Source organism: Chiloscyllium punctatum, chromosome 24, assembly GCF_047496795.1.
Source record: "Chiloscyllium punctatum isolate Juve2018m chromosome 24, sChiPun1.3, whole genome shotgun sequence".
Lineage (NCBI taxonomy): Eukaryota > Metazoa > Chordata > Chondrichthyes > Orectolobiformes > Hemiscylliidae > Chiloscyllium > Chiloscyllium punctatum.
The window spans coordinates 61,940,758-62,084,936 of NC_092762.1; the positions used below are offsets into that span (position 1 = coordinate 61,940,758).

Consider the following 144,179-nt stretch of genomic DNA (forward strand, 5'->3'; position numbering starts at 1 on the left):
ATGGAATATAACGCAAGAAAGTGTGAAGTTATGCATTTTGGTCTGAAATTATTTTTCATTTTTAGACCCTGCCATTCAATGGAACCTGGAGGTAGGATTTTCTTCATTTTGTTTGAAGTGTGGGGTGGACTTTAATGGTGAGTAAATCCCTGCCCCCACAAGTAAGAAAATTCACCTGATCCAATGCAGTGGAGAAGACCAGCCCTGCCTGAAGTCGCTGGCCAGAGATTCAGAGAATTATTGGAAGGTGACATTTGGATGGATACATGAAAGGGAAGATTTGGAAGGATATGGGTCAGGAGCAGGCAGGTGGGGCTAGTTTAGTTTGGAATTATGTTCAGCATGGACTGGTTGGAAGTGCAGTATGACTTTAAGTCTAAGCTGTTTAGTCACAAAGGCAGAGACTGGTGACGGGTGTGTGTGTGGGGGCGCTTTTGTGTGTGTTTTTGGCGTGATTTGGGGCATAACTCAGGGAGAAATGGTCAGCAGGGTCAGAGGCAGGCAAGGTACCTGACTTTTAGCAGCGAGCACCCTACCCCTCGCAGATGGAGACCATATGGGATTACCATAAATAGCACACTAATCACAGTAATGGTAGCATATAGATACTACATAGTTAAAATATTCATTAACTCTTGCAATGTTACATTGAGGGCAAGTGTACACTAAATGCCTGTGGTTAACAGTTTGATCCCAAGTGCACATACATCCTCATGCTCAAGCATCAATTCCAGACTTTTAACCACTACAATAGTCCTGGATGTAGATATACTCAGAGCTGGAATGTTAATTTTCAGCAAGCAAACCTACACCCTAAATCTTCTCAAAACTCACTAACTACCATAGTTTTTACGCATTGTTTTCTTTATTCTTTCATGGATATGGGTGTCACCAGCAAGATTGCTGCCAACTCTAATTGCCCTTGAATGAACTGGCTTGCTGGTCGATTTCAGATGATAATTAAGAGTCAACATACATTCATGTGGGTTTAGAGTCACATAAAGGCCAGACCAAGTAGGGATGGCAGATTTCCTTCTCTGAAGTACATTAATGAACTAGACATGCTTTTGTGCTCAATAGTTGTTGGTAATGACCAAGTTGTTGGCATTTGCATCACATTTAAACCCATTGCTTAATATTTTTTTTTAAACCTTAACTTATGACTGACTCCATTGTCTTGCACTACCATTCCTTTTGCCTAACACTTGCCTATTAGAGACTTTGCCTTTTGTTTATTTCTCTTCTCAACCTCTTCCCACCTCAGCACTTACTTCAAACCTGTTCTACTTCTATCTAACATCTTCCTGTTTTGAGCCAAAACACCAACTAAAACAGAAAATGTTAGAGATGTTTAGCAGCTCTGGGTGCACCAGAACTCGAATTCAAGGGCTATTAGTCTGGAACATCAACTCTGTTTCTTTTTCCACAAATGCTAGCAGACCTGCTGAGCATTTCCAACATTTTCTGTTCTCATTCCCAATTTACAGCATCTGCAGGACTTTGCTTGTGTACAAGTGCATCTTGCTTTGTACACTACTGGAATGTTATAAACAGATTCCTTGAGAGATTATCAATCTATTCAATCATGCATATTCTGTAAAAGAAATCAGCCTCCTGAACTTACACTGGCCTTGTTTCACAAAAACAATCAGGTACATCTTCTGAATCACTGAGAAGGGAATAAAAGAGCTTGCGTTAGGATTAAGTTATTTGATTAACCTAATAAAAAACATTTTTGACAACTCCTAGATTATCCCATCATGTATTGCACAATTAAAGTAAACTCGTGTTCATGAGGAAGCTGACAAAGCTTACTCAACTGAGCCTTTATATCGATCATATCATCAAACCAATAATAATGGCATTTTAATAAAACACACAATTATCAGGTGACACCTCCATATATCTTCATTACAGTCTCCAGGATAATATTTCATGTGTTTGTAAATGAGACATGAGCATGAAGCAGTTGAGAGGCACCCCAGCCATAACCTAAATGCTACGCAAAATCAACACATGGGATCAGAAGAGATTTGGGATAAATGTCAGCAAGCAGCACAACACGAGGAGGCTTTAACTGATCAAACCTCATACTGAGTCTTCAATACATGAACAGTCCTCATTTGTGCAGCATTCTGCAACTTACTACCACTGCTTCCAAAATTCAATGCATCATTTTATATTGAAATTATACACAGATTACCAAGCAATTCAATAGGGAATTCAGAAGAAACGGCTTCACCCAAGGAGCGTAAGAATATGGAATGTGCTACCACAGGGAGTTTTTGAAGTCAATAGTATGGGTGCATTCAAAAAGGAAATTAGACAAGCATGAGGGCAAAGGACTCAAATGGTTATAAATGGTAGATTTAAATAAGATGCAAGTTCAAATGGAGCGCAAACAACAGCGAGGACATGTTGGACCAAAATGGCCTGTTTTTGTGCTACATATTTCGACCATCGAGTAGTTATTTTTAAAATCAAAGTATATTTTTATGTCACTGACAACTTATTATGTTGCTACCTGTCCACTTTAATTTCTATTTCTAAAACTACATTGTAAGTCTCCTTTGCTCAAAATATCCATGCTTCTGCACTTCAAAACATACCTAATCTTCTCTTCAGATTTCTATTCTTCTAATATAGTGATATATACAACTTCCAATCAGTATACTTGGCAAATATTTTCTGTATTACATCTCGTCCAACTGTTTCAAGATCATTAGAAGACTTATTCTTTCACCCATCTTTCTGGAAACCTTTACACCTTTAGTGTTACCCATGCGAACATTCATTTCATAAGCAAGCAGCACTCATGCTACACACAGGTGTACAGGTAATAACAATTGTAGATCAATTATTGTATTTCACTAGAAACTTATGCCTTAGTAAATCTGATAATATTCACTAAACAATTTCCAATTTTAATTCCCATCTCTGCTTACTAGAAAGGAACGAGTCCATCTTTCAGCCTTTGCAACCTGTTCCACCATTCAATTAAATCATGGCAGATCTACAACATAGCAATATCCACGTGCCTTGAAGCTAGGAACAGAGGAAAATGAGTAGGCAATACAGCCTGTTAAAAGCTATGCATCTTTCAAACAGATAAGGTTTATCACCTACCACTATGCTATTATCCTCCCCTATCCCCATATCTTTCAATATAATGAATATCCAGAGCTCTATTGATTTCTACCTTGAATATACTGCAAAATGATTTGAGCTTTTGCAGTTCTAGGGAGTAAGATTGACAACCTTTAGAGTGAAGAAATTCCTTCCCATCTTTAGTCTTAAAGGACCTCTCTCTTATTTTTGAGGCTGTGTCCCCTTGTTGTAAACTTAGCAACAGGGAAAAAATCCTTATTCATATTAAGGCTGTCATACCTTGTAATAATTTGTAAATTTCCATGAGATCACCTCTCATTCTTCGAGATTCTAGAGAATATAGGCTCAATTCTTTTCAATCCTGCCTCACGTAAGACAATTCTGGCGATTAGTCTGGTGAAGCTCCACTGCACTTCCTCTTGTACTTGCTCAATACATCCTTAGAGATTAAAACTGTACACGGTACCAGAGGTACAGTCTCACCAAGGGCTTCTACAATTGTAATGAGACCTTCACTCCTGTGTTTCATATCTCTTGCACTATAAATGATTAATTATCAATTTCTTTGATGCGATAGCATTTCACGTTTCTATTATCCTTTGAATGAAGCCTAACTGCTCTCCTGAGTAATACGGCTCGGATTATAAGGTTACATTCTCTTTGATTAAACATCCATACTTGCAGAAATGTACTCTTTCTCTCTCCTATTAAGGTTGCAAAATCTTAAAAGACTCGATCAAATACCCCCTTATTCCTTTACACTCTAGAGAATGCAAAGACTAGTTTATTGAATCTCTTATCACCACCTTAGTCTTTTGGAGACCTGGTAGGTTGGCCAGATCACAGCAGCCCTGACATCATCAATCATGGCTTTCTTCACTTACAGCAAAACTTGCCATCGTTATAAATAAGATTCAATTAGCTATATTTGATTATGTCTTACTACATTTCAATGGTTTGTGTAAATGGACTCTGAAATTTGTTACTTTAATCACCATTTGAATATTCCATTCTTTATTGCAATATCAATGACCTGTACTGAAATCTATCTGTAGGTTTTACCCACTCACCCATTCTAGAGATTATTTTTCCTGCAATTTTATGCACCTGTCTTAATTTACTGCACCAATCTGTCTGTATCTGCAGACTTGGATATATAGATCTTTAATAAATATTGTGAATAATTGACGGTCTAGCACAGATCATTGAGTACCATGTACTTACTTATAAGTTGCCTAGACATATGAATTGTACAAACACTAGAATTTGCAAACACAAATTATGGCACACAACAAATCATGATAGGAGTGCAGGACAAAAGCAGGCTATAAAAATGGTTGCATATTTAGCAGATACACTTCAATGCAGACAAAGTGACGTACTTCATTTGGAAAAACTCAGAAAATACACACACCTAAAACAATAGGATCTTACAGAATACAGGGTATATAGATAGGTAATCAATGGCATTGGTAAAAGTACGTAGTTAGAAAAAGCCTAGCATAATCCTTAATCTTGTACCTTACAGGCACTAAATACAAAAGCATGAAGGTCATGTTGAATGTTTACAATATCTTTAGCAAATCATAGTTGGTCACTGCATTATAGGCCACTCAAATAAGGATATAAAAGAAAGTATTCACTAGGAACAAAGTGGTTGGTTTTCATAAAGAAGTTAAGGGCTTTTTGCACCAGATTTGAGGAGGCAGAGAGGTGACCTTTTAGAGGTTTCTAAGATTTTGGGAGGTCAGGTTACCTCTGCTGTTTGATGGCAAATGTAAGTTAATACAAAAAGAATTAATAATTGAGAAAAACATGTTTCCGATTGGTGAGAACGTGAACTCCTCAGGGTATTATTCACTGCCGCTATTCTGTACATGCTTTGCAGACCATGGATATCACAGGAACAGGAGTCAGCCCCTCAACCCTGTTCTACTATTCAATGAGATCATGGCTGATCTGTGACCTAACTCCATATACCTCTTTGGCCAATTCCCTAATATTTTAGTGTGATAAAAATATATGTATCTCAGACCTAAAGTTAACAAATGACCCAGAGTCAACTGTTGTTTCTGTGTAGAAGTGCTTCCCAATATCTCCTGAACAGCCTGGCTCTAATTCTCAGACGATGTTCTAGAATTTTCAATCAGTGGAAATGGCTCATCTTTACCTATCCTGTCTTTTCCTGTTAATAGCTTCAAGAAGATCACTCTTTAATCTTCTAAATTCTAGAGAAAACAGGCCTAATTTTTATAATCTCTCCTTATAACTTAACCCCTTAAGTTCAGGTACCATTCCTGTAACCCTAAAGTTTACTCCCTCTAAGGTCAATATATCCTTCCTAAGGTGTGGTACCAAATCTGCTCTCACTACTCCAAGTTGAGTCCAACCAGAATTCTGTGTAATTACAGCATAACTTCTGCATCCTTGTTTTCTAGTCGTTACAAGACCAACATTCCATTAGCTTTGCTGATTATTTTCTGCACCTGTTTGTGTAATTTAAAGATGTATGTACCTGAATTCCCCCAAGACTCTTTCAGCATCCACCAAATTTAACTCCATACCATCTAGAAAGTATCTGACATATCCTTTTTAGTCCAAAATGGTCAACTTCAAATTTCTTACGTTGAAATCCATCCGCTACAGTTTTACCCTTTCACCTAATCTATTCCTTTGTAATTTTATGCTATCACCTACATTATCAAAAGTATTGCAAGTCTTGAATTTGAGAAAGCCTCTAATGCCATTCACTGTATAAAACAAAACAGGATTGCAACAAAAATATAACTTTTTTTTGAAGAAAATAGATTCAGGGAAACTCCATTTTATTTAGGTTAGGTTTTAGCATAAACTTGATAAAGGCTGGTTTAAGGATGGTTCCAGAGCCGAGGAACTTCAGTTGTGACAAAGGATTGACGGAAGTCAGAACTGGCTTCCTTGGAGAAAAGAAAGTTGAGAGGAGATTTCAGAAGTATTCAAAATCTTGCAGGATCTGAACAAGGTAGATAGGGGGAAACTATTTCCGCTTGTGAAAAGATCAATAATGAGGGGGGACAGGTATGAGGTAATTGATAAATGAAGCTAAAGTGACATGAGGAAAAACATTTTCATACAGCAACTGGTTATGGTACGGAATGCACTACCTGAGAGTTTGATAGAAGTGGGTTCAATTGAGGAATTCAAAAAGGAATGAAGACTTATCTAAAAGAATGCGCAGGGTTACAAGAAAAAGGCAGGCAATGTCAAAGTGAATTGCTTATTTGGAGAGCTGGTGCAGATAGATGAATGGCCACCTTTTACTTAATAAAACCTCTGTATTTCTGTGAAATCTTCCTGAGTTACAATTGGTTTCCAATGACTCTAGTCTCATCTTTTAAAACCCCACTTTGATAATTTGTGAATACTGCCAAAGTGTTCAAAAGAGGAAACAAAGCTAATTAAGATAAAGACAACAACACTCCCACACAACCTGTGTAACATAAAGTGTTTTGTTAAATGTTTAATGTAATTCAGAAATACATTTTGATATAGTAATCTTACACAAACTTTTCAACCACATCAGTAATGATTTCCTCTAGGAGCTAAGGCTTTAGCAGAAAGTAACCACTTTCCAGCTCGGTCCTGTTGGGAGGGGGTGGGAGAGGACAGGATGGGTTTTATTCTATTTTTGTTTCAGAACTCTCAACTATTCAGTGTAAAGAAAGCTACTATCAGTCCAAAAAGGACTAACTACAGAGACAGAGAAAACACAAACTGACCTACGCAGATCCAACCCCAAACTACATGGAGCGCTTCTGAAGAAATAAACAGAAAAATAAATTGGAGGTTTTTTGTCTTTTTTTTGAACAAGGAAACATTACATACTAATTGTTTCTGTGCTAAAATTTAACTATTACATTTCCGCTTCCAAGGCTTGCGAAAGCAAGTAGACAGGTAAAGGGAAAAGCACACTTTAATTTACAGCTCAGTAACCTCCCAGCATCTCCGTGTTCTTCCCCCCCAAATTTACCAACGTTCTTGGTTCCTTCAAGAACAAAAACATTAATGTGTACAAAAAAGCCTGAATTGCAGGATTCTGTGAACACACAAGCATAACTCTTTAAAGAAATTAAAAAAAAACAGCACAACACAAATCCCAGTAATAACATTGGAAAAATGAGAAATGGGCGCTCTTTGCCTAAAAGTCCATTATAAGTCAAAGTCTGTTAACTTTACAGCTGCTTTGAGATGCAATCCTGGCAAATTCTCCACTTGTAAGTTGCAAAATCTGACCTCTGTGCACTCATCCGCCAGAGTATAAAATGTGTATATGTGTAGGTGTGCAAGAGAGACAGACACTGGTAACTACAACCCAGAACTTCGTGCACACTGGCTGTACTGAATAGACAAGTCCCATGGGAAAATTGAAGTGCCTTGCTGAGTTATTCTAGAGACAGAGAGCAAGTTTCACTCATCAATATGATGAGACTCTGCATCCCAAACTGAAAATCAGCAGCTTCTCAGTTTAACGGTGTGAAATCCATTAATTCAGACAAAACACAAGAATAGGAAGGCACAGGCCGCCAGTGAGCTGTGCTGGGCCCAGTCTGGAGTTCATCTTCAACACTGCCTAAAAAAAAAACACTGGTCTGGGGTGTCCACAGAGGTGCCTGCAAGACCCTGGAGCAGAAACCTTGCAAGCGGATTAGTTCCAATGTCGCTATGTGCTTCCTGTCGTCTGTTTGTCATCTGTGTCACATGGGCCTGCATCGACAAGAAAATAAGCATTAATCGATATGTTTCCACTCCATTTGTAACAACAAAATTTTTTCCAAGACTTTCCAATTTAATGATTTCATATATTTGAGATAATGATTTAGCACAACAGGTCATTGGGATGATTTTTTTAAAATCTACTTCCTCAATTAAAAAAACGTAAAAAATTGTTTTATTCTCAAGTGAATCAAGCCAAGTCGATCATTTTAGAATGTAGAGCAGCTATTAACTGATAGTCTAGCATGGCAAACAAAAAGAATCAATTATCTGAATCTGGTGCAGAAATAATTTGAATAAGAATTGTGACAGGTACAAGACGACGTGGGGCAAATATGAAGAATACACACAAACAGTTTTATTTTTTAAATGATTAATTGAAACAACCGTTGAGAAACAGACTGGGAAGGTTTTAGATAATCAATGATACTTCTAAAAAGTATAGAATATTTTAGTTAGTCAAATAATTTAGAAATAAGGGAAGGACAAGAAAGAATAGGGAGGACTTGCATTGATATGTACAATTTCAAATCGTGTAAAGGGCACTCATTATTATAGACAGTATCACAGCCAATTTGCACTCAGCAAGTTCATACAAACAGCAATCTGAAAACTGTGAGGTAATTTCATAAAATTATTTTTGGCAGGGGGATAGGATACCAGGAAACACTTCATTGCTTTACTTTAAAATAACCCAGAATCCAGCAAAAAGGATCTCTACTTATTATTCCACTTGAAAAATAGTACATCCATAATGTAAGACTCCATGAGTACTGAAACTGAATGTCAGCCTGGACATGAAGGTCTATGGAGTATGATTCAAACTTGCAGCTTTCTGACTCTCAGGCAAGAATGTTACAGTAAACCACTATGAAGTGCAAACATCTTGTAGTGTTGCAACAAAGGCCTTAATTGGCTCATCAAACCACAAACTCAGTCAGCAGGCTTATGTATCTAATCTTTAGCAGCAGACGTTATACATTTTAATTTCACGTGGTCTCTTAGCAAACAGCACAGATCTTTCAACACAGAAACAGGTCTTTTGACCCATGAGATCTGTCTTAATATTTTTCTTCACATGTACTTATATTATTTCCACACTCTGTTCTATTCCCTTAAGCTTTAATATTACTTTTTGAAAAGTTACGATCAAAATTGTGTTTTTTTTTTAAAAAGAATGCACTCTCCTTAGAGGTGATTTGTTACACAGACTTCCAGTCTTCTAAACTTCAGTTTAACATGTGAGTATTTTAAAATTGTGCCTTTTGATCAATGACTCTCCCAGCAAAAAGCATAATCCATCATTGAGAATAATTCACAATTTGAATACTTATATTAACGCTCAACCTTTATTTCTTCAGTAAATAAAACTTGTCTAGTCAAAAACACAATTTTTCATAGCCCTATACTATTCCATGTGGAGCTCCTTAGAAAAGTATTCTTTGCCTCACTAGCCTCAAATGGACAGAGTAAGCAATGACTTATGCTCAGTAATCAACCTCATTCTCAATCCCTCAAATACTATGCCATCCTACAGCAGGACCTGGAAAATAATGACAGCTGTGCAAACACTTGAGGTCAATAACGTGGCTACAAGAGTAGTGGCTGGTTAATCTGCTCATTTCCAGCTTCAAGGCTCAAGTCAGGGAGATGAAGAAATTATCACTAATTGTTTGGTGGTGCAATTCCTGCCAAAACAAAATTGGGAAAAATGGCAGGACTTAGTTTAGGACAGTTTGCTTCATCAGTGATCCTGCAATTGGATTCAACTATTACTCTTCACTGCAGAAGATATGTGGTTACATCATGTATCATCTATACAGCATGAGGTCCAGCACTTTACTGAGATCATCATTTCAACAGCTTCTCCCACAAACCCAACAAACACTACCTGGATCCAGGAAAAGTCATCAGTATTTATTACCAGCCATCATTGTACTTACCACTTGTTGCTGTTGCAGGAACAATAACCTCATCGTCATCATCGCTATCTTCCTCATTTGACTGTGTTACCCCTGCCTCTGAGACTATGCATGGAGGTTCTGGCTCCTGCTCACAACGACTTCGCAATGCCAAAATGCGGTGATGTAGTGCTGCATATAGCTGCCCTGCATCCTTTGAACTGGCCTGTGAGGAATTCAAAACAGTCCAAACCTTCAGATTACATAGCAGCTTTCTTGATTTAAACAATAACATCAGTAACAGAGTCAAGGTTATGACAACAGTACAATGGAGTCAAATAATTTATCTTGATTTGAGAATAATTATACCATTTTTAATCAGTCTCAAGATTATATCAGTGGATCAAACAGATTACTCACTTATAATAGTGGAAGAAGGAACTTCAGTTCCATTCATGTTTGTACTCGAGAGTGCAATTTTACAGGTTTTATAATCATAAAGTTGAGACACAGAATACTTTTCATAAAGTAGCATTAGCATGGAGGACTCCCAGGATAAATTTCCTGGATAGGTGCCAACAATATCCACTACCCAAGCAAACCTTCTGATTTAGCATAGATTAGTACATATAAATTTCCCTATGGATTACCCAAAAATGTTTCTTGTTCTATGCCTCAAGCAATCACCATTTACAGGTCAAAAATTATGATTCCTCTTGCCAGAAAACATTAATTTTAATGAGGACCCAATTTACTAACAAATCCGGCATAATTGCAAACTGTTAAACCATATCCACTAATCCAATGAAATAAATCAAACTGAGCTTTATCATTGCCCCACATTCGTGGCAGTAGTGAATTAGTGCCAGAGTTTGGGGGTGGGGGTAAAGAAGAGGGGGGAAAGAGAAGAGAGAGAGGGGGTGAGAAAAGGGGGAGGAAGGGGGAGAAGAAGGGGAAGAGAGGGAGGGTGGTGAGGAGGGAGGTGGGGTCAAGGAGGGGGAGAGAGAGAGAGAAAGAGAGAGAGAGAGAGAGAGAGAGAGAGAGAGAGAGAGAGAGAGAGAGAGAGGCGGGGAGGAGGGAGAGAGAGAGAGAGAGAGAGGGGGGCGGAGAGGGAAGGGGCGGGAGGCGGAGAGGGAAGGGGGGGAGGCGGAGAGGGAAGTGGGGGGAAGGAAAGAGCGAAGGGGTTGAGCAGAGAGAGAGGAGGAGCTGGGAGAGAGGGAGGGGAACAAGAGGGGGAGCACAGAGGGAGGGGGAGGGGAGAGGGAGAGGGAGAGGGAAGGAGGGAGTAGAGGGTGGGGGGAGCCAAGAGAGGGAGGAAGGTTGGGCGGTGACAGAGCTGGGAGAGGGAGGGGGTGTGAGGGTGACAGAGAGGGGACAGGGGAGAGAGAGTGTGAGACAGAGAGAGAGTGGGCAGGGGAGAGGGGGAGCGAGAAGGTGGCGGAGATAAAGTGAGCGAGAGAGGGGGGAAGAGAGGACGTGGGGGAGAAAAGACAGGGCTTCTATTTGTCTACCTCAATGCCTTCCTTCCCCTTCTGCTTGTTATTACTTTTATTGAAGATTTTGAAACATGGCAGTGGATTTTTGTGCAGACAACCAGCAGACTAAAAGACCGAAGTTCGAGTTCTTGCAATATATAAAAATGATGCACTACTGACAGACATACCGATATGAGAAAGACTTTGACACCCTGGTCCTCGGCATCCATGGCTGTGATTCGAATGCTCTTCTCACTTGCTTTATCAATTTGCATCTGGGCCCAGAGTTTAGTATTTAGAATTAATCGAAGGCTGCCCTGAGTCCGCATCACTATAACAAAGAAAGAAAAGCACAAAGTATAAAGTTAATGCTGTATTGACCACATATTGTAGATTAGCACTTGTTATGTAGATATTGAAGCATTTTAAATAGCTGAAATAAATACTTTATAATTCACTGGCAAAGATACCTTCGGATCATTACTTTACAAAGTGCTCTTAGCTAGCAACATTACAATTAGGTATTTCATACTCATACGTTCTGTTACGTTAAAGATGCAATGGGTTGATCATTTAATTGATTATCATCTTCTGCATTCTTTGCATGGAGTTGTGCTTCACTCAGTGGGAAATCAAAAACCTGGAGAGTCAGCCTCCTGATGAGTTTCACATTTCATAGCATAAGTGTTTTACATAGTCCCGTGTTGTACTCATGTTTGCACACTAAAAACCACTTTGCATCAATGCCGAAGCAGCAATCTAACAAAATCTTTTTGAAAGAAATTAAAGCTCCATATTAACTATGGGGCTAAAAAATGAGAATAACTGCCTTTCAAAACAATTACATTTTTTGTGTCATCATCTACCTCCAATACGGTTCTTCCTTTGCTCAAGTCTTTGTCATCTGTACATAAGCACTAATTTCCAAATATTCACATACGCTAACACTTTGTTTTCTATCCATCAACAGTATTCAACTGCAACATTTCTTCTTGTACCATACACCTAATTTATTTTTTTTTTTACAGCAAGCTGCTTTGTGCAATACCTTAATGAATGCTGTCCGAAAATGCATTTACACTAAAACCATTTATCAATCTAAAATCATTCAAAAAAAATCAAATCGCCTTTACCAAATCGATACCAGATGTTGTCAATTACTGATTTCACTTTGAACTATAAGTCTAGGACCTTACTGTCAATGAATATTTAGACTTTCTCTACAACTGAAACAGTTCGTAATTTTCAAACTAACCATACTAACTTTCCTTATCAGTGTTATTAGCTGTCTACCCAGTACATCATGATTTCTTCCAAGTTTAAATCTCTGAAGATCAACAGCTAATATCAGTTAATAATAATTTATAATCTCATCTTTTTCCTTCAACAATTCACACTCTTGGCCTTTAATGTCACCCATTATTTTCTCTTTTGTAGCATCCCTTTTTCCTTCAATCCTTGATGAAATACAAGTTATACACAGGCTTAATAGTTTGCACTTTATTAAGAGTCTTAGCTCTCTTACATTTCTATCAGAAGTGACCCTACACAGGAAAATACACTCGACACAGAAAATATTTTCTCCCTGCAGCTAAAGAATTATTGAAGAAAACACAATCCTGACAAAAACATGGGTGTCTGAAAGTGAAGCACAAAATCCATTAACCTAGAAACAGAAGTAAGCCATGCAGCCTCTCAAAACTGTTCTGACACTCATCTAGATTGTGACTGATTTATATCTCAACTTACATATATTTTGGACAGCAGTAACTTGTATGATCCTAAACAATTCTGTCTCTAATTTTAAAGTTATACCCACCTGTTCTGGATTTCTCCATCAGTGAAAATCAGTGCCTTATCGAATCCCTAAATTGTTTTAAACCCTGAATCTTCTAAACCGAAGGGATTATAAATCAAGTTTGTGTGACTATCATTGATTGTAATCAAAGCCAATAAACTGTGGTACCATCCCAGTGAGTGTGGTGATGAAATGGCTCACTAAGTTCTGATACAGCAAATACCCCAAGTGACAAAAGCAATTCTGGAGTTGAGTGTACAGCCTTCCGCGAGTCTCACCTGTATCGCCAGCAGCTGAGAGTAACTAGAATAGGAGTAAAAGATATATTGCTGAACATCTATTACTTTTATAGTAGCACAAAACAAAAAGAGCATGATCAGTACCAACAATGACAATGTTTTCAAGCTGTATCACAATGTTTGAGGTTCAATGTGGTTGAAGCTCTTTTAAGCAATTGAAAGATGCAGTAACTAATAGAACCATCCTGGAAGAACAAAAGGTTTTGTATCCTCAGTATAGTTTTGCACCTAATCCATGGGACACTTGTCAAAATATTGCTAGACCATAGAACACAATCTCAGACCCAAACTCATCTTCCTCACCATGAACACATTCTCAGGAGGTCTCCTGATGGCATGACAAAAGATTAGCATTTGCATATGCTTTGGTTATAATATAAAAGGCATTCAAAATGTAATCCAAACTGAGCTGCCATTTCTGAGTTTTAATCCAATTTCTATGTTAAGCCTCTTTTCAAGGAAGGTGTGCAGTGCTAAACAATTTCACAGTAACATTGTGTTTTGATTCTGTTTGAGATGATAATCTATACTATGGTAAACTCATGGCATTGTATGGCTCCAGCAAGTCATACCGTAAGTTGTCAAGTCTGTTTCGCTGAAATTCACTTAATATATTGTTCACAAAGAATACTGCATATCTGCTTGAATTCATTTTACAAGTACCTCGCAGCTGGTTGAAAAAAATATACTTAGAAACTGTGGAAGACCACAAGACTTGTGTGATCTAGGTTACTTCTTTGAAGAGATTGCAGGCCTGATCAAAATTTTATATCCATATCACAAGAAAGAAAAGGTTTCAGAATACAACCCTTTTAAGCTGGATAGCAATCATCTACAACACACTATGCTATTTTTAATGTTTGCAAAACAATAACATTAGTTAAGGTAGATTTTAATCCAAATTTGTATGGAGGATGCAAAAACAAACATATTTCAGCAGGTAAGGAAAATGGAGTAATCAAGACCCTTCTCCCCATGCATGGCTTTACAAAGGATACAAATCTATTCTCTCTTGTAGCTGTTACCCGCACAATGAGTTTTTGCAATTATACATATGAATTATTTCCCAAGTCCAACTATATATGCTACATAGAATAAAACATTAAGTAATCCTACAATGTCTTTGAAAATTTTCCTCTGCCCAACGCTTCAACAGCTGGGGCTACTGAGGTCAATTGCAGGATTGCTCCAATTGCGATCAGCTAACTCAAGATTGGATGGGAATCACACATGTGATTTAGCTTATGTGCATGAATAATGTGCTCTGCACTGGGAAGTACAGGTACAAATTATTTGGTTAGGAAGTGCATGTTTTGGGTTCTTGAAGTACTTACAGAAGAAAAATCAAAGCAGAATTCACACCATCATTTTTATGAGATACTGTAATGTTTAGAAAACTAAAATTTCTATTTTTATAGATTATAAGTATTCATTAACAAAAAAAAAACTATTACAAACAGCAAGTGTCACTAAGTATCAGTGTTTAACAGAAAGTACAGAAAATGCACTCATACCTAGCCTTGACTGCAAGGCTCCATCATCAGCTGATGCCATATCGTTGAGTCTCAAGAGGCCTCTTCCCCTCTCTACCCAGGATTGTGATGTCTTGTCGAACACAAATAACTTGCATTGAATCTGAAATTAATCAAGAATATTCTGAAGCTAAGAAATATTTCCTTCTCATAATTGCCAAGGAATTCTTTGTTTTTAATAGATACAATAGAATAGTTTGTATGTTCATGGATTAGTGATCTGGAGACAGGAATTCAAATCTCACCAGGAAAGCTGGAGAATTTAAATTCAGTTAATTAAGCAAATCTGTCTAAAACTATCAGACTGTACTGTAGCCTATCTAGTTCACTTATGTTCTTTAGGGAAGGAAATCAGCTGTGCTTACCCAGTCAGGCCTGTATGCATTTGCTGACCCGCAACAAAATGGTTAATTCTTAATGATCCGCATAAATGGCTACACCAAGCTGGGTTCCCTGAGAAAGTAACAACTCCCCCAAGCATTAGTTTCTTACTTATAAGTAGTTTACATTTTTATAGTCAACGAAGCGGTGAGCAACCTGCTGATAAGTTCCAAATTGTTGCCTCACAAAACGCATGCACCTTCAAGGGAACATTGTTAGCAAGCCATTCAATTTACGTCAAAGGCAATTAGGAACTTGCAATAAATGCTGGCTGGCCTTAGCAGTGATGCCTATATCCCATTAAAAAAAAAACAAAATAAATGCTATTAGGGAAAAAATTTCAAACCCAATGAGATAATGGGAAATTATTAACCAATCCAAAAGCAACCTTTCACCAAACTGCCAGTCATTATAAAATCTGCTTATTTCTAACTTGAAATAATGAGTTAGTCATAGTGGCAGGACAGAAACACACACGTCAGTCCAACAAGTCCACGCCGAACATAATTCCAAACCAAACCAGTCCCACCTGCCTGCTACTGACCCATATCCCTCCAAACCTTTCCTATTCATGGATTTATTTAAGTGCCTTTAAACCCTGTAACTGTGCCAACATCTGCCACTTCCTCAGGAATTGCATTCCACAGGCGAGCCATCCTGTGTAAAAAATGTACCCGTGTGCTTAAACCGCTCTCCTCCTACCTGAAAAATATGCCCAGAGTCTTGAAATCCCCAACCTAAGGAAAAGACAACTACCACTAACCCTATCCATACCATGATTTTATAGACCTCTATGCTCTTTCCACTGGCTCTTCTAAAGCTTCCTCATTTCGGCTCCTGTAAAGTGCCTGTCCATCACCTGGGCCTGCGCACTATGGAGTCTAGCTGATATCTGAATCATACCTGAAGCATTTTGATCAGTAACAAACATGTTTTCCCAACACAAAAGCATAATGAGTTGGAGAATACACCACAAACTTAATGTCACCACAGCAAAGTAGAAGGCATATGAAAGAGGCATGCAAAAAAACTATCACCTGATTTTGATAGTGTCACTCAGTTTTTAGATGTGTATCCACTTTTATATACATATGGCTATGGTCAACCAAAAGAACGGAATGGGGTTAGGATATATAGTCTCCTTTTAAGATGTTGACACTATACAATATCCAAGTTAATGTCATACATCTTCCCACGATCAATTGTTTTTGTAGCCTCATTTTAGTTGTATGTCTCACTGGGAGGAGGCAACAGCAGGCAAATAGATTGATAGAACAAGAAACTTGCATTAATATCTTTAAGTCAGATGGGCAAGTATGGAAGTAGCTTTGAATATGGAACTGAATCTACATTCAAAGGGAGATTATATCAAATGTGGTTATCCAATACTATTCCTCACTCTTTCAGTCTCTTATAGTGTATTTAAAGTGTTACATAGACCTCGTGATAAACGCAGAAGTGCTATGTACACATTTCGTATCTTGATTCCAATGTCAAAATGGTCACTCTGAACTATTAGGCTTATAAGTTACATCTACATGTAATCAATACGTGGCACTTTAAAACACACCAAGTGGTGATGTAATGTAGGGAAGGTAAAAGCACGACTAGAACTTCTGGATATCTCAAGAGAGAACTGAGAATTATTGTCAATTTGACTACTTGTAGAATATAAAACAATCACTATATTTAAAGATTTACAGTTCATACAATTCGACACTAATTCTCCTTCTCCATCTGTTTCTTTTGATGGTTCCTACAGCACCAATCTAAAAGACTTATTCATCTGTATCCTTCATCTGCCATAAATAATTTTGGATGGGATATCCAATGATCAGTTTGATATACTTTCCCTTTGTCACACACACATTTTATGAAAAGATGACCAGTGCATATAAAAACCTATTAGCTTACTTCAGGATGATTCCGGCTGTCTTGGGTTCTAAAAGATTCATTAGTTTAAAAACTCACTGAATTCAGCAAAGGTTATGGGGATTTCTCCAATTATTGACAAATAAAGTGATTTAACAAGTACTACAATATTCACTAGCACTGAGTATTGACTCTTAAGAGGATAATTTTAGTCGGATGGATGTATCCTGGTTCCTACTGGTCTCTCTGAAGGAAATAAAAATGGAAGCCATCAACAGAAAACCATTGTATTTAAACGGGCATTCTTAGCAAATAGCTGTCGAGCTCTTCGTGTGAACAGAGCTGGTTCAAATAGCTCATTGACTGCCTTTTGCCTGCTAATAATCTGAAGACGTGGGCAGGGAACATGAGTACCACACAGAACATTCGTCCCCATTTTGCTTGCGACCAGCCACACTTCAATAAATCATGAAATGGTCACCTGACAGAAAGCCCACTTAAACCGTTAACCATAGATTCTGAAGACTGTACCACCAAACTGTGCTAACTTTGAGTTTCACTACAGATTAGTATCCATCCTGTTCAAACATTTATGTGTGTATCACACCAGATGTGGCTGGGCTCCACACAATTCAGTCACTGTTCCACAGAGAAAATCAAACTATTCTATCAAGCAAAACATTGTTGTTAACCAATTGCAAAAGGGATGATCACCTTATTGGGATTGCATTATAGACCCCCTAATAGTCAGAGGGATATCGAGAAACAAATTTGTACGGAGATCTCAGCTATCTGTAAGAATAATAGGGTGGTTATGGTAGGGGATTTTAACTTTCCAAACATAGACTGGGACTGCCATAGTGTTAAGGGTTTAGATGGAGAGGAATTTGTTAAGTGTGTAGAAGAAATTTTCTGAGTCAGTATGTGGATGTACCTACTAGAGAAGGTGCAAAACTTGACCTACTCTTGGCAGGGCAGGTGACTGAGGTGTCAGTGGGGGAGCACTTTGGGGCCAGCGACCATAATTCTATTAGATTTAAAATAGTGATGGAAGAGAATTGATGTTATAAATTGGAGAAAGGCCAATTATGACAGTATTAGGCAAGAACGTTCAAAAGCTGTTTGGGGGCAGATGTTCGCAGGTAAAGGGATTGCTGGAAAATGGGAAACCTGCAGAAATGAGATAACAAGAATCCAGAGAAAGTATATTCCTGTTAGGGTGAAAGGAAAGGCTGGTAGGTATAGGGAATGCTGGATGACTAAAGAAATTGAGGTTTTGGTTAAGAAAAAGAAGGAAGCATATGTCAGGTATAGACAGGATAGATCGAGTAAATCCTGAGAAGATATAAAGGCAGTAGGAGTATACTTATGAGGGAAATCAGGAGGGCAAAAAGGGGACATAATTCTATTTGCCAAAGCGATCTTAAGGAGAATCCAAAGGTTTTTACAAATACATTAAGAACAAAAGGGTAACTAGGGAGAAAACAGGATCCCTCAAAGATCAGAAAAGCGGTTTTTGTGTGAAGCCACAAGAGACACTAAACGAGTATTTTGCATTAGTGTTTACTGTGAAAAAGGACATGGAAGATATCGAATGTAGGGAAATAGATGGTGACATCTTAAAAAATGTCCATATTATAGAGGAGGAAGTGCTGGATGTCTTGAAATGCATAAAAGTGGATAAATCCCCAGGACCTGATCAGGTGTACCCTGGAACTCTGTGGGAGGCTAGGGAAGTGATTGCTAGGCCTCTTACTGAAATATTTGTATCATCAATAGTCACAGGTGAGGTGCCAGAAGACTGGAGATTGGCTAACATGGTGCCACTGTTTAAGAAAAGTGATAAGGACAAGCCAGGGAACTATAGACCAGTGAGAGCCTGACGTCGGTGGTGGACAAGTTGTTGGAGGGAATCCTGAGGGACAGGATGTACATGTATTTGGAAAGGCAAGGACTGATTAGGGATAGTCAACATGGTTTTGTGCGTGGGAAATCATGTCTCACAAACTTGATTGAGTTTTTTGAAGAAGTAAAAAAGTGGATTGATGAGGCCAGAGCAGTAGATGTGATCTATATGGACTTCAGTAAGACGTTCAACAAGGTTCCCTGTGGGAGACTGGTGAACAAGTTTAGAGCTCATGGAATACAAGGAGAACTAGCCAGTTGGATACCGAACTGGCTCAAAGGTGGTGGTGGAAGGCTGTTTTTCAGACTGGAGGCCTGTGACCAGTGGAGTGCCACAAGGATTGATGCTGGGTCCACTACTTTTCATCATTTCTATAAATGATTTGGATGTGAGCATAAGTAGGTACAGTTAGTAAGTTTGCAGATTACACCAAAATTGGAGGTGTAGTGGAAGTGAAGAAGTTTACCCAGATTACAACAGGATCTTGATCAGATGGGCCAATGGGCTGAGAAGTGGGAGATGGAGTTTAATTCAGATAAATGTGAGGTGCTGCATTTTGGGAAAGCAAATTTTAGCAGGACTTATACATTTAATGGTAAGGTCCTGGGGAATGTTGCTGAACAAAGAGACCTTGGAGTGCAGGTTCATAGCTCCTTGAAAGTGGAGTCACAGGTAGAAAGGATAGTGAAAAAGGCGTTTGGTATGCTTTCCTTTATTGGTCAGAGTATTGAGTACAGGAGTTGGGAGGTCATGTTGCAGCCGTACAGGACATTGTTTAGGCCACTTTTGGAATCTTGTGTGCAATTCTGGTCTCCTTCCTATCGGAAAGATGTTGGGTAACTTGAAAGGGTTCAGAAAAGATTTACAAGGATTTGCCGGAGTTGGAGGATTTGAGCTATAGGGAGAGGTTGACTAGGCTAGGGCCATTTTCCCTGGAGGGTTGGAGGCTGAGGGGTGACCTTATAGAGGTTAATAAAATCATGAGGGGCATGGATAGGACAAATAGACAAAGTCTTTTCCCTGGGGTGGGGGAGTCCAGAACGAGAGGGCATAGGTTTAAGGTGAGAGGGGAAAGATATAAAAGGGACAACATTTTCACGCAGAGGGTGGTATGTGTATGGAATGAGCTGCCAAAGGAAGTAATGGAGGCTAGTACAATTGCAACATTTAAAAGGCATCTGGATGGCTATATGAACTGGAAGGGTTTGGAGGGATATAGGTCAGGTGCTGGCAGGTGAGACTAGATTGCGCTGGGATATCTGGTCGGCATGGACGAGTTGGACCAGGATTTGGAGGGACGTAGGCCAGTGCTGGCAGGTGGGACTAGATTGGGGTGGGATATCTGGTCGGCATGGACGAGTTGGACCAAAGGGTTTGTTTCCGTGTTATACATCTCAATGTATATACATCTCAATTTAATGACTGTCTCAAGACTTCACATTGATATCAACAGAACCAGATAACTCATTATTTCTAGTGAAAGTTAAGGTCCAAGTGCATCAAAAGCATTTTATCCTACACCATACAGATGACTGGTGCTCTCAAGATAAACATGTAACACTAAATAATGAGAGCAAAATATTTAGGAATGATTATCTAAATTAGCATGTGTACCAATAGAAAACACAAGCCAGAACCTACAAGACGCATGATCTGGACTTGAATATTTACAGAAGAAAGATGATCACCCTAACGCATTGATTACCTCAATAAAATAAAAATGGATAAAATTTGAAAGCTCAAGATTTCAGCACCGACTATATAGATCTCTAAAACTCAGTGGAAATTTGAAGAGGTCTCCTAGAGTTTCAGGAGAACTTTACCAAGAACTACAGGCAATACTACAACATGTTGCAACTTCTTAGCGAAGCCGAAGAATGGACTGGGACAGATGACAAAATAATCGAACAAAAATTCAGACGTGTTACCACAGATGGTTGATAAGTAGTAGATACTTGAGACTAACATTAATCTTACATGGAATCAAACTCTTAAAAGAAAACATTTTAAACACTAAACAAGTACCTAATATGAAGGGAAATGGAATAGGGGAAGGTGATTGGGGTTAAAATAGTAAGACCTGCCTTGGCCAACAAAATTGCAAATGAGAGTCAATGAGCTATTTGAACTATTTCTGTTCACTTGAAGACCTAAACAGCCATTTGCCACTTTTATATTTCTCAGAAGTAATCTTGGAAAAAGATTTCTAGGACAGCTACAAAGAGAGAGATTATTTAAAAAAACAAATAAAATGTAATCGAGACAATTGAGTAGAATGGACAGCACTAATCAAGAATTAGTCAAATTAAATGCAAATAACAGGTTTTCTGGAGTTTTAAATCACATACCTGTAGCACATTACTCTCAGCTTCTTCACCAGTGATAACTTCCACCTTTTCCAACAAGCATTTCTTGGCTGTTGCTTTGGTGTAAGCAGCTGCTGATTCCTCTAGTGATTCAGTCACATTGTTTACTAGAATTAAACAAAGATAATTACTCCTTGCATATATTTGAGGTTTCATTGGACCCCATAATGCTCCACACCAATTCAGTTTTCAAATGCAGTAACCTTTGTTCCATAAATAAATGCAGCAATGATCTGTGCTCACACCACTCCATAAAACAAATTAAAATCCTACAATGCTAGCATATAAAATATACTGTGTTAAAGGTCTGGAAACTAAAACTAAATACTGTAAACGTTGAGGAACTGAAATGAAAACAAAATGCTGGAAATATTCAGCAGGTCAGAGAGCAGCTTGAAGTTAAAAGTAGAATTGACACTTCAGGTCAATAATAACTTGTGTTCTGATTAATATTATCAACTAAAATCTTTTCTTCTCTTCACAAGCCCTGCCTGGACTGCTGAGTATTTGCAGTAGTTTCTGTTTTTATGAAAGGCTGGTGGAACTACGAATAATATCCCATACCTAACCAGTCAGTAGCTTTCTCAGGTGTAGCTTCCGGTAATGGTTCAGGAAGAGATCCTGATGGAACAGGTACATTTTCTCCAAATAGCTGCTCTTTGTTGCTTTCAATGCTCACATCACCTGCTCGTGGTAAGCTCTGTAAATATAATGAATAATTCTAGGTATATTACTGATCATCTCTTCGCTACCATATTACAATCTTAAAATTCACACAACACCAGGTTATAGTCCAACAGGTTTAATTGGAAGGCCCACTAGCTTTCGGAGCGCCGCTCCTTCAACCACCTGATGAAGGAGCAGCGCTCCGAAAGCTAGTGTGCTTCGAATTAAACTTGTTGGACTATAACCTGGTGTTGTGTGATTTTTAACTTTGTACACCCCAGTCCAACACCGGCATCTCCAAACCATATTACAATCTATATTCAAATATAGCAAATGATTACAACCTGTCAGCCAACAATTAACGTCCATACCATGTTAAGCTACTAAAAATCTTCAAACTATTCAACAGATCTACTCCAAATATGTCAAGTTATATATGTTAGTGACTGTCTTCTACTTGACACTTGCCATCTTGCAATAATCGGTACAAAGTGAAGAGGATATACGAATTAAATGTTTAATTTGCTGTACTCACCAATACCCGCTCACTCATGTTCTCCCCAAACACAAACTTGGCACTTCTTGCGTTACTATCTGCATTTTCTCCAGAGTCCAACAGACTGTAGTTGACAGATAAAAATAAATAAATATATAAATAATATCCAACAAATTGGGCAGAAATATATCAGGTGCAATCAGCATGGTTAAGTGCAAAGAACTACACATTTGAAGAATTGCAGAGGGAAGAGCAGATACATTTAATTAATGTTGTCAAACTCTTTCTAGAAGAGTTAGGAAGTGTATTGGATTGGGAATCAGGCTCAATATTTAGTGGAAGAACATACAAATTAAAAGGAGTAAACCTTCAGCCCTTTGAACCTGCTGCAGTTGATCTGACTCTAAATTTCTCCTGTTCATAGCTCCTTGAAAGTGGAATCGCAGGTAGATAGGATAGTGAAGAAGGCATTTGCTTTGCTTTCCTTTATTGGTCAGAGTATTGAGTACAGGAGTTGGGAGGTCATGTTGTGGCAGTACAGGACATGAGTTCGGTCACTGTTGGAATCTTGAGTGCAATTCTGGTCTCCTTCCTATCGGAAAGATGCTGTGAAACTTGAAAGGGTTCAGAAAAGATTTACAAGGATGTTGCCAGGGTTGGAGGATTTGAGCAATAGGGAGAGGCTGAACAGGCTGGGGCTGTTTTCCCTGGAGCGTCAGAGGCTGAGGGATGACCTTATAGAGGTTTACAAAATTATGAGGGGCATGGATAGGGTAAATAGGCACAGTCTTTTCCCTGGGGTCAGGGAGTCCAGAACTAGAGGGCATAGGTTTAGGGTGAGAGGGGAAAGATATAAAAAGAGACCTAAGGGGCAACCTTTTCACACAGAGGGTGATACAGGTATGGAATGAGCTGCCAGAGGAAGTGGTGGAGGCTGGTACAATTGCAACATTTAAGAGGCATTTGGATGGGTATATGAATAGGAAGGGTTTGGAGGGATATGGGCCAGGTGCTGGGAGGTGGGACTAGATTGGGTTGGGATATCTGGTTGGCATGGACAGGTTGGACTGAAGGGTCTGTTTCCATGCTGTACATCTCTATGACTATGACTAAGTTCACTCTCATAATAAGGTCAAGGTTGATACTTGGATTTTGGTAACATCACTTAGGGGTAAGAGCTTTCGACAATAAAAGAAAACTTATCGCCCCAAAGACAGCCTTACCAAGATGAGAATCTGGCAATCTCAAATTTCAGATACTGACATTAAGAACATCAACAGACTTGAGAAAGACTAAAATCGGTGATAAAAGGAGTTAACTATTACTCAACTTGAGAAACACTGCAAAACTACATCTTTATCACTTAGGTAAGTTTGAAGTGCATGGACAAAGACAATATTCTTTACAAATGCCCTTAGATGCCCTTAAAGAACATCCAAACCTCATTTCTAAACAGAACTAACAACATGTTATCAATTGTCCCTGGCAGTCCTGGAGTTGGAAGTTCCAGGTTTTACTGATTCTATATGAATAATTAAATTTAGCCACTTACTTTGCCGTGTTTTGTTTGATGTACTGGAGGAAGTAGTTGGTTGCTGGCAATGTTTCTCCATCCGCAGAACTTTGCTTCAGAGGACATGTGAAATCACTGCCCTCCATCATCTGCAACATATCACATATAACAGATATGCACAAACTAGAATATGGGTCATCTCTATTACAAATTCCCAACACCATCAGCTGGTCTTGCCAGTCTCTCGACACTCTCTAGTTTTTACTGAGTGTTACATAATAGATAGAAAAAGTCAAGGTGAATTTTACTTTCTAAATATTTAAGTTATCGAGCTTCAGAACAAGCTGCTAATTTCAAAACAAAGTAAAACTGAAAACTAACTTTTCTGTATTAGGAGTGAGAGGTTTGTTTTTGACTATTTGCACTTTTCTGATCTGTTAGTGACCTGCAGTGGCAGGAAGGCATATGGGATGTGCAGAGGTCCACAGCAATTGATTCACAAGCTTCTGCTAATAGTTTTGTGGCAGGTTGAGGGAGTGGAACTGTTTGAAAAAAAACATCAATTAAGGAAAGCTCAGTTACAAAGTTACCCCAGGGAAGAACTATTATGACAGCAGTTCAAGAGGAGTGGGAGTTGCGCTATCCTGGATGAGAAAAACAACAGTATACGGCAATATGGACCAAACTACACCTAGGCTGTTTTGGGATGGTGGGGGAAATTGAAGAGGTGTTGTACAGCATATAAGCTGTGAAGAAGGGAAAGCACTGGTGTATGTTGGCTTTGGGGCACTGGGGAGAAAATGCATGTGAGGAAAGGATGAAATGGCTTGGAATGGGGATAGAAGGAATAGAAGGGAGGAGTGGTACAGAAAGATTGAGATGATTTAGGATCATGGGATAGCAAAGGAAGGAATGAGAAATAGCAATGAGGGGTTGGATGGGAAAGCTGGAATAGTAAAGCATCAATTAGCATTGGCAGATTGGGAGGGAGAGGATGGCATCAGATGGCCAGTAGTGAAAGAATAGAATGAGGGTGGCATTGTAGGATTGGTGAAAGGAGCGAAAGGGCTGGCATGATGGTTCAATGTACAAATTTTGATTATGAATATTTTATAGGACTCTGCTAGCATTCCAAGAAACATCTTTTACAGAACAAAAGAACTTTCAGGAACAGAAAATCCCAACAAACCTAATTTTAGTTTGATATCAATCCCATTCTTTCAATATTGCTCCCTTCAAGAAACTATCCCATATGAATTGTCAAAGGGATGACAGAAGGATGAAGCATAAATCCCAGCACAGGAATTTGGTAAAATGGCTGTACATTTTTTCTTTATACTTTTATAACTCAGGTCCCTTAGTATTAAAATTCTACTGTAGTGAACTACTTGCTGGAGGCAGTTTTGAATTCACGTTGTTATTAAGAAAACTTCATGGAGTCTTTTCAAATAAAGCAAGTTTAATTTCCTCAAGCAGTTTTTCATATTTTAACATTTCAGAGATTAGGAATCATCATTATAGTAACTCTCCACATAAATTCAAGGTGAAAATATGCTTCATACATTTGACAAGTCGACTGTACATCATTTATCTTATTCAGCTAGAATCCATAAACTCTTAACTTTATCTTTTTTTTAAAAACGCTATCTTAAGAGTGACTGTAATATATAGCTTTTTAACTTCGCTCCTTATCTCTTTCTACCTTATTCTTAAGTTTGTGTATCTAAGATGGCGCTGTGTGGCGAATATAAAAAAAATTTTCACAGTACTCCTATATTTTTGTACTTGAGTACCCGAGACAATAAAGTCTAAATCTAAACTCTTAGTATTCAGGTCTGGTGTCTTGTCCTCTCTGCCTCTTTCAAATTGGTTGCGCTGATTAAACAAGGCAATCTTCCCCCTTGCAATCAGCACTTATGCTTTTGCTGAGTCTGGCTGGGTGAGAGGTAGCTTGAGCCATATATTGCATCATGATCTCCAAATGTAAAATATCAAAACATAGTACTACTCCAATGTGAACAATAAGTTTACTTTGCTGCTACGCTTACAATTTTCCCTTTTATGAGGGGTATAGCCACTGTATTGCCAACATTTTCATTCCTAGTGCACTTATAGGGTCCAGAAGTTTCTCATGTCCTTTAGTCTACTTAAAGTTAGGAGAGAAGCATTCCCAACACACAATTATTTTCATGACCTACCTCTACACTAACGACAGGAACTTGGACAATTACAAGCCCAATTTTTCCAGGATCAAATTACTATAATTATTTCAAGAGACTACTAAATGAAGTGTGATATTCCTCTCTGGCTGCAGCTGTGCTGAATCTTAACTCCTATTGTGTTGGACAAAGTACATGCAGGTCATTCTGCTATAATGCATGTTTCGTCAACACAAAATGGCTACAACGCAATTGATGAATAGGGACGCTGTTTCTAAAGTGTGAACTTTTAAACGTGTGTTGGCCATAATGCGATTGAATCACCAACACTTTAAGTGCTGTTTTTATTGTGAGGTTTTTTATAGCGAGGGATTGCACAAGAATGCAACCACTGCGTTATAGACGAACTATCTGTATTGCTTTGTGTCCACTTTCTCAGTGGAAGCTTGAATGTAAACTTCTGGAATTTGAACAAATTTCACAGAACTGCACAAGAGTTGGTAAAAAGGTTCAGGGAAAGGTACAGACACAAACAGCAAGGAACTGTGAAACGTGGAAAGGAGAAAAATTACAGCATATAAAAACTCGAGCACAAATACAAAAGACAGCTCCACACCGAGTTTGGGCCCTTGGTCAAAAATGCAAAAAGTCAATGCAAAATATGAACTTCCTTTATTTTTACCTGGATGCTTACACGCACAATGCATCCTCTTCCACAAAACATAGGAAAGATAACTAAGAAATGAAAATAAGGTTCTTTTAATGCCTTTCCATTACCTCAAATGGATCTCTGTAAACCATCTGTCCATAAGACACAGGAGCAGAAGTTAGGCCATTCAGCCAGAGTCTGTTCTGCCATTCAATCATGGCTGATGAGTTTCTCATCCCCATTCTCTCACCATTTCCCAGTAACCCTTGATCTTCTTGTCAATCAAGAACCTATCTACTTCAGTCTTAAACACCTGGCCTCTGCAGCCTTCTGCGGCAGTGAATGACAACTGTCACTTATTTTCAGCATGCCTATGTTCATAATTCACCTAACCTCAGATAAATTTAGATTAAAATATCCTTAGAATCGTAGAGACGTACAACTCAGAAACAGACCCTTCAGTCCAACTCGTCCAAGCCAACAAAATATCCCAACCTCATCTCGTCCCATTTGCCAGCACTTGGCCCATATCCCTCCAAACCCTTCCTGTCATTAACACATCCAGATGCCTTTTCAATGTTGCAATTGTACCAGCCTCCACCACTTCCACTGGCAGCTCATTCCATACATGCACCACCCTCTGTGTGAACAGGTTACCCCTTAGTTCCCTTTCATAATCTTTCCCCCTCACCCTAAACCTGTGCCCTGTTGTTCTCAACTCCTTGGGTTTGTCTATTTGCCCTATTCATGCCCCTCATGATTTTATAAACCGTTACCAGGTCACCCCTCAGCCTCTGGTGCTCCAGGGAAAACAGCTCCAATCCAATCAGCCTCTTCTTATAGCTCAAATTCTCCAACCCTGGCAACATCCTTGTAAATCTTTTCTGAACCCTTTCAAGTTACACATTATCTTTCCGATAGGAAGGAGACCAGAAGTGCACACAATATTCCAAAAGTGGCCTAATCAACATCCTGTACAGCTGCAATATGACCTTCCAGCTCCCATACTCAATACCCTGACCAATAAAGGAAAGCATACCAAATGCCTTCCTTGCTATCCTATCTACCTGTGACTCTACTTTCAAGGAAAGTACTTTAAGTCCTCTTTTTTCAGCAACACTCCCTAGGGCCTCACCATGAAGTATATAGGTCTGACTCGGATTTGCTTTTCCAAGATGCAGCACCATGCATTTATCTAAATTCAACTCCATCTGCCATTCCTCAGCCCATTGGTCCTTCTGATCAAGATCACATTGTAATCTAAGGTAACCTTCTTTGCTGTCCACTACTTTCCAATTTTGGCATCATCTGCAAATTTACTAACTACACCTCCTATATTCACATCCAAATCCTTGTTCAACTTAAATCTGCTGTCCTCTTTTCTTTCATCCACATTTTACTTTCTTTGGTTCTATTAACTTTCGATTTAGATTATTTTACAGATACTAACAAACTCATTCTGCATTCACAATATTTATTGAAATTAAAAGAATCATTTGATACATAATGCATGCACTTCTTGCTCTATCTACTTTTAATTTCCTACACGCGACCAGAATCTTTCAACTCAATTGTTTATTGCATTACTTTTTCAATGTTATTATCTTTGACTCAGCACTCACTAGGTAAAGAATTCCATGCTTTAGTAGCTCTGGGAAAAATCACTCCTCAGTTGTTCCACATTTTTCTAAAAATAATGCTTCTTATTCCTTTTTTTAAAACTAATTAGTAAATCACGAGGAGCAATATTTCATCGTTGTCTCAGATCCTTTTTATTATTTTGACAATCTTGCCCTTAAAGCTCTTCATTCCAATGAAAATTCCCAATGTTTTGATCAAGACTGCTGTTCTCCGTTTCATATTGCTGGCCTGCTAATGTTCGCGTCCCATGCCCTTTACTGTGCTAGAATGATATTCAACAAACTCAAAGAACAGCAACTCAACTTGAATTAATCATTTTGCAGGTTTTAAAAATCAATTTAGCATCCCAACTATGTCAGACCCTGGTTACATTTTGTTTTGTTTCCTTCTCTGCATGCTTTTGCCTTAATCTATCTTTCCTACTGCTTTTGCATTTGGAAGGCAGCAGCTCATTATTCTGCCTTTCACACCTTCCTTGAATACATCCTGCGTTTCTTTCTTTATCCCATTTCCACTCCCTTTAGCTCTCAGTCATACAACATGGAAACCAGCCGTTCGGTCTGACTAGTCCATGTCGGACATGTTCCCAAACCAATCTATTCCTACCTGCCTGTATTTGGCCCAGATCCCTTCAAACCTTTCTTATTCATATACTTATCCAAATGTCTTTTAAACTGTACCTACATCCACCACTTCCTCTGGCTATTCGTTCCATACTCTAATCACTTTGTATAAAAAAGTCCAATTCTGCAACAACAGCTATTTGTCATTTAATATCTCCCACATTCAACCCGATCACAGATGTTTCCTTTTGTTTTTTCAATCCCTTATCCCACTTTCACTTGTTCAAAACGTTTTGCATTTCTAACATTTCCCAACATTGAATAAAAGGTCTTAAAACATTTATTCTGCTTCTCTCTTCATAATTACCACTTGACCTGCTGAGTATTTCCAGCATTTTCTAGTTTTATTTCAGTTTTCCAGTACCTAAAGTATTTTGCTTTTGTGGAAGTGCTCAGGCTCTGGTAGCTATATAATATAAGCAGTTATGCACCCATAATGGGGCCCTCTTGTGACACAGTGGTAGTGTCCAGAGGTGTGTTTATAACTTCGCTGAAAAGGCTAATTAGAAAAATAAGTTATTGAAAAATGTATTAAAAGAGTGGAACTTTGTTCTTGTTCTATTTTGATAGTATCTTTCTTGTGACACCACAATGTACACCAAAGCAAAATCCTTGTTGATAGAATAAGGAAAGAATCATTTGACCATCATGCAAACAGCTATTTACTCCAATATATCTGACAATGAATGAAAATTCAGATATCAGAAGCTTGCGACCTTTCATTTTCAATCTCCCAGCATCTGTCTAAAACTACTTTTCACCCGTTGAGTATTTCTATCTTGTATCATCAGCAGTTGGATGGCTCGTACTACTTACTCTTACAAATATACAAACAAGGAATGACATAAGGCCACGCTGCCCACCACGCCTGCGCTGCAATTCAATATGATCAAAAATGATCTCATTTTCACCTCAACTTCACATTCCTGCATATCCCGATAATCTTTCATCTCCGTGATATTCAAGAATAAGACTCATTTCTACCTTAAAAATATTTAAATATTCTGCATCCACTGCCTTTTAAGGAAGAAAATTCCAAAGACTCTCAACCACCCTCAGACAAAATGCGTTTCCTCATCCCGTCTTAAACCGGCAACTTCCTGTATTTAAACTATGACACTAAGTCTAGATTCTTCCACAAGTATCATAGAATCTCTACTGTGTGGAAGCGGGCCATTCAGCCCACTGAATCTACAGTAACCCTCCGAAGAGGATCCCTTCCATACCCATGCCCTCTACCCTGTCCAAGTCATCCTGCATTTCCAGGTGACTAACCCACCTACCCTGCACATCCCTGGACACTTTGGCCAATTCACTTAATTTGCACATCTTTGGACTGTGAGAGGAAACCCTTGCAACATGGGGAGTATGCAAACCCCACACAGACAGTCACCAACCAGAGCCATTGTGCAACCCAAAGACATCCTTTTGACATCCATCTGGTCAAGTCCCTCAGGATCTTTTATGTCTCAGTTAAGTTACTTCTAACACTTCCAAACTCTACAACACACAGACCTAGCCAATCTGGCCTTTCCTTGTATGGTAATCTACTCAATCCAGTTATTAATCTAGTAAACATTCTTGATTTATACATCCTGTTACAAATGCAACTCTATGGCTTTTTTAATGTAAGTATAGAAAAAATATTATTAATAAACTAACATTGAATTTACAAATTACTATAGCTTTGTTTCTTTAGTACTTTGTTGTCCTTTATCTCTGAGTTACTCTGATTTCTAGGGTCCAACTTTCCTTTCACAATTAAAATTCTTACTGCCATTGATGTAGAAGACATGTAATTCAGGAACATTTTATATAACTCATCGCAATTGTTCCAATTTCTTATTATCGTTCATCAATTCATTCATAAACATGACTGATGCTTCATTTCCATACACTAAACTTTCAAATAGATTCTTGCTATAGTGTTAGATACATATTACGTATGTTTAAATCACTTAACTGAACACTTCCACTCTTCACCTATCAATATCAAACAATGGAAAAGCTTAAACAAATAAATGACTCAGGAAAGTAATTAACCAAACCATATGAACCCAAAACAAAACTATTCTATGCAAGCCTATATTACAGGACGGGTTGTGAGAACATTGAACACCACAAGTGGACTTTTCAAAAGTGGAATAACATAAACCTTCACTCTGTCTTGAAGATTTTCCCCAAACACGAAGTTCGTCTGTTCCATAAGCTGTTCGGGTTGCTCCTGGCTATCCAACTTTTCTTCCTTCTCATCTACTTCACAGCTGCTCTTGGACTCTGATGATTCAGCTAACTTTGTATTCTCCTGGAAATATGGAGAAATAATTTTAAGTAAACAAACAAGTAACCTAAATATCAGGCAATAAGAATTTATAAACAAACTTTCCAATCCCCACTTCAGGGGCACCTTGCCAAACAAAAAGAGTGACTGCCTCAAAGGTTCTTCCACTATCATTATTACTATAAATTTAATCTGCACTTAAAACAAGAGCTTTAACAGACAAAGGAATGTTACATTCTTCCTCATTCAGTCAACCTCGACATACAAATAGTTGCGTACCAAAGTTCAAGATATGGTTCCACCGTTGGCTCAGTTGGTAAACTAGTGCCCAGTGTAGAACTGAGCCATACAACCAAGAAGATCCAAGGTTCGATTCCCTGGTCTATCCTGAGTTAGCTGATCTCAGCTGCAGCAGGTGTACAGGTGCTCCAATTGGCCTTAGTTCCCCTGGGCTAGGGAGGAGAGAAAAAAATAATCAGCCAGGTCTCCCACTCCTGATCATTATCCAGTGACTTGCTAGAAAGTGCATTTGCGGTCATCGGACAAGGACAGGATTGGCTTGGCTGTGCTGCCTCCCAGGATTATGTCACTTTCTTCCTTGACAGATTCTGCTCTGCTGATTTCCAGAACATTGCACCATCACTTCTCAAGCTGATTCTTACTTATTGCCTAACCATGATGACCCTTGATTGGATACAAACAAGTTCACATCTGTGATTCCCTCGACTTTCCATTACTGCTCTCAAGTATACTCCAGCAGCACCAAGATCATCAATACCCAATCAAGGCACTCAAACAAGGAAACAGGTAAGTTGGCTAAACACAATCCAAAGCTAAAGTATCTCAAGCTCACTAGGTTGCTCTTAGTCACCACTTTCTCCACACCCTCTAAATCACATCCAGCCTCAAAACCTGGACTACCAACATCTCCAGATAGTTTAGCTGCTTAACGACCTTGTAACATCTTCAGCCAGATGACATCACATTGCTGAATCTACAAACATCTGGCAGCTATTAGAAGTTTGGCTTGCAATTAAATGTGATACTATCAAACTACATCTTGATTTCTTCAGCTATTATACATGCTATATGACTGAAAGGCTTGATGTACCTTTGGCTCATTCAAATTCTCACCACTGTGATTTCAAGCTCCTCCTCCTATTTTCTACTTCTTTCATGCTACGTTGTCATTTCATCTCAGTACTTTCAAACCCCTGATACCCAGTTGCTGACTTCCCTGTCTCCTTCAGTACTATATTTACATTACTTGCCATATAGAGACCAAACCTTTGTATGTTACGAAGTCTTGCACCCCAGACCACACCTGCCAACTTACCAACAACCTCAAAATCTTTTACAATGGAGAAAAAAAATTTATCCCACTGTTACCAAATACTCCTCCCCTCCATCCACCATTATTGTTAGTGTTTATCTTCTTGGAAACTGTCTTTAATTCTTCTTGCAACAAATTCACTTGTAGTTTGCCACTCTTATATCACAGTCTTGAAAGCACTTGACACATGACTGATTTCGAGGGTTCTGGCCAAAACGTCCACTCTCTTGCTCCTTGGATACTGCCTGATCTGCTTGTGCTTTATCCAGCACCACACTTTATCAACTCTGACTCTCCAGGATCTGCAGTCCTCACTATCACCACATGACTGATATTGTCATCCACTGTCAAGTTTGGTTCAATACGTTATTTATGATCAGATCCCCCTTTAGTTGTTAAATTGTGTGTCGATACAGGAATAATTCTGGTGGGTAAGGAGAAGTCCCGACTCCTCTTTTCTGTAAGAAAAATCTTAAAAGTTCTCCTCCCTCTTGCCTGAAAAAAGACAAGATAAATTCCTCAAAAATTTAACTTTAGAGACTGAAACTACCCAAATTACTATCTCACTGGAAACCTTTTATTCATCCCCTGACTCATTCTAGCTTCTTTCAACTAATTTATCTCATGAGATTCACCTCTTGCTCTCTTAAAACTTTCCCACTCAATTCCTAATTGCTTAATTACATTTCTTCACTCCTGCTTGAAAAATGGCACTAATGGCTTGATTTGTTTTAGTGTTGCCATTACCCTCTTAACAATGCTTACATTATCCCAGCCTCAAAGATAAACACACGCTATCAAGTTGTCTTATTTTGAAGTTCATCTTGAACATCCCCTTTGAATGTATTATTCACTTCCCTGTTCTGAGTTATCCTTTCTTGTAAAAATATATTTTCTAATCTACTTGTTCAGACATGTTATGGCACACCTCTGGAGCAGGTGAATGTAATCTTAGGCCTCATAGCTCCAAAGTAGGGGCACTACCACTGCATCACAGGAGCTATAACCTTTGTAATTTGAATATTTTCACCTTGCTCAAATCAACAGTCTGTGACAATGACTATGATACACCATCCCATGCTATCCTCTTGGACCTTGGTGGTATGTAAGGAAGCAAAAATAAACTCACATTTATTCAGTGTTTTTCCAGTCCTTAGGATGCCCTAAAGTATTTCATAGTTGATACACATGAATATGCCATCACCTTCCATTGCAGTTTTGCGTTGTGGAACTGCAGTTTCATACTTAATGTAACAATTCAATCTGTGCAATTAAAACAAAGGGTTCTCCTTCTTCCTCTGCATGACTACTCCAAAGTTGAATGATCCATTGCGACACTCCCTACCATCCCTTTTCCTCACCTAAATGCTTCCATGAATTATGTTAAAAATCTCACAACACCAGGTTATAGTCCAACAGGTTTAATTGGAAGCACACTAGCTTTTGTAGCGTCGCTCCTTCATCAGGTGGTAGTGGAGTGCTCAATCCTAACACACAGTTACATCACACTGTAAATTTTTGCTATAAACTTTGTGTGTTAGGATTGAGCCCTCCACTACCACCTGAAGGACACGGTCCGAAAGCTAGTGTGCTTCCAATTAAACCTGTTGGACTATAACCTGGTGTTGTGTGACTTTCAACTTTGTACACCCCAGTCCAACACCGGCATCTCCAAATCCATGAATTATGTCATCCATAGACAATCAGAACTACGTATATTAATGTAACTCAATGCTCTCCCACACGTTCCTTCAATGCCATAGCTACCTGTATGCAGGAACCAGAATTTTTGATAAAATGAAAATAAAAGCCAGTGTTGCAGGGCCCCCTTGAGACAACAATAAATCACAATTAATGCTGGAAATAAGCTCTAATATACTTGCCAGTGGGAAACTGAAAGAACGATGCAAATCCAAATGAATGCTCAGAAAAGGGATATTTTAAAAAATGGTTTTAACAATAACCTTAAAATTGGGAGGAGATCTGAAAAAAAAGGCAATGAACAATAGGTGTCCAAAGAAAGAATTTTGGATGGAGGGGAAATATAGGTAGGGGACAGAAGGAATTTGCAGAAATTAGGATGAAAATGACATTTTAAATTTATCCATTTGTAGGCCAATTTACATCACGGAGGATAGGGGAGACGGAGGCAGGTATTTGGAGCAGGAAGCTCACGGGAAGATAAAGGGTGGAGTGGCCTGCCAGGAATTAGCATCGCAACAGTCAAACCTGGAGGCAACACAAAATGTGAATAAAGATCTCAGCAGCAGAGTTAGCCAATGATGTAATATATAGATATGTGGGTTCAGTGATAGAATTGGAGAAAAACTGGAAACTCACCTTATTGTCTAACAGAATGCCAAGATGCCAACAGTACGATTCAGCCTGAAACAGCAACTGGGCAGGAAGATGGAGTCAATGGTAATAGAAGAGAGCTTGTGACAGGAGATGAAGATTAAGCCTTTGGTTGTTTTAATATTTAGCTGGGGAAAACTGCTGCTCAAACTGATGTGGACAAAGCAGCTTGACATCACAATCAAAAGGGCAAGTGATGCAGATGTAGTGTTGGGTGTTAGGTTCAGCCCATGGTTTCAGATGATGTTTCTAAGGCACAGCATGTTTAATTTTGAGGAAGAGGTGGTCACAGTAACAAGAATAGACCATTTAGACCCCCAGTCTGTTCTGCTATTCAATGAGATCATGATTGATCTAAAGGTAGATTAGAAAACCAATCAACTCCAAATACCCACCTTTGTGTCATATTCCACAATACATTAGATTAACAAAAACCTATCAATCTCAGTTTTAAAATTAACAATTGATATATCATCAGTAGTCACTTGCAGAAGGGAGTTCCAAATTTCTACCAACTTTTCAGCATAGAAACATTTTCTAATTTTACACCTGAAAGTAATGGCTTTAAATTTTCAAGCCAGATTCAGGTTCCTGAACAGAAATAATTTCCCTCAATGCATTCTTCTTAATAACTTGAAAACATCAACAAATCATGGCCTAACCTTTTAATTTCAAATACAATTAACTGTATTTTATGAGGACATTTATCAAACGTCCTTTGGAATTCTACATAAATAATATCCAGAGACATTCTCCTGTCCAGAGCATGAGCTATTTCTTCAAAATATTCAGAGTTGCCAGTCATGACTTATCCTTTATAAATCAATTCTGACTTTCTTGAAATCAGCTAAAACCGTTCAAGGTGTTTCATCACCCTATTCTTAAATAGAAATTGTGACAATGACACAACAGATCTCAGACCTGTCCACAACTCCCTTGTTTCCCTCTATGATCTTTCTTAAGTAGTGAATCGAGATGTGTAATTTTCCAATCTAAAGGAAGGGTTCCATACAAAGATAAGAACAGACCATTCAAAGTATCCAGAGGCAACAGTATAGGGAATGGGAAAATAAACCATGCTGGATATATCTCCATTTGACTGAATCACTGAATCCAACTGCCAGAAGTCTCACCGTTTGGGATAGCACCAGTGAGATGTTAAAGAAATATGACATGATCAACTGTGTGAAATACTGCAGTGTGTTATGGAAAGCAATGAAAACTAATGAACTATGGTTACAAGTACAGGGGACTCTCATCAGATTTTGGTTAGGGCCACTTAAGTACTGTGGAAGCAGCAGAAACCACATTGAAGAGAATCAAATGCAGCAGAGCTGGTTACAAACTGATAAGGTCATAACATCTTCAAAATTTGAAAGAAAACAATAGAGTCAGCAATGACTGCAGCTTTTGAAAGACAGTCCTGAAGAGAGGAAACCATCTACAATATCAGCAAGCACAAAGTAAAGAAAGAAAATTTAGGCAGTCAGCAACGCTTTGGGAATAGGATCACAGGAGCAAGAGGTTGGTCTCAGATTATGTTGGTCTTTATTTCAAAGGGAATTGAGTACTAAAAATATAGGGAGGTTTTGATAAAACTACACAAGACACTAGTGATACCACATATGAGATACAGTGTAGAGTTTTGGGCCCCGTACCTAAGGAAAGATATTCTAGCACTGGGGGCAGTCCAGAGGCTCACTATGCTGACACCAGGTACAGAGAGACTTTCTTATGAGGAGATGTTGAATAGGTTAGCCTGTACTCATTGAAATTCAGAAGAATAAGAGGCAAGCTTATTGAGATCTTCCACATTCTTAGGAACTTGCAGGAGAAAAACTAGAAATACTTCTTGACAATGAATTTTCTGTTCACACAATAGACAGAACAATATTTGGGTCAGAGACAAAGTAGATGAAATTGCCAAGCTCTTTCATAACTTCCGTCGACAACAGCACTTAACTTGGTTAACAATTGTTTGACAGTCACGCAACTGCGAGAGCCATGCAAACATGACATACTTTCAAAAGCATTTCACAACTTTTTCAGACGAATTGTCTATTTGAGAAAATTAGCAGCATGCTAAAAATGAAAGGAGAGATTATATATTCTAGCTCTTAGCATAAAGAAAAAGCCCAGTAACTAAATGTGATTCTCACTCTTCAGGTTAATCTGCAAATGTTAAATATCAATGAACTAACTGACTTCAAATTCCAGTCAAAGATCATCAACCACCTAAAAAAAAAGCTGTTCTCTCTACAGGTTCTGCTTGACTTGCATTTCTAGCATTTTATGATTCATTTCAGTTTTCCAACATCTGCAGCATTTTGCTTTTGTCAACTTAAAAATTTTTAGAATTCTTAGTCACTAATTTTCAGCAAACCGCACAGTGTAGATATTACACTGACCCTGTATTTTCTTCTATATACTATCATGCACATGTATGGTATAATTCTAAGAAAAACATGACTGCTCAACTTTGATTAGATTACCACAAATTAAATAATTCAACAGAAACTTTCCAACTGCAGAGGAATTTGTTGCAAAGCTAAATGGCACTGATCAACTATAAATTCAGCAAAGAAAATACTGGAAGACCCTGCTCATTGCCAAACTGCATGGAACTTTGTGACAGGCATGTTTGTAAACTTACAATCTAAAACATGGTAGTCACATTCCAGTCACTTACGCATTTTGTACCAATGAGGGCCAGGATTAGTTAGCAGTACACAGACAACATGGCTGCTTCCAATCAAACCTGAGGAACACAGCTTTTGATAAACACACTTTTTTAAGAAGAAGATTAATTTTAAGCAAAGTGACCAGAAATACATGCAAATTTGGTCTGTCATCTACAGAGGCTCAGGCCACATGCTACAGAATGAGTACTGAGTGTGCAGGTTAGCATTGACATGAAGGTATTAAGTTAGAGAAGATACAAGTTGTATGTTGTAGACACTGGTCAAAATTTAGCAATACAAGAAAAATATTACAGATTACTTCTGGTACATGTTAAAATGAAACACTATAATCAAATGAAATGCATTGTATCAATATTTAATTGATCTATCACTGACTTTCAAATATCTGGCTTCGAGTTTTGAGTCAGAAGTCTAAGCCACGAGTTGTGGTATTCATCGCAATGGAATATAGTGATGTGAGGTGGAGCAGGTCAGAACTTCAAACAGAAAATCTATAAGTCAAGGTCTCCATGAATACTATAGAATTTGAACTGCAGCAAAGCATCTTTCATCACCAGCCAGTCTGTCAAAACTCACCCTCTTTGATAAGCTTAATTTTCAGTCAAGCAGAGAAAACTCTTCCTAACCCAGAGGGGTCTCCTACAGAAGCAGGAGGTTAATGGTTTGGAAACTGGAACAGGGCTACAAAGGCAATTGTTTTCCCTATGAAGCTGCTGGTCTCACTACCTTTCAGTTATCGGTCTGACTACAGTTGAATCCATTAAACAAACAATGCAAATGCAGTCTTAGTAAAAACATTTTAATTGAAATCCCACCTCCTGGGTATGGTTGGCTGACCAATATCAGCATTTTTGCTGCTTCTACTAAATCTGAAATTGGAAAGGTTGGAGGAGTTGAGATTGTTCAAATTTGCTAAAATTCAATGTCAAGTGACATGATTTCCAAATGCTTTTTTCCCATACTAATGTCAGGTATTTTGAAAATTCTGTTCAGGTATATAATGATAACTCTGGAACAGTTAGGACTAACCTTAACTCTACTGCAGGTGAGACATGAACCCAAACCTTCTGGCTCAGAAAGACAATGCGACTGTGCCCCAAGAGCTTCTCCTCCTTCTTAATGTTAACCTTAGCAAACAGAAGGGCTTCTTTCAGTTCAATTATTTCTGTAGCCAGTTCCTACACAATATTTGCTAAATGTGAATAAAGTTACATTCCAAATATTCATCTAATGATGGCCCTTTTCTGCTGAACACACGAAGTTGTAACAGGTTGCAGCTGCACTGATTCTAACAGTTGCAGTAGTACTCTAAGTGTTATGAAACCGAGCACTAAGAGAAGAAGATTGAAAAAGTTACAAGGATATGGTTGATGTATTGTACTTTGTTATGCAATGGAGAAATACATTAATTTTACAGGGGCATTTGTACTAATGGCTGGATTAATGGTGCTGGAAGAGCACAGCAGTTCAGGCAGCATCCAACGAGCAGCGAAATTGACGTTTCGGGCAAAAGCCCCTCCATCAGGAATAAAGGCAGTGAGCCTGAAGCATGGAGAGATAAGCTAGAGGAGGGTGGGGGTGGGGAGAGAGTAGCATAGAGTACAATGGGTGAGTGGGGGAGGAGATGAAGGTGATAGGTCAAGGAGGAGAGGGTGGAGTGGATAGGTGGAAAAGAAGATAGGCAGGTCGGACAAGTCAAGGAGACAGTGCTGAGCTGGAAGTTTGAAACTAGGATGAGGTGGGGGAAGGGGAAATGAGGAAGCTGTTAAGTCCACATTGATGCCCTGGGGTTGAAGTGTTCCGAGGCGGAAGATGAGGCGTTCTTCCTCCAGGCGTCTGGTGGTGAGGGAGCGGTGGTGAAGGAGGCCCAGGACCTCCATGTCCTCGGCAGAGTGGGAGGGGGAGTTGAAATGTTGGGCCACGGGGCGGTTTGGTTGATTTGTGCGGGTGTCTCGGAGATGTTCCCTAAAGCGCTCTGCTAGGAGGCGCCCAGTCTCCCCAATGTAGAGGAAACTACATCGGGAGCAACGGATACAATAAATGATATTAGTGGATGTGCAGGTAAAACTTTGATGGATGTGGAAGGCTCCTTTAGGGCCTTGGATAGAGATGAGGGAGGAGGTGTGGGCACAGGTTTTACAGTTCCTGCGGTGGCAGGGGAAAGTGCCAGAATGGGAGGGTGGGTCGTAGGGGGGTGTGGACCTGACCAGGTAGTCACGGAGGGAACGGTCTTTGCAGAAGGCGGAAAGGGGTGGGGAGGGAAATATATCCCTGGTGGTGGGGTCTTTTTGGAGGTGGCGGAAATGTCGGCGGATGATTTGGTTTATGCGAAGGTTTGTAGGGTGGAAGGTGAGCACCAGGGGCGTTCTGTCCTTGTTACGGTTGGAGGGGTAGGGTCTGAGGGCGGGGGTGCGGGATGTGGACGAGATGTGTTGGAGGGCATCTTTAGCCACGTGGGAAGGGAAATTGCGGTCTCTAAAGAAGGAGGCCATCTGGTGTGTTTTATGGTGGAACTGGTCCTCCTGGGAGCAGATACGGCGGAGGCGGAGAAATTGGGAATACGGGATGGCATTTTTGCAAGAGATAGGGTGGGAAGAGGTGTAATCCAGGTAGCTATGGGAGTCGGTGGGTTTGTAAAAAATGTCAGTGTCAAGTCGGTCGTCACTAATGGAGATGGAGAGGTCCAGGAAGGGGAGCGAGGTGTCAGAGATGGTCCAGGTAAATTTAAGGTCAGGGTGGAATGTGTTGGTGAAGTTGATGAATTGCTCAACCTCCTCGCGGGAGCACGAGGTGGCGCCAATGCAGTCATCAATGTAGCGGAGGAAGAGGCATTTGGTTTTCAGCATCTGCAGTCATTGTTTTTACCTTGTTGATTTTAACCCTACTGCGAATCCTCTTGCAAGGATGCCTGCCTTGAAGAAGTTTTCCTCCTCTCTCTACAAGAATCTCAGGGAGTCCCTCTCCCACTGCAACTCCCAGGTCATTTCCTCTGCTCTGAAGCTCTTCAACCATGTTGTGAAACCAACTCGGTACCACAGCCACATTTGCTTCCTCACATTTGATTCAGTAAATGTGGCTGTGGTACCGAGTTTGTTTCACAACATGGTTGAAGAGCTTCAGGGCAGAGGAAATGGCCTGGGAGTTGCAGTGGGAGAGGGACTCCCTGAGATTCTTGTAGAGAGAGGAGGAAAACTTCTTCAAGGCAGGCATCCTTGCAAGAGGATTCGCAGTAGGGTTAAAATCAACAAGGTAAAAACAATGACTGCAGATGCTGAAAACCAAATGCCTCTTCCTCCGCTACATTGATGACTGCATTGGCGCCACTCGCGCTCCCGCGAGGAGGTTGAGCAATTCATCAACTTCACCAACACATTCCACCCTGACCTTAAATTTACCTGGACCATCTCTGACACCTCGCTCCCCTTCCTGGACCTCTCCATCTCCATTAGTGACGACCGACTTGACACTGACATTTTTTACAAACCCACCGACTCCCATAGCTACCTGGATTACACCTCTTCCCACCCTATCTCTTGCAAAAATGCCATCCCGTATTCCCAATTTCTCCGCCTCCGCCGTATCTGCTCCCAGGAGGACCAGTTCCACCATAGGACACACCAGATGGCCTCCTTCTTTAGAGACCGCAATTTCCCTTCCCACGTGGTTAAAAGATGCCCTCCAACGCATCTCGTCCACATCCCGCACCCCCGCCCTCAGACCCTACCCCTCCAACCGTAACAAGGACAGAACGCCCCTGGTGCTCACCTTCCACCCTACAAACCTTCGCATAAACCAAATCATCCGCCGACATTTCCGCCACCTCCAAAAAGACCCCACCACCAGGGATATATTTCCCTCCCCACCCCTTTCCGCCTTCTGCAAAGACCGTTCCCTCCGTGACTACCCTCAGGTCCACACCCCCCTACGACCCACCCTCCCATTCTGGCACTTTCCCCTGCCACCGCAGGAACTGTAAAACCTGTGCCCACACCTCCTCCCTCATCTCTATCCAAGGCCCTAAAGGAGCCTTCCACATCCATCAAAGTTTTACCTGCACATCCACTAATATCATTTATTGTATCCGTTGCTCCCGATGTAGTTTCCTCTACATTAGGGAGACTGGGCGCCTCCTAGCAGAGCGCTTTAGGGAACATCTCCGAGACACCCGCACAAATCAACCAAACCGCCCCGTGGCCCAACATTTCAACTCCCCCTCCCACTCTGCCGAGGACATGGAGGTCCTGGGCCTCCTTCACCACCGCTCCCTCACCACCAGATGCCTGGAGGAAGAACGCCTCATCTTCCGCCTCGGAACACTTCAACCCCAGGGCATCAATGTGGACTTCAACAGCTTCCTCATTTCCCCTTCTCCCACCTCATCCTAGTTTCAAACTTCCAGCTCAGTAACTGCCTCCTTGACTTGTCTGGACTTGTCCGACCTGCCTATCTTCTTTTCCACCTATCCACTCCACCCTCTCCTCCTTGACCTATCACCTTCATCTCCTCCCCCACTCACCCATTGTACTCTATGCTACTCTCTCCCCACCCTCACCCTCCTCTAGCTTATCTCTCCACGCTTCAGGCTCACTGCCTTTATTCCTGATGAAGGGCTTTTGCCCGAAACGTCGATTTCGCTGCTCGTTGGATGCTGCCTGAACTGCTGTGCTCTTCCAGCACCACTAATCCAGTATTTGGCTTTCAGCATCTGCAGTCATTGTTTTTAACCATTTGTACTAATGGTATAGACAACATTATTAATGGACGATAAATACATTCATATAAAAATGTTAATGGTCTTTATCCAGAAATAGCCCTGATTATGCCAAGTTGTTTATTGTTTAAATGGACATTTCAGGCAGGAACATGGAACTATGGGAATAACAAGGCCAACATCTCATTATTTCCAAGTGTTTCAAGTTACCATCACAGAAAATGCTGCATTCAGTGATTAAAATGCGTAGTTTCAGTTGTAAGGTGGGGAGAAAAATCCCCATCAGATACCCTGGACTAAAATCCTCTGAACTTGGGACAGAGGTTTGTGGAATACACACTTGAACTAAGATTCACTGAGCTCTCTGGCTGAGATGGACTAAGCAACTTGCGAGCCTAGGGACAATTGTCTGGAACAGGGGTTTAGCAGGTATAGTTAAAGGAAGGCCTCCACAAACACCTCAGCTAAAGACAAGGAACAACAGCCTGCAGAACACACAACTGAGACATTCTGGAGCCTACAAAAACACAAAACCATTCAACTTGTAAGCAGTTTGCTAGGATACAGAGATACTGAACATTTCACATTACAGAACATGCAAACCTTGTTGCCTTTGAATGTGAAGACCTTCACACTACCAGTAAAACTTTAACATACATCCATCCAAGTCGAGAGTGTGGTGCTGGAAAAGTACGGCAGGTCAGGCAACATCCAAGAAGCAGGACAATTGACTTCTCAGGCAAAAGCCCTTAATCAGAAATGAGGCTTGTGGGCCGGGGGCTGAGAAATAAATGGGAGGAGGGTTGGGGTGGGGGGTAAAGTAGCTGGGAATGTGATAGGTAAATGAAGGTGGGGGCAAGGTGATAAGTTGAGAGGAGGGTGGAGCGGATTGGTGGGAAGGAAGATGGACAGGTCAAGAGGGTGGTGCCGAGTTGGAGGCTTGGGACTGGGATAAGATAGGGTGAGGGGAAAGAGGAAACTAATGAAATCCACATTGATACTGTGGTTGCAGGGTCCCAAGGTGAAAGATGAGGTGTTCTTCCACTAGGCAACAGGTGGTTAGAGTTTGACAATGGACTCAGCTCAGGACCTGCATGTCCTTGGTGGAGTGGAAGGGAGAGCTGGTGTTCATCCACAGTGCAGTGGGGTTGGTTGATGCAGGTGTCCCTGAAATGAACCACAAGTCGGCGTCCTGTCTCCCTGATGTACAGGAGACCATATCCTGCGCAACAGACACAGTAGATGATGTGTGTGGAAGTACAGGTAAATCTCTGATGGATGTGGAAGGATCATTTGGGGCCTTGGACAGAGGTGAGGGGGGAGGTATGGGCGCAGGTTTTGCACTTCTTGCACTGGCAGGAGAAAGTGCCAGGACTGGGGTGTGGGCTGGTGTGGGGGGCATGGATCTGACAAGGGTGTCATAGAGGGAATAGTCTCTTGGAATGTTGATAGAGGTGGGGAGAGAAATATATTCCTGGTGTAGGGTTTGTTTGTAATTGGCGGAAGTGGTGGAGGATGTTGCAATGTATCCGGAGGTTGGTCGTGTGGAAGGTGAGGACCAGGGGTTTTCTGCCCTTGTTGCAACTGGATGGGTGAGGTTCAAGGGTAGAGGTGCGAGAAGTGGAGGAAATGCGCTAGAGGACATTGTCGACCATGTGGGAGGGGAAATTGCAGTGTTTGAAGGAGGCCACCATCTGGGATGCTCTATGGTGGAATTGGTCACCCTGGGAGCAGTTGCGGCAGAGGCAAAGGAATTGAGAATAAAGAATGGCACTTTTACAGTAGGCAGGGTGGGAGGAGGTGTAGTCTAGTTAGCTGTGGGAGTTGGTGGTTTGTAGTAGATGTCCATAGTTATTGGGTCCCCAGAGATGAAGATGGAGAGGTCCAGGAAGTGGAGGGAGGTGTCAAAGGTGGTCCAGGTGAATTTGAGATTGGGGTAGTAAGTGTTACTAAATTTGATGGACTGTTCAATCTCGAGGTAGCGTCGACGTAGTCATCGATGTAATAAGGGAAAAAGTGAGGAATGGTGCTGCTGTAGCTGTGGAAGTTGGACTGTTCTACGTACCTGACAAAGAGGCAGGTATAGCTGGGGCCCATAGCTACCCCTTTGGTTTGCAGGAAGTTGGAGGATTGAAAGAAGTTGTTGAGAGTTAGGACCAGTTCAGCCAGGTGAATGAGAGTGTCAGTGGAAGGGTATTGGTTGTGTCAGCATGAGAGGAAGAAACAGAGGGCTTGGAGGGCTCTTCGTCATGGCAGATAGAGGTGTACAGGGACTGGATGTCCATGGTGAAGATAAGGCGTTGGGGGGCAGGGAAACAAAAGATGAAGGGCGTGGGTGGTGTCCTGAAAGTAGGTGGGGAGTTCCTGGACTAAAGGGGACAGGATGTGTCAAGGTACGCAGAGATCAGTTTGGTGGGGAAGGAGCAGGCTGAATGGGCAGTCAGGTTTGTGAATCTTGGGTAGGTTTTCCTGCTCCTTGGATGCTGATTGAGATGCAATGCTTTTCCAGCACCACACTCTCCACTCTGATCTCCAGCAATGGCAATCCTCACTTTCTCCATACATTTGGGGGTGGCACAGTGGCTAGCACTGCTGCCTCACAGCAACAGAGACCCAGGTTCGATTCCAGCTTGGACGACTGTCTGTATGGAGTTTGCATATTCTCCCTATATCTGCGTGGGTTTCCTCCAGGTGCTCCGGTTTCCTCACACAGTCCAAACGATGTGCAGGTCAGGTGAACTGGCCACGCTAAACCGCCCATAGTGTTAGGTGTATTAGTCAGCGGGAAATGGTTCTGAGTGGGTTACGCTTCAGAGGGTCGGTGTGGATTTATTGGGCCGAAGGGCCTGTTTCTACACTGTAGGGAATCCAATCTAATCTATCCAAGAGTATGACTGGACATTCAAAACTATCAGAACCCATTCACTCTAATCATAGAACCATTTATACCTCATCTAATAATTAGAAGGTTCATTCTGCCTGAGAGGAAGAACAACAACTCCGTAATCAAATCCAGGTTTGATGGGAGATAAGGGGAACCGGCAGTCGATATAACTAGGGAATTCCAATCTCTAACGGTGGGGGGGGGGGGGGATCTGATTCAGCGAGAGGTTCAGCCAATCAGCCACGAGTCACAGACTGTAACCATCACTGACTCAGGAAAAGAGAGAGAGCAAACAAACTCATCCATGAATCTCCACATACTGACGAGAAGTGACCAGAGAGCGGAGATAACGACCAGGGCAGTGCTGCCAGCGACATCCACTACCATCCAAGCCAATAGAAGCCTCTTTAGGGGTGAGCATAAGGTCATCAAGACCCCCTGTTCCCAGCTCAGTGAGATAGAGTAGGAAGAGTGGGCTTCGAGGCCGACAGTGCAGTGCATCCCTGGGGAAGGTAAGCAGAATAAGGATCCCAGGATCAGCATTCTTTCTCTCCCGCCCCTTTCCCCTGTTATCCAGTAGTTAACTGCTCTCTGTAATTTTAAATCCACTGCACCAAGTCGGGGCTGCAAGAGTTAACTAGTGAGCTGTCTGACAAGTCTCACTTCACTTGAATGGTAACATTGCTTTTTTTAAAATATTCATTTTCTTTTTTCAGTTACTGTACATTTTTTCAATTTTGCTTGTTTTAATGAAATCAGAGTTTCTTTTGCCTCCTGTGTATTTCACCACAGCACACCTCATTACATAAGCTCAGTGTCAGAACTAGGGAGCTGGTGTACAATAAGCCAACCAGCACTCCCTCCACAGTATAGCATGGGCATTTCAAAACCGCAAATGTTTATGCCTATGCTGGCCAAAACATTTTTGCATTTTTAAACTTAACAAAAATGCCCAGTTGCTGCAATAAAACATAAATTGAATTTGTACACATATGATCACCAGGAAATAACTAATAAACTAATTAGTGTATTTTGTTTTACAGAAGCTAGCTCACATAACATCTTAAATATTAGAAATTATAAACCACTATCCATTATGAGGGAAAGACATTGCAAAAGAGTTCAGCAAGTAAACCCACAAAGACAATGCTTCAATTCATCATTCTAGAATACCAATCCTGCTATCATTCATGACAGCACCTAGCGATTTCCAAACATCAGTCCACTGCCTGACCTCAACTCCCCTTCTTAGAAAACCATTTCAGCTGACCATGCTTTTTTGAAATACATTAATCTTCTGTATCCACAAAATCACAAATTGTGTATTCACCTATCCGCATCAAAAATGAAGTAACAACAAAAATCAATGTTCGGGGACAAACTTCACGTGCCTGCAATATTTTAAGTATTTTCAACAAGCTCCGCACCTGTGAATTCCATCATTCACAGGGGTTCTCAGGACTGGAACCCTCACAGATAGGGAGGAATGACGGTACTCCATGATGACCAACCTAAATTTATGATTTGCAATCCTTAATGTTGTGCTGTTTTGTAAAATGAACATAAAGAATCAAGTTAATTTATGAAATTTTTTTTTAAAAGAGTCTTAAAGGACATGGTTGTCAATTTATTTTTCCATCTTTTCTACTTCCGATAATATGTTATCCTGGTCTAATACAGAACAGTACATTGAGGATGCAGATTAGTCAGGTGCTTTTGCCTGGTTGTTCTACACCCCAACACCGCACAGATCTAACAGTTACAGCTTTTTGTGATGCATTTATTAATGTCACCATCAAGTGACAGATTGCTTGTGATGTGAATCCAAGACATATGAAGCTGTCAGTGCTGATGATGATATATGGTGGTAAGGCAAGACCCTAGACCGTGACGTTTCATCTTGCTGATGGTCACAAAACTTTTCACAACATGTCAAAAATCAAACTCATTTGCAAAAGATATTCTTGAATGGCATGCTAGAGTAACATCACCCGTGTACAGCATCTCTCTGAGGACGACTGGACATACTCTTACCTTGGATCCCACAGTCTTAAAGCAACATTGAACAGCTCTCTGCTGGTTCTGGTCTAGGTAGACGCATTTTGTACTTGACATGAATGCATACGATGGCTGATGACCACCTGTAGCAGAATACTACCAGTTTTGACCCAACTCCAGATCTGAAAAGGCTCCAATATGCCCTATCTTAGTTAACTTTATCCATTATGTCAAATGGAAATAAGAGATTACATTCAGCAGCTTCAGCAGACAGTCGAGAGTGTGGTGTGGAAAAGCACAGCAGGTCAGGCAGTATCTGAGGAACAGGAAAATCGATATTTTGGGCAAAAGCCCCAATACGTTGATTTTCCTGCTCCTCGGATGCTGCCTGACCCGCTGCACTTTTCCAGAACCACACTCTCAACTCTATTCTCCAGCAACTGCAGTCCTCTCTTTCACCTAGCTTCAGCAGGCAGCCAATTTTCACCAGCTTAAACAGACCTCTGCTCACAAACTTGAACACCTTGCTAAGGTTGATGAAGGCACCATGTGGTGGTCTTGGTTTATGACATTCATCTTTCAGTTGTCAGACTGAGAAAGTCATGACAAAAGTAGAACTTACAGTTCTGAAACGCACTAGGATTCAAGGTATTTAGTGTTCCGCCGAGATTTGCAGTCTGATAGATACAACAGGCAAATACATATCCCACAATGCTTGGCAGGATGATGCTTCAATAGTTGTCATAATTGCTGCAGTCAGTCAATCTTGCACTTGCACAGATTACAATTTTATGTTTTGGGAAAATGCCCTCTCGCTCCAGCAGAAAGGGAAAGATTTGTGCAGATGATTTAAAAGTGCCAGTTTCCCCTGCTTGACAAGTTCCAGAGGCAGCTTCTACTGATGGCAAAACGTTCAGTAGCTTTCATATGTTTCTGCATTGTGGGTTTGTTATCCAGCTCTGACACAACAGGCAGGCCTCCCGTGGTTTCTAGAATTTCCTCAATGACAATTTTTTTTTAATAGATGTACAGCTGAAGGTAGTACTCCATCCATCTCTCCAAATAACTACTGCAATGAATGATGAACTTCCAAGTCTTAGTTTTAAATGAAGCCACTTCCTTTGCTGTTTGATCAATTGTCTCTTTGATAACTTCATACATGCCCCTTGCAGTCCCTATATCAAAGGGCATCTGAACATTCTGCCAAATTTGAAACTACTAGTTACTAGCATACAACTATAAGTCTGACTTAGAGTGACTTAGTGCATTCAGAGCCTCCTCACTCGTAACACCCTTGTAATTCACGAAAGCTTGGATTCAAATCAGATTCCATCCATATAATGTTAGTCCCAAACCAGTTAACATTTCTTCATTCTTTCCTGTCATATCTTGAGAGTGCGTTATTGGAAATTGTGGGCCATCAAAGAATGTTCTATTTTGCTTCTGCAATTTGACAGAAAATGCTGGAGGACACTTGCTCATTTAAGTTGAGGAATGCTGCTCTTTTATCCAAATAAGCAATATGACTGAAGATGATACAAGGACAAAATCTGTGCTTTGAATGAAAAAACTTCAACAGCTACACCCTAATGTCTAGCAATGATGGGAGCCAGCTGGTGCTTATGTCTTGCTCTTGGATGTATCCAGGCCACCCTGTGGCATGGTTTGTCTGAAACAAATTGTCAGTTACAAAAAGTTCACGCTAGTAGCAAAGTTAAAGCAATCTTTGTTCTTATTTATTTATTCCAGGCCCTCACATCCAAGGCAAAAGGGCCTTATTTCATGATTCTCTTCTACTCACGTGTGAGACACTAGATAATGTTCCAAAAAACCTGTGGAAAATAATAGCCCATAAAGCTAGGGAGTAACATACTGGAAAGGATAGAAGATTAGCTAGATAACAGGAAACAGTAGGTATATACGGCTCTGCTTCAGGTTAGCAGGATTCAATGAATGATAAGCCATACGGATTTGTGTAAGTGCCTCAACTTTTCACAAATCATATAAATGACTGATGTAAAGATCAAAAGTATGGTAAATTTGCCAATGATACAACGATAGGTAGGAATGCAAGTTTTGAAGAGTACATGAGGAGACTACAAAGATTAGATTAGATTACTTACAGTGTGGAAACAGGCCCTTCGGCCCAACAAGTCCACACCGCCCCGCCGAAGCGTAACCCACCCATACCCCTACATCTACATCTACCCCTTACCTAACACTACGGGCAATTTAGCATGGCCAATTCACCTGGCCTGCACATCTTTGGACTGTGGGAGGAAACCGGAGCACCCGGAGGAAACCCACGCAGACACGGGGAGAACGTGCAAACTCCACACAGTCAGTCGCCTGAGGCGGGAATTGAACCCGGGTCTCAGGCGCTGTGAGGCAGCAGTGCTAACCACTGTGCCACCGTGCCACCCACAATTTAACATAAGATATATGTTAAATAATTGGTTAAAGATCTGGCCAAAGGAGTACAATGTGGGAGAATGCGAAATTATCTAGTTTGACAGGAACAACAAAAAAGCAGCATATTATTTAAATAGTGAGAGATTACAGAGGTCTGAAATGCAGAGGGATTCAGATGTCCTACTGGACGAATCCCAAAAGATTGTATGACAGTGCAACAATTAACTAAGAAAGCTGATAGAATGTATTCATTCAGTGCAAGGGAAACTGAACAGAAATTAGGGAGGGTCATTGTTGAGACCACATCTGGAATATTGCATACATATTGGTCTCCTTACTTAAAGATTGTAAATGTGTTAGAAGTACTTCAGAGTACGTATAATGGACTTGTACCAGAAAGGGGTGGATTGTCTTATAAAGTACAGTTGGATCGGCAGTGTTTGCATTCACTGAAGGGTAAAAAGCGTTTTGAACGACAAAAACTTGATTCTGAGAGGTTGTGACAGATAGGACATGTCTTGTTGTGGGAGAATCTAGAACAAAAAGTCACTGTTCAAAAATAAAGCATTGCCCACTTAAGAGAAGACAAAGAATTTAATTTTGTTGCTGAGGGTCAAATGAGTTTTTGGATCTCTGATTCCTCTGCAATTTGAAGAAGAGTCTTTGAATATTTTTATGGCAGAGGTAGACAGATTATTGATAAACAAGACAGTCAAAGTGTTCAGCACAAATGTGGAGTATCGATTAGATTAGAATAGATAACTTACAGTGTGGAAACAGGCCCTTCGGCCCAACAAGTCCACACCGCCCCGCCGAAGCGTACCCACCCATACCCCTACATCTCCATCTACACTTTAGCTAACACTACGGGCAATTTAGCATGGCCAATTCACCTAACCTGCACATCTTTTGGACTGTGGGAGGAAACCGGAGCACCCGGAGGAAACCCACGCAGACACAGGGAGAATGTGCAAACTCCACACAGTCAGTCGCCTGAGGCGGGAATTGAACCCGGGTCTCCGGCGCTGTGAGGCAGCAGTGCTAACCACTGTGCCACCGTGGAATGGAACAGTACCCTCAAAAGGGCCAAGTGGCCTAATCCTACTCCTGACTCATGTTTGTAAGTATGTATGCACATCTATAAATTCCCCAGCAGGTAAACAGACTCTGACTTAAATATCCTATCTGAAGCACCTCACAGAACTAGTCCTTCACCTCTGTATTGGAGCACAGTGTTGGATCCAGAGTTGGATGGACAGAACAGGAGAACTATTTGCTGGAAATGGCAGCTGGAAAAGGGTTCTGTCAGTGAGTGTAACAAATCTCTTACACAGCAAAGCCTAGAACTTGTTCATACATTTGCACTGAATTCTTCAATGCCAGATGAACTTGCAATTGCTTTCTTTTAGTAATCTGCTCTCAGCAAGTCTGGTCTCTTGCAAAAAGGCTGTGTCAAAGTTCAGCCTATCAAGTTTCACGTTCATGTTCTGCAGTCTCTTGCGTGCATGACCGATGAGCTGATAATTGTCTGTCCTGTACTCATGCTTCTGACGTTCCATTTCTTAAATCTTCTTTCTTCCTTTCTATTTTGTTTATGTACCTGATGCAATGGATTCTGTCCTCTTGTCAAGTACAGACTCTTAAGTGCATAACAGCCACAGAAGAAAACACAACACAGCAGAACAACACCGTAGTAGTTGGGAGTTGTCAGATTCAAGGCAGGGCACTGGTTGACTAGTGAGGTACCATGATCCATCCCACGATGGGAGACAGCCTATAGCACTGGCTGTCTACGTTAATCGAGTCGGGCTCATAACCAGTCACTGCTGTTTCACATATTAGATTAAAATTTTGCAGCAAAACTGATGTATTCCCTCCAGGGTGCAAACCTGCACAAAATGTATGGACACCAAGGGCCATATAAACATCAAAGTTTCCCTTCCAACCTTTTAGGCTAAATCACGAGGATACAAAGTACTATGTTAGGCCTTGGTTTGGCTGCAGTTGCTGGACAAAGGACAAATTTAGTCTAAGCTATTTCCTACCAGTACACAAAATCTCCATCAGCAAGACGTTGGACTTGCCTCTTTAAGGGACAATATACAAAATGGATCTCTTGCAGATTGAGGTTAACATTTCAATGGAATTCAGAAGTCTGAACTTGAGGTGTGCAGTGTGCAAGCACACCAGCATACGGACACGTTCTAATGCTCATGAACTAAATCCCAGCTCCACTGCCTTATAGAAACCTTGGGAGAATGTAAGGCTAAGGAATTAAATTCTGAAAAAAATTATGAAGTGAAATTGAAAGGCTGATACATCAGTATACTGCAAATTTCAATGCTCACACATGTTACATAAGTTTATAGGTTTATGCTCATCAACTTTGCTACCTCACCTATGTCAAAGAGGGAGTGAGAAATACCAAAATACTTCCTAGACTATTATATATGCCTGTCTCCCATTATAGTAACATCTGCAGAGTTCCAAATGCCTATTATTTTGGTGACTAATCCATGTGACCAGGTCAATATTGAATTTGACCAATAGGTAACAACAAAAAAAAGCAGAGGAACCTTCAAGATAACAACTAACACACAAAACAAAATCAGCCAGCTTTACTTGCAAGTCCATCAATATTATGAAAAAACTTATGGTCATCATGAAGTACATTCACGCTGTATCGCTGTTAGACATTTACTCATGCTTGCATACTCCAAAACCAGTAAATTCCAATTGCTTCCAGGCATGTTACATACCATATAACTAGGTGTGGCTGCAGAACTGTTGATTGGTGTCGTCTCTTCATCTGATGTGTTGTTCAGAGTTACAGAAGGGGCTGTGATACCTTCTTCGGTTTGTTTGCTCACACCATTGGTGCCACTGCTGGCAACTGGAATATATATATATATATAAATTGCAATTAGATTCAGTTGTACAGCTCTCATACTGGATTACTTGAAAAATGAAAGTTTATCAGGAGTTGATATAGTTGGAGGACAAGTCTATACACAGGTATGCAGCATGCTCAATACTGCAATTCTAAGTGACCCATCTGTTTCAAAAGGCAGAATGCTGGCATACATAACCAAAAATATCTAAAGAAACTCCAAAGATTGGATTGTTATCACAGATTTAGAAATGCAATGTTAAAGAAGCTATTTCCACACAAAAACTCGAAGAAACAATTGGAAGAAAGATTGATATCTCCATTACAGCGGAAAACCTCAAACTAAGATCTGATTACATTAAATCTTATCTTTCATATCTAATTCTTTCAATTTCCATGAAGCTGCTACAGCTGTAAAAACAATTGTGTGGTATTGGACAACTACATGACATGGTTATAATCACATAAACCAACTAAAGGTAGGAGGGCAATGGGGTGCTGTCTCTTCAACATAATAAAATCACACACAACCTCCTTCAATGCTCCCCAACCTTCTTTTAAATTTAAAAGGTCATCAGTCTTTGTGGTATACAAAGCACACTTTAAAATCAATACATAGTTATGCTGAAAAGCTGGCATGGGCAGCTAACTAGAGTCACCATTTCATAGGTGATGTTCTGATATTACATGTTTCTATTCCAAGTGACGTGCTAGCAATAACAGCTTTGTTGAATTTACCCAGTATTTATTCTGTGACTCCAAATTTTCAGAGTGCCCTGGATACTCAATACCAAGGAAATTTAGTGAGTACTTCAGGAGCATGCCATCCTGCAGCCTTTCTGCACACCCAACTGCAGGACTAAAGTTGAAGGGTGGAACTGTCAAGGATTTACAATTTGGGTATGATAGTTTTCATCTATCCAAGTAAGCCAAACTGTTAACCAAGAATTATCCTCCAGACAAAGTGAACCTTTACTTGCCAGTGCAATTTTAGAAATCACTAGACAACGGTTTTCTTATTAAAGTTCAATTGTTCAAATGTTAATGTTCACAAAAACTCTCAATGGAGAAGTGCTTCAGTTAAGAACATAATGGTTTATGTTGATGGCATGGAAGAATTGCTAAAATTTAATCTGTAACATCACAGTAAATCAGGCCATTGAAAACATTTATGCTAAAATTTAGATTGCAATTTTAAAAAGGGATTCATTATAATATTATCAATATCAGTAATTATAATTGAATACCCATGCATACAGCCAGATGACAAGTAAAACTGGTGGTTTCGGTCACCATATCGAAGCAGCATGGAAAGCTTGAGAAGAATGACCAGGATGATTTTAGACCTTTTGGGACTAAGTTCTGATTCATGCAACGAAACATTTTTGTCGTTGACTGATGAAAGAACTGAAGAATGCAGTACATATTAAAATAATTTAAAGTATAAATAATATTAAAGTAATCATCCTGTACAGCCACAATAAGCCACTGAATTTGCAACTAAATGCCCAAATTTCAAGAAAGATTTGGAAATCAAATGTTAAAAAGTTCCGGTTCTAATGCAAATAATAAACAAGTAGAGAATATTTTTAGGGAAGACAGTTGATGTTGAGGAGCATGGGAGATACACCTTAAAAGAATGTGTTTGGTGTGTAAAGAAAGGGGTAATGAGTATTGTTGAGATATCAACGACCCTGCTTACGTTTTTTCTACCAGTTTCAAGGAAGTACCAAATTACATGATCAACAGATAATAGCGATGGTGGTGAGGAAACACTGATACATTCTTGAAAGATCTGGAATAACAAACCTTTCTTCATCCAAGTTTTTACATATTAATTTATGATTCATACACAGAGGATTGAGAAAGCGTGGAATATTTTGTCAGGAGGAAGTATTGAGCATATCAGGCAGCATCCTGAGGCACCATCAGAACTGATGAAAAATCACAGATCTGAAACATTAATTTGACATCTATTTCCACAATGTTAGGCTTAATGGACATTTCCAGCATTTTGTGTTTTTACTTCAGATTCCCCTCTTCAGCTCTCTTCTGCTTTTGACGTTACCAGAAGTAACAGTTAAAGTCGAGCTCAAGGAAAACGTGCAAGCAGAGGAACGCTGGAACAGGGGGATTATTTTTTGATTTTCTAATGAAGAGCTAACACAGACAAAATTGGGTGAATGACCTCATTCTGTGCTGCAGTTTCTTGTATTAGGGACTACATTTCAAAAGTATTTCATTGACTAATTCATCGGAGTATCAAGATCATAAAAGATGCCGCACAACCAAATTTTCTTTTCTCTCTTCCCCCTTTATATTTTCATAACAATCTATTAGCAAATCATGACCTGGAAATCTAAACTCAGTTTCATCAAGATTCTGCCCCTTCCATAACAATAACGATCTTAATTGATATGTATGTCTCCAAAGTAAAGTTCTGAATCTTTGTTATTCAATCAGTTAATTTTGCAAGTTTAGCAGTTTTTCAGACTGGAGGCCTGTGACCAGTGGAGTGCCACAATGGTCGGTGCTGGGTCCACTTCTTTCCGTCATTTATATAAATGATTTGGATGTGAGTATGAGAGGTATAGTTAGTAAGCTTGCAGATGACACTAAAATTGGAGGTATAGTGGACAGCGAAGGTGGTTACCTCAAATTACAATGAGATCTTGATCAAATGGGCCAATGGGCTGAGGAGTGACAGATGGAGTTTAATTTAGATAAATGCCAGGTGCTGCATTTTGGGAAAGCAAATCTTAGCAGGACTTAATGATAATGTCCTGGGGAGTGTTGCTAAACAAAGAGACCTTGGACTGCAGGTTCATAGCTCCTTGAAAGTGGAGTCGTAGGTAGATAGGATAGTGAAGAAGGCCTTTGGTATGCTTTCCTTTATTGGTCAGAGTATTGAGTACAGGAGTTGGGAGGTCACGTTGAGGCTGTACAGGACATTGGTTAGGCCACTATTGGAATCTTGCGTGCAATTCTGGTCTCCTTCCTATTGAAAAGAGGTTATGAAACTTGAAAGGGTTCAGAAAAGACTTACAAGGATGTTGTCAGGGTTGGAGGATTTGAGCTATAGGGAGACGTTGAATCGGCTAAGGCTGTTTTTCCTGGAGTGTCGGAGGCTGAGGGATGACTTTATGGAGGTTTACAAAATTATGAGGGGCATGGATAGGATAAATAGACAAAGTCTTTTCCCTGGGGTGAGGAAGTCCAGAACTACAGGGCACAGGTTTAGGGGAGAGGGGAAAGATATAAGAGATCTAAGGAGCAACCTTTTCACACAGAGGGTGGTACATGTATGGAGAAGAAAGTGGTGGAGGCTAGTACAATTGCAACATTTAAAAAGCATCTGGATGGGTATATGAATAGGAAGTGTTTGGAGGGATATGGGCCAGGCGCTGGCAGGTGGGACTAGATCAGGTTGGGATATGTGGTTGGCATGGACAATTTGGATTGAAGGGTCTGTTTCCGTGCTGTGCAGCTCTATGACTCTTTGACTCTATGCAACATTTAAAGAACCAATTCTGTGAATTCCTCTTTTACAGCAATACTGCCCTCTCCACTTCGACAACAGTTCACAGATATCTTAATTATATAAAATGCAAAAGTTAAAACACACGGTATATTTAGCTTAACCTGTAGCAATGTGAGCTGCTGTAAAATAGTACTGCAAAAGCATTATAAACGCATGTACCTGACAATGCAGAAACTTGACACTCAATCCACCAAATATAATAAAGAGCAGATAAATCCAGCAACACTCATTCAGAGAATTGCAGAATTGCTACTGCACAGGAAGCTGTTCAGCCCATCATGTCTACACCGGTTCTCTGAATGAGCATGATGATTCAATGTCATTCACCTGGTTTTCCCCATAACTCTTAAGTTTTAACATTTACAGGTTTTTATTTAGGTTGTTAAGTTTGCCAGAACTGCAATAATGACTAAATATACTGAAAAAAGGTTGACTTTCTCAATGAATGTTAAATCAACTTGGGAATATAGATTCCACTCAAGTACACTCCATATTGCACACACCAATATTTGTATTTAAGAATCTAACCACAGAAGTGCTTAATTGGACACAAGCAAAGAACTTTCTAAAGTCTCAGAATATGTGCAGAGGGAAATTAACAAATAAATGAACTTTGCGGGATGAACACTGTAGAGAAGATTCAAGACCAACTCTTGAATCAATACGAAATAGAATTTTTAGTTTCTTTAGTTTTTTTTGTCCAATGATAAGGATTGCATGAGTAACGTTCCAAATAGTGTGGCTGAAGCTTTTAAGCATCTCCAATTAACTGAAAGTTCAGAAGTTTCATTCCACTCATGACATAACTATCCATTAAGACGCCAATGTAAATTCTCTTGCATATGAAATATAGCACAAGGTAAGCATCTTATTATATACATAACACCAAGGTAAGTTTTGGTCAAAGGATAAAGATTCCTATACCACTAAACTTGCATTATACAGAATCCTATTCTAAGTAGCACAATCATGTAAGGCTCAATACACCCCAAATATATGGACGGACATTTGAAGAAAATGAGTGATACACCTATTAAGATTTAGATTCAATGTTGCTAATATAAAGACATGTACATCAGTCCACGCAGTGAAGAAGCACAGAGGTGGCAACAAGGTAAAATAAATGTATGAAACTTCCAGCTATCCATAAAGATTGACAAACATTAAAGCAATGGAAGCCTTGCCATAAACCAGAAAATAAGTTAATAACTAATCAGTAACAATCCATGCCATGATGTTTGACAACTTCACATCAACACACTGCCAAGTGAAGATTTTTTTTTATTAAAACTGTTCTGGATTTCTACAATATGCAACTCCTCCTGTAACATTTTCACAATCAATGAATGGGATTAGTAAAAATGCTTTGCCATCAAAGTAGGAGAGTGAGTGAGTGTGGAAAGCTTGACAGCATCCTGAAATTTTGAAGAGACTATAGCCTGGCCTGAAGTGCACTCAAATGCCTCTCCTCATTCTTCACTTTACATTTGATCAAGCACTGTTAATCCCTCTACATTTTCTCACTTCTGCCCCAAATTCATTAATTCTTTTAGTTTTCTCATTTCTATCTTCTCTTTTGGATCCTGTTCTATCTTTGATTCTACCGATTTCTCTTGATATAATTCTTTACTTTCTTCTTTTTTCAAGAAAAGAATAAAATATATTGTCTATCCATTTCATATATCATCTTTCCTTTTTATTGCATTGTTGGTTTTCTATTTTTTCAATCTCTGCAGGGATACAGAGTCTGCTCCATCAATTACAGCTTTCAAAGCAAGAACAGTCGCTGTCCTTGCACCTACTGTGAATCCAAGTGCAAGGGTCATTTAAGTGCAGATTGAGGTACTGCCAGCAAAGGGGATGTGGTAAGGGGTGGATACAATGCACATAAATGGGAGAGAAGCAAGTATTTTGCAGTCGGACAAAAACAATGCATCATTAGCCCTCAGAGGGCATGTGTGTTCACTGTTCAATGAAATGCAGCACAATCCAGACAGTTGTCCCTGTGCATACTGTGATGATTATTCAAAGCCCTGCACTTCATGTTTTTAATATAATCCAATATTTCTCTTGAGTTCAATGACAATTGGCTTATTGAAATAGACTTTGTTCCTAGGCACAATATAAATGAAATTTTTTATGTTTCGTGTGGACTCTACAGTGGTTTAGGTCTGCATCTTGTCTTTGCGAAGAGTATGGGTTCCCCAAAGTACAGTTTGAAATGTGTCACTGTTAAGTCGACCAGATGAAGAGTCTTTGTGGAAGTGAAAATTAAAGGTACATTCCCCAACAATTTAAACAGGAAAATTCACAAGATAATCCTTACCATATTGTAGAAAGAAGTTCACAGATTCTTACATCAAAATCAGCCATATATAAGGGGGAAAGATAGTTGTAGATGCTGGAAGGTGGGTGTCGGAAAAGAAAAGAAAGGGAGGAGGAAATACGTAGCACAAAATGGATGCGAATTTGGAAGATGGTTCACTGCGAATTTAGCTGGAGTCGCGAACAAGCAACATTTCAAAGCGAGCCAATCCCTACAATTGGCAAAGACGCAATGCAAACACCAATTTGAAAAACTGCTTTTATGGAAGCAAATACTTTAGAATTTGAATTTATATTTTGAGGATTACATCTTAATTAGGTGAAAATTGTAGAGGGAATGCAACTTTAACAGCATTTGCAGACTGGCAACAAGACCTCGGAGAGATTATACAGTAGAAACAGGAATTGCAGTTCCAACCAGTTACCGTTTTGTGTAAAGGACTTCTGCTGGGGTGGCTGCAGGACAGCTGGACGTAGGACGCTCCGCTGCTGCTCCTTGGACTTCTGACTAGGAAGACCTGCAAGACCAAACAACTGATTTTACATCACCTCAGCTTTGTTGTGAATCAAGCATGCTGCTTTGAATAATGCTGCAATTCTAGTATAGTACAACATCATGTTGTAATGTTAAGGATAAGTGTTCCAAACCAGTCTCACATCCTGTTGAGCAGCGTTTTGGTGAAGATTGTGTTGCTTGGGGTAGTTAGTAACTTGCAGAGTTTTTAAAAACACATCAGTGTGGTGCATTTTACTAGCGGAAAACCATTTCTTGCCAATCTACACAACCTCTAGCCAGCTACATTTCCACAAGGAAATGAAAACTGCAAATAACAGCAAGCTTAATATTTTATGCTGAATAGAAAGATGTTTAAACATCAGCATCAGTTTACTACCAAAAAGGTGCCTGACAGGAAACAGCAGGCAGTTATTGCTATCATACCAGAAATCAGAAACTGAAGACTTCGCCCTGTAGTGTCTGCAATTATGAAGCTTTCCTGCTCCTCCATTGTCAAAATGACACAAAAGGAACAACTGGTTTGTGATAACTGCAACGCAATCCACTGGTATAAATCATCACAAAGCAAATGACCATATGACCATGTCGGGATGTGGAACAAAGTTGCGCATGTGACCAGTGTCTGTAATCTGAGAATGTTTGGGAATGGGCAATGCTCCAAATACTTACCTCTATAATACAGTTCCATCGCATGTATTTTCTGCTGAAGGAATTACTGTGACACAGAGACAAAAATTGTGCGAAACACTTCAACAGATCATACTGAAGGTTGAGAGTGTACTTCAATTTCTTAATATATGACCAACATATTTTTCTGCCAACTTTAAAACTGAACTTCCAAGTCTCTCATGGTTCTCTTCTTCAAAGGATGTAGCCTTGCATCTCTCTAAAGGTGTTCAATTGAAGAAGTAGCATTTCAGTCCCATTAGTGACACTGCCCAAACAACAGCATCTAATTCTCTATTAAAATCATCCTTTTAAAACATTTCAATTGAAATTTATATCCAGTACGAATGGACTTGGCAATTTACATAAAATAAAAATATTAATAGTGCAATGACTGCAGTGAATATAATAAAGCAACATGAAATTCTATCAAAAACACAGATTTCACATTCTGTTTTGATCTAGTCACTGAAATCCTACACAGATTTACAAGCATCTACAATTACACAGGGAAACATCTCAAGTACTTTAACCATAACTTGCATTCAATACCGCCCACAAACACACACCTGCAATATAGTACTTAACACTTTAAAATGAAGCTAATTTTTAAAACTGGTCTGCATAGAAATAAGATCTAGTCATTCTCAAAACATTTTGATTGAAGTTACAGCAGATTGAGTTCACTTCACTCGTCAATGTATGTGCCAATACTGGCACTTTACCAGAAATTACTCTGTCTATTCTAGTTTGTGTCCTTCCATATTTTTCCTGTTCAAATACTTAATTAATACTATTTTAAACGAAGTTTTGATGTCCATTTCAATTGAAATTCGTGATTAAAAGTCCTTGTCCCGATTAGAAGAAAGATTTCCTTTGTATGAGAATGAGTCCAATTCATTAACAACTTACTAAACACTGAAGATAGCTTTTTTTATTTTTCTTTACATCTACCAGAATTTTGAAAATTTACAGTCTTCATAACTTTCGCTTCACTAATTTTCAGCCTTCCTTTCATAAATGTAATAGAGTTTCTTTGAGGTTTGCAGAACTTTCCAATGGGTTCAGGTTGAGCTACAAATCTCAAAAATCGCAAATCTCCGATGGGAGTTTCAAACAGGGATTGATAAACCTACATTTCACAATACTTGTGAAAGTACTCTACTACAGTAGAACCTGATGATACTAAGACACATAAACTCAATGATAGACCTTCAGATAATCTTGAACCAATTTTGCCAAATATGTCAGAGAATATTTTATTTATGGATTATTAATTATCAGAAGAATTAGCAGTAAACATGCACAATTTGAAGTTGGAAATTGGGTAAAGCCCAGCACAAGAGATAAAAAAGAAATGCCTCCTCGCATTACTAGAAATTCAGAAAAGAGAGTCTCGTTCAAATTTATCTTGATACAAATTAGACACAATTAAATTTAAGTCAGGTCAGGGGAAACCAAACTAAAAATACCATCTCATGCCCAATTATGGAAGGCATATAGTCAACACTTGCATATTAGCATTAAGCCATCATTTAAACAAGAATCAGAGGGTAAAACACAGGCAGTGAAATATCACTTGCAGATCCCATGGATTTTGAACCTGGAGCTGGCAGAGGTTTTCAAGCTCAGGAGTAAACATAAAGGGGAGAATGATTCCTGGCTTACAAGACTCCAAAATGACTAGCAATTAGTTCTCCATTGACAGAGGATGAACATGGAAAGATTTTGGATTATTATTAGTCATACCTTGAAGCAAGTATTAAGTATGAGGCAGTCATCAATAATCAATTTAGGGCTACATGTTTGGATATTCTATTATACAGGTCCATGATGAAGCCAGTTGCAAACATGTCAGAAATGAATTGGAAAGACCTAATTGACTGATGAAGGCAATTAAATGAAGAAAGACTTAAGCCAAAACCTTACTTTCCATTGTTGTAAAAAAAATATTAGAAGAGACATGATACAAGTCTTTAAAATGATGAAAGGTATAATGTTAAAGCAAGATATTATTCAGCATGGTTAACACAAAGCTAGAGCACTTAAGGAGAAAATTCAAATACCTCAAGTAAGACAATTAGAAAGAAACACAGGGCAACAGGTATAGAACAGATTCCAAGAGCAAGTCATTGCAGTTGGTTTGATATCTGTTAAAGCTAGACCCTAAATAATAATGTTTGAATATTTTAAAGTGAAGTAGATAATTAAGTTTTCCTTAGTATATCATATAAATACATTGGACGGAGTAGATCTAATACATTATTTGTTCCATTACTTACATCATTGAAGCAGCCTTTATAGACTTCATTACTCATCTCTTACCAAGAAGTTCATGTTTTTAGTATTCACAGCAGATCTTTTGGGATTCTGAATTTGCACAATGGTTACTTAACAAGCATGCCTCCCCTCATGTGATATTAAAGGGTTAATGTGCTCTGCTAATCTGCAGAAAAGTGGATGCCCTGAGGCTAGGATGGGATGCCTCTGACTTACAGGTACACTGTAAGGAATTTACATGGCCATCCCTTGCCATTCGGACAGACCTCTTGACATGCTTCTCAAGCACAGCGAAGAGTGTTAAGAGTTTCTCCACAGCTTGTACTGTATTTGCTTAATAAAACGTTGGTTGTTCACAGAAGTTGGCTTGTTGCAGTTGCATCAAGTGTGCAAGAATCTCAAGAAAAAAGAAACCTAACATTTGGCGGCAGCAGTGGGATTCCAACATACACAGAGCTTCTAGGTGGACTGAATAAGTGATTGATTGAGTGCCGGTTGTGTGAGACAGATGGGTACGATTTACCTTGATCTCTCTCTTTAACCTACCACTCAGTCGACCCCTCAGACTCTGTGGTGACGGAATCTTGAAGGTAACTTACGCCCTTGCACGCTGATGAGTTTGCTTTCTGAATCATAAGTTATTGAGATTCGGGCTACAGTCTCCCAGTAAAAGGGGGCTGGAGTCCTCTAGTAGGGAGGTTTGAGGCTCTAGAGCATAGTGCAAAAAATAAAATGTAATAACTGTGTCTGTCTCTATCACCCAGCCTTAGATCGGCTGTTAAGAGGGGAGATCCCCCATGTGAATGTCAGGACCTGAAGTGAGTGTGGAGACTAGACACGAGGTTTGAGGGTCGGGAGCAAAACAAAACTTCAAAGAAAAACACCTAAGCAAAATTTGGTACTTCTTAAAGTTATCACCTTTATCCCCCACACCTCCCCTTAGAAGTACATTTAGGGCAACGTAGCGTCACCGGGAAAAGGGAGAAAGTGGAGTCGGTCCACTCTGATCCCGACCGTAAAGTACATTAACTACCAGGGAAGCTTTGTCTGGGTTTTTGTTGTGGAAGTCTCAGTCTCGGGGCTTGGACTTGATGAGTCTTTCTTCTGGTGAAGAGGAGTGGCTTGGACTGTGGCGCCCTGTGGTCCACTGTGAAGGCTTTCTCTTTTTAGAAGTGTAATTTCGTCGAGAGGATGTGGAAAAAAAAGTGAAACACTGAAATTAAGATTGCACAAATACTTGGGTCAAAAAAGGAAGTTTCAATATAAATTATGCTATACTGGAAGTGTTTAACATTTCAATATTTTGGTTTGTTAAAGTACTGGTTCAGAAAATCCTTTTAAGTAATTGTTTTGCCTTATTTGAATCAGGATCTCAATTTGACGTGTTTTGTGGGTTATGTAAAAGGGCAGATTTTGTTTTTACATTAATATTATACAACATTATGCCCCTTTTAAAATTATCAAACATGTAACCTTAAAACAAATTGATTGAGGGCCTTGAACCCCTCATTTGTTTGAAATTCTACAATGTCTGTTTAAAAGCAAAACAACTGTGTCAGTGGCCATGCTTTAGCCAAATGAGAGTATTGTATTAAAATATTTTTGTTTGTTTTTAATGCAGAGTGTTCACAAACAGAAGAGTGCATTTTAATTTTGACATTTGTTAAAATTTTAGAAAACGTTAAGTTCTTTCAATTATTGTTTCAAAGAAAACTAAATTGGCCCCTTTCATGTCACAAATGCAAAGAATCTTGATCTCTACCAAAGCTGTACAAATACTGTAATTTCGACTGTTTTATTTGAGAAGTTTCATTTGGAGAACATATTTTAATATATTCTGCATTTGCTTACCATGAATATTTGAGATTTAAATTTGAATGGAAACTGCCTTTTCAATGGCTAAGCACAGGAAACATTTTGTTGTTTTCTTGCTGTTGCAGATTTTTGAAATACTTTTCCTGACAGCTTTCACAGTAGTGAAATATTAATTTGTCGAAGGAAAATCATTTTTGAATAACCTGAATGGGTTCCCCCGAGGGTTTGATTTTAGGATCATTGATTGCTGTTTATAAATGACAGAATTATTTAGGCAGTACAATTTAGAAGTTTATGGATTATATAAAACGTGATAATGTCAGAAGTAGTGAAAAGAGTAACAGACTTCAACACGATTGAGAATGTTGAAATAGACAGACAATTTAGCGTAGTTAAATGTGAGACTATCTTCATACTGACAGCCACCTTGACAAGGAAGGAATGAAAGAGAAAATGCAAAGATCCGTGCAGCAGTGAACATCGTCTCTAGAGTTTCTCCATTCACAGATAAAGCATGTGTTCGGACCATGACCAGCCCCTCCATAACCTGATCCAATGGATTCAATCAGCTCCCCAGTTATGAGCATGAGAAGTGAAGAAGCTAACAACGGTGAAGAGGTCTGTGCGCTTTTTGTCAGTGTCTTCCTATGGATATTAAACCACACGAGCTTTACCTTCGCTTTCAATCATTTAAGGGATATGAAGGTTCACTGATCAAGCTAACATCAAAACAGGCTTTGTTAAATTTGACAGCAGAGCAGGAACAACAGCAGCAAAGAATGCTGCGTTCACCTAACCTGCTACTGCAACTGCAGCTGCAGCTGCGGCACTTCATGCTCAGATGTACTGGCATCCTCCATCTGAAGCATCTTCGCAAGGATGAAAGTTTTGTCAATTTTATTAGGGATTTAACTGCCTTCATCCAAGAATTCAGATTTCTCCATGGAGTGGCGAGAAGAACAGACTGGATTTTGTTTTCAGGTTGGACATTACTGAAGGAGATTTTGGATAACTGGCTCATTTCCATACAACTTGGAGGGTGTGGAGTGGTCACTAAGGACTGTGGATTTAAGAGTTTTACTGGTGAAACTTTTTCCACGTGGGATATCCTGAGGATCCTATCTACTGCGTGAACTAGTAATTTTTGTTGTTATAATCATTGCATGCTCTTACAAAGGAGACGGTAGTGCCATCTAGGTGGTTATCATGGAATGATAAAAGGAGGGAATGTGATATTAAAGAGTCAATTTGCTCTGCTGACCTGCAGGAAAGTGGATGTCCTGAAGCTAGGGTGGAATGTCGCTGACTTACAAGTACATTGTAAGGAATTTACATTCCCATCCCTTGCCATTCAAAGCCATTTACATGGCCATCTTCTATTATTCATAGATAATTTACATTTGCATCATCATCCTGTTCAAAATCAATAAGAACATCACAGCTGGATTTCTGACTATTCCCTGTAGTTATAAAAAAAACAATTTGCAACAGATTTGACCTTTAAGGGATGATTTACGTTATATTGTTTCTGGAAATGATGTGGTCACTGCACTGCGTCTTGAGTGGCATGTGACTTGAGTTGTCCTGTGGGCATCACTGTCTGCGATGTAAAGATTTTGTATAAAGGACTGTTTCCATTGTTTGGAGAGACTTCTCGACATGCTTCGCAAGCATAGCAAAGAGTGTTAAGAGTTTCTCCACAGCTTGTACTGCATTTGCTTAATGAAATTTGGTTGTTGTGCACAGAAGTTGGCGGATTGCAGTTGCATCAAGTGTGTAAGAATCTCAGAAAGAAGGACTTAACACTCAAACTAACTCCAACTTGAATTTTCCTTCAACTGAATTATTTTAAAGAAGAACCTTTGCTAGCCATTTTTATATCAATAAAAAGTTATTCTTCGACTGTGGTTGTAGATAGGGCCCATGCGTTATAAAACACCTTAAGGTAAAATAATTATTTATGGAAAAGCTTACTAGTATGACTCCCTTCCTCTCTTCAAACTTAAAATCACCTTACCGTAATATTACCGCAGTCACAGGAGGAAAGTAACATTTTTAATGTGACAAGAAATTGAGACTCCTCATTCTATTTTGTTCTGATAATTTGACACATTTAACACAGGCCTTCCTACAAAGCTTAGTCCATTTCATAAACCTTTTTCCTGGATTCTGCAAACAAGCAACACGAGCACAAAGTAACACAGTCCCAATTTTCCAATCAGGATCATCCTACACACGACCATAACCAGACAAGAAAATACACAATTGTTTTTTGATTAGTTATGCACTCAAATTTCCTGAACAGAAGCCTGTTACAAAATGGCAGACACAATACAGGAATGCTTGTAGCCTGCAACAGAGTCTATCAGCATGGGAACCTTTCTCACCTGTGCCACATTTTTCAAAAGTATTTGCATCCTACTCTAGTTTATTGGACAGTTGTTGAGAATAGTTAACCATACAAGGCAAGAAGACAGACATGGAAGTGAGGAGATTAGTTGGCTGCTGGGTAAGGGATTAGGTGCCAGGTGAGTTAGGGGGTTAGGTATGGCACCTGGTAGGGAGTCCAGTGGATGTCAGGAAGGTGCCAGATATGTCAATGAGAGCTTCGGATAGGTGGAGTCAGTTGAAGTAGTTGCCAGGTTGAGGACATGCGGAGACAGTGTAATAGGCCACGGTGGTCCGGTGGAGAAGAGAGTGAGCCCAGTGGTGGCTTGGAAAAGTTAGGAAGGTGCAGAGATTGTTTTAGACATTTGCTGAGGTTGGAATGAGGAGCGTCAGGGGCTCCAATTAATAGTTACCCTGAAGTTAGAATAGATTTTGAAATCCTATAACGTTTCTTGTGTAACTACTTAGCTTAAATGATCAGAATCCTCTGATATCAGATTCTGGAAATCTTTTTCAGAGGATTCCACACGCTTGGCAATGGCCTCACGAAAATTCCAATTTTTCCAGGCAATTCCTGCAGAGTCAGTTGCACCAGGAACTCTCCAAGGTCTCAACATACAATGACAATCTACTCATGCAGAATCGACTAGCTACTTATCAAAGTTTAGTCCCTTAGGTTTCCTAGACATTTTCATGCTGAAGAATTTCAAGTGGCAGCGAGAGTCTGGTGGGGGACACTATAGAATTTTTCCATCACTCATGTCAGTGGGAGCACTATTCTATAACAAAGATTAAGCATGTATTTCAACAGAACTTGCAAATTATTTTAAATTTTACACCATTTTACAGGAAAATTACATGCCTGAACAGTTTCTGGACAGGCTGTAAGTTTGCTCGCAGACGATTTATCACCATGCTAGGTAACATCATCAGTGAGCCTCCGGTGAAGCACTGGTATTATGTCTCGCTTTCCATTTGTGTGTCTTGGTCTCTTAAGGTGGGTGATATCATTTCCGGTTCTTTTTCTCAGAGGTTGGTAAACTGGGTCCAAATCGATGTGTTTATTGATGGAGTTCCAGTTGAATGCCAGATATCTAGGAATTCCAGTGCATGTCTCTGTTTAGCCTGTCATAGGATGGATCTGTTGTCCCTGTCGAAGTGGTGTCCTTCTTTGTCTGTACGTAAGGATACCAGTGATAGTGGGTCATTTCTTTTGGGGACGAGTTGGTGTTCATGTATCCTGGTGGCTAGTTTTCTACCTGTCTGTCCAATGTAGTGTTTTTTACAGTCCTTGCATGGTATTTTGTAAATGACATTTGTTTTGCAGGATGTTTATATAGGTTCCTTTAGGTTCAGCAGCCTCTGTTTAAGTGTGTTGATAGGTTTGTGGGCTACCATGATGCCAAAGGGTCGGAGTAGTCTGTTAGTTATTTCAGAGATGTCTTTGATGTATGGTAATGTGGCTAGGGTTTATGGGTGCGTTGTGTCTGCTTGTTTGGGTTTCTTGTTTAGGAATTGGTGGACTGTGTTTATTGGGTACGTTCTTCTTGAATACACTGTATAAGTATTTTTCTTCTGCCGCTCGTAGTTCCTGGTGCTGCAGTGTATTGTGGCCCATTTAAATAATGCCCTGATACAGCTCAGTTTGTGGGTGTTGGGATGATTGCTTCTGTAGTTGAGTATCTGGTCTGTATGTGTTGCCTTCCTGTAGACACTGGTCTGAAGTTCTCAATTAGCAGTTCATTCCACTGTGACATCTAAGGGGAGTCTGTTGTTGTTCTCCTCTTTTGTGAAATGCATGCCAGTAAGGATGTAGTTGATGATGTAGGTTTCCTCTAATTTGTTCCATTTTGTGATGACAAATGTGTCATCCACGTAGCGGACCCAAAGTTTGGGTTGAATAGTGGGGAGGGCGACTCGTTCGAGTCTCTGCATTACTGCTTCTGCTCAAGAAGCCCAATATTGGAGATCCCATGGGTGTTCCATTGATTTGTTTGTAGGTCTTGTCATTGAATGTGAAGTGGAAAGTGAAGCACTGGTCTACTAGCTAGATCATAAGAAATCTTACGATCTAGCTATTCCCAATCAAAATAATTGCAAATACAATAGATAAATTATATGCTTATAACCACTAACAAGAATGGTTCTACAGATGTCAATAACCAAAATACTAAATATAAAATTAAAATACACTATTTTAATACCATTCTATTCTTTTCAAATATTCACTTCCCATCACTGATAATTATGCTAAAGTAAAATGCTATCAAAGTTTAGGCAAAATAATATCAGAAGTACCTTGTTGAAATGGAAAATGTTGACAATTTTAATTGATTATATAAACTGTCTGATGAAAGGTGACATTCAGTTGAAATTCTGTTAAATTTTATATTATGTTAATTTTGTTCCAAGTCCATAAATATGGCACACACTGGGCACTTGGGTGTAATAGAAGTTACATACATTAATACATAGGGCCCTGTTCTTTGCAGTCAGAAAGAACATGTGCACACATAGTGTCTGGCTGTTTCAACTCAACAAAATAGGTGACAGCCATTCTCTGGTTCATTTGACTGGGCAATACTTTGATCAATCAGAGTCAGCCTGTCTGGTTTAAAATGGAACCAAGACTTTGCAGCTTAACTGTCGGTCATCATCTGGTACAATTTTCATGGTCTCTACCAATCAAACTCCACTTGCCAACAATTTAGCACTCTGCTCTCATACAATATAAATGTTGTTTTCTTCTTACAATAATATTTTTTGGAAATTGTCCTGATAAATACAAGATGAAAAGTTTTGATAAAATGCGCCTTTTAAAAAAAAAAGGATACTCAAACTCTCTACACCCAAACAACAATTCTACATTAACATTTTTTCTTCAATTATGTACCATTTGTATCATAATATTCCTCAACTGCAAGAAAACATCACTATAATGTTCTCTGGTTGGCAACCTCGATATTTACAAAATTAAATATTACAGAATTGCATGTTTTGAATTCTGCAGTCAGAAAATGATACACAAAACATTTAAGGGCAACCCTACACATACAACACAACAGAGTTATGTAACCAGCAGGCAATAGAGAGGATACTGTGAAAATTTACTGTGATGCAGCCTGGTTGTGGAAAAACAAAGATGTGCAAGCCCATAGATGTTACTGTTAGAAAAAATAATAAATGATTTGATTATGAAGTAGAAAATTATCAAAAGCTGTTAATTTTCTGTACATAGATGATAAACTAAAAGAAAGGAATTCAGGGTACATATCTGATGAAGTTGTAGAATAAAGCACTAGAATTCGTCATTGAAATAGAAACCATATCAATATTGAAGGGTAAGTGGCTGAAAGAAAGAGCAATGAAAACATATGGCACAGAACTAACACGTGGGATTAATACTATTTCTTACATGAAGAATTAGGAACCAATACTGAATGGTTGGAGCAAATGTTATAAATGTTATAAATTCCATGTTATAAATTCTCCTGAGTTCTAGGCACATCAGAAACCCCAATCTACAAAGAAGCTGCTCTGTCAACAGCATAGACCAACATAACTAGGAGTTTTCAGAAAGCATCAGAAATATACTACTGAAAGATTATACTTTGGAAATTGTCGACCAATGCCAAAATACTGGAGATTTACAGTTCACATGCAAATACAATTGAAGTGATTCATCTATGCAGAAGACAACTGGTTTCTGCTCCCCATATTTTTGTTCCAAAATAACAATGAGATGGGGGAGACTGTTGGATCTCAAAATTCCAAAAATGATTCCTCAGGCATGAAAAGGTCATGACAATATTCTCATCAATTTAGACAGAACATCAAAAAGTTGGCCAGTGAGAGAAATCTAGTAAAGTGGATAACATCTATGAGTTCAAAATTATGAAGGGTACAATGAGATCCAATAGATACAACATTAGTGACGAGGTTCAAATCTGTTAAAACTACAAAAGTAATTAAAATGTAACACTCCTGTTCAAGAAGGGAGGAAGGGACAAGTGGGAAATTACGGGCAGTTAGCCTGACCTTGGTCACTGGTAAGATTTTAGAGTCATTATTAAGGATGAGATTACACAGTACTCGGAAGTGCATGATAGAATAGGGCTGAGTCAGCTTTTGTCAAAGGGTGGTCATGCCAGACAAATCTGTTAGAATTCCTTGAGGCGGCAATGAGCTAATTAGACAAAGGTGCCACACCGTAGACTGGTAAATAAGAAGCCATGGTGCTAGGGCAAGGCACTGGAATAAAGAGAGGATTGGTTGACTGGCAGAAGGCAGAGAATGGAGTAAAGAGGTCTTTTTCAGGATGGCAGCAGTGACTAGTGGATCCACAGCGTGTGTTGGGACCACAACTACTAAAGTTGTGTTATAATGATCTGGACAAAGGAACTGAGAGCATTGTTGTCACGTTTGTAGATGACGCAAAGACAAGTGGTGGGGCAAGTCGTGCGGAGGACGCAGGGAGGCTGCAGAAGGACTTGGTAAAACAGTGGGAGATGGAATACAATATGGCAAAGCATGAGGTTATGCAGTTTTGAAGTGTAAAGATGTACACTACTTTCTAAATGAAGGCTACTTTTTAAAATGGGCAAATCTGAAGCACAAAGAAACTTGGGGGTCCTAGTTCTAGACTAGTCCTAGACCCAAGGTTAACATGTAGGTTCAGTTGACAGTTAGGAAGGCAAATGAAGGCAAATTCATTTCAAGAGGACCAGAGCCCAAGAGAAGGGCTGTATAAGACTCGGGTGAACTGTATTTGTGAGCAGTACTAGGCTCTGTACCTGAAGGAGGATCTGCTAGTCTGCAGGGCGTCCAGAAGAAGTTTTCGAGCCTGATCTCAAGAATGAAGGCTCTGGGTCTGTACTCAATGGAATTTAGAAGGATGGGGCGTGGGGGGGCGGGGGGAGGGAAGAAAGAAGAGTCTCACTGAAACTTACAGAATACAGAGACCTGGAGAAGATGCTTTCTGGGAGGAACTAGGACCCGAGGGCAAAGTCTCAGAGTGAAAGGACAATCCTTTCGAAAGGAGATGAGGAGGAATTTCTTCAACCAAAGGGTGCTTAATCTGTGGAATTTATTACCACAGAAGGCTGCTGAAGCCAAGTTATTTGAATGCCTTTAAGACAGAGGTAGAAAAACTCTTGATTAGTAAAGGAATGAAGGGTTCCAAGATGAAGGCAAAAGAAGAGGGCTAAGAAACATATTAGCCATGATCGAATGGCACAGCAAACCCAATGGTCCTGTACTACGGCTTTCTGGTAATTCAAAACGATGTTTTCACAGTGGGAAGTTAGAGTGTAAATTTTGTCTCAAACAATGTAAAATTAGTTTATTGAAGATTGAACATGTAAATAAAAAATAAATATTATGAGCAGTTGGTGAGGAGAATTAGACTAGTGCTTCACGACAAGAAAATGCACAGTTCACACTACAAACCTTTCTCTTCTGTACTACAACATCCAATGTCCCGACATCCTACATAATGTTTCTTCGTATTAAATTTAACAGTATTATTGCATTAATTAGAGTAACACTGCACTCTTTGCAAATAGGTTTTCTTTACATATTTTGATACACAATCTTAGAACGTCAAAAGTCAAATCAGGTGGAAAACAAAGTCATGGAACTTAAGTAAAATCAAAATTCAAATCTGTACTTAGATCTTGCTAAGACCTGCTTGTGTAGATAATACAATGACGTTGATATCGCCGTTAGAAACTTGCTGCCTAAAAAAAAAGAGTGCCTAAAGATTGGTCAGAAGGACTCTCACAATATTAAACAAGCAATTTACGTTACAGTACTCACTGTAAAGCTTCTCACCCTCAAGTAATGCTAGCTGTGCATACTGCTCACACAGCACAACCGATGAAGTAGTACCATCTCGGAGTGAAAAATACAACAATATTATTCATAATTTATGCTATTTTTAAATAATTGTTTCCATACTGTTTCAATGTCACATCAGTGCTGCAAAGTTAGGGAAAACACAAGTACTAAAGAGACATCAAAAAACCTCAAACTAATTAGTTAATTCATGCTGTGAAGATTATTTTGTGAACCAGATTAGCCTAAATGTAAGTCTCAGGTAATGTACTCAGTGGAAAATTGTACAATTTTCTCCAAAACTGAAATGTGTCATTCATGAATAGTTTTCTTCCAACACTTACCAGTATTAGACATCCTAACATTCAAACAGTTTAAAAGTATTACTTGTCTTGCAGCAAATACAACTAGACCCATGTACACAAATTCTTGCTATAATCACGCAGGTAGCAGGTCTCTGAGGAACACATTACAAAGATAACAAGCTGAGATTGATATTTAGACCTGTTGACAGCTGAGTACAGCATAATCACTTGTGCACACCAGTCTCTTGTAGCAATAGGACAAGCTTGTAAACATCTGTACTAACGTGTTGATTAAATCAAACTGAATGCATATTAAAGATCACAAAATATCTGATAATTTAAATATCTAACAATTTGCACAGAAATATGCTGCAGAAATATTTAGACAATGCATCAGATCAATAATTTGCTATTTGATGCACGTTACCAGTTTCCAGCTAGATAGACCAATATAGCAGTTCCTGAATCTGGCAATTACTTTAAAGTTTTTTTCTAAAAACATTCCATATGCATATTATTAAGCAAGTTGAAGTACAAATTACTTCAGAAGAAAGCAATGTTGCATATTTTCACCACACTCCAAGACAATTTTCTTTCGTTTTAAGTCATAAGTAAACTTTAGAACTGGTGCTTCTCCTCTGCAATATATCTTTAGTGCTCATAAAAATAAAATACTAATTTGATGAATTCTGAGCCAAAATTGCTGTTGTGGCATTTCAGTGGGTGAGTAACAAGTAACAAAGATTTAGATTTCTGACAGTTCTACACAAAACACGTTAAAGTAGGATAGATGGAATAGATTTTGTATTTTTTATTTTAATTCAGAGTTTTTAAAATTTGTTTGAAAGCCACAACATCCATAACAATTTTTGCCGACTTGAGGCAAAAATCTCACCAGTTTTCAAATTAGGCATGATGTAGTTAAAAATCAGTGCTATACATAGCTCCATATACCTCATAATCACGTGCAGTTCTGAGCAGAGTGCAGAATGGAATGTCCTTCCTGACAAGAAACAGCACTGGAAACATTTTGCCTAAGATACAACTCTCACTTCACACTTGCAATACTGAACATTCACATAGTCATACAATTTAGGGACAGGAACTTTAAACCATATCCCAGAAGAGGCAACATCCTTTCCACATCCACCCAATCAAGACCCCCTCAGCATCTCAGATCTTTCAGTTAGGTCATGCCTTACTCTTTCAAACTCCAGTGGATACAAGCTGAGCCTTCCAACTTTATCTCATAAGACAGCCTGCCCAATCCAGGTATTAATCTAGAAAATCTTCTCTGAACTGCCTTTAAAGCATTCACATCCTTCTTTACCATAAGACCACAAGACATAGGAGTGGAAGTAAGGCCATTCGGCCCATTGAGTCCACTCCGCCATTCAATCATGGCTGATGGGCATTTCAACTCCACTTACCCGCATTCTCCCTGTAGCCCTTAATTCCTTGTGACATCAAAAATTTATCAATCTCTACCTTGAAGACATTTAGCATCCCAGCCTCCACTGCACTCTGCGGCAATGAATTCCATAGGCCCACCACTCTCTGGCTGAGGAAATGTCTCCGCATTTCTGTTCTGAATTTACCCCCTCTAATTCTAAGGCTGTGTCCACGGGTCCTAGTCTCCTCGCCTAACGGAAACAATTTCCTAGCATCCACCCTCTCCAAGCCATGTATTATCTTGTAAATTTCTATCAGATCTCCCTTTAATCTTCTAAACTCCAATGAATACAATCCCAGGATCCTCAGCTGTTCCTCACGTTAGACCGACCATTCCAGGAATCATCCATGTGAATCTACACTGGACATGCTCCAGTGCCAATATGTCCTTCCTGAGGTGTGGGGACCAAAACTGGACACAGTACTCCAAATGGGGCCTAACCAGAGCTTTATAAAGTCTCAGTTAAGGTGACCAATTCAGTGCACAATACTTCAGGTGATAGTCTCACCAGTGCTCTGTACAACTAAAGCATAACCTCCCAAAGTTTTGTTGAAATGCCATTGTAATAAATGAAAACATTTTATTAGCTTTCCTAATTACTTGCTGTAGTACCTGCATACTAACATTTTGTGATTCATGAAGAAGGGCACACTTCTCAGAGGCAGCACACACATAGAGGGGGCACAGTGATTCAGTGGTTAGCACTGCTGCTTTAAAGTGCCAGACACCTGGGTTTGATTCCACCCTCAGGTGACCGTCTATATGGAGTTTGCACAATCTTTCCGTGTCTGCATGAATTTCCTCCCACTGTCCAAAGACGTCCAAGTTAGGTGGACTGGCCATGCTAAGTTGTCCTTAGTATCCAGGTATGTGCAGGCTAGTTGGATTAGCCATGGGAAATGTGAGGTTACAGGGATAGAGTGTGGATGGGATACTCTTTGAAGGGTTGGTGTGGACTCAATGGGCCAAATGGCCTGCCTCCACTGTAGAGATTCCATGATTCTCTCACCATTTAGATCATGTGCTTCTCTTTTAATCTTCCTGTCAAAACAGACAACTTCACATTTTTTCACATTATACTTCAAATGCTATATATTTGCCCACTCACTTAACCTATGCCTCCAGCATACTTATGTCATTGTCACATCTTATTTTCCTACCTATCTTTGTATCATCTGCAAATTTGGCAGTTGTGCATTCCATCCCTTCATCTAAGTCATTTATATAAATTGGAAACAGTTGCACTCCCAGTAGCAAACCCAGTGGGACAACACTTGTTAATCTTGTCAACCTGAAAAAGACTAATTTATGTCTGCACTTCGATTGATGTTAGTCATCCAATCTCAATCCATGCCTATATGCGATCCCCAACAAAATGAAGAATGAGATGATAAAAGCTCAAGTATACGTCACTTTGCAAAATGGGGGCTGGCAGTCTTCTACTGCTGCAACAGGAAATATTGCTCATGACAGGACCCAGGATAGACAGGTACTTCAAGCCTAATGACTGAGACCCAGAGCTCTAGAGAGTTGGAGGAGGTGGGATCAGTTTATTTAGCGCTGGGGGGAGGCTCTGCTCAGGTTGCTTGGTGCAAGGAAGGGGTGCTAGTCTGGACAGATGATCCTGTGGTCACAGTGAATGGGGGGGGGGGGGGGGGCAAGACAGTGCTACATACACTTCCTGTTATAACAAAAGCAGGCATACCTACTATATACATGGCGCTTCTGGTATAGTATCTCATGGAGACAGCATTGTCATACCTTGGTCCAGTAATTCAACACTTCAGGCACAACACCTGGAAGGCATTAGACTGCCAAGTACCAGTCTCTTTATGACAACAGTTAACAGTACTCACCAGCACTGGGAGCCTGGCCGTGGATTAAAGTTGGAGGTTTCAGCCGAAAGCCAACATTCTTCTCATCTAAAGTGAAATGAAAACTGAATAAGTCTGTGGAAGTTATAAAGCAGCATATCAAAAAACACAGCAGCAGAGCAAATTTACTCATCACACATCGTAGAAGATTTACATTCAGACTTACCTAACCATTTCTTTGCAGAACTAGTACGTTGAACATTCTACAAAATGCACAGCACCACAGGATAGCTTCTCAAAGCTTTATGGAGGGGAACAAGTGAAGCACAGAAGAGGGTTAAGCAAAGGGAAATGCTTCCCATTGTTGAAATGTGGGATTTACCTGGTTCCGAGTCAGAGTTGCTGGCCGCTGTCTGGCAGAAACTCAATGGCATAAAGACATTATTCTTTGGAACTGGAAGATAAAGAAAGCAACAGTGAATATGAACAGATCACATCAATTTTAAGAATCCCAATTTGCAAACTATCCAGTAATGGCCTTTCCTTTCAATCCTTATTAAGCTTTTACAAGTTAAGGAAAAGGACTGCGATGTCACTAGCACAAACAAAATGGTTATTGGTCTGGGAAATATACCAATCCTGAAATACACTGTTGTTTGAATCACTAAACAATGACAGAACATGCTGAAGCTTTTGGGATTAACTTAGTATCATTTATTATCATTTATTATCTATGACATTTTAGAATGTCATTATTAGGCCAAAACACAACTAATTTCATCATTTAAAAGGCATCTGGATGGTGTATGAATAGGAAAAGTTTAGATGGAAATAGGCCAAGCGCTGGCAAATGGAACTAGATAAGGCTAGGATATCTGGTCGGCATGGATAAATTGGACCCAAAGGTCTGCTTGCATGCTGTACATCTCTATGACTCTAATTGAGAATTTAATTTTAAAATATGCCTTAATCTTCGAATAGTAATGATATCTCTTATTTCAACAAAAATCTGACCTGTTGGCAAAGTAGTGGATTTTAATTTAAACTGGTCATCTATTGCAGCTTGTTAAGGATATCACTGTTAAAAGATGTATAAATTCCTGACAGTTTATGCAAGAGATTCTTACTGTTATTGGTAAAGTTGAAAATCAAATTGGATTTTCAATTAGCCTGCATATCAAAAATTTTCTTTAACTGTACTTGCGCATTATTTGGAAAACAGAAATCTCAAAATGGCTTTATGATTCGGTTGGAAAACCTGAAGTTACTGTGAACGATCATTGTGGCAGTAACTGGGAGTCCAGCTCGGAAGAAAATAAAGATGAAGGTTGACTAAAAAATGCAGAACCTTCAATATTTTAGGTAGTGGTCATTCGCTAAAGAAACTTTAACCATATAGATATTGCCAAATTCTACTATCCACACATCATTGATAATTTAAAAAGTCCTAACTCAGTTCATCCAATTGCCTTAAAAGTGCTTCCAATTCAGTATTCAATGTGCCAGTCCTATAAAGAGTGGGTTGGTGCATAAGTATAAACATTAGTGCGACAGTCTGTGACCCAGAAGCAGTATTTCAAGGAAATGTGTAATTACTTTAAATGTTTCAAGTGGAAATTTATATTGTAAGGGGATTAATTAATACTAATCAATAAATATTTTTTTAAAATAGTCAACGTGACTTCACAACTTCTGACCTGGAAGCAATACCTACAGGAAGGAAGTTTAAAATGAGAACTATGTGGCAGACAGAAAGACAGAAAACAGACAGCTGGAGATAGTCAAAAGCAGTGTCAGTAACTGGATTTCAGCATTTGCAGTGGCATAATCGACAGCATAATGCACCAAGAACTGAAAAGGTGCTCTTTTGCAGCCAGCACAGACATGCCAAACGGTCTCCTTCTGTGCCATACATATGCTGTATCGATAGTCAACCAAGAAGAAATTCTCTTAAAGTAAACCAGTGAATCATTAATAATATTGCTTAACTGATGTCAGAAACATTAAACTGAATGCAGCATTGAACCTTGTAATTCATTACATATTTTTGAGTGTAATTATGCCTTGTGATTTTACACACCAACAAAAGTACAAGCGACAGGGTTTAAGAGCAGATATTATAAATTTTCTATTTTAACTATAATGCTGCACTGCAAGAAACCTGAGTATATTTTATTTCTCCTTTGATTCTATAAATGTCAGACATTGCTTGGCTGATGCTCATCTATAAGATAGGTGGTTATTGCTTTAAGTTACACACTTGATTCTTGAGCTGATGCTCAGTTCCAAGCTGATGCTTCAGCTGAAGTGCTGCCTTTCCAATAAGATGCCAAACTGAGTTCCTGTTTGCCGCTTTAGCTGGCTGTAAAGGAAACTATGCCATTATCTCATGAGGTTCGAGCTCTCCCAGATTTCCTAGTCAACATTCATCCCAAAACTACAGGTGGTGAGGAGGAGTGATTCTTCCACTCCTATCTGACCATAACAGGTTTTTGCTTTTGAATTGAGAGAGGATGTGCTTTGTGAATTCTTTTTACATTTCAACACAGTGGCGAATTCACTCAGTTTTCCTTATGCTAAATAAAAATTGATATAATTATTTTTAAGAAACTAACTTCGCAATCTAAAAAATGAGGTAATGTGACACTATTCATACACTCTGACACATTCACAGATTTGTATGGGCCTGCACACACACAAGTATATTTGGCAGTGTAAGAGGATAGGGTTATGAGGATTTTTACAGTCTATGGAAGTTAAACAAAAGAGCATACAGATTGTGTCAGCAAGTTCAACACTTGGATGTAGTCAGCTTGCACTTGGAACACTGAGCAGTTTTAGACTCCATCTCTAAGAAGGATACACTGGCTTTGGAGGGGATCCAGAGGAAGTGCACAAGAATTATTCCAGAAATGAAGGCCTCATCATATGAGGAACAGTTGAGGGTTCTAGTTCTGTACTCTGGAGAGTTTAGAAAGATGAGAGGGAATCTCATTGAAACTTACAGAATACAGGGCGACCTCCATATCCACGGAATTTTCCACGGTTTCAGTTACCCGTGGCGCAAACATATAAAAGGGAACCAGAACAAGGGACCAGGACGCTGCCGAGAAGTACATTTCCCATTTAAATGAATGGGTTCGCTCCTATCCACAGTTTTGGCCTTCCACAATAGATCCTTGAATGTATCTCCCGCAGGTACGGGAGGACTACTGCACGTTCAGGCATGCATGGAGTGGATGTGGAGAAGACCAGGACCCTTGGGTACAGCATCAGACTAAAAGGACGATCCTTTTGAACCAAGTTAAGGAGGAATTCCTTCAGCCAGAGATGGAGAAACTGCAGAAGGCTGTAGAGACCAAGACATTGAATGCATTCTACTCCAAAACAGACAGGTTCTTGATTAGTGAGGGGATGAAAGGTTACATGAAGAAGCAGGAGAATATGATTGAGAAACATATCAGGAGTACTCGAATGGTGAGCAGAGTCTATGGCATTAATGTCCAAATTCTGCTCCTACATCTTATAGTCTTATGGTTAGTTCTGTTCTTTTCCTTGATCCAGTTGCATGGAGAAAGTGAGGACTGCAGATGTTGCAGATCAGATTAAAAACTTTTTGCGATGGAAAAGCACAGCAGGTCAGGCAGCATCCAAGGAGCAAGAGAGTCAAACTTTATGCCCAAAACATCAACTCTCCTGCTCTTTGGATGCTGCTTGACCTGCTGTGCTTTTCCAGGGCCAGATTTTTTGACTCCAGTTGCATGGAGCAAATTTTTACATTTTAAAAGATCTTGATCCACAGTTGGCTTTCTCTCAGGGATGGTCGCTTTCACAGATTAAGTCACAAAGATGAGGGACGCATACAGCTTTTCAGGCTATCTTTAGTACAGCATTGTCATATCCTCTCTTCTGGCAAGGAGCCCTTAAAGTACTTAGTTTATTTATTCTTCATACAGACTCTATTGGCTAATATCTTTGGCAGTTAATGCTTCAAAACAGGTAATTGCAATGTGATGATTCATCTCAGAAACTTCCATGATGGTGCGAATAATAGGTGGCAATCTATCATAGGTAGCTTAGCAGTTTCACTACCAATTAGTGCTATAAGAAATTTGCAATAGCCAGCCTGCCTGGAACTGTCCTTGAGAAAAAAAACACAATTGCCTGGAGAAAGGCAAATTTCTTTCTCAAAAATTCAGCCAGGAAAAGCAAAATTAAAAACTGCACCTTTAAAAAGATTAATTGATGATTATTACACAGCTATGTTCAAAGTGAACGCCTCCTACCTTCCAACAGTAAGTATACTTCAAAAGTACATCACAGGCTATAAACAGTAAGAACATCCTGAGTTCATGGGAACAGCTACCTAAATACAAGTCTTTCTTCTAAGACATGAATTACATTGTCATTTCAAAAAGGAAAGTGCTAGGTATCTTAAATGAAAACAAAATAGAACTACAATAAGTAGCTCCAGTTCAACATCCAGTAACAGAACCACCGCAATTGCTGAAATTCCTCCTTTTTTGTCATTTTTTATTTTATGATTTAGTAAATTATATCTGTCTTGTAAAAGAATCTGGCTTGCAAGGTACAAATGACACACAACTCTTCCAATATTAAGTTAATGATAATTGCTATGCTCATACCTTCTGAAACAAAACGATTAGCTTTGAGGATAAGACAATCTAAACGTATATGCATCTCAACAAACTCAGGAGAACATTACTACTGACAAATGACATCTGAGGTTTATGCAAAAAGTAAAGAATCTCCATTCATGGATCATAGCTCCTTTGCAATAATTATCTTTCTGGAGAAGTTAATACAAGTCTTGCATATCAAGTATACTTGAAGGAGGCAAAGATATCAGTACTGATAGTTAAAAATACTTCAGGCACAATGTACAGAAGATGAGAAAGGATCACCAGATCCAAAATGTTAAATGATTTATCTTCACAGATGCTGTCAGACTTGCTGAGTTTTTCCAGCAATTTCTGCTCTTGTTTGGAGGATCTGCAGTTCTTTTGGTCTTGATTTTATACAAAAGATGAAGCCAACTACAATAGAAAAAGACAATCTTGTTGCACTAAAGATTCAGCATCAAGGTGTGGAAACAGATGGCATCTTCAGAACCGTATCAAAGAAACAATGATTTGTTATAACAGAGTAGACAATTGATTCAGGAAATATTATTAGAGCCAAAGTTCTTCTCAGGAAGAAGCTGGTTGAAGAAGAAAACTAGACTATATTTACGCAGCAAATGAATTTGGTAAATTGCAATATTTCACTGCAAACTTTCATACCAAGATGCAATATTCCCTCATTTGACAAGTGCATTATCAACCATGTGTATTGGTTGAAAAGTTTGTTAAAACGCAAACTGGCTATTATTAAACACAGACTTATAGAGAACCAGGTCTTCAAAATCAAAACATGTGGAACAACACCAAAGTCAACTCAAGGACCTGCAAATAATTCCTTGTAGTCCAACTAATGAAGAATGTGTTTGTTTGCTCAATGCATAACCCCAATGAACTAACAATCAGAGATAAAAAGAAAGCAATGTTTCAGCATTTGTTCACTCACATGGAAAAGAAACATACCTGGCTGTGCAGGTGGGAACACCTGTGTAAAAGATGATGATCTCTCTCTTTTCACAGGTGGAGGATAGTTACCATCATCTCTGTCAGAATCTGAAGAAATAAATTTATGACATGGAGAGGAATAATTATGTTTAAAAGCTTAAAGTGCAGACCTAACTGTAAGTGCAACTTACTTTAAAAAGCTGTAATACTTTGACTTGCAGCCAGAAATTTACATGTAAGCTACACAGACCCCATAATTGGCCTCAATAATTTCCAGTGAACTAAAATTGCCTAGATTTGCCTTTTTAGTCCACTTTCAGAGAGTTCTCAACAGTGAATTTACAAAACAGTCTAGGTTTAACATAGCTCCATCTGGGCAACTAAATTTCAACAACCTGTAAACAAGATGATTCTTAAACAATTACATAATTGAATATTAATTGACTGATCACACCCACCTTCTGCATCTTCAGGACTTGAGGCATCGACTGGCCTCTAAAATGTGAAATAAAAAAGCCCATTACTTTATGCAAATTGTGACTGTTGAAAAACATTCTCCTTCACATTTAATATGAGATAGTATTGACATAATTGAAAATCAAGAGACAAAAATGTGAGATTAATTGTGAAAACCAAAAATATAGTAGTCAAGCAATGATTATTCATTGGCAGCCAGACTTATAAGTTACTGTAGTTTCCACATATTCTTAAGAGAAATGCAAAAAATGTTAAGTAAATAAGGCAGGTAGACTGCAGCGGTTCAAGAAGGCAGCTCACCACCACCTTCTCAAGAGTAACTGGGAATGGGCAATAAATGCTGGCAGCCAGCGACGGCCAAATCCCACAAAAGACATGGGAGTTGCAGTATAACATGGATAAATGCGAGGTTAGCCACTTTGGTAGAAAGAAAAAAGAATGGCAGATTATTATCCGAATGGAGACAGATTGGAAAAAGGGAAGATGCAATGAGACTTGGGTGTCCTTATACACCAGTCACTGAAAGTAAGCAAAAAGGTGCGGCAGGAAGATGGTATGTTGACCTTCCCAGTGAGAGGATTCACAAACAGGAGCATGGATGTCTTGCTGCAACTGTAGAGGGCATTTTTAAGGAGGAGAAAGTGAGGACTGCAGATGCTGGGGATCAGAGCTTAAAAATGTGCTGCTGGAAAAGCACAGCAGGTCAGGCAGCATCAAAGGAGAAGGAGAATCGACGTTTTGGGCATAAGCCCTTCTTCAGGAATGAGGAAGGTGTGCCAAGCAGGCTACGTTAAAAGGTAGGGAGGAGGGACTTGGGGGAGGGGCATTGGGAATGCGATAGGTGGAAGGAGGTTAAGGTGAGGGTGATAGGCCGGAGAGGGGGTGGGGGTGGAGAGGTCGGGAAGAAGATTGCAGGTCAAGAAGGCGGTGCTGAGTCTGAGGGTTGGGCCTGAGAAAAGGTGGGGGAAGGGGAAATGAGAAAGCTGGAGAAATCTGTATTCATCCCTTGTGGTTGGAGGGTTCCTAGGCGGAAGATGAGTCGCTCTTCCTCCAGGCGTCGTGTTGCCATGGTTTGGTGATGGAGGCGGCCAAGGACCTGCATGCCCTTGGCGGAGTGGGAGGGGGATTTAAAGTGCTCAGCCACGGGGCGGTTGGGTTGGTTGGTGCGGGTGTCCCAGAGGTGTTCTCTGAAACGTTCCGCAAGTAGGCGGCCTGTCTCCCCAACGTATAGGAGGCCACATCAGGTGCAGCGGATGCAGTAAATGATGTGTGTGGAGGTGCATGTGAATTTCTGATGGATATGGAAGGATCCCTTGGGACCTTGGAGGGAAGTGAGGGGGGAGGTGTGGGCGCAAGTTTTGTATTTTTTGCGGTTGCAGGGGAAGGTACCGGGAGTGGTGGTTGGGTTGGTGGGGGGGTTGTGGATCTGACAAGGGAGTCGCGGAGGGAGTGGTCTTTCCAGAACGCTGATAGGGGTGGGGACAGAAACATATCCTTGGTGGTGGGGTCCGTTTGGAGGTGGCGGAAATGACGAAGGATGATCCGATGTGTCTGGAGGTTGGTGGGGTGGTAGGTGAGGACTAGTGGGGTTCTGTCCTGGTGGCGATTGGAGAGGCAGGGTTCAAGGGCAGAGGAGTGGGAAGTGGAGGAGATGCAGTGGAGAGCATCTGTCTTTTGAGGAGAAATTGCGGTCTTTGAGGAAGGAGGGCATTTTTTAGGCCACATCTGCAGTAGCATGTGCGATTTTGGTCTCCTTATTGAGGAAAGATGTTCTGGTTATTGAGTGCAAAGATTTACTAGACTGATTCCTGGGATGGCAGGACTAATGCATCGGGAAAGACTGGATCAGTTAGGGCCACAATCACTAGAATTTCAGAGAATAAGGGGGCTCTCAAAGAAGCCCAGAAAATTCTAATAGGATTAGACATGGTAGATGCAGGAAGGATTGTCTCAATGACCAGTGAGTGCAAGATCAGGGGTCACAATCAAAGGATAAAGGGGAGGCCATTCAGGACAGAGAGGAAGAGGAAATTTCTTCACCTAGAGTGGTGAACCTGTGGAATTCTCTGCCACAGGAAACTGTTGAGGCCAAAGCACTGAAGACTTTCAAGCAAGATGTAGATATAGCTCTTAAAACAAAAGGATCAAAGGGTTTGGGGAGAAAACAGGAACAGGGTACAGATTTAGATGACCAGCCATGATCATATTAATTGGCAGAGCTGACTCGAAGGAATGAATGGCCTAATCCTATTCCTATATTCTATGTTCCTATAAATAGAAAAGTTAACAGTACATTACCATTTTGGGAATAGTGACCATAATATGAACATATTTCACATTATTACAGAAAAGGAGAAAGAACAGGGGCAAAGTTTTTTAAATTGGGTGCAGGGTTTTGGAGAAACAGAGACAGACAGAGACAGACAGACAGGAAAGAAATTTTACGAAGCTAAGAGGTAACAGTATACTGGATACGTGAAGAAAGATTAGCAACAAATCAATGGGAGGTGTTCAAAAGTTAAATTCTACAGGCACAGTCTAGCCATGACCCCACAGCAATAAAGGTCCTACTGCCCAGTCTAGAGACCTCATTTACCCAAAAGCAACATGGGTAAGATAAAGTATAAAAATGTTATCGCAGTCACAAAAACCTTTCACTGTAGAAAGCTGTAGTGAAATACACAAAATGCAGGGTCAACGTAAAAAGAGGAAGGCCAATGGTGCCACTAGGTGAAGCCAACTACACACACAACAGCTCCTTCTTTAGCTCAATGATTATTTATTTGAGATGTTTTTACTGTTAAAGATGTTGTATAAAGTTCTTCCAGTTTATACATGAGAATCATGAGATTCTTAATTACATTTTAGTTCAACAAAGGCAAAGAAAAACAGGGAATCTGTATAATATCAGCAATTAGATGCAAACATAGCAGGGACAACATTTTCGTGTTCCTTATTGGGTTACCTGTCTCTAATCCGTAGTGAGGCAGTTTGCTTTTCTTCCTCACTGAATTGAATCTTCAGTGCTCAGCAGAACATGGGAGCCAGAGTGACACACCAGGTGAAAGTGTGCATCTACAGATGGACCACAGTGCATTCAAAAAGTAAATTATGAAAGCAAAGGGGGAGATATGAAAAAATGTTGGCAGATAAAATCAAAGAAAGCCCAAAAATGTTTCTTCAATATATTAAAAGCAAGACAATAACTAAGGAGACGGATGGCTGATCTTATCAGAGATGCACATAAAAACACATGAATGCAGAAGATGTAAGCTGGATTCCAAAAATGTACTTTAACTCTGTACTCACAAAGGAAAAGCATAATGTGAGAGCAAGTGCTGAGGGAGTGACATCCTTAAAAGAAGATAAATCATTCGGACTCGATAGATTGTATCCTGTGCTATTAAAAAAATGCCAGGAAAAAATTAGTAGATGTTCTAAGTTTCATTTTCCAATTTCACGAATTAAGGGCAAGTTCTGAGGAAGGGTCACTGGACTCGAAACTTTAACACTGATTTCTCTCCACAGATGCTGCCAGACCTGCTGTGCTTTTCCAGCAATTTCTTTCATTCCTGGTTTCCAGGATCTGCAATTTTTTTCAAGTCTTTTTAAATTCAAAATTGGTTCAGTGACAGTAAACAAATGGTAATGGTCAATGACTGTTCTTACGAATGGAAAGCAGTCCCCATGGTCATTCCTTGCTGGTTATTTTATATATATTAATGATCTAGACTGAAATATGGTAGCCATAATTAGGAAATTTGCTGATGAAAAAAAAATTGGCCATGTAATTGATAAAGAAGCAATTTTGCTGTCAACTCTAGAATTATATTGATTGTTTGGTCAAATGGGTGGAAAATTAGCAAATGGAATTTAATATGGAGAAGTGCAAGGTAATACATTTGGGAAGGCAAACAATGCTACAGAATATACAATAAAGAGGATGACACCTTGGGGTATTCTTGATGATAGCAGGACAGAAAAAGATGGGTGTGAATAAAGCTTATGGATTGCTTTCCTTTATTAGACAAGGTATGGAGTACAAAAGCAAAGGAGTAATGCTGGAACGGTAGAAAATGCTGGTGAGGCCACAGCTGGAATTCTGATTACATTTCTGGTTAATGCACTTACAGGAAAGATATAACTGATCTGAAGAGAATATAGTGGAAATTTACAAGAATGTTAACCAAGGTGTAAAGATTGCAGTTGTATGGTAAGGTTGGATAGGCTAGTGTGGCTTTCCTTAGAAAAGAGGAGGTTGAAGGCTGATTTAACATTAAGAAAATAAGAACCAGGAGTAGGAATAGGCAATTCGGTCTGTCAAGCCTGCTCCAACATTTGATACAATCATGGCTGATCTTATCTCAGTCTTAACTCCACTTTCCTGCCCATTCTCCCTAACTTCTTTAACCCCAAAGAATGAAAAACCTGTCTACCTCCTCCTTAAATTCAGGGGTTAATTAAGGTGCACAGAAGTATGAGGGGCCTAGGCAGAACAAACAGGAAAGATTGGACCTCCACACTGGTGAAGTCAATTACCAGAGGAAAAAGACTAAAATGATTGGTAGAGGATTGGAAGCAACTGGAGGAAAAATGTTTTCACATGGAGAATAGTGGATGCCTGGAACTTGCTGCCCAGTTTGGCACTGGAAGCAGAAACCCTTATCTCACTTAAGACACTTAAAGTACTTTAAGCTACAAGGCTATGGACTAGGTGGTGGGAGGTGGAAATAAAACCAGTGACTAGATTTACTTTCTCTCTAAGCTGGTACAGTCACAATGGACTGAATGGCCTCTTTCTACACTGTACATTTTCTGTGGTTACTTGAAACAGTTGCACAACACATTCCATAGAAACTTTCAAAAATGAACCTGAACATGTACTTCTGGAGGACTAATTTACTGGGTTATGGGATATGTGCTCATGTGTGGAACTATATCCCAGAGTTCCTCCAAACACCAGCACAGACACAACACTTCCTTCTATGCTGCAAGATTCAATACATTTGGAGTCAATATTCTAAAATATCCAACCATAAGCATTAATGATTTGGAAAAAGATCAGAAGATTAATTAGAAGAAAGGCAGCAAATGAAGCTCACCATCTAGAAACAGCTACAGTCCCAGAGCATGCTTCTTTTTAAAAAATCCACACTTTTTACACCCAGGTGATCACTCTTTCTTTCTTGGGATGTGGGTGTCACCAGCAAGGCCAACATTTGTTGCCCATCCCCTAATTACCTTTGACTGAGTTATATGCTTGGCCATTTTAGAGTTAGTCCAGAGTCATTCACATTGCTGTGGGTCTGGCATCACTTGTAGGTCAGACAAGGCAATGATGGTCAATTTCCTACCCTGTGTAACATTACTGAATCAGATGAAATTTTACAACAATCAATCAATGATGTTTGTCATGGTGACTATTACTCAGACTAACTTTATAATTTGAGATTTATGAATGAATTGAATTTAAATTACACAAACTGCTACGGTGCGTTTTGAACCCCAGTCCACAGAGCAATAGCCAGAACTGGATTACTAGGCCAGTGAGAGTTCCACCACTCTACCTGAAGACATTTCTAACAAATCTTAAGCTTGCCCTTCATCAGTTTCAATCTGTAAATGGGGATTATTTCCCTGTAATGACTATTTCCTTACAGTGAAGCTCTAATTATCTATGCTAAGCCAGATATCCTTTTCATAATGCAGAGGCAAATATCAGAAACCCCATAAACGTCACTTGTTACAGTTTCAGAAATACGGTGGCAAGCACAGCTTATGAGTGACTCACACTTAGTTTGGTCAATTTTAAACTTAGTTTTAGAAAACTAACTTTCAATAGTGCTTCGCCACTTTCTTATCCTCACCCAAGCAGTAAATGGTCAAACATAGTACTGCCTATTTCTAACATGATAATATTCCCACTTGCATTCAACTTGCACTTTCATATAAATATGAAAATACATGGCATTGCCTTTTGTAAACTTCCTCATTTGTCCTCATCAAAAAGTAGTTCCACTTTCTGTGTTTTAATTTTCATTGGTCACTGCTTCTTACTGTCCAGCTAGTGCCATGTATATCTTTTCCCTTATCCACTGACATTAATCCGCATTATCATCACCCTCGATCGTTGTGTTAAATGCTCAGCACCTCATTAGTTATCAACATATGCTGGTTCATAGCCTGAAATGTATAGTCAATACCTATTCTCGTGTTATCAATGCAGCAACACACAATGAACTCAAACATTATGCATAAATAGATGTGGCAATATAATTTAATGGAAGTCGGACATAAAAAGCAAACATTTAATGAACTAACCATTATAGATCAAATAAACATAAAGGCAAAGATAAATAAAACTGTATTGGTGAAACACTCAGAATTGTCTGAAACGCAAAAAAGAAACAATCGATGAAAAGATAAGACTTCTGTTAACAGATGCAGACAGCAGCACACAAACCAGCATATGCTGATAACTAACAAGGCGCTGAGCATTTAACACAACGATCGAGGGTGATGATAATGAGGATCAATGTCAGTGGTTAAGGGAAAAGGTATACATGGCACTAGCTGAACAGTAAGAAGCAGTGACCAATGAAAATTAAAATGGAGAAAGTGGAACAACTTTTTGATGAGGACAAATGAGGAAATTTACAAAAGGCAATGCCACGTATTTTCATAGAATCCTGCATGTGGGACTGAACTTTATTGGCATGCATATGGGAAACTTGCCTTACTTTTATCAGTCGTGGCAATAATTTATAAGTCCTGGGAGGTTATGTTGGAGCAGTACAAAACTTTGATTAGGCCATAGATGGAGTACCATGTGTGGTATGGCCACCACACTATAGGAAGGATATGATCACACTGGAGGGGGTGCAGAGGAGATTCTGGGTTGCATGGGTTAGAGCATTTTAGCTACAAAGAGTCTGGATAGGCTCAGGTTATTCTCCTCAGAGCAGAGAAGGCTGAGGGGGACCTGGTTGATGTGTGTAAGATTATGAGGAGCATAGACAGGAAGCGGCTGTTCCCATAATTGAAGGGTCAATTATAAGGGGATGCAGTTTTAAGGTAAAGAGCAGGAAGTCTGGAGGGGATTCAAGGAAAAATCTTTTCATCCAGAGGATGGTGAAAATCTGAAATGCACCACTTGGAAGGGCAGTAGAGCGGGAAACTTCACAACTTCTAAAAAAATTATGTGGATGAACACATAAAATGTTAAAGTATCCAAGGCTATGGGGCAAACACTAGAAATCGTAACTAGTGTAGACAGGTTGACAGACTCAATGAACTAAACGGCCTCTTCTGTTCCGATTGTATCAATGAATTATAGAACGGTTGCAGCTAGGAGAAACCTCTTTGATTTGTCACATCCAGCAGGCTCGCTGCAAGAGCAACTTAGCTGGCAATACTCAAATTTCCCTTTGACAGCCCAGATTACATTTGCCTCCACCCCTTTTCTAGATTGTAACCATACACTGTGTAGAGGAAAAATTCTTCGTCATGTGATTTTCCTGCTTGTTTTAAATCTGTATTCCCTTGTATCTCTTATCTACTCTGTCTTGGTCTTGTCATTTTTTTTGAAAACCTCTATCAAATCGCCAGAACATCTCCAATGTATCTCTGGAACCGTTTTCTTAAATTTCTTTTGCATTGCCTCCAGAGCCTTCACATCCTTCATAAAAGGAATTGGTTGTGATATTCCAGTTGAAACTAAAAGGTTATTCATAATTATTTTGGTTTTGCATTGTATGCCTCAGTTTATGAAGTTTCAATTCCTGTATCTCTTTTTAACATTCCCTGCCAACTTCTACAAGTTTTGCATTGTTACCCCACCCACACCCATCCCCCACCCCAGATATATCTGTTTCTGTGATGCATGGACCACATCACTTCAGTAATGCCTAATAAAATTACATCATTAAAGCTATTATTTTCCAAAGCAATATGGTGGCTGCTTATGATTATTAAACGACTAAAATTGTTGGTTTCCTTATTCAAGAAAGGACAGAATGGCATTAGCTGCAGTTTAGAGAAGATGCACTTTATGCACTATTGGGATGAAGAGCTATTTTAGCAGAAAGTTGCATTGACTGGGCCTATACTTACTGTTGTTAGAAGATTGAGGGGCAATCATATTGAAACATTTCAGAGGTGGAATGGATCTAATAGAGTGAATGCTGAAAGAATATCTGCTCTTCTGAGAGATATTAGAACTAGGAAAGAGAGTTTAAAAAGTGGGAGTCTCCCATTTATGATGGAGATAAAGAGCATTTGTTTTCCTGTCAGAGAGTCCTGAATCTACAGAATTCTCTTCTCCTAAGAGAGCAGTGGAGATCTTGAATATTTTTAATGCAGAGTTAGACAGATTCTTGACTGACAAGAGAGTCAAAGGACACAGGGGATAGCCTGGAAAGTAGAGTTGAGGCCATCATCAGGTCAGCTACAGTCATATTATTATTAGATTAGATTACTTAGTGTGGAAACAGGCCCTTCTGCCCAACAAGTCCACACCGACACGCCGAAGCGTAACCCACCCAGACCCATTCCCCTACATTTACCCCTTCACCTAATACTACGGGCAATTTAGCATGGCCAATTCACCTAACCCGCACATTTTTTGGATTGTGGGAGGAAACTGGAGCACCCGGAGGAAACCCACGCAGACACGGGGAGAATGTGCAAACACCACACAGTCAGTCTCCTGAGGCGGGAAATGAACCCGGGTCTCCGGCGCCAAGAGGCAACAGTGCTAACCACTGTGCCGCCATGCCTCCCACATAACATGCTTGATTTTATGTGAAGAATGGCAAATATACATAAGTGGGTACTTAGTACTACAACCTTGTTACCGACTCTTATATGAAGAGAGTTAAACAGACATTCCTCAAAATTTGCATACAGAATTCAGACAAAAAGTATTTTCTTTTGTGGACTTCTAGGTATCAAATTATTCTAAATTAACAGAGCAACTTCAGAGATAAATAAACAGCATTTTTGTTTTAAAAAATAAATTTGGGTATTTAATAAGTCTGTTGCTTATAGCAGCAAAATTTGAAAACACATTTAAATGAAATTGCCTCCTACAAACTGAAAGAAAAGCAGGTGTCAGGAATACTGGCTTTTTCTGAAATTATTCTCTAATTTTGAGAGTTGCAAATCTGACTGGCTATTAACTGTTGGTCCCATTTTGCTGAAGAATAGCAGCATCTTGATGAGGCATGAAATTAAGGAGATACAAATCAACTCTGAAGAACAGGCTCTTGTTGTGCAGCATTAGTGTTCCCACCTCTGGAGCCCCAGGTTTAAGTTCCACTTACTCCAAGGAGACATCATTATCATCGAACAGGTTGACTCTGAAATATCTTGGGCTTGTATAGAACAAGAACAACTCCCTGAATTGCAAATCACAACATGCATTTAGCTGATTTTTACAAAATTAATTCATGGGACATGGACAGCAGGCCAGTATTTATTGCCCATCCCTAACTGCACAAGGGTCACAATTTAAGACCCCATCTTGCTGAGAGTCTAGAGACCAGACCAAGTAAGGATGGCAGATATGTTTTCCTAAAAAACATTAGTGAACCAGGCGAGTATTTCCAACAATCGGCAACTGTTCCATGGTCACCATTAGAATCTGCCATTGAACCCAGGAACCCAGAACATTACCTGGGTGTCTGGATTAATAGTGCATTGATAATACCATGAGGCCAATGCCTTCCCTGACTGCATTGCTTCGCAATTAGAGAAAATTAAGACTACTAATTAACTGTACCCTCTTAACAATTTAATAATTGTTAATAATTGCTAACCCACAAAGTAAGCAAAAGTATGGAATTTTATTAATCTGAATCTGGGCACTGTCAAACGGTTTTAAAACGTAGCTTTTTCTTTCTTACTTTATCTTTTTTTAAAATCGCTGAATCAATATTTTTACCCCTCAAATTTAGTTCACATTCTGACATTGAATTCATCCACTCTAATCCACTGTCCTTCCCTGTCCTGTCTCTGCTTATTTCTCAATCCTTTAATCTACTTTGTTAAAGAGACAGACTATTTACCGCTTTATTCTTCAAGGTTCCAAACACCTTGTTATCAGCACTTATGAGTCGCAACTTCAAGAACAATAATTTAAAAAGCCTAAAGATGCATGGAAGTGTTTAACAGGGTGAACATAATATGTCATCATCAAGTGAAAATGTGGATGAGTTTTAGGTCCTAACATTAATCTGACTCATATCCCCAGTACCTCCCTACATCCAATGCTGTTCTTTGGACAAGGTCCAATCAGGTATTTCAGCAACTTATGAAACGTTGCCAACATTTCTAAGTTCCCAATCTGTTCCACAAGAATCTGGTAAATTTCATTTCATGAGGAGCTAATGCTGAGCTTTTCATATTGCCTTACAATATCTTAAGCTAAATTCGCTTTTTAGATTCAATTAATCCAACATTCATTCATCTCAATCCTGGTACTTTTGAGAAGTTTACTGAATATATTGTTACCTTGTTTGACGGCGGTGTGGTTGAGGTCATTGGTTCAAGTTTTTCCTATAAACACAGTAGTTATGATAAACACTTTTAAAATTCTAAGACTAAAAATCAAAAAACAAATATGACATCAAATATAATTTAACAAATACAATACAATATAAAGTTGAAGCATAAGATAGCATGTAGGTTACTCGGCAATATAAAAACTTTACCTTTGGTCAATGAGGTCCTACTCTGCACTTGAGGATATTTTATATCTTATGGTAACTCATGCACTAATTAGTTTTCCATCTCAATAAAGCGTGACGTTCTATCAAACTACTTGTAGGTTGCAGGGTAGCATAATAGAACATATCAATTTGGACAAATCCAGCTTCTAACTGATATCCATACCGGATAGCAACCATGGTCCAAACCATCACTCATTCTCTCTTTCTTAATTCACGGATGCAGAGACCAATTATAATGTCTCCTACCTCATTCCAGCTGGAATCAGCCATAAAGTAAAGATTCCAGATCAAGCCCAAGATAGTTTGGTCTTCACAGGCCACCTATTAACTACTAAAACCGGATTTATCATTTGGGGAGGTGTATTTCAATACTTAAAGGAAACACGAGTCAGCTACAAGTGGCAAGTGGAGGAGATAGTGTACACAGAGAAACATATGTGTATTTTCATTGAGATCTCAAGCTAAAATGGCAGATCCATACTGGAAGACATCAAGGTAGAACAGTAAAAGATAACAATGTAAAACCAAAAGATATATTATGCAAAGTTTGAAAACTGTAGACAAGAAAAAAAAAGTGATTGCCCGATCAAGTTATAAATAATGTTCTCTTGCACAAATCACAATCACTATATTGCAAAGGGTACCAACAGTTTGGGAAAAAAATAGAAAATATAAAGCAAGTCCAGAAGTTATGATTATGGGACATCTCACTTAGATGTTATAACTACTGGTTATTCTTACAGAAAAAGATATGGAAAACTATATTTCTATACAATAGATAAAGATTTCTAGTCACCTTGAAGGACGATAAAATCAAGATATGATCTGGTCAGATGTGCCAACAGACCACTAAGCTAGTTATGTACCAAGGATTGTCAAATTTTAATCCCACAATATTAAGGGAATGAAGTTGGGGATTGTAATGAGAACAAGAATTGGACTGAACTGTGGTTTTACAGACAAGAACATTAAAGAAGAGGACAAAGGAGCCGCAAGGAAGGCAAAAGAAGTGCTGAAATTAAGGGATCTGACAATGCATTTTTGGTGATTTGAAGGAGGAATTTTGCATAATTATAGTGCTGAGATTGGAGAAGGGTAGTAAGCCATAGGTGGTGAGGCAGATATGGAAAAATGATCAATGATCGAGACAAAATGTACAAAGGATGTAAGCAATTGTGGTACATAGGGGTAAGGGAATTTACTGGTGTGAAATTAAGAGAAAGCATGGACTCTGAAGTAGCAGATAAATGTTTTTGAGATTCAAAAGACTGTAGTCACAAGGATGATGAGTGACTTGATACAGAGACTAAGGAAAAAAGGAGAGAGATGATCTGTGGAAAGTAGTCGATTTCTGCCTTGCAAGTTATAATGTTTTCAAATTGATGGCACATTCAAAACAGAACCTATAACACACCTACGTGTACTGACGGGTACAACAGCTGAGATACTGCAACAGAAGATTAAACAGGGCAGGTACAAAATATAGCTGCAGGTGGTGTTTCCCCTAATCTCTCTCCTCATTCAACGATAATTTTGAATTGAACAGCTCGTCATCAATTCTTAACCAGCAAAGTATTTCCCTATTCATTCCATCAAAGTCTTCAGAGTGCATCATCCTTTGGTTTTCTCTGCTCCAGTGGAAATCATACCAAATTTTGCAGGTCTCGCCTCAAGGCTAGTTCCTTATAGAGATGCAGAGTGTCATCCGGATAAATCCGAACTGTAATTATTTGGTAAGTTTATTCATAACTTTCAGTGTCTTTCAATTAAAGACTTACCATTGTATTTCTCGCAAATGTATTATCTCATTCAAATCTCCATTAAATTTCATGCCAGTTAACTGTTCATTTCCACTAACCTACATCTTCTTGAAATCATGCTGTCTTATTGTTTGCTGAACCTTCTACATCTGTCCTCTCAGCTAATTTTAAATTTTTTTCCTATATCCAAACTTTAGTACACACACATAAACATATGAAAAAGTGGACTCAGCAGACTCCTGCACTATACTACTTCCAGCTCTTCTTCAATACTCATTTACTAGGTTTCTGGTCCAACAACCAACTTCGTTTCCATGTTGCTATATTTCCTTTTATACCACACACCTGATGTCACAAAGCACTTCAAAACAAAGTAATTAATTGATTGTGAAGTGTAATTTCTTTTGTTTAGTAAGCAGGTTTGTAGCAGTAATAAAGAATGGAACAGATATTTCTGCGGCTAACAGTGTTTATCATTATTTAGGACAGAATTACTCAGTAACATCTACAAATAAACTTGAGAATCTGAAAATACATATACAGGCCTCTGTATGTTGTTCAAAAACCTCATCATCTGGATCCCCATTCAAATCTATTGAGTGACATCAAGTTCCTGTATTGACATTACAGATACTGACTAAACTCAAACAGTAAGAGTGTTTTTTTCCCCCCCCCCAGTGTGAGTACCCTTCTAATAGTGTGCCAAGTTTTAATCACTGCCAAATAATCTCTCAACATTGATAATTTAACTTTTATCAAGTTGAGCTTCATTTCTTTGATTTCCCCTACAAATTACTCAAATTATTTGCCATGTCCACATTTCCTTTTCTCAATCAATATTTTCCTTCTCTTTATTTTGCCTTCTATTCTTGATAGAGCATTGAACAAAATACTCTAACTTAGACTCCTGTGCTCATTTACAATTCTTCAGTTTGTGTGGTTTAGGAGACAAGGTTGTTTACCCAACTCTCAATCTCGGGTGCATCGTAAAGGACACTGGATTGTTAGACTGACAGTAACTTTGCATGAAAGAGACCATACTAATTCCACTGTTAAGCAAGTTGAACAAGTGTTAAAGCCTGTCATTCCAATGAGACTCATCATTAACACTGATCACAAAAGCAGGAAACCTTCATGTACAGAACAAAACCTTTATTGCTGGAGCTTTCCAAGTTCACAAAACTATCGTTTTGAAAGAATGTTAAGTGAATTAAATTTGAGAACAGAAAAACGAGAGAAGCTCCTGGAATTAACTTGGTTCTGCTGATCCACCAGATGTCAACGCGTGATTGGTTGACCTTTATCAAAAATAAAAACTATGTTAACATATTAAAGGTTTTTATGAAATTTACATATCTTGAATACTTCAGTGTAATACTGACTGACTGTTGGAGGTATCATCTTTCAGATGAGATTCCACACTGCCCTTTCAGATGAACATCAAAAACCCTTGGTCACAATTCTGAAGAACATAGGAGTTTCTATGGTGCAGTGGCTAATATTTATTCCTCGACTAACTTCTCTAAAATAGAGTATTTGGTTACACATATCTGAACAAGGTTCTGTGCATGTTGCAAATGTAGATGGAAGGCAATTGTATGTCTAAGTAGCATTGCAACATTATTTAAAATGGAAAGTATAATATCAATAGATGCCACTGCTACAGTTTGACATGGATGTTTTTCAGAATGGAGCTCATTAACTAGTGGTGTCATAGAATCATAGAGTTGTACAGCACGGAAACAGATCCTTTGGCTCAACTCGTCCATACCAACCAGTTATCCTAACATAATGTAGTCCCACTTGACCCATATCCCTCTAAACCCTTCCTATTCATATACCCATCCAGATGCCTTTTAAATGGTGTCGTTGTACCATTCTCCATTACTACCTCTGACTGCACATTCCATACAAGCTGTGTGAAAAGGCTGCCCCGTTGGTCTCTTTCATATCTTTCCCCTCTCGCCCTAAACCTATTCCCTCTAGTTCTGAACTCCCCCACCCCTGGGAAAAGACCTTGGCCTATTCACCCTATTCTTGTCCCTAATGATTTTATAAACCTTGATAGCATCACTCCTTAGCCTCCGACACTCCAGGGAACACAGCCCCAGCCTATTCAGCCTCTCCCTGTAGCTCAAATCCTCCAACCCTGGCAACATCCTTGTAAGTCTTTTCTGAACCCTTCCAAGTTTCACAACATCATTCCAATAAGAGGGAGACCAGAATTGCACACAGCATTCCAAAAATGGGCTAACCGTTGTCCTCTACAGCCACAACATGATCTCCCAACTCCTGTACTCAGTGCTCTGTCCAATAAAGGGAAGCATACCGAACGCCTTCTTCACTACCCTATCTACCCAAGACTGCACTTTCAAGGAACTGTGAACCTGTACTCCAAGGTCTCTTTGTTCAACAACACTCCCCAGGATCTTACCATTAAGTGTATAAGTCCTGCTCTGATTTGCCTTTCCAAAATGCTGCACCTCACATTTATCTAAATTAAACTCCACCTGCCACTCTTTGGCCCATTGGCCCATCTGATCAAGATCCTAAGTAACCACCTTTGCTGTCCACTACATCTCCAGTTCTGGTGTCATCTACAAACTTACTAGCTTTATCTCCTATGTTCATATTCAAATCATTTATATAAATGATGAAAAGCAGCACTGATCCGTGAAAAGCAACCCTCTACCACCACCCTCTCTTCTACCTTTGAGCCAGTTCTGTATCCAAATGGCTAGTTCTCCCTGTGTTCCATGTGATCTAACCTTGCTAACCAGTCTACCATGATGAACCTTGTGGAATGTCTTACTGAAGTGCATATAGATCACTTCTACCACTCTGCCCTCATCAATCCTCTTCGTTACTTCTTCAAAAACTCAATCTTGTTCGAGAGACATGATTTCCCACACACAAAGCCATCTTGACTATCCCTAATCAGTCCTTGCCTTTCCAAATACATGTCAATCCTGTCCCTCAGGATTCCCTCCAACAACTTGCCCACCACCAATGTCAGGCTCACCGATCTATAGTACCCTGGATTTTCTGATGTTCCGGAGGGATCAATGTTGGGACCTTTGTTGTTTGTGATATACATATCAATGATCTGAAGGAAAATGTAGGTGCTCTGATTAATAAGTTTGCCAATGACACCAAAATGGGCACAGTTGCAGATAGTCAGAAGGATTGTCCAATGATACTGCAGAATGTAGACAAAATACAGATTTAAGCAGAGAAATGGCAGATGGAGTTGAAGCTGGACAAATGCTAGAACATACATTTTGGAAAATGAAATTCAGTTTCAAATTACACAAGAAAAGAACCCCTGAGAGCATTGACTCTCAGAGGGATCTGGGCATGGAGATCTGGTCACCACACTACCAGAAAATGTGCATGCTGTGGAGAGGGTGCAGGTAAGATTTACCAGGTCTGGTCTGGTGAGTTTTACGTGTGAGAAGCGGTTGGATAAACTCTGACAGTCTTCATCTTTTCAGTGAAAACTGAGGGGTGACCTGATAGAAGTCGACAAAATTATGAGAGGCATAGATAGGGTGGACAGTCAGAAATATTTTCCCAGGATGGAAAGATCAACTACAAAAATGCACAGTTTCAAGGTGAGGGGGAGGGAAGTTTGGGGAAAAGTATGGGGAAAATGTTTCACACAAAGGGTGATGGATGTCTGGAGGGTGGACAGAGTGGAATCAGGCATGTTAGCAACATTTAAGCTGCTATCATGTTAAGAAACATGAAATTGAGATGAGCAGAGAGCTAGATACTGCACACAGGCAATAAGTAACAGGTCTAAATAAGGATTAAGAATCGACACAGGCTTGGTGGGCTGAAGAGCTCATTCCTGTCTGGTATTGTACTGTATCGTATATCCTCTCTTACCTGTCTGTCAGCTTTATGGCAATGTTTTACTTTCTTTTGTCTTCCCCTTCTCTATACCTCTTTTTCCTGATCTGGTCCATTCCTCTCTCTCACCCTTCCCCTTTCTATTATCTATTGTTGTCTGTTGCCATCTGCTTCATTTGCTTTTTCTTCTGTCCTTTTGGATGGGAGACAGAGACAAGTCTGGAGTCAGTGGGGCCTGCAGGAAACAGATCCAGGTTGTGGGTGCCTGTTGATGCATTAACAATAAGGAGAGAAATCCAGGCCACAGGCTGCCTCTTCCACTGGAGGAAATGAGGTGGTGGTCAGGAAAACAAGAGAAGGAAAGTTGCAGCAAGAACAGCAAAGTAGAACAGCTCAGCAGAAATTGGCATTTAAGGTTGGAGATGGCAATAATAAGAGTCAATGGGTAATGTACAAAGTAAAAAAGGAAAGTAGCTGGACAAAGGCTGGAACTATCAATTCCACTACAGTATCAAATTGAGGAATGTATTGTCATTAAAAGATTTGTCTGCACAACAAACTTTCACAGAGTTGTAGGGAAATATTTTAAGGAATCTCATTCTGCAATTTAAAAGCCTCTTCATCATTTTAACAGTCATACAAACTTAACACTTTCTTGTTCCTTCAGTCATTAGGTAAGTAATAGTTAAATATAGTTATAATCCTTATATAAAAAGGTGACATAATCATGACTGAGAAACTAGTAAGTATGACAAAGATTGCACAAATGTTGCGATTTTGGCATTTGCAAGCTGTAATGCAATGTTCCAAGCCAACAGCCTGTTGTGGCTGTCACCAAATCTTGTGATAGTCTGAAAACATTTCGAAACTGCATGTAATTGCAGGCCCTGGACATTAGGTGATGCTAAAGTAGAGCTATTGACCTCACTCAGATTTGCTATGTCATCTTAAGTCAAAATACCACGGATGCTAGAAATCTGAAATAAAAACCAAGTGCTGAAAATGTTCAGCAGATCTTGTGGTGACTGTGGAGAGAAAATATGTCATATGTCATTTGAAACATCAACGCTGCTTTTTTTCCCCTTTCTCTCAACAGATGCTGCCAGACCTGCTGACATGTTCTGGCATTTTATATTTTAATTGCTGTGTCACCTTTTCGACAATGCAAGACAACGGAACAGGATTAAGAGATCATCTTTCATTTTATTAATTTAATTTCTTAAAAGATAATGACTCGCTCTGCTTCTCTACACCAGGAAAAATCCAAGTTTTTTTTTCTCAGAAGCCAGTCCTGATTATTTTTGCTACATTCATATGTGAAGCAGAGATATGACTTAATTGCTGACTCCCATCTTGCAACTGGATCATGGTATTGCCAGGATTTGGGGACATGCTCTCTTCCATTTAGGAGCTCTAGGAAAATTCATTTCATGGTGTAAAGGAAGAATAACCTACACAGCCTTAATATGCTCAGGCAACTAGTGACTGGGAACAGAATGATACACTTTACCAAACTATCAACTATTGAAAGAAAACATGTCGTAGCTGTTAACGGAGAGCACTTAAATAAAGATTTAACAGATGAATAAGATTGAATTTTAATACCGAAGTAAAATAAGTAGTGAATTAGAGCAACACAGGCTAATCACGCCTTAATGAAGCTCCACACAACAAGATGTGATCCAACAGTGATTTTCCATGCAACAATTTCCTAATTTCTCAGGAAGGAAGGATGTAAGAATGGTAATCGGTGCCACTTGCATACACTGCAGATTTACAATGCTTCTTTCCTCACGCCGTCCCACTCCCTCATTCTCTTCTGTCCTCGTTCCATTTTTTTCCCTCACCATACATAATTTTTTTTAAACTATTCAGAAGATTCCCCACTCAAACATCTTTCTCTCCCATCGCACAATGTATGCTAACCTCCCCTGCACTTCTTCCATTCACAATGCTCTCTTTTACAAATACACTTCTCCTCTAACTTTAGATTTTCTGCCAGCCTGAACCTATTTACTTATTCTTAATCTGGTAAAAAATTGTCTCACTCTGCTTGTACAAATGTTGTTATCTGAAGAATTTTTGTTTATCCTTTCCATGATGATCCTCATCTTGCCCCACCCACTTCAATCCCACCACATTTTCCAATTTTCCTCTTCTGCTTTCTCTCCCTTATTTTTCTTTCCCATCCCTCACCCACATACATACTACTTTCCTATGACACATGCTGATTCTTCCAATGTATCCTTTCCATGCAACATCATTTATGTAGCAGGTTGAAGTAAAAAACATGTTTCAGATAAACACCCAGAAAATTAATGTCAAGCCTGGAAGTGAGGGAGGTTAATGACACTAGCAATCTAATGTAGTGTGTCAAGACTAGTTACGGGAGAAGGATCATTCTCACAGAACAGGATACATACAATATCTTTCTGGAGACTGGATGTTTATGAAGAGTGGAAGTAATGAATTCAACAAAGACACCTGAAACTAGGCCACAACAGTTACTATTATGGTGGTGAACTCAAACAAACAGTCTTCCTGAGCAAAATAGCATTCAGGGTTAATCAGAGAACCAAGGTTATGAAAAGTTTATTTCAGCCCACGATAGTGGCCAGGAAATATGGTATAATTGGGAATGTTTGTGGCAGACACTGATGTTGATTTAATGAAAGTTGAGATTCATCCAAGATCAGACAGGCATTCCTACAGGTATGGAGACATTCCTAGGAACAGATGGAAAGATGGAGCTGGGTGTAATTGGCATATATGGAAGCTAAGCTCATATGATGTATTATTCTCTCTCCCTTGAACATTCATTCGCTCCTAATTTCCATTTTTGAACTCTCTTTTCCTTTGGGCATCCAGGAGCAAAAGGTAGTAAATCTGACAGATCTAACAGCAGCACAGAACAAAAATATTAGTCAAGTCACTTCATTGTTAGGTATGCAAGAAGAACATTTCTGACATTTAATTAGGCTATGGTCTATAGGATATGATGGTACGATAGACTGCTTGCTGTAACAATCCTTTCTGAAATGAATTTGAGCCAGACTGAATCTTGCCCTAAAGCTAACACAGTGCATCCAAAATAGGCTGATGATTCACAACCAAATGTTGATATCTGACATTGAAAATAAAATGTATACTCTCTCCCAAAGAGGGTCACATTAAAATGATTAGTTCTTGCTCAAATTGGTCTAACACCTACAGAACTTTTGAAGAACACAAAAAAACCCAGATTTCAGATAACATTTAATCTGTTTGCATACTTAAACTCTTGGCACATCACTATCTCATTTATAGGATACCATACATTTTAAAACATGCAAATGACATATCATATACACATTTGGACTTAATTGGAGCTCAAATTACAATTTAACCACTAGAATCTAGCATTCACAATAATCCACAAGGATACATCAAGGTGGGAGCTTGTTTCAAAAATGATTTGAACCATGAGATGTTGTAAATTTTGGTCAACCATCCAGTCACCTGAACCTCCTTGATGCATTAATACCTCAAAACACACAACCTACATGCAGGTTTTGCACCATCAGCACTCCAATACCAGTATACCAGTAAAAACGATATCATATTTACAAAAAGCATACCAAGCTGAAAGTTGAGGTTATTCAGTCAAATCCACTTCCTGCTAATACACAGTTGGAGAAGCTACAGTAAGCTAATCTAAGATGGCACAAGGATACTGCTTTACAGGAGGTGATAAACAGAAATTTAAGCTTTGTTACCTTAATTATCTTATGGAGTGGAAACCACAAATTCTAGGAGGAGCAGTGTTCCTCTCCTATCTTAAGAGGATGGGTGGGCAAGTTGTTGGAGGGAAGCCTGAGGGACAGGATTTACAATATTTGAAAAGGCAAGGACTGATTAAGGATAGTCAATATGGCTTTGTGTGAGAGAAATAGTGTCTCACTAACTTGATTGAATATTTTGAATAAGTAACAAAGAGGATTGATGAAGGCAGAGGAGTGAATGTGATCTACATGGATTTAATTAAGGCGTTCGACAAGGTTCCTCATGGCAGACTGATTAGCAGAATTAGATCACACGGAATAGGAGGAGAACTAGCTGTTCGGATACAGAACTGGCTCAAAGGTAGGAAACAGTGGGTGGTGGAGGGTTGCTTTTCAGACAGGAGGCCTGTGACCAGTAGTGTGCCACAAGGATCGGTGCTGGGTCCAGTGCTTTTTGTCAGTTTTATAAATGATTTGGATGTGAACATAGGAGGTACAGTTAGTAAGTTTGCAGATGACACCAAAATTAGAGGTGTAATGGTTAGCAATGGAGGTTAAATGAGAGTACAATGGGACCTTGATCAGATGGGTGAATGGGCAGAGGAGTGGCAGATGGAGCTTAATTTAAATAAATGAGAGATGCTGCATTTTGGAAAGGCAAATCAGGGTCGGACTTATACATGTAATGGTAAGGTCCTGGGGAGTGTTGCTGAACAAAGAAACCTAGGAACGCAGGTTCACAGTTCCTTGAAAGTGGAGCCACAGGTCGATAGGATAGTGAAGGAAGAGTTTGGTATGCTTTCCTTCATTGGTGAGTGCATTGAGTATTGGAATTTGGGAAGTCATGTTGCAGATGTACAGGACATTAGTTTGGCCACTTTTGGAGTATTGCATGCAATTTTGGTCTCCCTCTTATAGGAAGGATGTTGTGAAACTTGACAGGATTCAGAAAAGATTTACAAGGATGTTGCCAGGGTTGGAGGGTTTGAGCTATAGGGAGAGGCTGCAGCTATTTTCTCTGGAGCGTCGAAGGCTGAGGACTGATCTAAAACGGAGGGACATGGATACAGTAAAAGGGACAAGTTCTTTTCCCTGCGGTGGAGGGGGGCGGTGGGTGAGAGTCCAAAATTAGAGGGCATAGCTTTAAGGTGAGAGGTGACAAATTTAAAAGGAACCTAATGGGCAACTTTTTCACGCAGAGGGTGGTGTGTGTATTGAATGGGCTGCCAGAGGAAGTGGTTAAGGATGGTACAATTACAACATTTAAAAGCCATCTGCTGGGTATATGAAGAGAAAGGATTTGGAGGGATATGGGCAAAGTGCTGGCAAATGGGACCAGATTCATACAAGATATCTGGATGGTATGTACAGGTTGGACCAAAGGATCTGTTTCTATGCTGTATATCTCTATGACTCCAAGTGTGAATGAATAAAATATATCAATGGGTGATGAATGATGTTAGAAGATATTGAGATCCGGTCTAAATGATAAAATACGCAATTCACAAGTATTGACCAAGGTAGAAGACTATGAGTAAAATACACCTTTCCCCACTGGGTAATGAATGCCTGTAACAGACTTCCAGGAAAAGGAAGTAAATTTGGATTAAAATGGCACCCTTCAAATGAGACCTTATTTACTATATGTTGAGTGTATTTTCTGGGCAAGATGCTTTGAAGTTAAAATTTTCAAACTGACAATCCTGCTGCCCTCTAAGACATAATACAGTAAAATAAATACAAATGTAGAATACTTACCTTCTGTCCTTTCTCGTTTTTCTGGAATACAAAAACAGGTGGAGCAATGGCAGGTTTCTCTGCAAACAAAGAACAAAAACATGTATACACATTTTACTTACAACTGCTTTCTCCAACAAGATGAAAACTGCAGAAATATTCACACTCATCTACACACAACTCTGTCCTCTGCATTTCCTTTCTTCCTTCTCACTCTCACAAACCACAACTTCTCAATTATCACATAGCCTTTTACTCTCCCCCTCAGCCACCCATGTTTCAGCACACCCACACACTATTCCAAACACATTGACCATGCACTCACTTGCTCTTACTTCATAATACATTTGCCTCACTTGCTTAGTCTCATACTCACCCCATGTACAGTCACTCAATTCAGAAAAGTACTCCTCACAACTCTCAATAACCAAGCACACAGCCCCATTCACTACACCACCCTTGATTATGTATGGTCTCAATTATGCACACCAGACAAAACTCACAAAAAGCTTGTGCTCTATCACATACTCATCTCACTTCAAGCACATGCTTAATCTAATACATATGTGCCTCGTGAATGGTCATACAATCTGCTTATGCATGTGAGCATTCTCTTGTGTACCCTCATGGCACCTATACCCTTGAGGATACTTCCTTCATTCTCCATCTTATATATGCTATCTTACACACAGATCTCTCATGTATAAAGCTTACCTCACTGTTCACTTGCAGTCATATTCTCTCTTTCATATGCCCTTCATCTACTCACACTTTGCTTTCCCTCCTCTGGGCTTTCTTGTACAAACTTTTCTTTAACATACGACCTCAGTCACATTTCCTTAGGTTCACACAAACACTCCCCATTCATGCAAGGTCAATCTCATGCAAAAGAACTCCTTTAATGCTGACTCCCACTTTCACTGGGTACATTTACTTTTTTTTTAAAAAACCTCTCCAACCTCCTAATACATTCACTTTAACATTCACAACTGTCATTATGCACAAATTGATGCTGTCAGATATAAACCATCTCAAGAACTTGTATCAACATGCACAGTTCCCAAATATGCACATTCACATTCATGCACCTGCTGGTACTCTCACACTTCCCTTGTGGGTTCTTAGCTAAACTTTCATTCAGCTTTTTCACACTACTGATTGCAGACAGACTCATGATCTTGATCATATAGACTACTGCACTCAGAAAAATCACCTCAAGACCCCATACACACATTTATGAATACAACTCTTGCATAATCTAGATTAGAGTGGTGCTGGAAAAGCACAGGAGGTCAGGCAGCATCCGAGGAGCAGGAAAATCGACATTTCGGGCAAAAGCCCTTCATCAACTCTTGCATACACTGTCACCAACTCAAACACCTGTACTTAAAAACACTTATGGAATATTGACCTTTATCTTAAGGCTGTTGGAATACAAAAATGAGGTGATGCTGCTTGAATTGTAGAGTTTTCTTGACTCCCATCTGTAGCTGTTCAATTTTTGGCATGCAGGAAAAATTAATGGGTCTTGTTGGACGACAGCACAGACTCACCATAGAATGACAGAGCACGTCACAAGATCATTCAGCTAATCATGTCTGTACCAGATTATAACTCCCTGTACACAAGAAAACATTCTCCTGTCACCTACAATCTTCTCTTAATGCTTACACTTCTGACCTCCAGTTACTGACCTTTCTGCCACTGAAAACAGTTTCTCCTTAAAACCAATTAAAACATCCTTTTGATATAAGCATTCAAATTTCTTCTTAACCCTCCATTCTCCAAGAACAGTTCCAGATTCTCCAGCCCGTGCAGTTATCTGAATTTGGTCTTCCTCCTGGTTTAATTAGAGTACCGTATACACTTGCATCTAGGTCGAATTTTGAAGGTATTTTAAAATCTGAAATTAAGGGGTCGACTTAAACACAAGGTATAATTTTCGAGGGGATGCGTATTTATCGAGCAAATAGATAAAATGGGAAATTTACCTTCCTGGCAGCCCCCTGATCCCTGGTTCTAGAACGTTCCCTGCAATAAGTTTGGGTTGCAGTAAACTGCAGTTAGCTGAAACTGACCCTGCGGATATGGCGGTCGCTCTGTACTGTCGTTTCATTACAGTAATTGTGAAAACCTGGAGCAAGGCACAACGGCTGGCCTATTTTGTGTTCCTGTTGTGCACCAATTTGATCCTCGGTGTACAGAATCAAAAGTTATACTGGTGGAGAAATACCTGGAACGGAGCAGTACAGCCAGCAGACTGGAAAGTCGAAGCATAATGCAATGGACAGGCACACTGACTCATACATGTTGATCTATACCTGCGAAGAACTAAGGCCGACTTATATGGTGTATATGGAAAATACAAGTTTTTTGGCCAAAACAAAGGGGGTGACTTATTCATGAGATACAAATATATACAGTAAATACACTCCACACCTTCTCCAGTGTTTTGATGGTCCTCCAAAACTAGTGCCCAGAATTAGATACAACACTCTAAGTGGGGCTCCACCAGTATAACTTTTGATTCTGTACACCGAGGATCAAATTGGTACACAACAGGAACACAAAATAGGCTGGCAGAAAATCAGCCAAATTTGCATCATGTAGTTTTTGTTTCTGAAAATATTACCAAAATCTTCAATTTCAAACTGGGTAAGAACAGCTAATCTTCAATAAGAGTTTGAACTGTTGTTCAATGCGCTTCATTGAAAAGCTGGCAATTTACTTTGAGCTTGTTGGTGTTCAGCAATTTCATTGCCTGCATCTCTAAATAAAGCAAAACATACATGACTTAATTAACAGTCTCATCTTGTCGGCTACTTTTTCTACATATACTACAAGGTCTTCCTGTTTCTGCACCTATTTAATGGTTTCAATCGCATCACTCTCAGCTATATAAATAGTAGGAGGAAAACAGTAGCTTAAAGTGTTAGAGGAACATTTGTTGTTCAAAATCTTGAATAGTTTTTAAAGAGTAAATAAAAGAGGAACTTCTTCCAGTGGCAGAAGACCAGTTAACAGAGCATGCAGATTAGCGTCAGGATGGTAAAAGATTTTTCACCCCCACACTGAGTTATTGTATCCTGGAATGCACTGCCTGAAAAGCTGTTAGATGCAGAATCAAAGTAGTATTCAAAGACAACTTTGGTCGATCACTGAACAAATAAAATTTGCTGAGCTACAGCGATCGAGAAGGGAATGGAATGAAATGAAATGAATAGCTCTTCAAAACAGCCAGAGATGCAACATTATACATGACCACTTTTTGTACTCTATGATTCTATTCTAGGATTCTTTAAACTGTCTGTCTTCATTATTCAAGCTCAATCAAGTCAATCAAACCAATCAAACACTTCTCCTTTAACAAATCCCTATTAGCTTCCATTTTTGAACCCACTTTTCTCCAAGCAGCTGTATCCCAGATTTTTGTCTCTAAATGTTATCTCACCAAACATCTGATTGGATTGCAGCTGCCAGGATTACCCATTCCACTTTTGTTTGGATTGGTGGTGTATAGTTGCAATTCATCATTCATCTAGCACCAGTTCCCTATTCAAACACAGTTAAATTATTGTGGCCAGATTTCCATCCTTTACCTGCAGAAAGGAATCACTTCTTTGTTCCATCATTGGCAGCAACCCTCCTTTGACTATCTTTTAGGTTGCTCACTAAATTTATTCTCTCACACTACCTTTCACAAAACATGAGGATCACCAGCAAGGCCAGCTTTTGTTGCCCATCCCTAACTGATTATATGATGATGATGAAGAAAAGCTGCTTTCTTGACTCACTGCAGTTCAACTGCTGTAGACACATCATCAGTACTACTAGGAAGTGGGTTCCAGATTTTTGTGCCAGCAGTAGAGAAGCTTGGGATGATGCAGATCCACATCAGGATAATGTATGACTAGATGATGATCCCACTGCTCTTGTGATAGAGGTCATGAATGTGGATGGTGCTGTTGATAGAGGCTTGGCGAGTTTCTGCATTTTCTGTATTTGATACACTCTTGCTACAACTGGATGTGGGAGGACCTAATGTTCAATGTCATGGACAAGGTATCAAATAAGTGGTCTGCCTTGTTTTAATGTCCCATCTCTTGAATGTTGGAAGAAATTCCTTCCCTCAATGTAGTGAGCCTGTGTATATCCTCTACCACTAAAATGGCTAAGGCTAAAACATTGAGCATTTTCAAGGAGTAAGATATACTTCTTAGGACCAAAGCAATCAACAGGCATGGGGAGAAAGCAGGTCAAGGGTATTGAGCTGGCTGATCTACCACAATCATATTGAATGGCAAAGAAAATTCGAAAGGATGGCCTACTCTTACTTTCTAAGTCCGTGTTTCTAAGTGCAGCGTATTTCGTCACACTTCTGATTATACATTGTAATTCTACTGAATAATAAAAAAGGATCACTGGACTTGGGGTAACTCTGTCTTTTTTCCACAGATGCTACCAGACTTGCTGAGTTCCTCCAGAAATTTCTGCTTTTGTAAGTGGAGTGAGGTGACGAAATGATCAGCCGTGATCTTATTGAATAGCACAGCTGGCTCAAGTGGCCAGGTGGCCTACTCCTACTCCCAGTTCTTATGTTTCAAATCTTCACAGTCTGCAGTTCTTTGTTTTAATCAAGGAATGATAGTTAGATTTACCCTTCTCAAAGATGGCCATTGCCTGATAGTTGTGTAGCAGAAATGTTACTTGCTACTATCAGTCCATGTCTGGATGATTTGCAGATCTTGCTACATAAAGACACAGAAGTTATAGTGTTTCTGGTATTGTGAGTGATACTGATCACTGCACAATCATCAACAAACATTCCTACTCAGCATAGGAGAAAGGCCATTGATGAAAGAGCTGCCAGTAATTGAGGCAAGAGACCACCTTAAGGGTTACAGCAGCACTGTCCTCAGGCTGAGTTGAAGGCATTTAATAACGGCCACCATCTTTGTTTGTATTAGATATGACTCTAAGCAGGTAATCTACTCATTAGATTTATCAGTTCCCTGAACCTTTTGATTTGGTTCTCTACTCAATTACGAAGTGGACCTTTATCATAAATCTCTTCATGTTTCATTTTAATTTTGTGTATGTTTGGTCATCCATGAACCTGAAATCCTTCCTTTCCCATTCTCGAGAACGGTTCTCACCTCTACCAGAACTATCTTCTCATTGATGAACTGCAAATCCTATTTATGATGCTATCAGGGCTAAGATAAGTAAATGAAGACAATTTGCAAACACTTGGTTTGTTTTTGTTTAGAAGTTTCATCCAATGTCGTGAAAATGACTGAGAGAATTGATAGAGTAGGTCCAAGGGAACTATTTCCTGTGTTAGGTGAACCCAGAGTATGAATGCATGATCTGAAAATAAGTATGAAAATAATTCAAGAGTGGGATTAGCTAACATTTTCCCCACACTGAAGGTGTTGAGAAAATTCTAAACTCTGATTCAACTGAAATGTTCTAATTAGAAATCAACAGCTTTTTGTTATATGCATATCAAAGGTTATGGAGAAAGGGCTGGCAAATGGAGCAAAGCCACAGCTCATCTGTAATTGAATAAAATGAGGCTAAATAGTTCACAATTCCTATATTAGAAAACTCTTATTCATCACTGCATTTGTTTTTTAACTGTCCCTCATTCCTTCATGTTCTTCTGCCATGAAGGCTTTTCACTTATTGCCACTCTGGACTGGGATGAAAGGCTTATTTTATGATAAAAGGGTTGAACAGCTTACACCTACATCCATTGGTGTTCAGAGAATGAAACATAAAAGGGCACTGGATAATAGATTTTCTTGTGGACACTAAAACTGACATACAGTTTAAGGCAAGCTCTGTTTTGTAACATAGAGAGGAAAATTCTTTTTCTAGAATCTATAGCATGTGGAATTCTCTTCCGCAAAAGGTTGTGGAAGCTCAGTCTTTAAATTTTTCAAAGCAGAACTTGATGGATCTTTGGTCACCAAGGAAGCAAAGGGAAGACAAGAAAGTGGAGCAGAGACTTCAATCCTGGCTCAACAGGTCAATGCCTTACACTTAAGTTCTCTGCACCCTCCTACTCCCCCTCAATCCAATTTGTCCCTCAATCCCATCTACTCTCCCTATCAATTTCCTTCACCCTTTTTCCTTCATTTCACTCTTATCCACACCACCCTCTAGCTTGATCACACAACTCTGAATCTAATCTTGCCTCACTCAATTTTCCCCTTATGCCTCCTCCCCATCACTCCTTACTAATCAACTTCTCTTCCTCTTCTCACTGATTCTTCCCCTAACCCTGATATTACACCCCACCCACTGTCCAGGTAGCTTTCTCCATCTACTGTTTTCTACCCTAATCACTTTCAAAGCTTTCTCATTCTCGAACGCTTCCCCCCACTTCTCGTTTTCAGGCAGATTTATGTCTCAATCACTTACTGTTTCTCACTGTTTACCCCTTACAGACATGTCCTTCCTTTTCATTCTTTACTCTTTCCTCTTGTAGCTATCCAATCGAACATCACTATTTAATTTTGTTATTGATTTGTCTGGCGCTCTGGCCTGGTCAGCCGGTGTTTTGTTGTGGGTGTGTGCGTTCCGCTCCTCCCCCTGGTCTACCCATTCAGTAGAGAGCGACACTGCACCGAGGCTGGAGCAAAGACCAATCCCAGCTGTGTGCACATCCTGGACGATAGAGGCTAAATTCCCTTGCTTCAGCCGCGTTCCAATACTCCATACCCATTTTCACCTGCTTACCTTCGTTTGCTAGATCCGCCATTTTAGGATTCTCCGCGTCCCCACAATACTCCGCGAACGGAAAATGGCAATGCGCATGCGCCCTTTCCTGGCGGCGCCACTTTTTTGGGGGGAGGGGGAAAGTCAGCAAAGAATCTCACGCATGCGTACTTGGTACTGAGCGCCGGCGGGATGAGGGAGAGAGCTGTCCATGACGGAAAGTCTGCCAGAGAGCGCACGCGCATTTGGTGTCGGTTTCTTGGGGGCGGAACTAATCGTCAGACCAAAGGTTCGTGTAGTGCGCTTGCGCCCCGTGCATGCCACCACGTGACTTGATGGCTGTCTGGTTGGGATGGCGAGGGGCCGAGAGATTATTTTCCGGAAGCGGTGTCGTCGTCAGTCACTCGCCCAACGGGTAGTGGCGGACTCATGAGTGATCGACAGAGAAAGAACGGGAATAAGTCGGCTCTTTTACAGGTCCCGTTTGGGGCTGTAGTGCGCATGCGCCTTAGCTTGGTGAGCGGAGTTAAATGACGATTAAGACGTTCTGTCTGAGGGAGTTATTGTCAAACAGGTTATTGGGATTAGAGTGCGTCATACAAATGCAATGCACTCCAGATGCTTGGAATTTGAAGTCAAAACGGAAATGCTAGTTATGACAGATGATCAAGGCCTTGGAGCTGGAACATTCTCCGTCCCAGTGATGCTGCCAAACCTGCAGAGTGTTTGCAGCATTGTCTTTTTTTTTACAGTGAGAGGTAGACATCTATTGATTAAAAATAGAATGTTCAACATGGCTGGCCTCACTGTTACAATCACGTGATGGTGATCTGTGAATTGATAGAATTCATTACGACAAACATAGAATGGTTACAACAGTGGGCCATTAGATTTTTAATGTCTCTGCAAAAGCATTTGCCTAGTTCCACTTTCCTGCCTTTTTTTTTGTAATTTTTTTTTCCCTTCTGCATTGCTTTAAACTGCAGTTTAATGTGGAGGCAAATCTGTGTAAAATCAGAGGCATCTCCTTTGGGCAAATGTTGTCTACACTAAATACTAAGAAAATCAGTGGTGTCTAGAGAAATTTCAGTTCAAAAGGCCAAGATTAATTTTGAAAAATCAGTATGGATGTAACCTACTTGGATATTAGCAAGGCTTTTCACAACAGCATGGCAGCCTGGTCAAAAAAGTATAAGCCAAAAGAGAGTGGCAAATTGGATCCATAATTAACTTAGTGGCATGAAGCGAAGGTTAGTTGCTGACAGGTTATTTTCCCACTGGAAGTCATGTTAACTTGGAGAGCTGCAGACTCGATACTTGGCCCTTGGGTTTTTAGTTTATATCAATGATGTAGATGTTTCAAATTATATGAATCTTAGCAAAAATGTGTCTTTTGACAGTAAAGAGAAAGACTTTAGGCTGCAGAAAGATATAGATGGACAGGTTTGTTGGGCAGAAATGAAAAATGGAATTCAAACAGGACAAGTAATACAGCAGTTAAGGGGACATACAATACATTAAGTAGGATGATACTGAGTCGTGTGGAGGAATAGAATTTCTTTGGAATTTTAGGTTGCACATTTCTCTGAAAAACAGGATAGATTTGAGGCATAGAAAATAGGTGCAGGAGTAGGCCATTTAATCCATCGAGCCTGCTCCACCTTTCAATATAATCATAGCTGATCCATTATTTCAATATCATGCCCCCATTCCCACTCTATTCTGTTCTTTATGCCTTTATATTTAAAAATCGATCTATTTCTTACATATTTTCTGTGGCTTCATCTCAACAAAGAGTTTCACAGGTTCACCACCCTCTAAGTGGAGATATTTCTCCTCATTGTAGTCTGAAGTCGGCAACTTGTATCTTGAGACTGTGACCTGTTGTTCAGTAATCACTAGCCAGGGGAAACACCATCCCACTAGGTAGTCTGTCTATCCCTATCAGAACTGTAAATTCTGATGAGACCCCCTCTCATTCTCCTAAACTTCAGTAAATACAGGTCCAGTCATTAGAATCTCTCATTTTAGAACAAACTTGCCATTCCAGGATTTGGTCTCGTGAACCTTCGCAATGTTCCCTATATGGGCAATTATATACTTTTGTTTGGTGAAGAGACCAAAACTGCATACTGTACTCCAGATGTGATCTCAAAAGACCTTGGACAACTGCAATAAGACTTCCTTAATCCTGTACCCAAACCCTCTTGCAGGGAAGGCCAACATACCATTTGACATCCTAACGTCTTGCTGGACCTACATGCTTGTTTTCAATTATCGATGTACAAGTACCTGCCATTTTGTAAATGCTGGAAAGTGGAGTTGAGGATTATCACATCAGCCTTGATCTTATTAAATGGTGGAACAGACCTGATGGTCTGAAGGTCTAGATCTGTTCCTGTGTCTTATAATACATTAACATTTCCCAATCTGTCACCATTTAAATGATACTTTGCCCTACTGCTTTTCCTACTAAAGTGGACAACTTCACATTTTATCTATGTTGTCTTGTTCAACCACCTTTACATCCTCATCACAGCTTACAAATTACCCTCGTTTTTTACATCATCATACTTGGAAATATTGCATTTGATTCCCTCATTGAAATCATTGACATATGTTGCAAATAGTTGGCATTCAAAAAGTAGTTAGGAGAGCAAATGGCAGGCTTTCCTTTATTGGCAGAGGCACAGAATACAAGACCAGAAGTTGTATGTTAGAACTGTACGACAACAATTGTTAGACCACATCTTGAATATTAATATGATTCTGCTCATCACATTTCAGAGTCATGATTGAACTGGAGATGAATGCAAAAGAAATTTACAAGGATGTAGAGTCATAGAGATGTACAGCATGGAAACAGACCCTTCGGTCCAAGCCGACCAGATATCCCAACCCAATCTAGTCCCACCTGCCAGCACCAGGCCCATATCCCTCCAAACCCTTCCTATTCATATACACATCCAAATGCCTCTTAAATGTTGCAATTGTACCAGCCTCCACGACATCCTCCAGCAGCTCATTCCATACACGTACCACTCTCTGAGTGAAAAGGTTGCCCCTTCGGTCTCTTTTATATCTTTCCCCTCTCACCCTAAACCTATGCCCTATAGTTCTGGACTCCCCGACCCCAGGGAAAAGACTTTGCCTATTTATCCTATCCATGCCCCTCATAATTTTGTAAACATCTATAAGGTCACCCCTCAGCCTCTGACGCTCCAGGGAAAACAGCCCCAGCCTTTCAGCCTCTCCCTGTAGCTCAGACTCTCCAACCCTGGCAACATCCTTGTAAATCTTTTCTGAACCCTTTCAAGTTTCACAACATCTTTCCGAAAGGAAGGAGACCAGAATTGCATGCAATATTCCAACAGTGGCCTAACCAATGTCCTGTACAGCCGCAACATGACCTCCCTACTCCTGTACTCAATACTCTGACCAATAAAGGAAAGCATACCAAACGCCTTCTTAACTATCCTATCTACCTGCGACTCCATTTTCAAGGAGCTATGAACCTGCACTCCAAGATCTCTTTGTTTAGCAACACTCCCTAGGACCTTACTATTAAGTGTATAAGTCCTGCTAAGATTTGCTTTCCCAAAATGCAGCACCTCGCATTTATCTGAATTAAATTCCATTGGTCACTTCTCAGCCCATTGGCCCATCTGGTACCGATCCTGTTGTAATCTGAGCTAACCCTCTTCGCTGTCCACTACATCTCCAATTTTGGTGTCATCTGCAAACTTACTAACTCTTATGCTCGCATCCAAATCGTTTATGTAAATGACAAAAAGTAGAGAGCCCAGCACCGATCCTTGTGGCACTCCACTGGTCACAGGCCTCCAGTCTGAAAAACAACCCTCCCCCACCATCCTCTGTCTTCTACCTTTGAGCCAGTTCTGTATCCAAATGGCTAGCTCTCCCTTTATTTCATGAGATCTAACCTAGCTAATCAGTCTCCCATGGGGAACCTTATTGAATACCTTACCGAAGTCCATATAGATCACATCTACTGCTCTGCCCCATCAATCTTCTTTGTTACTTCTTCAAAAAACTCAATCAAGTTTGTGAGACATGATTTCCCATGCACAAAGCCACGTTGACTATCCCTAATCAGTCCTTGCCTTTCCAAATACATGTACATCCTGTCCCTCAGGTTTCCCTCCAACAACTTGCCCACCACCAATGTCAGGCTCACTGGTCTATAGTTCCCTGGCTTGTCCTTACCACCCTTCTTAAACAGTGACACCACGTTTGCCAACCTCCAGTCTTCCGTCACCTCACCTGTGACTATCGGTGATACAAATATCTCAGCAAGAGGCCCAGCAATCACTTCTCGAGCTTCCCACAGAGTTCTCGGGTACATCTGATCAGGTCCTGGGGATTTATCCACCTTTAACCGTTTCAAGACGTCCAGCACTTCCTCCTCTGTAATCTGGACGTTTTGAAAGATGTTACCATCTATTTCCCTACAGTCTATATCTTCCATATCCTTTTCCACAGTAAATACTGATGCAAAATATTCATTTAGCATCTCCCCCATTTTCTGTGGCTCCACACAAAGGCCGCCTTGCTGATCTTTGAGGGGCCCTATTTTCTCCCTTTTGTCCTTAATATATTTGTAAAACCCCTTTGGATTATCCTTAATTCTATTTGCCAAGGCTATCTCATGTCCCCGTTTTGCCCTCCTGATTTCCCTCTTAAGTATACTCCTACATTCTTTGTACTTTTCTAAGGGTTCACTTGATCTATCGTGTCTGTACCTGACATATGCTTCCTCCTTTTTCTTAACCAAACCCTCAATTTCTTTAGTCACCCAGTATTCCCTATAGCTACCAGCTTTCCCTTTCACTCTGACAGGAATATACTTTCTCTGGATTCTTGTTATCTCATTTCTGAAGGCTTCCCATTTTCCAGCCATCTCTTTACCTGCGAACATCTGCCTCCAATCAGCTTTTGAAAGTCATTGCCTAATATCGTCAAAATTGGCCTTTCTCCAATTTAGAACTTCAACTTTTAGATCTGGTCTATCCTTTTCCATCACTATTTAAAACGAATAGAATTATGGTCACTGGCCCCAAAGTGCTCCCCCACTGCCCCTCAGTCACCTGCCCTGCCTTATTTCCCAAGAGTAGGTCAAGTTTTGCACCTTCTCTAGTAGGTACATCCACATACTGAATCAGAAAACTTTCTTGTACACACTTAACAAATTCCTCTCCATCTAAACCTTTAACACTATGGTAGTCCCAGTCTATGTTTGGAAAGTTAAAATCCCCTACCATAACCACCCTATTATTCTCACCAGCACTGGAAAAGTTTAGTTGAGAGGTTAGATTGGATAGGCTAGGGTTTTTGATCTTGGAACAAATGAGATGGACTAGTGAATTAATTGAGGTGTATAAAATCATGAAGGGCCCAGATAGGATAAATAATGATGACTTATTTCCCAAAGCAGAGAGTGAAAATCAGGGGATCAGAGATTTTTTAAAAGTTGTGAAAGGATGACAGTGGAGATGAAGTAAAAGGTGGTAGGATTCTTGAGTGCCCTGTCTGAAAAGGTGACACGCAAAAACCGTCAACACATTTGAAAAGTATTTGGGTGGCGACTTGAAGAGCTATGACTTGTAGGGCCATGGAATTTGTGCAGGAATATGTGATTAATCTTAGTAATTCTTTGCTGATCAGCACGAATGAGAAAAGCCAAATACTGTGTCATAACTATTTATGATTTTCAACTGTAGCTGTGACTTCTGCAATCAAGTAAAATCTGTTGTATTGATTTTCTGCTGTCTGTTCTCTATATTTGTAGCCAAATTCATCTCTCTAATTAAGTGTCTCTTTTTCACTATACAAAAGCTAGGAGAAAATAGTAAGATACATGTCAAACCCCATGCACTAACTGGAATAATGAGCTTTTGTTCAACTCCCAGGCAATTTTATTGTACTAGATATTGCACATTTCAGATTACACTTTCAGTTTTAGGAAGGAGGTTTTGATATTGAACATGAGAAAAATACCTGGGAATGTCCTAAAAAGATATAGCAACACCCTTTGCTTTGCAATTCAATTGCACATAATTTAGGTTGACACTTCTGGGCATTACTAAAAGAGTGCTGAATGTTAATGTTGACATCTTGCAAATGAGATAGTAACTTAAAGTTCTGTCTTCCTGTCCAAGTGAACATGAGAGTCCACAGTATTATAGTCCAAAAAATAACTATTTACGTAGACTTCATACCCACACTTTTATGTGAGAGCTTTTCTTTGGTTAGCTAAGAAGACTAACTTCATTAGTCTGAGTTAGAGTAACTTAGAAAACTAGCTCCTGATATTTCTACAACAAATTTAAACCCAATTAACTCTTAATAAATATTCGTGATCATTCAACTGGGTCTCAGACATTCCTTTAGCCTATATTTGATTATAAGACAGAGCACCATTTAAAGTATTGTCCCGGTGTTGGATCTACATTTCTTTCTCAACCAATATTGCCAAAGTAACTAACTGTTTATTTGTTTAATTTGATGCTTGTGGTACTTCTCTGTAATTCATTCCCTTTGTCCAGACCACTGTTCTCATCCACTTTTGGGACTACATTAGTCTCTCAGCAAATGTTGAGAAACAAGCCAAGGTGACTGATGATCTGTGCTCCACAGGCAAATTTACCAGTCAAATAAAACAGCCTAATTCGACAAAAGAGTTAAGAGAGAACTTAAAATTAATGAAGATGCATGCAAAACTGCAAAGAATTGAGTAGATTCAAGACAACGGAAAGGAATAAGAAACAACAAAACAGACAAATAAGGTAGTAAGGATACATAAAGAGATAGGAGAAGAAGGTTGATGGAGTAAAATTAATACATTTTCTACATTATAAGAAAGAAGATCCTGAAGAACAATATAATATACTTATTATATTAATCTTAAAATAAAGTTCTCTTCAGAGATGCTGATGACCTAGTGAGTATTTCCAACATTTCTTTTGTTTCTATTAGATGTAAGAATAGTTGCAGGTCATATTGCAAATGAAATTTTTTTTTAAAAGGTTCATTTGTTGAATAATTACTTTGTTATAATCTACACAGTAGAGGAAGAGGAAAATATAGTTGACATTCAAGGATAATTAATAATGAATCCAGGATTAGAAGTAATTAAAGCTAACACAAGCATAAACAAAATGGTGACTCTACAGAACCTCATGGTTTCCACCCAAAGATCTTAAAGAAAATAGGTGAAGAAATTGCCATAATCTTTCTCAGCTCTTTTAATTCAGAAATTGCCCTTTTAGATCAGCTAATTGCAAATGTAGTTCAGTACTGAAAAATGACACCACAGTCTTAACAGACCATAGGGCTGCTCTATGATTAGCCTGAGGGTCACCATGCCTCAGTTGAGGGGCGACATCAAAAGGGGATCTTCTTCATGGTAACCTCAGCCAGTGCGGGAATGCTGTTGACGTCCCTTTACATTGCAAACCAGCCATCCAGCCAACTGGGCTAACCAACCCTCTATTGAAAAAGATAGGATAAAGAAGCCTGGCAACTATAGACCTATTGGTCAAATGTTTGTTGTGGGTAATTAATTGGAATCTACAATTGAGAACAGATTGACTGGCTACTTAAATATGTTTGAGGTGATTAGAACCCCAACTTCAATTTGTTCAGCATAGGTCATGTCTAATGAATATAATTGAATTTTTTGAGCAAGTAATTTGAGTGGTAGATTAAAAGAATAGATAGAATCGAAATTTGTTTTGTGTACTTTTAGATGAAAAATACATTGAAAAGTTTTATTAGTCACCCACCATGCACCTACATCAATGACAGAGTTGTACATAATAATAATAAAAATAATGTTAAGACAAAATTCATCATAGTTCAAGTAACAGCTCCTGGGCTCAGGGGAAGCCAATTTAGGAACGATGGAATCCTCTGAAGACACAGCCAGGACAAGACCACCATGTTAGCTACTGGACACTAGACCAGAAACCTCTGCTGAAGTAGACCGCCATGTCGGGCAGAGCCTGTCACTCCTGGACGAGCCCCGCTGTGGGCCATTGGAATACTGAGACGCCGAAGATGAAGCAGACCTCTGTGCTGGGACAAGACCACCACACAGGGAGACAGCCCCAACAGGCCAAGACCACATTTCTCTACCTTCAGACGCCTTGGCCTAGTTGCAGATCTGGAGCCTAGGGCCTAGCTTGTGAGTCCGGGCTGGGGAAGTTAGGCCGGGACCTATTCCTCACTTGCTGAGTGACCCTGAGTTGGGATGGAGCTGTGTCTGGCTTATCCTGGCATCACTGCTACTGAAAATGGAGCCATCCTCCTTCACCTGCCATTTTCAAGGCTGAAGAGAAAAGAAAATGAAGAAGAAAGAAACAAAAAAGCAAAAGAGCAAAAGTGAAAAAACAGAAAGCCGATAGCAGTAAGCCCTGGGCTCAGCACCCTTTACCTTGCCATGTTGAGAAATTAATAGACGAAGGAATACCTATTCATGTAATTTAAATTTACTTCCAGAATGCATTTGATAATGTTCAATGTTATATCAATCTGCTCAGACATATTATTACACATTTTTATGGCAGGTGGGAGTTGAGCCCAGATCTTCTGGCTCAGAGGTATGGACGCTACTACTAAACTACAAATGTCCCTTTCACATCAGAGACTAAGGTAAAATTAAATTTCTCAAGTTTGAAGATAAATTATTGGCCTGGTAAGGTGAGTAGATGGTAAGTTGAGATAACTCAAATTAGAAGGTATTGATTAGTTGTGTCCCACAAGGATATGTTTTTGAACTTCATATATTCACCATGCTAAATAATAATTTCTGTAACACAATATTGTTATGGACTAGATCAAAACCCCTCAAAATATATTAAAAAGGTAGCCTAGACCCTAACCTTTTCTTATTTTAAAGGTGTGTGTAAGGCATTGCCTTCCAGACACAATTCAAATTGTCAAACTACTCAACTTTATGCAAACCATGCTTTATGTTTACACTAATGTTAAAATACAGACAAACTTAAAATAAAGAATTGGCTAATTGTAACTCTATCAATATGCTTAACAAAATAGTATATATATTAACTGCTACTAATTTACTGGTCCAATATAGAAATATCTCATAAACACACCTCTGGCAAAGGCAAATTCAGTAAAATAGATTGTTTCACATGTAATTCCACCAGCAGGAAGAGAACCCCAGTTTTTAACTGTAACAGAGAGAGGGTTAAGAGCTTCCACATTCAATTTCAAAACCTCAACAACCACAGAAAAATAGAATTAAAAATCCTGGTTATGTGGGAGCTTGACCCCCACCCATTCAGGCTGCTTCTATGTTCCAATTTTAAAAAAACATATTGTGAGGCCTTGGTTTTTTTACTTTATTGGCTTTGAGCAGACTGCTTGCCACCTCTGTCTCCACCTTTCTTCATTAAAAAAAGGACAAGATACGCAGAAACCGCAAGATCGTCACAGTATCTAAGCTTGCCGTGAGCACAAGTTGGCATGGTAAATAGTGTAGATGCACTGGAATTTAAAGAAATAAGAGCAGGTGAAGGCCATTCAAACCAGCAAGCTCATCCCACTATTCATTAATATCTGATTGTGACCTTAACTATATTCTCCTGCTTGTCCCCATAAAGCTTGACTCCCTTGTCAATTTTTTTAAAAATTCATTCATGAGATGAGGGCTTCGCTGGCTAGGCCAGCATTTATTGCCCATCCCTAATTGTCCAGAGGGCAGTTAAGAACCAACCACATTGCTGTGGGTCTGGAGTCACACGTAGGCCAGACCAGGTAAGGATGGCAGTTTTCTTCCTTATAGGACCTTAGTGAACCAGGTGGGTTTTTCGAACAATTGATAATGGATTCATGGTTATTATAGACTTTTAATTCCAGATACTTATTAAATTCAAATTGCACCATCTGCTGTGGCAGGATTTGAACCCAGGTCCCTAGAACATTACCTGAGTATCTTATGTTGACACTAATGTTAAAATATTGACAAAATTAAAATAAAGAATTGGCTAACTGTAACTCTATCAACATGCTTAACAAAATAGTATATATTAACTGCTGCTAATTTACTGGTCCAATGTAGAAATATCTCATAAACACACCCCTGACAAAGGCAAATTCAGTAAAATAGATTGTTTCACATGTAATTCCAGCAGCAGGAAGAGAACCCCAGATTTTAACTGTAACAGAGAGAGGAATAAGAGCGTCCATGTACAGCTTCAAAACCTCAACAACCACAGAAAAGTAATAATAATACCACTAGGCAATTGCCTCCCCTTAAAATGTCTGTCTAATTCAACCTTGAATATATTCAATAACATAGCCTTCACTTGTCTATGGCAGATAATTCCAAAGGCTAACAGCCCTCTGGGTGAAAAAGATCTTGTTCATCTCAAATGTGAGACTCTGTATTTTTAAATTATCCCCATTATTTATGGATTCACTCACAAAGGGAAGCCCATTCTCAACATCTGTGTTGACTGACTGTGTGGAGTTTGCACGTTCTCCCCGTGTCTGCGTGGGTTTCCTCCGGGTGCTCCGGTTTCCTCCCACAGTCCAAAGATGTGCAGGCCAGGTGAATTGACCATGCTAAATTGCCCATAGTGTTAGGTAAGGGGTAAATGTAGATGTAGGGGTATGGGTGGGTTACGCTTCGGCGGGGCGGTGTGGACTTGTTGGGCCGAAGGGCCTGTTTCCACACTGTATGTAATCTAATCTAATCTAATCTAATCTAATCTACCTGCCATGCACTTCAGAGTCTTTCATGCTTCAGTATGATGTATGAAATAGAGGAAGTAGTAGGCCATTTAGCCCTTCAAGCTTGCTCTACCATTCAGTAACATCAAGGCTGATCTATGTGTTGAATCTTACATTTCCATCTATCCCCAATAGACCATATGTAGCTCTACCTCAAATGTATTCAATGACCCTGCATAAATTACCTTCTGAACCAGAGTTCCAAAGTCACACAGTACTCAGAAAACAGTTCTCCTCATCTCAGTCCGAAAAGGATGAGTCCTAATTTTAAAACTGTAAGATTGTCTCTCATTCTTTTGAATTCCTGTGTGTAGGCCGAACCTGCTTCACCACTTTTTACAAGGCAATCCGTTCATTTTAGGACCCAGCCTAGTGAATCTTCTCTGAACTACTTCTAATGCAATAATATCCTTTCTTAAAGAAGAGATAAAACCTGTACACAGTGCTCTACATGTAGTCTACTTAAATTGCTGATGGGGTGGAGTTGTCAGATAATTTTACCAATGATTGCCTTTCTGCACATCCAAGAAGTTAAACAAACCAGAACTTGCTAGCTGCACATCCGATAAGCAGAATCATGTTAAGGTAACTGTAGTTTTTCGGTTAAAAAGAGGGGTTTAAGTTGTGCTTGTAGTCACCCTGGAACAATTATGAGCTTCGCAGATATTTAAGGACAAAACACACGATGAAACCAGAAGGGTCATTACAGACTTGATTCATCTTTAAGAAGATGAGATCACAAAATGATCCTGTATTATCATCTTATTAAATAATCGGTCATTAGTCATGATTGAAAGAGTTCCTTTGGGTTAGAATCAATGACTGACAAAGACTGATATTTTTCAAAAGGGTTATGAGGGAGAATATTCTTGTTATTTGGAGTGTCATATGGAATTGACATCTGGCTAAACATATTGTTGTAAGCTTCTGTCAGGAGCTTGAAAACAGTAGGATTTGTGGTATAGTAGCATAATTGCATTCTTATGGCATCAATAATCCAGATGCTTCAACATTGGTCTGGAGGGTTATTGTAAAACCACTAATATTGCACCTAAACCTTGATCTGTGGCTGTGTTCAATCACATCAGAGAGCTCATTACACTTCTAAGATGATAATTAGTGAGTATATATTAGAGGCATTTATGATCCACAATTCAGGTATCAGCTGTGGTTTTGTCATAGCTTCTGAGTCAAAAGACTGTGCGTTCAAGTCCTGCAATCTGACCATAATCCAGACTAATAACTCCAGTGTTTTATTGAAGGAGGTCTCCAACATAGTTGCACTTTGGATAAGGTATTAAACTGGACCACAGCAGCTCTCTCACAAATGCAGTTAATCTCTAAAATTAATTTAGAAAGAAAGTGTTTTTTGTTAAGTGTTTTGGACAGTATGTATTGCTAATCATGAAAAATATTTTATCTGTTCATTATCATATTGCTGTTTGTAGGACTTTGCTATGTGCAAAGTGCTCCAAAAAGTATTTCATTAACTTGGTGACGTGCAAGGTTTCTGTAAAGATTTGTAGCTCGAGTGCTGGTTGTCGTGGTTGTGGGTATGTTTGCTGAGATGGGAAGTTGATTTGCAGACACTACTTCCCTGTCTAGGTGACATCTTCAGTGTTTTGGAGCCTCCTACGACGCATTACTGTACTGTGTCTTCTGGAATTTATTTGGTTCCATTTCTGCTGCTTCTGGTTGCCAGTTCTGGTTGTTCGTTGTAGTGGCCGATATATTGAGTCCAGGTCAATGTGCTTGTTGATAGAGTCCGTGGAGATATCTGTTCTTGGCGAAGACTCTGTCAAGGTATTCTTCTTCCCTTCGTAGGTCAGGAGTGCTGCAGTGTGTTGTGGTCCTTTTGAACAGGGTCCTAATGTAATTTCTCTTGTGTGTGTTTGGGTGGTTGCTGTTGTAATTCGGGACCTGGTTGGTTGTGTGGCTTTCCTGTATACTTTTGTGGTGCATTCACCGTTCTGTGTTCTTTGTACCATCACTTCCAGGAATGGGAGTTGATTGTTGGTTTCCTCTTCTCCCATAAATATGATCCCTGTGATTATGGTGTTGATGATCCAATATGTATTCTTGATTTCTATTCTCTTAATGATAACAAAAGTGTTGTCTACATATCTGATCCAGAGTTTGTGTTGCATTTGTGATAGGGCTGTTTGTTCCAAACTTTGCATCACTGCTTCTGCTATAAGCCCATCCACGAACACCAACTAGCCACTCAAAGCCACAACCAGTTGTCCTGAATAGCCATACACACAGGTGACAGGGACCATAAATTCAACTGGGACAATACAACGATCATAGGACAAGCTAAACAGAGAACAGCCAGAGAATTCCTAGAAGCATGGCATTCATCCATGAACTCTAATTGAGTTATTTGAGAAGGTGACCAAACAGGTGGATGAGGGTAAAGCAGTTGATATGATGTATATGGATTTCAGTAAGGCATTTGTTAAGGTTCCCCACGGTAGGCTATTGTACAAAATATGGAGGTTTGGGATTGAGGGTGATTTAGCAGTTTGGATCAGAACTTGGCTAGCTGAAAGAAGACAGAGGGTGGTGATGGATGGGAAATATTCATCCTGGAGTTCAGTTACTAGTGGGGTACCACAGAGATCTGTTTTGGGTCCACTGTTGTTTGTCATTTATATAAAAGACCTGGATGAGGGCATAAAAGGATGGGTTAGTAAATTTGCGGATGACACTAAGGTCAGTAGAGTTGTGGATAATGACGAAGAAGGTTGTAGGTTACAGAGAGACATAGATAAGCTGCAGAGCTGGGGTGGCAAATGGAATTTAATGTGGAAAAGTGTGAGGTGATTCACTTTGGAAGGAGTAACATGAATCAGAGCACTGGGCTAATGGTAAGATTCTTGGTACTATAGATGACAGAGCGATCGCGGTGTCCAGGTAAATAGATCCTTGAAAGTTTCCACCCAGATGGATACGGTTGTTAAGAAGGCATAGGGTGTGTTAGCTTTTATTGTTAGAGGAATTGAGTTTCAGAACCATGAAATCATGCTGCAGGTGTACAAAACTCTGGTGTGGCCACATTTGGAATTTTGCGTACAGATCTGGTCATGGCATTATAGGAAGGATATGGAAGCTTTGGAAAGGGTTCAGAGGAGATTTACCAGGATGTTGCCTGGTATGGAGGGAAGATCTCACGAAGGAAGGCTGAGGGACTTGAGGCTGTTTTCATTAGAGAGAAGAAGGATGAGAGGCGACTTAATTGAGACATATAATCAGAGGGTTAGGTAGGTTGGACGGTGAGAGCCTTTTTCCTCAGATGGTGATGGCTAGCACGAGGGGACATAGCTTTAAATGAGGAGTGATAGATATAGGACAGATGTCAGAGGTAATCTTTTTACTCAGAGAGTGTTAGGGCCATGGAATGCACTGCCTGCAACAGTAGTAGACTCGCCACCTTTAAGGTATTTAAATGGTCATTGGATAGGCATATGGATGAGAATGGAATAGTGTCGGTTCGATGGGCTTCAGATTGGTTCCACAGGTAGGCGAAACATTGAGGGGCCAAAGGGTCTGTACTGTTCAATGTTCTATCAACAAGCACATTGACCTGGACCCAATATACCGGCCACTACAACAAACAACCGGAACTGGCAACTGGAAGCAGCAGACATGGAACCAAATAAATTCCAGAAGACAGTACAACACTGCTTCACAGGACACTCCAAAGCACTGAAAATGTTACCTAGACAGGGGTCAAAACATCTGCAAATCAATTTCCCAGCTCAGCGAGCATACCCACAACCACAATAACTTGGTGATGTCTCAAGGTTCTTGTTTAGTTTCATTCACAGGATGTTGGCTTCTTGCTGTCTTGTTGGGTTTTTGAACCAAATCTGCAGATATTCGCCTGGCTTTCTGGATTGCTAGTCCAATGACACTACCACTGACCCTCCTCCCCTGTTGTGAAAATATCCATACCTATACTCTAATTATTCATTATTAAGTATTAATTCTATGTATATATTCATTTTGATATTAAGCATATGACTCCTCTCTCTGACCTTTACCAAAATTGTTTATGAATGAAAATGAGGAAGTTGCTGAAACAGCTCAGAGCTGACTTTTCAATTCCTCCTTCCCTTTACTCCATGTCTAAAGACCAAATTAGAATAGATTAGAAGGGCACAGATTCACATCCCAGTGTTGTGGCTGCCAATTTAGCTACAACACAGACTTCCATAAATCTGCAGTTATTTCAGTGAAATATAAAGTGTTTTATTTGTTCTTTGTAGGACATAATAAGAAACTTGATTCTCTCAGTTTGAACGATTAACAAAGGCTTCTCCAAAACATTTAACCATAAAGGTTATCATCACAGTATCTATGTATGGGTATATTTTTTAATCGGTAAGCTCATGTAAAATTGTGATTAAAGATCTAGCGTGATAAGCAATACATCACATTTTCCAGTAGAGAGTGCCAAATCCTTGATAACTGGAAACATAGTCAAGTCTAAGACAAACCATGAAAATTTGAACTTTATAAGTAAAGGTATTTTTGAATGCAATAGAGCATTTACAGACTAAATAGAAAATTTGCAAGTCTTCATTGAATAATACAGAAGAAAACCATTCAACCCATCATTGTTAGTTCTTTCAAACAGCAATCTAGTTACTCCACTTGCCTTCTGCTTCACATCCCTGTATATATTTCTCCTTTCAAATGTTTATTCAATTGCCTCTTGGAGGCTACTGTTGAATCTGTGTCCGCCATCCATTCAGATAATGCATTACACATCCTAACCACTCATTATATTTTTGAAAAAACTGTTGCTTTCCTTTTACTACTTTTTTTTAATCAACTTTAAAATGTGCCATCTGATTACCACCCTTCAGCCATTGGAAATAGTTTTTTTTAATTTAGTCTTTTTAAACTGTTCATGTTTTTACACTGTTTATCAAATCTCCCTTAGCCTTGACCGCTCTTAGGAGAATATCAACAGTTTCTCCAGTGTATCCAAGTAACTGTAATTCTTCATCCCTGAAACTAATGTTTGTAAATCTCTTCTGTCCTCTCTACAAAGCTTTCACATCCTTCCTAAAACGTAAAACTTTGTATTGGACACAATAATAGAGCTGCGACTCAAGTATTATTTTATATTGGCTCATATCTACTTGAATATTATACTCTGTATCTCTACTTATGGGGTGATCTGTGGCATAGTAGATTGCCTCCCTGGCTCTGAACCACAGGTCTGGATTTGAGTCCCACTCAGAAGGTCGATTTTAAAGGTCAAGTATGTTTTGTGATGTGGCTACCAAACTGTCTAAATTTAACCCAGCATCCTGACTTTAATAAGCAGCTACTTCAGTCTCTCAGGCTCTGAGTATTTCAACAAGGTAAGTGTGCAGACTAAAGTGCTTCTTTGGTAAAACCTCCAAACAGTGATACTGAAGAGCAGAAGGCTGTACAGATTGGAAACTTGTCCTGTCCGCTTCTTCTGAAAGTGAGCTTTTACTGTTTGACAGGTCATAGAGTCATAGAGATGTACAGCATGGAAACGGATATTTCAGTCTAACTCGTCCATGCCAGACATCCCAACCCAATCTAGTCCCACCTGCCTGCAGCCGACCCATATCCCTCCAAACCTTTCCTATTCATATACCCATCCAGATGCCTTTTAAATGTTGCAATTGTACCAGCCTCTACCACTTCCTCTGGCAGCTCACTCTATACATGCACCACCCTCTGCGTGAAAAAGTTGCCCCTTAGGTCTCTTTTATATCTTTCCCCCTCTCACCCTAAACCTATGCCATCTAGTTCTGGACTCCCCCATCCCAGGGAAAAGACTTTGTCTATTTATCCTATCCATGCCCCTCATGATTTTATAAACCTCCATAGGGTCACTCTACAGCCTCCGACGCTCCAGGGAAAACAGCCCAAGCCTATTCAACCTCTCCCTATAGCTCAAATTCTCTGACCCTATCAACATCCTTATAAATCTTTTCTGAACCCTTTCAAGTTTCACAACATCTTTCCAATAGGAAGGAGACCAGAATTGCACGCAATATTCCTAACCAATGTCCTGTACAGCCACAATATGACCTCCCAACTCCTGTACTCAATACTCTGATCAATAAAGGAAAGCATACCAAACACCTTCTTCACTATCCTATCTACCTGCGACTCCACTTTCAAGGAGCAATGAACCTGCACTCCAAGGTCTCTTTGTTCAGCAACACTCCCTAGGACCTTACCATTAAGTGTATAAGTCCTGCTAAGATTTGCTTTCCCAAAATGCAGCACCTCACATTTATCTAAATTAAACTCCATTTGCCACTTCTCAGCCCATTGGCCCATCTGATCAAGATCCTGTTGTAATCTGAGGTAATCTTCTTTGCTGTCCACTGCACCTCCAATTTTGGTGTCATCTGCAAACTTATTATGCTCACATCCAAATCATTTATATAAATGTTGAAAAGTAGTGGACAAAGCACCAATCCTTGTGGCACTCCACTGGTCACAGGCCTCCAGTCTGAAAAACAACCCTCCACCACCACCCTCTGTCTTCTACCTTTGAGCCAGTTCTGTATATAAATGGCTAGTTCTCCCTGTATTCCATGAGATCCAACCTTGCTAACCAGTCTCCCATGGGGAACCTTGTCGAATGGCTTACTGAAGTCCATATAGATCACGTGTACCGCTCTGCCCTCATCAATCCTCTTTGTTACTTCTTCAAAAAACTCAATCAAGTTTGTGAGACATGACTTACCATGCACAAAGCCATGTTGCCTATCCTGGATCAGTCCTTGCCTTTCTAAATACATGTACATCCTGTCCCTCAGGATTCCCTCCAACAACATGCCCACCACTGAGGTCAGGCTCACTGGTCTATACTTCCCTAGCTTGTCTTTACTACCTTTCTTAAACAGTGGCAACGCGTTAGCCAATCTCCAGTCTTCTGGCACCTCACCTGTGACTATCAATGATAGAAATATCTCAGTAAGAGGCACAGAAATCACCTCCCTAGCTTCCCACAGAGTTCTAGAGTACATCTGATCAGGTCTTGGGGATTGATCCACCTTTTATGCATTACAAGACATCTAGCACTTCCTCCTCTGTAATATGGACAAGTTTCATGATGTCACCATCTCCTTCCTTACGTTCTGTATCTACCATGTCCTTTTCCACAGTAAATACTGATGCAAAATACTCATTTAATATCTCCCCCATTCCCTGCAGCTCTACACAAAGGCGTCCTTGCTGATCTTTGAGGGGCCCCTATTCTCTCCCTAGTTACCCATTTGTCCTTAATGTATTTGTAAAAACTCTTTGGATTCTCCTTGACTCTCTTTGCCAAAGCTACCTCGTCCCATTTTTACCCGCCTGATTTCCCTCTTACGTGTACTCCTACTGCCTTTATACTCTTCTAAGGATTCACTCGATCTATCCTGTCTATAACTGACATATGCTTCCTTCTTTTTCTTAACCAAACCTTCAATTTCTTTAGTCATCCAGCATTCCCTATACCTACCAGCCTTTCCTTTCACCCTAACACGAATATACTTTCTCTGGATTCTCGTTATCTCATATCTGAAGGCTTCCCATATTCCAGACATCCCTTTACCTCTGAACATCTGCCCCCAATCAGCTTTTGAAAGTTCTTGCCTAATACTGTCAAAATTGGCCTTTCTCCAATTTAGAACATCAACTTTTAGATCTGGTCTATCCTTTTCCATCACTTTGTTAAAACTAATAGAATTATGTTCGCTGGCCCCAAAGTGCTCCTCCACTGACACCTCAGTCACCTGCCTTGCCTTATTTCCCAACAGTAGGTCAAGTTTTGCACCTTCTCTAGTAGGTACATTCACATACTGAATCAGAAAATTTTCTTGTACACACTTAACAAATTCCTCTCCATCTAAACCCTTAACACTATGGTAGTCCCAGTCTATGTTTGCAAAGTTAAAATCCCCTACCATAACCACCCCATTATTCTCACAGATAACTGAGATCTCCTTACAAATTTGTTTCTCAATTTCTCTCTGAGTATTAGGGGGTCTACAATACAATCCCAATAAGGTGATCATCTCTTTCTTAATTCTCAGTTCCACCCAAATACCTTTCCTGGATATATTTCCGGGAAAATCCTCTCTCAGTACAGTGTAATGCTATCCCTTATCAAAAACGCCACTCCCTCTCCTCTCTTGCCTCCCTTTCTATCCTTCCTGTAGCATTTGTATCCTGGAACATTAAGCTTCCAGTCCTGTCCATCCCTGAGCCACATTTCTGTAATTGCTATGATATCCCAGTCCCATCTTCCTAACCATACCCTGAGTTCATCTGCCTTCTCTGTTAGGCCTCTTGTATTGAAATGAATGCAGTTTAATTCATCAGTCCTACCTTGTTCTCTGCTTTACCCCTGCCTGCTCTGACTGTTTGACTTGCCTTTGTTCTCAACGGTACAATCTCAGATTGATCTCTTTCCTCACTATTTCCTGGATCCCACCCTCCCCCACCTTACTAGTTTAAATCTCCCAAGCAGCTCTAGCAAATCTCCCTGCCAGTATATTCCTCCCCTTCCAATTTAGGTGCAATCTGTCCTTCTTGTACGGGTCACTTCTACTTAAAAGAGATTCCAATGATCCAAAAATGTGAATCCTTCTCCCATACACCATCTCCTCAGCCATGTGTTCATCTGCCCTGTCCTCCTATTCCTGCCCTCACTAGCTCGTAGCTCCAGGAGTTATCCAGATATTACTACTCTTGAGGACCTCCTTTTTAAATTCCTGCCTAACTCTCTGTAATTTCCCTTCAGAATCTCAACCTTTTCTCTTTCTATACCGTTAGTTCCAATGTGTACAATGATTTCCTGCTGGCCCCTCTCCCCCTTGAGAACACTCTGCACCCTCTCTGAGACATCCTTGATCCTGGCACCAGGGAAGCAACACACCATTCTGATTTTTCGTTGCTGGCCACAGATATGTCTGTCTGTACCTCGGACTAGAGCGTCCCCAAACACAATCGATCTCTTAACCCGATGTACCCCTCAATGCGTTACAGCCAGTCTCAATAACAGAAACTTGGCTGTTTGTGGTACGTTCCCCTGAGAATCCATCACCCCCTACATTTTCCAAGTATTACCAGTTTTTTAGAAATCACTTTGCTATCTTGCATCTTGACCTGCAGTTACCTGGCATCAGCCTTCATAGAATTTGAACAACGTATTCAGCTTATCTGATGAGCAGTGACATCAGTTGTAGCTGCAGTGTAGCTGCCTTCTTCTCAGACACATGCTGCTTCATGGGCCAGAGGAAAAGCCAGATGGATCACAGGCTCTACAGTTGAAGGATAGGCTCCCTCGACATTTGTGGAAATCTGGCTTTCACATTAGGTCATTTCTGATCATTGCAGAATTCTGGGACCAATGTGAAATTCTACATATGCTGCAGCTCATTCAGATGTAAATTCATCACACTCAGCCCCCTCGACAGCACTAGTGCAATCAGGGCTGAACATTTTATTTTTAAGGCCTTGGATGGCTTTGATTCTTTTGAGTATGTGGGTAAAATTAACTAATTATTAATTGACAGTTTCTTAAAAAAACCCTGTAACTAAGTCCAAAACTTTAAAATAAATTTGCCAAATTAAATGAAAATGTTATGGACTTCAACATCCAGTTGGAAGCTAGAAATTATCTTGAAGGGCATAAGGGTTATATGGGGTCACAGTGGGGTCAGTGGAGCAATGGAAGTACAGTCCCAATTCTCCTCCTGCAAGCATTATATCCAGAAATATTAGGCTTTATTACCACAGAGACCAACATTGGCTAAGTTGTAGTCTATGTTTTAATGTCATTTTTAAATATTTCACAGTGGAAAGTGCAATCATATTCACACCTGGTTGAATAAAAATACCTTTAATAAAATAAAAATAAGTCACCACATGAGAAGCATGGAACATACCTGTCAACAAGTGAGACAGAAATGAAATAGTAAGGATCCATAGCCTGCGGAAATAACCAAAGGACATAGGTATCTCTATCCAATCGACAGAGACAATTGGATATGTATAGCTTGAGGTAAAGTGAGCAGGCAGGCCTCCATGAACTACTGCAGCTAGGAGAGGGATTAAGCACATGCTGTTGGCTTTATGTGGCACCACACTCTTGTTATCGAGCTGACTGTCAGAAATGAAGTCACACCATAAAGTATAAGAGTTTGCAAATAAAAATCAGCGGTCAACTGGTGGCTATTACAAAAACAACAAGCAAGTAGATTCAGAATCAATCGAGTAATTTCAAAACGTCTCTTGAATTATTTGAATGCCATTATTTTTATATCCACGTTCAATCAGAAGACCAGCAAAGAAGGCTTCCTGGCTGTCAAATTAATTCAACACTAGTAAAATTGGAAATTGCAGTGTTAACTAATTTATATACAGTTTGACAGCCAAATAATGTAAGTTCCACCTATCACTGGAGACTTGCAATGGAGTAGGGTAGGCAAAGATGGAAAACTTGTGAGAGAGGAAGTCTGATGCTGCTCCAGAACCTGAAGCTTTCAGTGGCTTAAAGGCATCACAGCCACAGGATTGGTAGAATGGAACAATGGCAAGGAATTGAGTAATTGGAGGACAGCATGCCATACAGATGCCAACACTGAGATCCTGAGATGAGCTAGCAAAGATGTACTATCTGATGTGGGCATAGAAAAGTTAATCACTCTCTGGTTAGAGAGATGAAGACAACGAAGTAAACTGTGACAGTGACTGAGTACCTTGGAAAGGGCAGTCCTGCAATGGAGGAAGTTCCATGAACTAATAAAGCATAAAAGGGAAGAAAAATCAGTACAAACCCTGATTAACGTTATTTTCATGCCAAACTTCCAGTTCTTTCCTTCAAATATCAGCAAATGAATGTACATGAATAAACAGTGTCCTTTTGGTCTATGGTCCTATCCCTTTCTCACTTTAATTGCAAGTAACTCTTCCCTTAGTTTGCACTGCATCATTGCCAGTGCCAAGCCAATTGTCCATACCTTTGCTTGCCCCTCATCATGTGTTGAGCCACTCATAAATATTTCATACTATCTGGAATATCATCCAAAAGGCATACCTTGTAATGCGAGAAAGAGAGAGACAAGAGGGGAAGATCCCACTCATTCAAAAATTCAAGCATTACCTCACATGGGAAAGTGGTATTGTTGTGAGGAATGGATATGCTGAATTATCAAGTAACTGCAATTTGCTGCAGCTGCGATATAACAGCAACCAGTCATGTTTCAAATAGTAATCGTAAAATGGACACATTTTTAAAATGTAGTAAATTTCTGTTGATTTAAGCCCTGGATTCATAAGTGGCTATGTATTTCCCATATATTTCCCTTAACCATTAGAAAGCCAGCTATTAAATTATCTTTAAAGGTGTCTTCTTAAAATGAATAAATGGAATTTCCCTATTAAGAGATCAGTGATTTGATATTTACCCAATATGCACAGGAAATGACTAATATTGTCAAAGTTGCTGGAGAAAGTCTCCTTGTAGAAAGTCAATTGCCAAAACATTAAAAGAGTTTAACTCTTGCTCAGAGTCAGACCATTCTTTGGCATGGAGCTGGGTCAGAAGTCCAGTTAAGGACAGAAGCACATATCTTCCATACCCTCTGTTGAATTGTGGTTTATCCCACACACATTTTGACTGAACCACAGAAATAAAGACAGTCTTGCATAACCTTTCAATGACCAAACAAAGCACATTACTGGCAATCAAATACATTTTTGAGTCTGATATGATGTAGGAATGAGGATAGGAGTCAATAGATTTTGTAGTGAGGATTCTTCCAAAATGAACTCATCCTTGTTTTTGGCTTCTCTGTACGCAACCTTCCTCATCCTGTTAGTTCAGCATGTATTATAGGATTCTCAAAGGGAATATCATGTTGCAGCTTCTCAGCCCACTTCTTAATGCAAAGTGACATTCAAGGCTTCCAGCTATACAACAGAAAAAAAATTATAATGTATTTTTGCTCATGTGATGTGACCATTGCTTGAAACGTCTGCATTTACTGACCATCCCTAATTGCCCTTTAGGTGGTGGTGATGAGCTACCTTCTTGAACTGAAGTCCATGTAATTTAAGTACACCCTATAGTTGTTATGGAAAGAGTTACAAGATCTTCTCACAGTAACAGTCAATGAACAATGATATATTCTAAGTAATAATGATGCATGACTTGGAGGGCAATATAGTGATTGTAGTGAAGTCAGCCAGGTGCACCTCAAAGAATATGAGTTCCCTGGTCAGGGCTGTTAACCAGGTCCAATCAGGGAGTCCCAGCTGACAGATAAAAAAAACAGGAGTGGTAGGTCTGAAGACCTCCTCGTGGATCTGCTCCTGGGCCTGGCCAAACTGGCCATCAACAGGTCCAGGCAGCGGGCTGTGGAGGGGGTCGTTAGGGCCGACTGCCTGCCCCTCTTCCACGGTTAAGTTAGAGCCCGGGTGTCCTTGGAGAAGGAGCTCGCGGTGTCCACCAACACCCTGGAGTTGTTCAGGGAGAGGTGGGCGCCGCAGGGAGTGGAGTGTATTATTTCCCCGTCCAACTCTATTTTGATTTAGTCCCTACCCTCCCCTTCACTGTTTTGCTCACACAGCTTTGCCCTTTGATGTGAAGGGCAGTGCTTGTCATTGGCCACTCGGGTGTTTTTCATATCTTCCTGGTGGTGGAAATTGAATAAAGATTCGTGCACTTTGTGTCCTTCACTGTGTCTCGCACCTGCACACACACAAAAAAAAGAGATAAACAGAAATGTTACTGTTTTGACCACACAGCATTTTCCCTTAAAAAAAGAAGAAAAAAACAGGAGTGGTAGGTCTGAAGACCTCCTCGTGGGTCTGCTCATGGGCCTGGCCAAATTGGCCATCAACAGGTCCAGGCAGCAGGCCTTGGAGGGGATCGTTAGGGCCGACTGCCTGCCCCTCTTCCACGGTTACGTTAGAGCTCGGGTGTCCTTGGAGAAGGAGCACGCGGTGTTCTCCAACACCCTGGAGTTGTTCAGGGAGAGGTGGGCGCCGCAGGGAGTGGAGTGCATTATTTCCCCCTCCAACTCTATTTTGATTTAATCCCTAGCCTCCCCTTCACCTTTTTGATCACACAGCATTGCCCTTTGGGTTGAAGGGCAGTGCTTGTCACTAGCCACTCGGCTGCTTTTCCTATCTTCCTGGTGGTGGAAATTGAATAAAGATTCGTATACCTTGTGTCTCTCACTGTGTCTCACACCTGCACACACACACCATGGGTGCTGGGGAAAAAATAAGCACTACCGCTGTTAGGCGGTAGTGTGGGAGAAAAAAAAGATGGAAAAAAAGAAAAAAAAAGGAGTGGGAGGTCTGAAGACCTCCTCGTGGGTCTGCTCCTGGGCCTGGCCAAACTGGCCATCAACAGGTCCAGGCAGCGGGCCGTGGAGGGGGTCGTTAGGGCCGACTGCCTGCCCCTCTTCCGCAGTTACGTTAGGGCCCGGGTGTCCTTAGAGAAGGAGCACGCGGTGTCCACCAACACCTTGGAGTTGTTCAGGGAGAGGTGGGCGCCGCAGGGAGTAGAGTACATTATTTCCCCCTCCAACTCTATTTTGATTTAGTCCCTACCCTCCCCTTCACTGTTTTGATCACACAGCATTGCCCTTTGATGTGAAGGGCAGTGCTTGTCACTGGCCACTCGGGTGTTTTCCTATCTTCCTGGTGGTGGAAACTGAATAAAGATTCGTGCACCTTGTGTTTCTCACTGTGTCTCACACCTACACACACACACACACACACACACACACACACCATGGGTGCTGGGGAAAAATAAGCACTACCGCAGTTAGGTGGTAGTGTGGGGGTTAAATTTAAAAGAAAAAAAAAGTGCACACAGCATTGCCCTTTGATGTGAAGGGCGGAAAAAAAAGAAAAAAAAAAGGAGTGTGTGGGTGGCACGGTGGCTCAGTGGTTAGCACTGCTGCCTCACAGCACCAGGGTCCCAGGTTTGATTCCAGCCTTGGGCAGACTGTCTGTGTGAAGTTTGCAAATCCAACTCTATTTTGATTTAATCCCTGCCCTCCCCTTCAATGTTTTGATCACACAGCATTGCCCTTTGATCTCACTGGCCACTCGGGTGTTTCCTTTCTTCCTAATGGTGGAAATTGAATAAAAATTCATGCACCTTGTATCTAAAAAAAAAGAAAAAAAGAATAAAAAAACACAGGGGTCTTAGCGGTTCTGTTCTCTCTTCCTCTCTGAGGAAGCCAGACCATTGTCAAGTACTATGCACATGTAAATAAAGAGTGACTTGGTGGTGGAATAATGGCCTCTGTGGAGTTATTTCATGGAACTTTATGATGGTAGTCCCATGTATCTACTTCCATGTCCTTCTACGTGTCACAAGTTTGGAAGTTGCTGTCAAAGGAGCTTGGTGAATTGGTGCACTTCATCTTGTGGATGGTACACCCTGCTCCTACAATACACTGGTGATAGAGGGTGTCAATGTTTAAGGTGGAGGATAAAGTTCTTTGTTCTGGATAGTATCTAGCTTCTTGACTTGATGGAATTGCACTCAGCCAGGCATACGGAGAGTATTCCATCATATTCTTGATTACATCTTGTCATTGGTGGACTAGCTTTAAGAAGTCAGGAGGTGAGTCACTCACCCCAGTATTCCTGCATCAGACCTGGTCTTGAAGCCAAAGCAATTATATGGGCTGGTCCAGTTGGGTTTCTGATGAATGGTAAGTCCCCAGAATATTAATGGTGACAGATTCAGTGTGGTAATGTGATTGAAGGTCCAGGTAAATTATTAAATATTCTTTTGTTGGCTTATTGCCTGACACCCTGATGCAAATGTTACATGTCACCTATCGTCCTTCATTATCTGAGGAGGATGAATGGGACTTAGCGCTGGAATCCAAGCTCAAAACACAAAAGCAAGAAAGTGAATTTGCTCTGAAAGTGGCCAAATCACCCAAATCATGGTCTAATTGGTCAGAGAAAAGTTGCCCATGATCTGAACAGAATTGGTAAGGATCTGATTCAGTTGCAGGCTGGTTCAGTCTCACACTTACCCTTTATAGGTTCAGAATGAGCCTATCCAGAACAAACACATGAGAGAAGAAGCCTGTAATTGGAGGAGGATCGAGAAAGTGAATGGAAGCAGTGGGCAAGTCTGCTGAGGGCAAAGTGGGGCTACATATAGGGAGACTGGAGGGAGTAGGGCCTTCCAGGAAGCTATTGGTCAGAGCATTGAGAAAGGAGTTGGGAGGTCATGTGGTAGCTGTTCAGGACATTGGTTAAGACACTAATGGAATACTGTGTGAAATTCTGGTCTCCCACCTAATAGGAAGGATGTTGTGAAATTTGAAAGTGTTCAGAAAAGATTTACAAGGATGTTGCCAGGGTTGGAGGGTTTCAGCTATAAGGAGAGGCTGAATAGGCTGTAGCTATTTTACCTGGAGCGTCGGAGGCTGAGGGTTGACCTTATAGAGGTTTATAAAATCATGAGTGGCATGGATAGGGTAAATAGACAAAGTCTTTTCCTTGGGGTGGGGGGTGTCCAAAACTAGAAGACATAGGCTTAGGGTGACAGAGGCAAGATTTAAAAAGGACCTAAGGGGCATTTTTTTCACTCAGAGGGTGGTGCATGTATGGAATGAACTGCCAGAGGAAGTGACGGAGACTGGTATAGTTACAACATTTAAAAGGCATCTGGATGAGTATATGAATAGGAAGGGTTTAGAGGGATATGGGCCAACTGCTGGCAAATGGAACTAGATTAATTTAGGACATCTGGTTGGCATGAATGAATTGGATCGAAAGGTCTGTTTCCATACTGTACACCTCTATGACTCTATGACTCTAGAGCAAACAGCTCAAGGTAGGAAATCTGGAACAGGCTTAAAGCAGGACTACTGAGGTTGGAGGCAGTGTGGCTGAAGGGTGGGGAAAGAGAGAGTGGTCAAGAGTGAGGCTGGTGATACCAAAGCCCTGACAGTGAGACTGGAGGCTGGGGATGAAGTGAAACTGCATTTGGGAGGGAGGAGTAGCAAAGTAAAGATGGGGACTGCAAAGATTCAAACCTTTCAACAAAAGAATCATTTCTGAATGAAAATTACTACAGTGATGAACACTGTCAGTTGGATAATTTGACACTGAACAGTTTTGATTTGTAAAGATTTACAGTTACATACTGTCACATCCCAAAATGTCTCACACACTGAAGTATTTACAATGCAGTGATTTTCTTCAAGACAAGTATACAACTGTTCATCTGCAACTTCACCAGTCCACAGAAAGCTTTTTGTGTATAGGTGTGTGTGTTTATTTTTAAAAAGCATTTGTTGCTAATATGTATGTGTTATGCCAAATGCAATACTGCGGTTTTGAAAATTTGTTTTCTTTGTGAATTACGGCTTTAGGTGAATGGAGCAATGATGATTAAGTATATTGTTGAATTCTTCCAATTCTACTTCTGTAAGGATGCAATTACCCTGTACATCAATGCAAATACAGAAGGCACAAGACTTCATTACTTAATCAAGGAGTTCGTGAAAATGAAAATGGATTTTTTGAAAATCAAAATTAGCTCCTGAAAATGACAAAGTAGCCCTCTAGTAAACCACAAAAATAAAACCTCATGGTACAATCATGACCAGACAACCCTGCATCTGACCTTATGGTGAAGAGAAGAAAGTTGACAAAGCAGTTAAAGATGATTGGGCCTAGAATACTAAAACACAGGCCTTCTCTATCTCTGGGGAACACCTGCAGCAATGTTGTTGGACTGAAATGATTGGCTTTGAATAACCATAACCATCTTCTTCTGTGCTGTCCAAGATTCCAACTAATGCAGAGTGTTCCAAGAGGATCCTGTTGAGAGTAGAGAAATGTATACAAAATTTGAATGAAGACCTTTTTAAAAAAGGCCCTCCTGCATTGATCATCTGGAACCAACAAATGCCAAATATGTATTCTGCAGGGGTTTAGAGAAAGGTGAGAATGATAAAATTCATAACGTATGATGATATCACCTCTCTTTATCTTTGGGAGGCAGTAAATACTCTGGTTGTGAAAACAAACCAGACTGACTGAATCCAGGTTCTTTCCAAAATTGTGACATTGTTTGCACCTAGTATTTTGTCAGCGAGCCAGCCAGGCTCTGAAATGTGAAGCACAGGTTTACTGGACAATGAAGTATTGCACAATTCTTAGCAAGATCATTACACTTGATGATAGAAGCCAATTTACATATCACTGCTGCCAGCTTTGAGCTGTAATCACTTGTACTCCAGATTGGAATGTAGGTAGGAACCATGTTCAATTAATCCCAGATTTACAGAAAGAGCAGTGGGAAAAAGAAACCAGATTGCGGCAGCATTTTAGCTGCAAGAGTTTAAAGATAAAACAGTTATATTTTTGTCAAGAATAAATTATGCCTCAGGCATCATCTAGCTCTTCTTGCCATCTACATCATTGTATCTCACTCTCACAAGCTTAAAGACAGTCATCCATCAGTGTTGGCTCGTTAGACTGACAGTAAATCAGAAAGGGTGGTTTGAAGTAATAGTTGAGGAGGCACTTAGTACTCTCTGAAAAGGTGGAGATGTACATCTTTTGCTGAAGATCTCAGGGACTAAAACTCAGGAGTTAAACATTGAAAACAAGGTGATTTCAGATTATCAAATTTATTATCAGCTATGGCTCAGTTGGTAGTATTTTTGCATTTGAACCACAATGTGACAGGTTCAGGTCCTATTGTAGGGCTTCATTGCATATGAACAAAGCATGGAAGCTGTGACTGATTTACTTGAGAGTAGAATGAGCTATCTGTCAGTAAAACCGCTATTACGTGGTATCATTTGGTCTGCCGTCCTGCTTTTAATCAGTACAGAAATCCAGTGTTGGTTGATGGTGTGTACATTCATGAAAAAGTTGTTTCTGAGAGTCCCACAGCCATTTCACCAACATCCGCAGATGCCTGTACATGGAGGGAATGGAGCCAGCAACAGACAGATATTCCAGAAGTCCAGGATGTACAGACTGGAGCGCACCCCTGTGCAACTTTAGCTCTTTGGTGTAAGGGTTACCTCGGTTTCCCAAGTGTCTTGCTGTAAAAATACTGCTGAACTTCCTGTCACTGAGAAAGCAGCAAGAAGATATGGAGCTTACTGGTGAATGAATGTGCAGGCATGACCATCAAATAAAAGTACATTGTGAATAAAGTAATTTAAAAATGATGCAATAAACTTTTTAAGATTGCTGTTATGATATGTATTGAAAGTTTAAGATAAAAAGGATAATACCTGAAAGACAATAAACAGATTATTTTCCATACAGCTTTTTAAAAGGAGAGTTACATCAACATTTGAATAAAGTTACCTAGTTTACAAAAGGGAAACTTATAATGGTAGGTGTTTCTTGCCAAGCTGTTTACCTTATTCCCATTTCCCATTCTCGGCTGTTTGGTTTACTCCCTCCTCTATACTCTGCTTCTTGGCTGTCACCACTCCCTACCATATTTCCTTTTCTCCCCTCCTCAATGAAAGTTCCCTTCCTCTCCAAGCATGCCCAGAACTTTGGATCTCTAACCCTTCACTATTCCACTGTATAACTCCTCACCTCCCCCGCCCCACCCCCACCCCCACATGTCCTTTCCCTTCCCTCTGTTACTCAGTTCTACCCACCAGTTTGAGTTTATTTTGGAGCCCTCCCCTAAGCTCACCCACCCTGTTCCTGGCCCCCTGCTGAGCTTTATATCCAGCCACCCACTACTTCACAGTGCCGAAGAATATGAAAGACTTTGTGTCAAATGGGGAAATTAATGAGACAACATTGTTTGTTTCTCTGAAACAGCTTTGTATCTTAACCAACCCTGAAATCCCAATTATTTCCCTTTTTGCAGATCAATTCTACATGCATTTCCATGGGACCAGATTGATTTAAAGCAACTTGCGTGATTAAATTCCAGTGCACGTTTCAAGCTGCTTCAAGTTGGTAACTCACTTTTACAGCTGCTTAAATAGCAGGCACTGTGTTTCTGCAAATCACACATACACTTATCCTGATCATAGCTCCAACACTTCCACTTCACGCCTCTGCCAACATGCAGATTCTTTAATTGGTGTTGACACACGATTATTTAAAACTAAAGTTTTCATTGAGAATTGGCGTATTTGAAGAACACATTTTTCATCGCATGACCAAATCAAAGGCAAGAAACCAAACTGTGCAGGGAAAGTTCTGAATAGAAAACAATGAAGCCATTTCCACTCAGAATCTGTGTTTAGAATGATTGACTGCACATTTAGATTATGTAACACTCTATGAATGGAGGGAATTGAGAGTGAATTCAAATTAAAACCACATGATTTGTTTTGCTGGATTCAATTCAATTTAGATCTGGAATAAATTAACATCAAGTTTCTGATTTGGTTTATTTTATTTTCTGATCATACTCTGAAAAATGTACGCATCTGGGTAAGAAAGTTCACATAAGACCCACGGCACTCACATGTATTCAGATGTTTACCTGTGCAAATTAGTGATGTTGCAGAGTGTATTACACAATACTAACAATTAAATAATTCTGGATAATTAGGTATTTGGGAACAACTGTGTTTCACAGTGCCTAAGCAGGATTTTCTTGATGGGTGGCTGCATACCAAATGGAGAGCCAGGTTAAGGGCAACTTGGCCACTTAAGCATTGAAGCCATAGAGATGGTTAGTGTTTGCTTTGTCACTTGTATGGATACTGGAGAAATAATTGTTGCTTTTCTCACACATTTCCATTTCCAGGCACAAACCTACGTCTTTAGACTGGCATGCATCCCACAGATGTTTCAGATGCATCTTTGTAGCAAGAGTATTAGGTTACATAAGTATGTAAGAAATCGAAGCAGGATTATGTCATTAGGCCTCTAAAATCTATCCCATCATTTAAAACGACCATGGCAGATTCCCAACCACTGCCCATATCTCTCAATGCCTTCAGAGTCCGAAAATCTATCAGTGACTGAATATCCGAAACCCTCCACAGATTCACAGATTTATAACCCACCAAGTGAAAACATTTCAGAATGGCAGTTCCCTTATCCTGAGACCCACAGTATGATATGCAACACCTCTTTCACTGTCTGTATAGTACATATGGCTGCACATAGCTTTAAATCAGATGTTCATCTCTACTAACCATGGCGTATCATCTGAGATACTTGTGACACTAGCTGAAATTTGATTGGTCACCATTCGTGTTGATGATATCTGTCAAGTTACATCAGGTGGTATGAATAAAGGCAAAATACTGTGGGTCCTGGTAATCTGAAACTCAGTCGGTCTGGCAGCTTTCATGAAGAGAGAAACAGAGTTTATATTTTGAGTCCAGCATGATTGTCCTTCAAAATTGAGTTCACCTGAGATGGATGAGAGGTAAGATGGTTTATTGTGTTGTATGTTGTCAATATGCTCATAGAATGTTCTGCGTTCAGTGGAAATTTTCCTGCATAATACTTCTTAAACATTTTCTAGATTCTGTATCCACCACTGTTTTCATTGCTCACTTATAGAGTTACAGCCTCTTTTGGTTTAAAGAAATTCAGTACAGGTAGTCCTCAATTCATTTGGTTTTGTTGTGGTTTTGCTTTACTTCCCATGATTCCTGTAATGTGCGCCTGATTTGCAATAATGCGATTCTTGTCTGACTTTTCTCAAAGTATTAAATCTGCTCTGAGTGCCTGGTAGTCTGCCTCTTTTCATGGTTACTCAAAGCAGTTTTATCCCCTTTTACCACTAGTGTGCCTTTACTGCTCTTGCTGCTTCTTTAATAGTTTGAGTTCTCTATTACTGATCTTAAAGGCTTTTGGTGACTTAGTATTCTGATTTCTCTGAAAGATTTTTCTTTTCAAAGATATCATAAAGGCTGTATGTTTTTCTGTATTTTTGATTGTGGTCTGAAATGGAATAACAACTATTTTAAAAAACAACAAGGATTATTGAAAGATTGCTGCACTTTTTGAAAACAAGTAACCTGACACTCATTGTAAGTATTGTTTACACAGTTGCTTATTGGAGCAGTAGTGGAAGTCTAGTTGAAGATCAACGAGAGCCAAGGGACTGTGTATGAGCAGAGGTACAGCATCAAGAAGCTGATTGGTCTGTGGTCTAGTGTCAAAGGCCTTCTGTTTGCCAACAATGATATGATTGGCTCCCGGGTAGCAGCAGAACAGCTTAGGGAAGTGAATGTTTCAGCAGAAACCATTGGTCCTCCAGAAGAGAAGGAGTTGTTTCTGCTTTACAATAAAAAAAGCATCTCAAGCTTGAAGATAGATTGCTTATCCCCCCAGTAAGTTGACATAAGCTGTGACTTATAATAATCAGATTCCTTTCCAAGTGCAAACCAGTCACCCCGTTTCTACCATAAACACGTGAATGTATTTGAAAATGGAAGATCGAGAAACAGTATTCTGATCAGCAAAAGGATCATCTCAGCAAGCCCTATCGACAGGGACCACTGAAGTGCCTTCCCAATCTTTTCCTCCATCCAAAATACCAGTGTTCTTTTTGTATCTGTCTGTCTGTCTATTTGTATGTGTGTCAAGAGGGGGAGTTTTATAAGCGGGTTAGAATTTTTCCAAGTCGAGTAGTTTGTCGATGGTTGAAGAATGTTTAACTGTCAGGAGAATCTGTTTATTTGTGATACATATGCATTCTTGTTGAGTACAGAGACCTAGCCCACACTTTCTGTCAACCTGAGTCAAAAAGACAGATAAATTGGGGAATTCTGCGTACTTCTAATTTTTTTTTACTTTTGTGACAACTGTGGGAATAGCGAGGCTTCTTTTTGAATACACTACCCCAGTTCATCTCTGTGGTTTTCTGGCTGCTAGCTGCTCTTAAAGCTGTACCAGTGATATTTTTGCCAGAATTTAAAATAAAAATTCCCTTCTTGAGATGGTCCCCAATATATTTCTTGATCTTCACTGAGGCCCACAATTTTCTGGGCAGTGGTTACTAAGATCTTTATCACCAGCATTTATCATGCGTTTTGGTGCTACACAATGGATCTGAGTTCAAGACAGATTGGTCAAGGGGAAGGCAAACTCATGAATTGTCTCCAAGCTTAGATTTCAAAGTAACATTATTTATTATAAACCGATACTAAATACTGCTAACATACTGATCATAGATATACCAGGCTCTGATCTTACAGTTACATTAAGCAAAGACTAATCTGTTTTCTACATTTAATCAAATCAGTGTGCTCTCAAGACTCTCTGATTCTAAAGTGTGCAATAGTGACTAGCGTCATGTAGCTTGGTGTGGCTGTGCCCACTCTGCTGTTTATGTTCAGTGATGTGCGGCTCTGTGATGTCATCATAAGATTGCTCCACAGTCCCAAAGCTGTTACATATGTACAGCGTCTCCTTATTCTACTTAGAAAATTTCGCTTCACCCTTTTCTGCTTTGAATTTCATCTGTCATGTGTCCGACCATTCCACCTGTCTGTGTCATCTTGAAGTGTTTACCTTCCTCATTATTTGCTACACTTTCATGTTTCTTGTCATCAGCAGCTTTCAAAATTGTGTCCCATTCTTCTGAATCTAAGTCATGAATAAAATCAAAATCTCAATGTTGTCAAGGACCTCCCCGAATACTCTTCTCCAGTCCAAAATCAGGCATTCACCACAATGTTTTCTATTCCTTAGCCAATTGTGCTTCCAAGCTGCTATTTAATACATCCTTTATCCCATGGATTTCAGTTTTGCTTACATGTCTAACTCATGGTATTTTATTGAATACCTTTTGAAACATCCCATTGTAGTTTGTTTTGAGGATCTTCTTACAGACACATGTCATACAACAAATGTTTTTCACAAATCTGCATGGACTGTACTTTGGTCCATATTGTAGATGAGGCCAGTGCTAACCTGGGATGAGGCAGAAATAAAAGAGAAGGCAGATGGGGTGACCATATCTGCCAGTGGTAGGTGCAGCTAATTTTAAACATTGTTCACACCTTCAGCTGACTCTGTCCTGACCAGGTGTCTGCCAGGTCAAAGGGTATTCCTGACTAACATATCATCCCACCTGTACAGAGGATTTTTGTGGCTGAAAGTTTGCATTAGAGA

The 144,179-nt window shown here is 39.9% G+C and overlaps 1 protein-coding gene across 3 annotated transcripts; it reads right to left on the bottom strand.

Moving 5' to 3' along the window:
• Positions 1–6,582: 6,582 nt before the first annotated feature.
• LOC140494622 (ran-binding protein 3-like) lies at positions 6,583–110,386 on the bottom strand. Of its 3 annotated transcripts, XM_072594004.1 has the most exons (18): positions 110,295–110,385; positions 103,569–103,627; positions 92,217–92,261; positions 81,686–81,722; positions 81,246–81,335; positions 76,025–76,096; positions 75,685–75,750; positions 58,995–59,087; positions 52,573–52,706; positions 31,293–31,442; positions 24,105–24,214; positions 22,592–22,676; positions 21,955–22,090; positions 21,373–21,497; positions 14,848–14,968; positions 11,425–11,567; positions 9,804–9,987; positions 6,583–7,851 (listed from the first exon to the last, which is right to left on the bottom strand). In XM_072594004.1, exons 1-18 carry the CDS (start codon positions 110,314–110,316, stop codon positions 7,808–7,810), a joined length of 1,716 nt encoding a protein of 571 aa, XP_072450105.1. In that variant the 5' UTR covers positions 110,317–110,385; the 3' UTR covers positions 6,583–7,807. The 3 variants fall into 3 exon arrangements, with proteins under 3 accessions (XP_072450105.1, XP_072450107.1, XP_072450106.1); XM_072594006.1 differs by lacking the exon at positions 31,293–31,442 and having other exon boundaries at positions 110,295–110,386; XM_072594005.1 differs by lacking the exon at positions 92,217–92,261.
• Positions 110,387–144,179: the final 33,793 nt, after the last annotated feature.

Bases quoted from the DNA above. Each gene is read 5' to 3' on its own strand.
- LOC140494622 (XM_072594004.1), bottom strand. From the start codon at position 110,316: ATGGCGGATCTAGCAAACGAAG. The intron at 103,628-110,294 runs GTAAGCAGGTGA...CTTTGTTTGCAG, and splicing joins GGCGGATCTAGCAAACGAAG to AGAAACCTGCCATTGCTCCA. The intron at 21,498-21,954 runs GTATGGGATATT...GTTTAATTCTAG, and splicing joins GAAAGCTACTGACTGGTTAG to TAAACAATGTGACTGAATCA.